Here is a 144,179-nt window from a genome sequence, read left to right as displayed (position 1 = left end):
GAAGCCTGCTCTCAACTCATTTTATAGTCCATCAATGGTGCGATTGTTAACATGTATATGTTAATAATATTGATTTTGATGATAACAAACTTTAAATGGTTTTTGATAAAAATGTTGGAGGTATTCCTTAATAAACAAAAGACTTAATAATCATTCCATTCATATGCATAAAAGATGGACTTTCAAATTAGAAAAAGATTCTCTGCAAAATTTGGTTTAAAATGTGATTCTGGAAATAAATGGTGAACCATCTTCTTTTAAACAGTTAACCGGTTAATACCAGAGAGCAACATATTGCCTAAGCTCTAACCGTTTATGAAAAACAGAAAATATAAAAGATGGAAAGGCTATTGGAATTTAACGGTGAACTGTTTATTTAAACGGTTAACCGATAACATCCAGAATTGAAGATTGTTCTCCTCTGGCACTGATTAACAAAACCAGATAAGGCTAAATTTTTTTGCAGGTTACTGGAAACAAACGGCAAACCGTTTATTACAAACGGTCAACCGATAATATCCAGAGAAGTCACTTCATGTAAATCCTTAACCGTTTACTTTAAACGGATAACTGATGTTCATCTTGCAGAACTCTGGAATTTAACGGCGAAAGGGTAACCATAAACGACACACCGTTTATTTGAATTTTGGCCCAACGGTAACCTTTGACCAGCCTAAACGGTTAACCGTTAATGGTTAACGGCAAATCGTTTTCGGGCCGACAGTTTGTAACGACTAGTTTTTCAGCTCCAAATATAAATAAGCTCATTCAAATTCAAAGAAGATTGATCACAATACGACCATTGAGCTAATATTCGAGAATACAATCTTCATAGAGCTTATAACACATTCTTGCTTCATCTATTCACATATTAAGCATCATTGTGTAATCTTATATATTGTGAGAGGCAAAACAACTTTGAAATCTTTTGTTTTGAGTGATTGTAAGTGTTGGGATACACTTGGGATAAAGAGATTGGGTTAATCTCTTGTCGTAAAGGTTATTGACACCTTGGAAGTCAAGTGTAAGCATTTGAAGCCTTGGAGGCTTGCTTAGTGGAATCCTCAAGCCCGAAAAGCTTGGAGGCGTGGACGTAGGCGAGGTTGGCCGAACCACGTAAAAATCTCTGTGTTTGAATCCCTTTTCCCTTATCTTTTTATATTGTGATCAACGTAATTGTTATTGCTTTGAATGTGGATTGTATTTGCATTAAGTTTCTCTTTATAAATTGAATAATTTTTAGAATCCCAATTCACCCCCCCTCTTGGGTTGCATACGTGTATTTCAATTGGTATCAGAGCCTTGTTCTCTTATTAGGACTTAATCGTCTAGAGTAAAAGATCCATGGCAACCCTAAATGACTCAACCTTTAGAGAAAGGCAATCCACAACTAGACCACCGTTCTTTGACGGTAATGACTATGCTTATTGGAAAACTAAAATGAGAATCTATTTGCAAGCTTTAGATTATGAAATTTGGGAAGTTGTTTGTGATGGTCCGTTTTTGCCCCTAACTAAAAATGAATTCGGGGAAGATATTCCAAAACCCTCAAGGGAATGGAATGAATTGGAAAAGAGAAAAGCTTCTCTAAATTCCAAAGCTATGAATGCTTTATTTTGTGCTCTTGATAAGAAAGAATTTCATCGAGTATCTGGTTGTGAAAGTACTAATGAAATTTGGCACAAACTTGAAGTAGTTTATAAAGGCACAAATCAAGTGAAAGAGTTGAAAATTAGTATATACACTCGACAATATGAGTTATTCCAAATGGAACAAAATGAGAGTGTTTACTTTATGTATACGAGATTTACGGACATAGTAAACACTCTAGGAGCCCTAGGAAAGACCTTCTCAAATAGCGAAAAAGTTAAGAAAATCATTAGGTCACTTCCGAAAGAATGGAGACCGAAAAGAACCGCTATTGAAGAGGACAAAGATTTAAATACTTTACCTCTTGATGATTTAATTGGTTCTCTCATTTCATATGAAGAAGATTTAGCTGCAGAAAAAGGTATGAGAAGAAGAAGAAAATCATTGCTCTCAAAGCTTCAAAATATGAGAGTCATGGGGAGAGTGAACCAGATGATGAAGAGCTTGCCATGCTAGCAAGGAGGTTCAGAAAATTCTTCAAGAAAACCGGAGAGCGAAGAAATTTCAGAAACTTCAAGAACCATAGGGAGAAGAAGGAGGCAATCACATGCTATGAATGCAAGAAGCCTTGCCATATAAGATCAGAGTGCCCACTTATCAACAAACTCAAGAAGAAAGCAATGGTTGCAACTTGGGATGATAGCGAGGAAGAATCAAGTGATGAAAAAGGATCGCAAGAAGTATCAAACCTAGCACTTATGGCAATAGGAGGGGATGATGATCTCAATGAGGTAAGTGATCCCACCTATGATGAATTGTATGATGCTTTTAAAGATTTGCATAATGAGTTGATGAAGATTGGTAAAAAGAATGTATGTCTTAAAAAGGAAATGACAAAGCTTAAAAATGAAAATGAATCTCTAAATGCAAGAATTGTATGTCTAGAAGTAGGGAACAAAACATTGCATGATGAAATTGCATCATAAAATGAGAAACTCGGCATCTCACATGAGCATTTAGATCACACATAGATGAGTTGAAAAATGAAAACGAAATGCTCAAGAAAAAGAGCAATGAGTTGAATGAGTTTGTTCTGAAATTTACAAATAGGCAAAAGATGTTGGATAATATGCTTAACTCACAAAATTGTGTTTTTGATAAAGGAGGACTTGGGTATAAGCCTAACTTGAAGCAAAAATACTATAAGTAGGGATGGCAATTGGATCGCTCCATAATGGATATCCACAATATCCATCCAATTGGATCGGATAATATCCATCCAAAAAATTTTGGATTTTGAAATGGATATTTTAAAATTATATCCAGATGGATATGGATGGATATGGATAATTATTTTTACCCAATGGATATCTGTTTAACCCAACACAAGTTAAAAAAATTTTAATTTTATAAAATAAAAAATAAAAAATATAATAAACAAACAATTGTAAAAATATTATAGTAACTAGTGAAAATTTTAAATTCCTCTCATATTAAAAACTAAAATTTTTAAAATTATCCTTTAATTTTTTAACTTATTTAATACTATTAATAATTATTATTTTATTTTATTAATTTAATATTATAAATGGACATCCATCGGAAAGTCGTCGGACCACCACCGGACCACGCCGGAAGGTCGCCGGACCTCCGCCGGGATTCGCCGGACCACCATCGGACATCACCAGAAAGTCACCGGACCTCAGCCGGAATTCGCCGGAATGTCGCCGGACCTCCGCTGGAAGGTTGCTGGAATATCGCGCGGACCTCCGCCGGGATTCGCCGGAAAGTTACCGGACCACCGTCGGACATCACCGGAAAGTCGCCGGACCTCAGCCGGAATTCGCCGGAATGTCGCCTCCATCGGAAGGTCGCTAGAAAGTTGCCGGACCGCCGCCACCGACCACCGGACCGCCATTTTATTATATATATATATATATATTATTAGTAATATAAATAGTTTAATAATCAAATTTAATATTGGAATTTTAACTATTTTATATTATTATTTTTATATAATAAAAATAAAATATATATGGATATCCATGGATATCCATGGATCTCCATAGTTATATGGATAAAATCCATATCCATGTCCAATATTAAATACTGGATATGGATATGGATATATCCATTATGGATAATTATGGATTTGTGTTTGGATGGATAATATCCATCCATAATTAGATATTTGCCATCCCTAACTATAAGAATTATTTTGTTAAAGATACCTCCACTAGTGATCATAAGATTGTTTGCCATTATTGTAATCAAAACGGTCACATGAAATATAAATGTCCCGTGAAAAGGAATGCATACAATGGTGTCAAATGTATTTGGGTTCCAAAAGGAACCATTGCTAACTCCTAAGGACCCAAAAAGCTTTGGGTACCTAAAACTTGAGATTTTCTTTGTAGGGCTTAAAGAATAAGAAAACTAAATGGTACTTGGACAACGGTTGTTCAAGGCACATGACCGGAAATTATGCATGGTTCTCAAGCTTCACCAAAATTAAAAATGGTGGAGACGTATCTTTTGGAGACAACTCAAAAGGAAAAATTCTTGGAATTGGAAATGTTGGTAAAGTTTCCTCAACTCTAATTGAGAATGTATGTTTGGTTGAGAACTTGAAACACAACTTAATTAGTATTAGTCAATTATGTGACAAATGTTATAAAGTTATCTTTGATAAATTTAGTTGTGCTATTGAGAATTCATGTGATGGCAAAATCTTATTTGATTGGGAATAGATGTGGTAATGTTTATATCATTGACATAGAATGTGCATCTACTCTTGATAAATGTTTTTCGGCATTGCATGATGATAGTTGGTTATGGCATAGAAGGTTGGGACATGCAAGTATGGATTTGATTTCAAAAATTTTGAAAAATGATTTAGTTAAAGGTCTTCCAAAAATTGGTTTTAAAAAAGATAAGATTTGCGAAGCTTGTCAATTTAGAAAACAAATCAAAACTTCTTTCAACAATAAGAATCATATTTCTACCTCAAAACCACTTCAACTTCTTCATATAGATTTGTTTGGACCATCTAGATATGCTAGTTTAAATGGCAAATATTATGCATTTGTGATAGTGGATGATTATTCTAGATATACTTGGGTATTATTCTTAGCCAATAAGGATGATGCTCTTGATGCCTTTAAAGTGCTTTGTAAGAAAATACAAAATGAAAAAGGATATGGTATTGCATGCATTAGGAGTGATCATGGAGGAGAGTTTGAAAATCATGCATTTGAGATTTTTTGTAATGACTTTGGCATTGAGCATCAATTTTCATCACCTAGAACTCCACAACAAAATGGAGTTGTTGAGAGAAAGAATAGATCCATTCAAGAAATGGCTAGGACTATGTTGAATGAAAATTCTTTGCCTAAGTATTTTTGGGCCGAGGCCGTCAACACCGCTTGCTATGTTTTAAATCGTGTGTTGATTAGACCTAACCTTAACAAAACTCCATATGAGCTTTGGAAACATAGAAAACCCAACATTGGTTATTTCAAAGTGTTTGGATGCAAATGTTTTATTTTGAACACAAAAGACAATATTGGCAAATTTGATCCAAAATCTAATGTTGGTATTTTTCTTGAATATTCAAACTCAAGCAAAACTTATAGAGTTTATAACAAAAATACATTAGTTGTCGAAGCATCTATGCATGTTACCTTTGATGAGTCTAACCCTTCCCCTACGGAGAAAGTTGTTGTTGATAATGATATAGATGAAGATTTACAAAAAGAATCATCAAACGATAACCAAAAGGATACGTCTCATGGGAATCAAGATGAGCAACATGAAGATATTAATGTAGAGCAAAATGAAGGTGCATCTCAATCACTCCCCAAGGAGTGGAGGTATGTCTCTTCTCACCCTAAAGATGTAATTTTAGGTGATCCCTCACAAGGTGTTACAACTAGATCATCACTTAGAAATACATGTGAGCATAATGCATTCATTTCTCAAATTGAACCTAAATCCTTTGAGGATGCGGAAAACGATGAATCTTGGATTATGGCAATGCAAGAGGAGTTAAATCAATTTGAAAGAAACAATATGTGGGAATTAGTTCCTAAACTGGAACATCAATCCGTCATAAGTATTAAATGGATATTTAGAAATAAGATGGATGAATCCGGTGTGGTTGTAAGAAATAAAGCTAGATTAGTGGCTCAAGGTTACAACCAAGAAGAAAGAATTGATTTTGATGAAACTTTTGCACCCGTTACTAGACTAGAATCAATTAGAATGTTGTTGGCATTTGCATGTCATAAAGATTTCATCTTGTTTCAAATGGATGTGAAAAGTGCTTTCTTAAATGGATATATTATGGAAGAAGTGTTTGTAAAACAACCCCCTGGTTTTAAAAATGAAAAATTTCCAAATCATGTTTATAAGTTGCTTAAAGCCTTGTATGGATTAAAACAAGCACCTAGAGCATGGTATGATAGACTTAAAAATTTCTTGTTAGAAAATGATTTTTCAATGGGTAAAGCGGATACTACTCTATTTGTTAAGCATAAGAACCAAAATATACTTATTGTTCAAATTTATGTTGATGATATTATTTTTGGTTCTACTAATGAGTTGTTGTGTAAAGAATTTTCATCGTGTATGAGCAAAGAATTTGAGATGAGTATGATGGGAGAGTTGAAGTACTTCCTTGGACTTCAAATCAAACAAAATGAGGAAGGAATTTTCATAAATCAAGCCAAGTACGTAAAAGATCTACTCAAACGATTCGGCATTGATGACTCAAAGACCAAAAATACACCAATGAGCACAACAACCAAGTTAGACAAAGATGAAAAAGACAAAGAAGTGGATATCAAAATGTATCGAGGTATGATCGGATCTCTACTTTATTTGACTGTAAGTAGACCCGATATCATGTTTAGTGTATGTTTGTGTGCAAGATTTCTATCATGTCCCAAGGAATCCCATTTGCTTGCTGTTAAAAGAATTTTTCGTTATTTGAGTGGAACCATAGATATTGGCCTTTGGTATCCTAGGGGAACTCATATAGATTTAACATGTTATTTGGATGCGGACTTTGCTGGTTATAAAGTGGATAGGAAAAGCACTAGTGGAACTTGCTATATTCTAGGACACTCACTTGTTTCTTGGTTTAGCAAGAAACAAAATTCTGTTGCACTTTCAACTACCGAGACTGAATATATAGCTGCCGGAAGTTGTTGTGCACAAGCGCTTTGGATGAAACAAACACTTAAAGATTATGGCATTAATCTTGAACAAATTCCTATTAAGTGTGATAATACTAGTGTTATAAATCTTTCAAAGAATCCCATTCAACACTCTAGAACCAAACATATAGAAATTAGACATCATTTCTTGAGAGATCATGTTCAAAAGGGAGATATTGCATTAGAGTTTATTTCTACGGAAAAACAACTTGCCAATATTTTTACTAAACCACTTTGCGAAGAACAATTTTCAAAAATTCGGCATGAACTTGGGATGATGAAATTTTCGCATTAACGTCTCTATTCATGCTATTGAGTGTACTGAATTGATTGACTTATTTGTGATTTAATATTTATAAAATACTTGAGCTTGATAGTCAAATGATGTATTTGCTTTGTTAATTCTTGATTGATTATATCAATTAATTGGTTGAAAACATGTTCATGAATCATGCATTACAATGGCTCATAAATCATTTTCAGATCAATTAAATGATCTTGGAATATATTATTTGCTGGCCAAAAATTAAATCAAATGTGCGAAATTATAGATAAATAAATGGATAACCGTTTCCAATAAACGGTGAACCGTTTTATTCCAGAAACGACATTATGTGTCTGTCTTTTTACTCTTTCACCGTTTACTACAATCGGTGAACCGTTTGAAAACAGAGAATCCACTAACGGTTACTCCTTAGCCATTAAGCGCTTAAGCTTTCACCATTGTCTATTCTTTAGCCTCTGGAAGTTACCCCTTAACCGTTTAAATAAACGGTTAACCGTTTTCGCGTTTATAAAACTGTTCAAAGGTTTTTCTTCTCCTTCTCCAGTTGCCCTTTCACCGTTTCGGCCATTGTTGCGCAGCCGAAGGTTTCTCTGCCCTCAAACTCTCATTTTTCTTGCTTTTCTTACCAAATCAAACCTTCAACATCATTTCTTATCACCTTTAGAACACTTTCACCGATTCAAAACTTCCAATCAAGCCCAAAATTGAAAAATCCCAAATCTAAACCCTAACTGCCGCGGGTCGAGTCTCTTTATTTTTAATCCGATTCCTCCCCTTCTTCAAAGTCACATCCTCTATTCATTCCTAAGCAAATGACCGATTCATTTTCGTCTCATCACATCTCTCCCGCATTTTTTCACACTCCGTTGTGTTTTTTCATGGCTGCACCCTCTCGGAGAAACCTCAGGCGTAAATCTGTGCCTCCAAGGAATCATATACCACCACAGGAAGTCTCTGAATTTGCAAGAATTCACTTCCCCACGCCTTCCTTGGCCAAGCGGTTCGAGGATCGCTTCGATGGTCGAAAGGTACTTGACTCATTCTTTGTTGAAATTGATGATTTTCGTAACTTAGTTGTATGTGGTAGAAGCATTCGGGATATGCTTCAGCCTTGGGAGTCTGCCATTGACTTTGATAACTGAGTTTATCCAAATTTAGTGCGAGTCTTTTATTCGAACATGGAAATCTCCGATACTCGCCCAAATAGGATAGTTACTCAAGTTGGTCGTGTGCCAATAGAGTTTGATTATGCAGACCTAGCTGACTTTCTTAGTATCTCTAGTGAGGGGCATGATATATACTTGTTGAGTGTTAGAAAATGCATATTTATAAAGGAGAAGACCGTCATTTTACATTTCAAGTCTTACTAACAACTTTTACTTTTATCTATTTAACCTTCTTGTGATTTAATTACATGTGTTTTATTTTAATTAAGTATTTTATGTATTTTAGGGGCATTATAGTCATTTCACAATAAAGGAGAGATCAGACGGCAAAACGGACATCACTTTTGAACTCAGGACGGTCGAAAACCTTAAGAGGAGCATAAAAGGAAAAATGGCACTATTCACATGTACGGTACTATTCACGTGTACGGTACTGTCTACGTTATTGTTCACGACACTGTTCACATAGACGGATCGATGACATGGCATTGACCGATGATGTGGCATTGACTGATGAGGTGTCACGATCCTGTTGGGCTAAAATTCTTATGTACTGTTGATGGTGACGTGGCAGCATATCAGTGGACGAAAAATCTCGCGTACGGTACATGCATCACATAGGATTATTTTCAACCAAACCGCGTTACTGTTCATCCGAGTCAAACCGCATTACTGTTCATCCAGGTCAAACCGTGTTACTGTTCATCCGCGTGGTCAAACCGCGTACTGTTGACTGATGACGTGGCGAAATCTTGAGCGTCCAAACTGTTTTTAATCCGATGGCCATGATTTACTCCATGTATCTATAAAAAGGGGCCCTCCCCCCCTAATTTGATATCTCTGAATCCATTTTTGGACTCTATTTTCTGTAATTCCCTCTCCATCTTGTATTTTCTTCGTATTTTAATAAATTCTCATTTTGCTCCTTGTTCAATTATGAGTGGCTAATTTTCTTTCAAGCTTGGGTTGAAGGTGAAGTCTCAACATGTGTCATGGGCTTAATTTGGTAAATTTATTTTCTCTTCCCCTCTAGTTTTTGTGGATATTTTGACTTCTCGTCGACAAATAATACTAATCTTGTCTAGTACCGCCTTGGTTTCACCGGCCCTCTAGTACAAGGTTATTATTATTTGGCACGATAAGCCCTTAGCAACATATTGATTATAGCGTGGTTCATGAGGTGTGGATTTCCCCCTCATGATTTAATTGACATTAATAAGGATTATTTAGCCCATGATGCATGTTGATATGGATCCAGATACCCAAGTACGTCATTTTAATAGAATTCTCTTCAATTTATTCTCGCCATTTCAATTCCAATTTTAGAATTTATTCTCGCCATTTTAATTTAAGTTTTAGCATATTCCAAATCATTTCCACCACAAATCCAATCTGTAGTCGTCTCTACCGTTTATCCACCAATCTGCCCTGCTCTTTATGAGCTGAGCTATTCCATATGAAAAAAGGGAATCCAATCGTCTACCTAAGCCGCTTCTAGATCCTTCTTTGATTCGCGAGAACTCTTCTGAACCGGCTAACTAGAGTACAGGATTGGTGGTTCGCTACGTACCTCCTTCACTGCCTGAACCTGCTAACTACTTGACTGAGACTTCCCTCAGGGAGTGGGGCTGAATAAGTCTCATAACCCGATCCCCCATTTCTCCTTTACCGAGAGTACAATGAATACACAATTAAAATCCACCTCCTCGTGGGATTGACACTCGTCACCATTGATCTATACTACAATAGATTCGTGCGCTTACGAGTACATTAAAATTTGTACAACAATACTCCTCCAGGAAAGCCCTTTTCTTTGACAGTTTTTGTCATACTGATGGCGTCCGTAATATATGTCGTCGTCGAGACTTGTCTGATGAGATTTGTTTGCTTTCTTTTCGGTCTCAACTTTTACCTCTCCAAGTTCGCATTTTTCACACTATTTTACAGCACATAGTGACACCTAGGAAGGGTCACTCGGATGAGGTTACGAGGTTGGATGTTGGCCTACTAGATAGCCTACTTACAGACCGTCCCATTAACCTCGGGTATGTTATTGTGCGGCACATGTTGAGTACTCCCGCGGTCAATCACCGCTTGCTTCCTTATGGCTGTATCATTACTAAGATACTGTGACGCTTTGAGGTGCCTCTTCTTGATACTGGACATATGGAGACTAGACGGATTGGTCCCGAGGCCATGACTAGTATCAGTTTTTCTCGAAAGAATGGAGAATGGATAAAGACTAGCAACTCCAAAAATCGGGATACCTTGATTGCTCCAGAGGACGATCGGATGCTCAATGATATCTATCCTCCCGATCGGCTTCCTGACTTTAGATTAGGAGCTCATCCTCATCCTCCACGTCACTGTTTTATCCCTCGGCCTCCAGCTGACTCTGACTCTGAGGAGCGTGCGATGGATGCTGACATTCCCTCCTCTTCCGAGCCGCCTCCTACTCCTGAGCCATCTGTTGTTCCTGATCAGCTATCTGCCTCTATGCCGCCTCCAGCTCCAGTTCAGCCCGCTGCTTCAGACGTTGTGCAGCAGTTGATTACTGATGTTCACCAGATTTCGGATCGCCAGCAGCTGATTCTTGATCGATTGGACACTGTTTCCCGTGACCACCAGCAGTTACGTTCTGACTTTCAGACCTTCCAGTAGCAGAGCATTGATCAGCAGCTTGAGCTTATCGCTGGACAACGCACTCTTCTCCGCTATTTCGGCTATGATCCGGGGAGCACATCTTCTCCACCTACATAGTTTCTGGGTTCTGTTTTCGCACATACATTTCATATTTTGGTTGCTTGCGTGTTGCCATTTATATCTTTATATACATTGTTACCTTTATATGCTCTTTCTGGATTTTGATGACATATGTTTGTGATGTTCTTACTGATTGGATGACTTGGTAATTGGTTGATGCAATTTTGTGGTTTATTGGATATTGAAGTGTTGGTTTGTTTGTGGCATTGTTGGTTTGTTGAAAGATGGAGTTGTTGTTAATATATTTTGGAAGTGTTTTAATCTCATTTTGCATTAGTGGTTTTGCTCATTTTTAAGGGTAAACTCTGACAAAATTTTCGCTCGCCAAAACCGGGTAACTTCTTTAACGGATTTGCATTTTTTTTCCTTTCTCTCTTTTCTTTTTGATGATGAAGGGGGAGATATTTATGGGGAGATTTAGCATAGCATGAATTTAAAAATGTTTTCTTGAGCAAAAATCCTTTTATTGGACATTTCTTGATTTGGCCATACATTTAGGAGGAGCACATATTAAGGGGGAGCTAAACATTGAATGAAATTTGTCATCATCAAAAAGGAGGAGATTGTTAACATGTATATGTTAATAATATTGATTTTGATGATAACAAACTTTAAATGGTTTTTGATAAAAATGTTGGAGCTATTCCTTAATAAACGAAAGACTTAATAATCATTCCATTCATATTCATAAAAGATGGACTTTCAAATTAGAAAAAGATTCTCTGCAAAATCTGGTTTAAAATGCGATTCTGGAAATAAACGGTGAACCGTCTTCTTTTAAACGATTAACTGATTAATACCAGAGAGCAATATATTGCCTAAGCTCTAACCGTTTATGAAAACAGAAAACATAAAAGATGGAAAGGCTACTAGAATTTAACGGTGAACCGTTTATTTAAACGGTTAACCGATAACATCTAGAATTGAAGATTGTCCTCCTCTGGCACTGATTAACAAAACCGGATAAGGCTAAATTGTTTTGTAGGTTACTGGAAACAAACGGTGAACCGTTTATTACGAACGGTCAACCGATAATATCCAGAGAAGTCACTTCATACAAATCCTTAACCGTTTACTTTAAACGGATAACTGATGTTCATTTTGCAGAACTCTGGAATTTAACGGCGAAAGGGTAACCATAAACGGCACACCGTTTATTTGAATTTTGGCCCAACGGTAACCTTTGACCAGCCTAAACGGTTAACCGTTAATGGTTAACGGCGAACTGTTTTCGGGCCGACAGTTTGTAACGGCTAGTTTTTCAGCTCCAAATATAAATAAGCTCATTCAAATTCAAAGCAGATTGATCACAACACGACCATTGAGCTAATATTCGCGAATACAATCTTCATAGAGCTTAGAACACATTCTTGCTTCATCTATTCACATATTAAGCATCATTGTGTAATCTTATATATTGTGAGAGGCAAAACAACTTTGAAATCTTTTGTTTTGAGTGATTGTAAGTGTTGGGATACACTTGGGATAAAGAGATTGGGTTAATCTCTTGTTGAAAAGGTTATTGACACCTTGGAAGTCAAGTGTAAGCATTTGAAGCCTTGGAGGCTTGCTTAGTGGAATCCTCAAGCCCGGAAAGCTTGGAGGCGTAGACGTAGGCGAGGTTGGCCGAACCACGTAAAAATATCTGTGTTTGAATCCCCCTTCCCTTATCTTTTTATATTGTGATCAACTTAATTGTTATTGCTTTGAATTTGGATTATATTTGCATTAAGTTTCTCTTTATAAATTGAATAATTTTTAGAATCCCAATTCACCCCCCCCCTCTTGGGTTGCATACGTGTATTTCAGCGATTCAATTGCTCAATCGTAGAGTGAGTAACATTCTTGAGATTCTGGAATGAATCCTCTCATTGTCTAGGTTGAGAGTAGTTCTGGTTCTGATTGAATGGTCTAAATGGGGGCTGAGAGGCTTGAGGATTTTGAGGAATTAGTTGCATTGGTGGAGCTGGCGCTGCTGGTCCATTCTGTTGGAATCCTTGAGGCCATGAAAAATTGGGGTGGTCTCTCCATCCAGGGTTATATGTGTTGGAGTATGGGTTGTAATTAGGTGGTTTTCTCATTACACCTATAACATTGGCTTGATCTGAGTATGAGTCATGGTCATGTGGTTCTGTTGATTTAGCAGTCGATAACGATGCTATTTGTCGAGTGAGACCTTCAACCATCTCCTTGGCTTCTTTAATTTCTAAACTTGACTCACCAATATGAACCTCATTTACCCCCTTAATTCTTCTAGTATTCTTGAGTGATCGACTCCGCTGTTGGGAATTATCCGCTTGTCGTTGGAAGAATTCCCAAATTTCTGATGCACTTTTTGACATTAGTTCTCCTCCACTTGTTGCCATTAGCCATTCTTGCACATTCGGCAATAATCCCTCCAAAACGTATTGGCATTGGTGCCATTTCTCGTACCCATGATGTGGACACTTCAAGAGTAGCCCATTGAATCGCTCCCATGTTTCGAAAAACTGCTCGTCCTCTCTCTGGGTAAACTCTGAGATTTCCCTGCGAATAGCATTGGTTTTATGCACTGGGAAATATTTATTCAAAAATTTTGTTACCATTTCCCTGCTAAGTTTAACATCATCGTTTGAAAAATTCTCATATTTAAATGTTTGACAAATAGCATGAAAATCATTCAGATGATTATATGGGTCCTCATTTTCTAAGCCATAGAATGTGGGCAGACAATTTAGCACACTAGGTTTTAGTTCAAAGCTCCTAGCAGCTACATTTGGGTATCTTATACATGATGTGCTCAAATTAGGTAAGGGACTAAAATAGTCCTTAAATGGCCTCTCCTGTGGTGCTTGTAAATCCATTCCAAATTTATTTTTAACGTGATTGTGTGTGCGAAGTGTTTTTTCTAGTTCAAGGTCTATAAGTTCAAGATTAGGTAATAATGACCTATGACCATGCATGCAAAACAAATAAAATAAAAATAAAAATAAAGATGGGAACAAAACAAATAAAAATAAAGAAGATGGAGAAATTACGATACTAACCTTATTGCGCTATTACAACCTTATTATAAAAATACACACAAAAAAATACGTGAAATAAATTAACTAAAAAAAATAGTAACATAAACAAAAATTACAAAGAAAAAAAATAACTTGAAAATTAAATTACAGAATTTTAAAGAAGAGAAAAAGAAAAAGAAATACTAACCTTTAAATGCAGATTCACTTTTTTTTCTTTTTTTTAATAAAAAATATTACAAAAAATAATTAAAAGAAATTAATCACAAAAATTAATTCTATGAATTAAAATAACTTACCTCCCTGGCAACGGCGCCAAAAACTTATTGTGCAAATTTTATTGAACTCGCAAGTGCAAGAATCTATTGTAGAATAGATTAATAGAGACGAGTGTCGATCCCACGAGGAGGTGGATTATATGTAGAATTAATTTTGTATGAATGTGTGGTTGGATTTGCGGTGAAAATGATTTGGATTATCCTAAAATTCGAATTAAGATGGCAAGAATAAATTGAAGTGAAAATCTATGAAATTGACGTACTTAGGTATCTAGATCCGCATCAACATGCACCATGGGCTAAATATTCCTTATTAATGCCAATTAATCATAAGGAGCGAATCCACACCTCATGAACCACACTCTAATCAATATGGTGCTAAGGGCTTATCGTGCCAAATAATAATAACCTTGTACTAGGGAGCCGATGTAACCAGGGTGGTATCTAGACAAGCTTATTATTATTTGTCGACGAGAAGTCAAAACATCCACAAAAACTAGAGGGGAAGAGAAAATAAATTTAGCAAATAAAGCCCATGACATGTTGAGATTTCACCTTCAACCCAAGCTTGAAAGAAAATTAGCTACTCATAATTGAACTAGGGGCAAAATAGAAATTTAATAAAATACGTAGAAAATACAAGATGGAGAAAGAATTACAGAAAATGAATCCCAAAAATGGATTTAGAGCTATCAAATTAAGGGGTGGGAGGCCCCCTTTTTATAGATACATTGAGTAAATCGTGGTCATCGGATTAAAAACAGCTTGGACGCTTAGGATTGCGCCACGTCATCAGCCAACAATACACGGTTTGACCACGCGGGTGAACAGTAACACGGTTTGACCCGGGTTGAACAATGATGCGGTTTGGTTGAAAATAATCATGTGTGATGCATGTACCGTACGCGAGATTTTTGGTCCACTGATATGCTGCCACGTCACCGATCAACAATGCATAAGAATTTTAGTCCAACAGGATCGTGACACCTCATCAGTCAATGCCACATCATCGGTCCATGCCACATCATCGATCCGTCTATATGAATAGTGTCGTGAACAGTAACGTAGACAATACCGTACATGTGAATAGTACCGTACATATGAACAATGCCATTTTTCCTTTTATGCTCCTCCTAAGGTTTTCGACCGTCCTGAGTTCAAAATTGATGTCCATTTTGCCGTCTGATCTCTCGTTTATTGTGAAATGACCATGATGCCCCTAAAATACATAAAATACTTAATTATAATACAACACATAATTAAATGACAAGAAATTTAAATACATAAAAGTAGGAATGTTAATGGAACTTGAAGTGTAAAATGATAATTTTCTCCTTTATAAATATACATTTTCTAACACTCAACACTCACCACTAACAAAATCCTCTTTTTATCTTAATTCTCTTGAACAACCCGATAAACTAATAAAGGCCTATATAGCTTGAAGTGCTCAAGGAGACATCACGCATTCACTTATTATTCTACGATAAATGATTCAGGCTTTTAAAGCCGTTTTTGGATAACCATGATGTCCTCTAAAAAAAATCAGTTGATCTAAATAGAAAAGCGATAAAAGCCTTTTTAGGATCCAGTCATGCCCTTCAAAAGTGCTATCGAAGTCTTCCTAGCAAAGGTGTCACCAAAATTCATGAATTCGAGCAATTTCCTATAAAACACAAAAACCACACATAAAAACAAATTAAAATAGATAATTCTTAATATAGACCAAGGATTCATTAATGTGACAAAGTTTTTAGTATTATCAATTCTGTGAGTGCATAATGACAATTTTAACCTTTAAAAATATAGACTTACTAGTGTTAATCATGTAACTGTTACCTTGGCAGAGGTAATAACTTTCCTACAATGCCAAAATCAAAATATGCAGAATATTAAATATTTTATATTGTTGCCATTTCTAGAACATATCATGTACAAGCCTTATCCTGAAGGCTATCAATACCCATATTCACCTTGTTTGACGAGTGGAAGGCAGTAATACCATAATTTCTCCAATTTGTGGAAAACTTTTCTTAGCATTCTATGTATCCAATTTGTTGAAAAACATATAATAAAAAAGAATCACATCAATCATTATTTTAACAAGCTTAGATTTAATCAAATAATCTCTTAACTATCAAGAATACATGATATTAAAGATGAAAAGATAATTATTGAATTAATCATGTGAATCAAGAACCATAATCGTCAAAGAACCTGTGTAGGAATTTTATAAAATAAAAAGACAATGATTTCATTGATTAAAGTTTCATCCTTAACGTTAGTATAAAAAAATTAGCTAAAAATACTTGAATCGAGAGCAAAAAAGTAAATAGAACAAGCCATAACAAGTTCTAAAAGATTGTTACGGCTCATATCTTCTGCTTCTGTCTTCTGCAATTTAGCTTGTAATTTTGCTCATCTAGTTTGAATTCTTGGCACCATATATAATGCCCATGACCGTCCACTATTGGCCAAGTCCTTATAGGACTTTAATTCTAGGTTTTGCAATTTAAAGCAATTAATTAGCTATTAAAATATACCACAAGCACCACTTGAAGAGAATAAAAATCTTTAAATTAATTTTAATAGCACATGGTCTCATCAAATTAATTTTTATCTTTGCATGCTTGCTTGCCAATGGGTTCCATTAATTCTTGGCATTATTTTCTTTTGTTTTTTTAATTTGTCTTCAATTTAATTATCATTATTCCCAAATTGTTCTTCTTTGTGTAATTTTATCCATAATCTCCAATTATTTCTATGTTTAATAAAATAATTCTATTAACCAAAAACAACTAACAAATATATAATTAAGGATAAAATATGTAAATAATAGACGCTTGACAAATTGTTGCCATCATCATAGTAAACAAAGAGAAGATATGCAAATGGATTGCTATAACTTCATGGAAGGGAACAAAGTTGTAGATTTTAACCTACCGCCTAACCATAGTGATCGAGTAGCTATGACAATTGTTGTTGATTCTATTATAAAGGAAAATAGTTCACCAGCACATGTTGTGATAAAGAATATTAGTGAGAAGGAGCAGAAGAACCAAAAGATCATACAGTCCTACTAAATGATGACCCTGTAGCACGTGTTGTCCATTATAACCCCAAGTTCAAGTCTTTATTTGATTAGTTGGTTATGGTTCGGAGGCACATGTGGCCACCACTAAAACACTAATAGGAATTTCTACTAATATATCACTTCAATTGAAGCATAAATCAATCGAGCTTATCTTGAATCTACTTATTCATCATATTTTTCTAAAGAGGATATTAAATTAATAAACCTTAATCACTGATGTCCACTGTCTCCAAAAGCTGAAACTAATAGAGTTCCAATTAGAAGAGCTTTAAAGAATCAACGTTGTCCCTAAGATAATGTTTGAAGTAGCCAAAATGTCAATTAAGAACATTTATAGCCTAAAGGTTTCAATATCTGAATTTGGTAACATATGAGAATCTATGAAAGTTACGTTTGATTGGATTTGAAGGTTAGTTCTCTATGAGTCCAAACCATATTTCATGCCATGAATGTTAAGACCCTATAAAACATTCTGTTCAAAATGCCTAATTGAATTAACACAAGATGGTACCCTTTATGTATCATCAATGTGTTAAAAGAAGGATTGAGATGTGATCAATTCACATTACTATTAATCCTACCCCATTCCATCATGAAGAAAGTCATGTGGTGGAGGCTTAATTCTACGAACTATTTACAAAAAAAGGAAAGAACCCTTGTGGCTAAACCATAAGGGGCAAAACTATTAATTCTCTTTGATTCTTATACAAACTCTTTGAACTTATTGGATTTCCGTGGCATTCAGAATCTTGGCTTATTAATTAGATCATCCATAACTGATTGTAACATTCTTACATACTAAGGTTTGTGGTTTTATTAAGTATTGGTTGTGGTTCCATTCAATTCCGGGTTTAGATTCAATCTCGGGGACTATATTGATTAGGGTCGCATCAGTTATTGACAAGGGTCATTTCAACATTTAACAAAAGATTATTCCTCTTGGCACAATGAGTGCTTGATACCATTTTATTTAGATTTAGGCTTATGAGGAGTGGATATACCCCCTCATGAATTAATTGGAATTAAAAAGGAATATTAAACCTATGGTGAAATGTTGAGTGTGAATCAAGAGACTCAAGCACTTTATTTAAATTGTTGAATCTTTAAATTATTCCTACTATCTTTTTAATTTAATTACTGCTAAAAAATCAAATCCAACAAATTCATGTATAAACTTGGAAAAGTAACCGTACACACGATTAAATCTAGCTCCTTGTGGGATCGACATTCAACACCATTAATGTGTCATTTTAATTTATAGAGTTAATTTTCTTTGTAAATACATTCATGTCCTTTAATTTTCTTTGTAAATACATTCATGTCCTTACGAGTACAACAAAATTTGCACAATAAATTTTTGGCGCCATGCTTGGGAGATAAGTTATTTTAATTTGTAGAGTTAATTTTCTTTGTAAATATGGTGTAAATAACTTAGCATGCAAGTTTTGAGTGTGTTTTCATAGTAAGTGTGTACAGCGTAATGAGGTCAGTATCGTATCTTCTTTTTCTCTTTATTTTCATTGGTTTTATTTTTAATTTTTATGTGTTCTTTGCATGCACAGTTGAAGGTCACAATCACATAATTTAGAACCTGTAGATCTTGAACTGGAAAAGACACTTTGCACATATCGACACATTGCATCAAAGTTTAAAATTAAGTATAAAGTTGAAATGGACTTGGAACAACAACTACAAGCACCACAAGAGATGTCATTTAAGGACTACTTTAGTCCCTTTGTTAATTTGAGCACTTCATGTATAAAATACCTAAATGTCGCTACTAGGAGCTTTGAGTTAAAACCTAGTGTGTGTTGTGTAAATTTTATTGAACTCGCAAGCGCACGAATCTATTATAGAATAGATTAATGGGGACGAGTGTCGATCCCACGAGGAGGTGAATTTTAATTATGTGTAGAATTAATTTGTCTAAGTGAGTAGTTGGATTTGTGGTGAAAGTGACTTAGACTATCCTATAATTTAAATTGGAATGGCGGAATTAAATCAAAGTGGAAACTATTATAATTGAAGCGCTTGGGTATCTGGATCCACGTCAACATGCACCATAGGCTAAATATTCCTTATTAGTGCGAATTAAATCATGAGGGGGGAATCTACACCTCATGAACCACACTCTAATCAATATGGTGCTAAGGGCTTATTATGCCAAATAATAATAACATTGTACTAGGGAGCCGGTGAAATCATGGCAATATCTAGACAAGATTATTACTACTTATCGACGAAAAGTCAAAACATCCACAATAATTAAAGGGGAAGAGCAAATAAATTTATCAAATAAAGTCCATGGCACATGTTGAGACTTCACCTTCAACCCAAGCTTAAAAGAAAATTCGCTACTCATAATTGAACTAGGGGCAAAATGAAAATTTATTAAAATACGTAGAAAATACAAGATGGAGAAGGAATTACAGAAAATTGAACTCAAAAAGGAATTCAGAGATGTCAATTTAGGGGGGAAGAGCCTCCTTTTTATATATACATTGAGTAAATCATGGCCATCAGATTAAAAATATTTCGGACGCTCAGGATTGTGCCACGTCATTAGTCAACAGTACGCAGTTTGACCACACAGTTTGAACAGTGACGCGGTTTGGTTGTAAGTTATCCTGTGTATATGTATGTACCGTACGCATAATTTTTTGTCCACTAATATCCTGCCACGTCACCGATCAACAGTACATAAAAATTTTAATCCAATAGAATCGTGACACCTCATCAGTCAATTCCACATCATCGGTCAATGCCACCTCAACAATCCGTCTATGTGAACAGTATCGTGAACGGTAACGTAGACAGTACCGTACATGTGAACAGTAATGTACATGTGAACAGTGCTATTTTTCCTTTTATGCTCCTCCTAAGGTTTTCGACTGTTCTGAGTTTAAAAGTGATGTCCGTTTTGCTGTCTAAACTCTCGTTCATTGTAAAATGACCATGATGCCCCTAAAATACATAAAATACTTAATTAAAATAAAACACACATAATTAAATTACAAAAGACTAAAATACATAAAAGTAGAAGTGTTAGTAAGACTTGAAATGTAAAATGATGATTTTCTCCTTTATAAATATACACTTTCTAACACTCAACACACCCCCCAATCAGCTTATTGCTAGTCCCTAGCAAATAAAACGAAAACAAAATTCAAACCCAATTTTTTTTAAAACACTCTTCTTTATTCAATCAGACTAATGATAGCAATCAAATAAAAATATAAGCATTATCTCCAGTTTAAAGAAATATCACACCCACATCAACCATCCACATGAATCAGCCTAGTAGAATTTGTCACAGCTACTTTCAAGAATGACATGACAAACCCCAAAATCTCATTGGAAGTAGTGACACTCTCACAAGGAAATTAAACCCAATAAAAATAGTCACTCCAATGAATGCTAAATTTGAGAGAAAATAATACAGAAATAATATCATACGCTCTCACTAAGATGAAAGAAATTTGCCCACAGCTTAAAAATAACACGATCTGAAGTCAAAATGCTAGTCAACCCAATGTATTCATTTTTTTACTTTTATTTTTATTTTTTTTATGTATCACTACATCTTTTTAGCCCACATATGTAGCTTCTACTTTAGACTATAACTCCCTATAACATGGCTAACAAATAAAGGAAAATAGGAAAAACAAAATATATGTTTGAGAAAAAGTAAAGATATTTTAGAAATTACAAGGTGCATGTTGCTTATTTATTATTATTTTTTCTTTCTTCCTTTTTTTTTAAACAATAATTTTTTTATTTTTTTGTTGTTTTTTTTTCTTTTGTTTGGCACAACTTCACTGAACAAAATAATTATTTACATTTTTCTCAAACATAAATAGGTGTTGGAACTTATAAAATATTGGGTAATACTCCAAATCGGAGTGGGTCAAGATGTTAAGTTGACAAAGAAATATTTTTTTAAAATAAATAAATAAAAGGCTCAAAAGGGTTAACTATGGATATTTCACAAAAGGGATGGCTAGAAAGGCTCAAACGGATTAAAGATGGCTTTTCCATCGTCTTTTAGGGCTCTAAATAATCTTCCATATCTACTAGTTAGATGGACCTCAAGATGTAGCAACACACATTTTTTTCTCTTTTTTTTTAGAGAGTTAAGTCAAAAGAAATCTAGAGATCGTATATAAAATAATAAACTGCTAAGTTATATGAAGAATGGATAAAAGGGTTACGCTCCAAGAAAAATGATAGGCTCAAAAACTCACTTGGTACCCATTATGACATGTGCATTCCTTCAAGCAACTCATATTTGTCACCGACATCAACATGTAGAGTAGCAAACATGGCGTAACATCACTTAAGACCAAAGGTAATACAAATACTAAAATTTGAAAGCCATCATGTCATCTAATGTTAAAAAAAATCATATAAAGTTCTTTTTTTTGTTCAAACACATTCTACCCCCCAACCTATTATAAACATGAAAAGAAAATATGCATGAAAAAAGGTGAAAATGATGCAGCAAAGCTAATTAGAAAAGTTACACTTAAAATGATAAAAAAAGAAAATGATTTTTTTTAACTAAGAAGATGCGTTTCTAGAGGCACTACACTCCATATTCAGTCATCTTCGACTCAAAAATTAAAAAGTGTATATTTATAAAGGAGAAATTAAAAAGAAGAAGTAAAAAAAAATTGATTGTCAAAGCTTAATAAAGAAAAAGAAAATGTCTGAATTTTATTTATTTATTTATTTATTTATTTATTTATTTATTTCAAATGAAGAAGATGTGTTTCTAGAGTAACTACACTCCGTATTCAGCCATCTTCAACACAAAACGTTAGCCACGGTTAGTCTCTACAACAAAAAATCAGTAAAAACTTAACCAAGATTTCACAATTGTCGACAATTCCCTCCCCCCAACCAGAACGAAACATTGTCCTCAATGTTTTAAAGGAAATAAGTAGAGTTTAGAAGACATCACCTGGGTGGTGCAACACAGAAGAAAATATTTACAAGCGGAGAGTTAAACCTAATTTGTACTTCTTACTATGGCTACTGTTACCATCATTATTTGAACGCTCTAACACAAAAGTCCAAAGGTCTTGCTCTGGTCTATAAGTTTGTAACAGATCAAGTAACTCATTAGCAGTGTGAGCACAAATAAAAAGTTTTTTCTCTATGGAATGAATGAAATAATTTTTTATTGCATGGTTAAGAAATCCGACGAAGCCATCATAAAAGTTATTGAAATTTAAAAAATCGATGAGTTTCTGGTGAATGTGCAGATGGACCCAAGATGCTAATGTGATAAGTGCCTCTAGAGTTGTAAGATCGCCTGGTAAGAAAATAAAAGCATCAGCATGATTAAGCATTTTAGTTATTCTTTCTTGCATACCTAGGACGACTAACTCTTCTCCAGTCGGTGAGTCAGACAAACTGCCCAAAGGTTTTAGGACTCTTGGGATGATGCCTAACACTTGGCTTCCTCTGATAAAAGCAGCTTCTGAGACCAATTTTGATAACCCTCGATTACCTCCTCCATACACCAAGTGTAATTTTCTCTCTGCTATGCTTCGACCAAGATCTATGGCTGCCTCAATGAACTCTTTATGTTTGCCATAGTTAAATCCAGAAAGCACACAAATGTTCTTGAATTGTTTATTGGGAGTAGCTGTCATTGGGATACTTCTAAAAAATAATTTGTAAGTGCTTAACAAAAAGTCATATTTAAGAATCTTAGTGACAGTGGGTCACAACTGTGTATGAAGTAGCATGTTAGTGTCAATTAACGCATAAAGCACATGGCTCGAGAGTCAAAAAGGAAACAGTAAAAAATAAATAAATGATGATAAAATAAAATTATTAAAGACAATAATGCAAATGATAAAACAACAGTAAAATAAAACAATAGTGAAATAAAACAACAATGAATAAAAGGATATTTATAGGTAGTTGCGATTGTGACTCACGTCTTCCTCTGGTTTTACGTTCAAAAACGGCTTGAACACCCTCTATAGGTCGAGGATAGGCTTCCCATTCAGTTTTCTTATAAACTGGCAAAAAGGTCGTTTATAATCAGATTCCCAAGACTATATCGTGCATACTCTTTCTCGAATAATGGCCATAACTGGAGAATCGCTCCTTGTACATATCCACTAGGATGTGTTTGAAGAGACAAAAAAATATCATCCAATAACTCCTTACTCAAGCCATCCCTAATGCATTGAATCTTATCTTCCTTGTTATCATACACCATTCCTAGAGAACATTGTTTTATATCGCATCTCATTCTGGCACACTTATGACAAGCAATATAAAGTCTTCGAGCTCATCGTTTTCTTGCATAATTTCCTTTTACCACAACTAGGCATGTATACAATAAATTTAGGAGGCAACTCACCTGCCAATCGTACTTTGGCCTCGATTAACCAGTGTATGTCAGCAGGTATGTTGTTCCTCATAAGCAATCGCATGCGTTCGAATCGAGCTTTATGGATTGTAAGGAGGGCCTTCTGAGGAAGTGAAGGGAATCGATTGTGAAGCTTTGCTAGAATCTCGTTTCTATCCATACCTTCGCCTCAGAAGATCAGTTACTATGGAAAACTGAAGTAACTGACTTGATTGTCACGAAGTACCATTATCCGCCACTTCACCAGGGTAACAAACTAAAGCACACAAACATAAAAACAAACTAAAACACACAAAGAAAATTACAATCGTCCTCTTATTGAATTTACCTCAAGCTCGAATTGGATGTTGTAGACACCTCCCTCAATCTCTCTGAGTTGACTTTCTAAATCCTCAACATGGGATACTAATTCTGGTGGTTGTAGAGCCCAAATATGATGTGTTTTACAAAATCGAATCTGTTTTTTGAGATGAGATATTACACGTTGAAGTAGTTTAAGAATGTCCAAGAGGATCTGTTTAGCTAAGGCACTCATGATTAACAATGATAAGAGAAAACTTAATGGTTAAACAAATACACTTATGCAAAAAAAATTTGAATTAGCAAAAGAATAGTAAAAAGAAAAAAATCAAATCACCGAAAAGAAAAAAAAAATCTCAATTCAAATATGATCGGTCAATACAATTTATTTTAGTATCCTCTCCATGTGGTTGGTATTCTAGATATGGCTTTAATCTTTGACCATTAACTTTAAACGTGACACCGTTCTTTGGGTCCTTAATTTCAATTGCCCCATGTGAAAAAATAGTATGAACAATAAAAGGGCTAGACCATCGAGACCGTAACTTACTTGAGAATATGTGTAAGCAATAATTCAATAAAAGTAACTTCTGACCTGGAGTGAAAGATTTTCTCAAAATTTACTTGTCATGAAAGACTTTCATTCGTTACTTATAAATCTTAGCATTTTCGTATGCATCATTGCAAATTTCTTCAAGTTCTACCAGCTGTAATCTTCTTTCTGAGCTGCCTTGCTGCATGTCAAAATTGAATTTCTTGATGGCCCAGTACGCACGATGCTCGAGTTCCACAAGTAGGTGGCAAGCTTTTCCATACACTAGCCTGTAGGGTGACATCCCAATCGAGGTCTTGAAAGTCATTCTATATGCCTATAATGCATCATCGAGTCTTAATGACCAATCTTTTCTATCTGGCCTCACCGTCTTTTCTAATATGTACTTTATTTCTCGATTGGAGATCTTAACTTAGCCACTAGTTTATGGATGATATGGGGTCGCCACTTTGTGAGTGATGGAATACTTTGTCAAAAGAGTTTTGAATGTTTTGTTACAAAAGTGAGCACCATCATCACTGATTATTGCCCGAGGGAATCCAAAGTGTAAAACAATGTTGCTTTTCAAAAATCCTATCACTATCTTGTGATCATTGGTTCTACATGGAATTGCTTCGACCCATTTTGATACGTTGTCAACAACAACTAATATGTATTGATGGCCAAAAGAAGGGGGAAAGGGTCCCATGAAGTCGATATCCCATACATCCAAAATCTCAACCACTAAAATTGAATTTAGTGGCATCATATTCCTTCGTGTAATGCTCCCCATTTGTTGACACCTATCACATGAAGAACAAAAACTGTAAGCATCTCGAAATATAGTTGGCCAATAGAAACCACATTGTAAAACTTCAGTAGTTGTTTTCTTAGCACTAAAATGGCCTCCACAAGCTTGTTCATGGCAGAATGAAAGAATATTCTGAATTTTACTTTCTGGGACACATCGTCTGTTAGCCTATATGATTATAAATATTGATTTTGATAATAACAAACCACATGTGTTAGTTAAACAAAGATTTATGTAGTGTGTTTTTATAATAAGAAAATGATTTTATGGAGTTAAGTTGTTTTTCAAGTTTGGACTAAAATGAAAGCATTTTACAATCTTTGATTTTAATAAATATTATTTTGAATTTCAAATTTAGACCTATATAAATATATTTAAATCTTTTTGGGTCATTCTATAATTTCATATAGTTTGGGCAATATTCTAATTTCATAAAGTTTTGGGATTGGACCTATTTGAAAGCTTTCATAACGTTTTGGGCCATAATATAGTTTTATAAAGTTTTGGTGTCAAACTATAATTTTAGAAAATTATTCACTGTAGCAGTTACTGTAGCAAGCGGCAATCCGAATTTTGGGCAGTAAGCTTCTAGAGCATAAACAGCTATCCGGATGTCGTAAGCGGCATGCCAAATGTTCTAAAATTTAAATTTTTGTTGTAACGGTAACATAAAAGCGACTAACCGGATTCCGAAAGCGGCAAGCTGGTTATCATCAGAAAACACATAACGGCTAGTTTTTGGGATCCTACCATATAAACTTAAATCCAATTCATTTTCAATTTCTCTAGCAAGAAAAAATAAAAAGCACACGAGAGATCTTGAGCCCTCAATTCACAAATCATAAAATATTGAATCATCTCTTGTTCTTCATTTTGAATATCTACTCTCTGAGTGAGTTTTGTTGTAACTTTCATTTCTTCATCTTAATTGTAAGTGTTTGAGTGTGTGAGACACTTGAGTGAAGAGATTGGAAGATAATCTCTTTATTGTAAAGGTTTATTGACACCTTAAAGTCAATTGTAAATGTTTGAAGCCTTGGAAGGCTTGGATAGTAAAATCCTCAAGCTTGAATCACTTGGAGGCGTGGACGTAGGTAGAGATTGCCGAACCACATAAAATTTGTGTGTTTGTTTCTCTTCTCTCTTATTCATTTGTTATTGTGTCTTTATTGAACTTATCGCTTTCGAATTTATTAAGGCATTAGATTGGATTGTTGTGTGGCTTTGTTAGGATAATTTTTAAAATACCAATTTACCTGCCCTCTTGGGTTGCACACTTGTATTTCATTTGGTATCAGAGTGAGGTACTCTTGTTTAGACTTAACCGTCTAGAGCTAAAGATCAATGGCAACTTAAAATGATTCCACATTTAGGGAAGGACAGTCCATCACTAGACCACCGTATTTTGATGGAAACGATTACCCGTATTGGAAAACTTGGATGATAATTTACTTGCAAGCCTTGGATTACGAAATTTGGAAAATCGTTAATGATGGTCCTTTCATGCCTTTGACTAAAAATTTAGTCGGGGAAGATATTCCAAAACCTTCACGGGAATGGAATGAATTGGAAAAGAGAAAAGCTTCTCTAAATTCCAAAGCTATGAATGCCTTGTTTTGTGCACTAGATAAGAAAGAGTTTCATAGAGTGTCTAGTTGCGAAAGTGCTAATGAAAGTTGGCATAAACTTGAAGTTGTTTATGAAGGCACGAACAAGTGAAATAATCTAAAATAAGTAGGTACACTCGACAATATGAATTGTTCCAAATAGAACAAAATGAGAGTGTGTATTCTATGTATACTAGATTTATAGACATAGTGAACACTTTAGGAGCCATAGGAAAGACCTTTTCAAATAGCGAGAAAGTTAAGAAAATCATTAGGTCGCTACCTAAGGAATGAAGACCAAAAAGGACTGCCATTGAGGAATCTAAAGATTTAAATACATTACATATTGATGATTTAATTGGTTCTCTCATTTCATATGAAGAAGATTTGGCAGTAGAAAAAGGACATGAGGAAAAGAAGAAAATCATTGCTCTCAAAGCTTCAAAATGTGAGAGTGATAAGGATAGCGAGATAGATGATGAGGAGTTGGCTATGTTGGGTAGAAGATTCAGAAAATTTTATAAAAAGAATAACCAGCAGAGAAAGTTTAGAAGTCACAAAAACAAAAAGGAGAAGAAAGAGCCAATTACTTGCTATGAATGCAAGAAGTCCGGACACATACGACCGAAATGTCCTCTCCTCAACAAATTCAAGAAGAAAGCTATGGTGGCCACATGGGATGATAGTGATGAGGAAACAAGTGATGATGAAAAGCAACAAGAGATGACTAATTTAGCTCTCATGGCCTTTGGGGAAGAGTCATGTGATGAACTTGATGAGGTAAGTGTTCTTCCTACATATGATGAATTACATGATGCATTTAAGGATTTGCATGATGAATTGACGAAGATTGGTAAAAAGAATATATGTCTTAAAAAGAAAATGATAGAGCTTAAAAATGAAAATGAATCATTTAGTGCAAAGATTACATGCCTAGAATTAGAGAATAAAACATTGCATGATAAAGTTGTATTATTTGAGAATTCTAGCACTTCACATGAGCACTTAGAGTCACACGTGAATAACTTGAAAAATGAAAATGAAATGCTTAGAAAGAAAAGCAATGAACTAAATGAGATTGTGCTAAAATTCACAAATGGGCAAAAGATGTTGGATAACTTGCTAAACTTACAAAAATGTGTATTTGACAAAGGAGGCATTGGTTATAAGCCAAATTTGAAACAAAAGTATTACAAGAGTTATTTTGTGAAGAATATATCTATTAACAATCAAATTGAATGTCATTATTATAATTAAGATGGTCATATGAAAAATAGATGTTCAGTGAAGAGAAATGCTTATTATGGTATGAAATGTGTTTGGGTTCTGAAAGGAACCATTGCTAACTCTCAAGGACCCAAAAAGGTTTGGGTCCCTAAAACTTGAGATTTTCTCTACAGGGCTTGAAGAAGAATAATAATAAGTGGTACTTGGACAGTAGTTGTTCAAGACACATGACAGGAAATTATTCTTGATTTTCAAGTTTTACTAAGATTGAAAATGGTGGAGATATATTGTTTGGAGATAATTCAAAAGGAAAAACCATTGGCATTGGCAATGTCGGTAATGTATCCTCTACTCTCATTGAAAATGTGTGTTTGGTTGAAAACTTAAAACACAACTTGCTTAGCATTAGTCAATTATGTGATAAAGATATAGAGTTATCTTTGATTAATCAAAATGTGTTATTGAAAATGCATGTGATGGCAAGGTTTTGTTTGTAGGAAATAGATGTGTTAATGTCTATACCATTAATATAGATCGTGCATCTACGAATGATAAATGTTTCTCTGCATTGCATGATGATGGTTGGTTATGGCATAGAAGATTTGGTCATGCAAGTATGGATTTGATCTCAAAAATCTCGAAAAATGATTTGGTTAAAGGTCTTCCAAAAATCAGTTTTCAAAAAGATAAAATTTGTGAAGCTTGCCAATTTGGAAAACAAATCAAAACATCTTTCAAAAACGAAAATCATATCTCTACTTCAAAATCACTTCAACTTCTTCATATAGATTTATTTAGTCCTTCTAGATATGCTAGTTTAAATGAAAAATATTATGCTTTTGTAATTGTGGATGATTATTCTAAATACACATGGGTATTATTCTTAGCTAATAAGATGATGTTTTTGATGTATTTAAAGTTTTCTGCAAAAAGGTTCAAAATGAAAAGGGATGTAGTATTTCTTGTATTAGAAGTGATCATGATGGAGAATTTAAAAATTATGCATTTGAGAACTTTTGTGATAATTTTGGCATTGAGCATCAATTTTCATCTCCTAGGACTCCTCAACAAAATGAAGTCGTAGAGAGAAAGAATATGTATATTCAAGAAATGGTTAGGACCATGTTGAATGAAAATTCTTTGCCTAAATATTTTTGGGCCGAAGCTGTCAACACCACTTGTTATGTTTTGAATCATGTGTTGATTAGACCTAATTTTAATAAAACTCCATATGAGCTTTGGAAAGATAGAAAACCCAACATTGGCTATTTTAAAGTCTTTGGATGCAAATGTTTTGTTTTGAACACAAAAGATAGTCTTGGTAAATTTGATCCAAATTCTGATGTTGGTATTTTTCTTGGTTATTCAAACTCAAGTAAAGCTTATAGAGTTTATAATAAAAAAACTTTGGTTGTGGAAGAATATATGCATGTTATATTTGATGAGTCTAACCTCTCCTCTACGGAGAAAGTCGTTGTTGATGATAATGCAAAAGAAGAACAACAAGAAGAAGCATCAAATGACAACCAAAAAGATGCACCTCATGAAATTCAAGAGGAACATCGTGAAGAAACAAATACAGAGCAAAATGAAGGTACTTCTCAAACACTCCCCAAGGAGTGGAGGTATGTTTCTTCTCACCCTAAGGATGTAATTTTAGGAGATCCCTCACGAGGTGTTATAACTAGATCATTCCTTAGGAACACATGTGAGCATGCTGCATTTATTTCTCAGATTGAACCAAAATTCTTTGCGGATGCGGAAAATAATAAATCTTGGATTATGGCAATGCAAGAGGAGTTGAATCAATTTAAGAGAAACAATGTGTGGGAATTAGTTCCTAATTCGGAGCATCAATCCATTATAGGCACTAAATGGGTATTTAGAAACAAAATAGATGAATTCGATGTAGTTGTAAGAAATAAAGGTAGATTAGTGGCTCAAGGTTACAACCAAGAAGTGGGAATTGATTTTGATGAAACATTTGCACCTGTAACTAGACTAGAATCCATTAGAATGCTCTTAGCTTTTGCATGTCATAAAGATTTTATTTTATGTCAAATGGATGTGATTAGTATTAAAAATTGTCTAATTATCAAGCGATAATAATATTATATTAAAAATTGTTTAATTATTAAGCGATAATAATATTATTTTGTGCTTATGTCATAATTTATATTTGTGTTTATGCAATATATTAGGAATTATTAATTATGTTTTAAATATATCTAATTTTGTGTATTTTTATGTGTTTATTAGGTAAAATATTAATTTCACGTAATTCGAGGCTCCAAATAGATAAACAAATGTCAAATTTAGATTTCGGAGGTCCGAAAACCTTAAGATCAGTCAAGATCGGCTTAAAATTGGGCTTGTGTAAAAAGAGTTGACTTTTTCTGTTGACCGAACACTGATTGGATGATGAAATGAGCTTACAATAGATATGAGTGCATGGGATAGCTGGCAATTTTGACTAAATCTCAACCGTTCATGATTCAATAGCCATAATTGTGCCACGTGGCAATGGTTGGTGAAGCAAGTTGTAGGATCCGAATCTTTGTATTTTGGTCGACCCGATCCACCCATTCACCCGTCAAATCTCAACCGTTCTTTGGGCAAATCGGACGAGTCAAACGATGCCACATGTGATGTTGACTTTTGAAGTTTGACCAGCCATTGGATCTTGATCTAAAGGTTGTGAGGAGCACATGCATGAAGCTTATGATGGACCGCAACACACTGAATTATGAATTTATTTGTCTATAAATAGAGCCTCATTTTATGTTTTTAATCACCTCTCTACAACTTTCTTCTTCTCAAATTCTCTCCATCTCCCTGTAATCTTGATTTTCAAGTGTGTTTTTAATATTTTGTATAATTATTTTTATAAGTAAAATTAGTTTTATTTTCAATTTTAGTTGTTTTTATTACTTTTAATTATAAGTAATTCAATTTTAATATTTATTTTTATTTCAATTATGCTCAACTAAATAATATTAGTTAGGGGAAGGTGAAATTCTTAGGAAATAAATATGATTTAATCAAATTCTATTTTTAATTTTATAAATTAAATTATTTTCTATTTAATTTTATACATATTTTATATTTTGAAATTTTGATTTATTGTAGACAAACAAATGAATTTGACACAATAAATTCTTAATATCTTAATATAAGGTATGGTAAAATGGTATTTTGACTTATTGTAGACAAATTAAATTTTGGCACAATAAATACATAATCCATCATAAAATTAAAGGAAAAATAATAATAATTTATATAATTAATCTTTTGGGCAATAAATCTAAAAAAAAAAGGCAAAAAGAATTTATTAAGTTTTATTTACTACTAAGAGTGGATCCACAACCCTAACTAGTTCAATTTCATAATTTCATTTAAATTAATTTGTTTATATTCAAGTTTAAATTTCAATTTTTAGTTAAAATAAAATAAACAAATTAAACATTTTCTCTGTAGATCGACCTCGGACTCACCGAGTTATAATACAACAAGACACTCTTATACTTGGGAGTTAAAAATTACTTTCAAGTTGTATCAAGTTTTTGGCGCCGTTGCCGGGGAAAAATTTTTATTTTGCTTTATTTTTCCATTTTTGATTTTTCTCTTTGTGTAAATTTTCGTTTGCCCCCTTTTCTTTTTCTTAAATTCTCTTTTGTCCCCGTATCTTTCATAATTCTTGTTTCATCTCAACAATTCTCGTTTCTAACTCAATCTTCTCGTAATTACGTTCTGACCCCAACACTTTCAGCCGTTTCACTTTCATCCCAAATGGCCCAATTCTAAACTTTTAAAAATTACGGTGTGACCATAAAATTATTAATAATTTGTAATAAGATCCCTAGACGAAATTTCTCACAATAATCAAGACTTGGACTTATTTGGACACAATTTGGACTTAATTTGGAACAAATTAACTCTAACTACTAACTCTTAACTACTAACTACTAACTACTAACTCCTAACTTTTATTTATTTTTTTTATTTCAGTTATTTAATTTTCTGTATTTATTTTATTTTGTATTTATTTATTTATTTTTAATTTATTTTTTTTATTGGTGGGTTCAACCACCAGTTTTTTTCTTTTAATTTTAGTTATTTTATTATTTTGTATTTATTTTCATTTTTTGTTTTATTGGTGGGTTCAACCACCATTTTGTTTCTTTTTCTTTCTTTCGCATTTATTTTATACTTAATTTTATTGTTAATTGGTGGGCTCAACCACCAAAATTGTTTTTTAATTTTAATTTTAATTTTCTTTTGTACACTTATATTATTTGCATATTTATTTTTTTATTTTTCTAATTTTAATTAGTCTTTTTAATTTTGTTATTAATTTGTGTGAATATTATCTTTGTGACATAACCATTGCATGAGACGTTGGTCTCGAACTTCAAGTGACAGGTTAATTCGTAGATCTCAATCTCCTCCACCAATCATGGATGAGAACCAAGACGAAAACTTTGTGCACGAACCTAATCCTCAAATTGATCAGGGAGACAATAATTCTCAATATGGGCATGATCATAATCAACCAAGAACTCTAAGAGACTACATGAATCTAACCAGAACCAGAGCACCGTCGTGTATAGTATTTCCTCCAGAAGCATCTCGATTCAACTTTAAACTAGATATTATCCAACTTTTACCAACATTTCATGTTTAGAATTCGAGAATCCGTACTTGCATCGAAGAGATTTTGAGGAAGTTTGTAACACATACACAAACCAAAATTGTAGCATGAATATAATTAGGTTAAAGCTTTTTCCTTTTTCATTAAAAGATAAAGTTAAAACTTGGCTACAAAATCTTAGATCTAGATCAATAAGAACTTGAAATAACATGCAAGAACAGTTTTTGAAAAAATTATTTCCACCTCATAGAACAAATTCTTTTAAAAGACAAATCATTTCTTTCACTCAAAAAAATGGAGAAACATTATACCAATGTTGGGATAGGTTTAAAGATTTGCTTAACATTTGTCCACATCATGGTTTTGAAACTTGGCGATTGGTCACTTACTTCTACGAGGGCTTAATACCCCAAAGTAGACAAGTTGTTGAAATGATGTGTAATAGTGAATTTAGGGATAAAAATCCTAAGGATGCACTAGATTACCTTGACCAATTAGCTGAAAATGCACAACGTTGGGATACTGTTGGAACTTTTGAATTGACAAATAAACAACAACCATCTCCATCTAGTGGAGGAATCCATAACCTTAGGGAAGATCATGATTTACAAGCAAAATTTGCATCCCTAGTTAGGAAAGTTGAAGCTTTGGAGCATGAAAAGAGTGATCAAGAAAAATCTGTTCAAGAAATTGCATGTAACATATATAGTTCGAATGATCATTTCACTCAAGATTGTCCCACTCTGCCTGCACTTAAAGAATGTCTAAATGATCAAGCTAATGCCATTAACACCTTTAATAAACCAAACCCATATTCACAGACTTATAATCCTGGTTGAAGAAATCATCCAAATTTCAGTTAGAGGAATAATAATAATGCACAATCTTCACAAGCACCACCTCCACAAAATTTCCAAAATGCTCAGCCTTATGCACCATATGTTCCACCACCATGGAAAAATCTAGAAGACACAATGCATTCATTCATCAGAAAGCAAGATGTTATTAACAATCAAAATGCACAAACTTTTTCCAATTTGAAAGATACTCTTGTTAAAATTGCTTCTGCACTCACAATTCAAGAAAAAGGAAAATTTTCAGCCCAACCACAACCAAATCCTAAGATTCAACAAAACCCACCCACAGACCAAGTCAAGTCAGTTATAACTCTTCGTAGTGGTAAGGTTGTTGATAGACCTATGCCTGAACCTTGTGAAAATGATGAAAATTCAAAGGGTAAGGAAGGACTAAATGAACTTACACTTAGTGAAGAAATAACTAGTGTTCCACTTGAACCACCATTTCCGCATGCATTGAATAAACTAAGGAAATCAAACCACTCTTCTGAAATTTATGAAATCTTTAAGCAAGTGAAATTTAACATTCCTCTATTAGATGCAATCAAGCAGGTACCTTTATATGCCAAATTTTTAAAGGACTTGTGCACTGTTAAGAGGAAATTGAAGGTAAGAAAGAGTGTTTTCATGGCCGAATAGGTAAGTATAATTCTATCTACTAATAATAAGTTGAAATATAAAGATCCTAGTTGTCCTACCATTTCTTGTATTATTGGTGATCACAGAATTGAGCATGCTTTACTAGATCTTGGTGCTAGTGTTAATTTGCTTTCATATTCAGTTTATCTTCAACTTAATCTTGGTGAGTTAAAATCAACTTCAACTACATTTTTGCTTGCCGATAGATATGTTAAAGTACCAAAAGGAATAGTGGAAGATGTTTTAGTACAAGTTGATAAATTCATATACCCTGTGGATTTTATTATCTTAGAAACTGAACCTATTGTGAATAATTACAAACTAATTCCTATAATTTTAGGTCGATCATTATTAGCAACTACTAACGCTTTGATTAATTGTAGGAATGGTTTAATGAATTTATCCTTTGGGAATATGACTTTGGAATTGAATGTTTTCAACATGTGCAGGCAACCTAACGAAGAAAATGAGAATGAAAATGATACTGATGAACAAAAGGAATTGCTTGAATCTTGTATCGAGGAAAATATTCAAAAAGGAGATTTTTCTGAACTTTTTAATGTTTGTTTAGTTAATTTAATTGAGTCAAATAAGCAACTTGAACTTAATATTTCTAATATAAATTTGTTGCTTGATTCTGTGCAGACTTCACAAAATTATGATGACAAGCCAAAAATTGAGGAGCTTGGAAGTATTGAAAAGACATAACAACAAGAAACACCTAAACTAGAATTGAAACCTTTGCCTGAAGGATTGAAGTATGCTTTTCTTGGAGAAGAACAAACTTATCATGTTGTGATTTCTTCTATTTTAACAAGCGACCAAGAAGGTAAGTTACTAACTGTTCTTAAAAAGCATAAAAATGCAATTGGATGGACTTTAAATGATATTAAAGGCATTAATCCCTTAATTTGTACACATAGAATTTATTTGGAAGAAAATGCTAAAACATGTCAACAACCTCAAAGAAGATTAAATCCACACATGAAATAGGTAGTCAAAATAGAAGTCCTTAAATTGCTTGATGTGAGAATTATCTACCCTATTTCTGATAGTAAGTGGGTAAGTGCTACACAAGTAGTGCCTAAAAAATCTGGAATCATTGTTGTTAAAAATGAAAAGGGTGAATTAATTCCAACACGAATTACATCTAGTTGGCGCATGTGCATTGATTATAGAAAGTTAAATGAAGCCACTATAAAATATCATTTTCTATTACCATTCCTTGACCAAATCTTAGAAAGAGTAGTAAGACATCCCTACTACTGTTTTTAGATGGATATTCAGGTTATTATCAAATTCCTATAGCACTTGAGGACCAAGAAAAGACCACATTTACATGTCCCTTTGGAACATTTGCATTTAAAATAATGTCATTTGGGCCTTGTAATGCTCCTGCAACATTTCAAAGATGTATGTTAAGCATATTTTGTGATATGGTTGAACATTGTTTAAAGGTCTTTATGGATGATTTGACTGTGTTTGGGAATTCTTTTGATGATTGCCTTGATAATTTGGAGAAAGTTTTAAAAAGATGTGTTGAAAAAGAACTTGTGTTGAATTGGGATAAATGTCGCTACATGGTTACTTCTGGAATTGTTTTGGGTCATGTTGTTTATGTTAAAAGAATTGAAGTCGACAAAGCAAAAATCGAAGTCATATCTAAATTGCCACAACCAAAAACAATTAGAGATGTGCAATCCTTTTTAGGACATGCAGGATTTTATAGGAGGTTTATAAAAAACTTAAGTGCCATATCTAAACTACTTTGTAACCTCTTATTAAAAGATTCACCGTTTGAATGGAATGATGATTGCCAAAAATCTTTTGAGAAAATAATTTGTCTTTTAACATCTGCACCTATTATGCAGTCTCCTTATTGGTCTTTACCCTTTGAATTAATGTGTGATGCGAGTGATTTTGCTGTTGGTGCTGTTTTAGGATAAAGAAATGATGGTAAGCCTTTTGTGATTTATTATGCAAGTAAGACTTTGAATAGTGCTCAAATGAATTATTCTACGACTGAAAAAGAATTACTTGATGTAGTATTTGCATTAAACAAATTCCGTTCATATTTGCTTGGCTCTAAATTTGTGGTGTTTACTAACCATGCTGCTGTGAGATATTTGATGAGTAAACATGATGCCAAACCGAGATTAATTCGTTGGATTTTGTTACTTCAAGAATTTGACCTTACCATTAAAGATAAAAAGGGTGCAGAAAATGTCGTTGCTGATCATCTAGCAAGACTTACATCCGAATTCTGCACTGATATAACACCCATCAATGATTCTTTCCCTGATGAATTTTTATTTTCTATTACTTCAATGCCATGGTATGCTAACATTGTTAATTTCCTTATTACAGGTAAAATACCTTTGCAATGGAATGCTCAAGAGAAGAAGAAATTTTTTGTTAAAGTAAAGAAATTTTATTGGGATGACCCTTATTTGTTCAAATATTGTTCAGATCAATTTTTTTGGCGATGTATTCCTGATAATGAGGTAAGTAGTGTCATTAATTTTTGTCATTCTAGAGCATGTGGTGGACACTTTTCGTCAAGAAAAACTACTGCTAAAATTTTACAATGTGGATTTTATTGGCCTACCATATTCAAATACACATGAATTTTGCAAAACTTATGAAAAATGTCAAAAATTGGGATCAATTACTAAAACAAACATGATGCCCTTAAATCCCATACTTGAAATTAAAATATTTGACTGTTGGGGAATTGATTTCATGGGTCTGTTTCTATCATCTTTTGGATTTGTATATATATTAGTTGCAGTTGATTATGTCTCAAAATGGATTGAAGCAATTTCTTGTCGAAATAATGATAGTAAATTTTTTGTAAATTTTTAAGAGAAAACATTTTATGTCGATTTGGAATCCCTCGAGCCATTATCAGTGATGGAGGTAAGCATTTTTGTAATAAGTCATTTGAGTCTTTAATGAAGAAATATGGAATTACACATAAAATTGCTACCCCTTATCATCCTCAAACAAATGGTCAAGTTGAATTAGCAAATAGGGAGATAAAACAAATTTTAGAAAAAACAGTTAACCCAAACCAAAAAGATTAATCTCTTATACTTAATGATGCACTTTGGGCCTACCGTACTGCATTTAAAACATCATTTTTTAATGTCACCCTATCGGTTAGTTTATGGTAAACCTTGTCATTTACCTATTGAACTTGAATATAAATCACTTTGGGCTATTAAAGTTTTTAATTCAAATTTGGATGATGCTGGTAATGTGCGAAAATTGCAATTGAATGAACTTGAGGAATTAAGGAATGATGCATATGAAAATTCAAGAATTATTAAGGCAAGAACAAAAGCATTTCAGGATAAAAGAATTTTTCAAAAAACATTTGAAATTGGTCAAAAAGTGTTGCTTTATAATTCTCATCTTCATTTATTTCCAGGGAAATTAAAGTAAAAATGGAGTGGCCTATTTGTTGTAAAAAAATGTATATTCATACGAGGTCATAGAAATTGAGAATCCAAAGAACGGTGTCACATTTAAAGTTAATGGTCAAAGATTAAAACCATATCTGGAACATCAATCCGTGACGAGGACACCGAAATTAATTTAGGTGACCCACCAGTTCTTAATTTAGTCTTTAATGATTGATTTTTTTGTTTTACTATTATTTTGTCATTTCATTATTTAATTTTTCCTCTCTTGATTGATGCACTGTACATATTTTTTTTAACATTATTTTTCTTATTTAAGCGTGTTTGTTTGACAGTTGTACTTTCTCTCATCAATTTTCATTATACGTCATGGGTACTTCAATAAGAAAAATCTTGTTCACACATCTTAAAAGACTTATGCGAGTGAGATTTAATCTGAGAAGGTTGGTACAAAGCTGTAAATCAGGATGCCAAGAGTGCTTTCTTAAATGGTTATATTATGGAGGAAGTTTATGTGAAACAACCTCCTAATTTTGAAAATGAAAAATTTCCAAATCATGTGTATAAGTTGTCTAAGACAATATATGGATTAAAACAAGCACCTAGAGCATGGTATGATAGGCTTAAAAACTTCTTGTTAGATAACGATTTTTCGATGGGAAAAGCGGATACAACTCTCTTTGTTAAGCATAAAACCCAATATATACTTGTTGTTTGAATCTATGTTGATGACATTATCTTTGGTTCTACTAATGAATTATTGTGTAAAGAATTTTCATCTTGTATGATTAAAGAATTCAAGATGAGTATGATAGGAGAGTTGAAATACTTTCTTGGACTCCAAGTCAAACAAAACGAGGAAGGAATTTTCATAAATCAAGCCAAGTACGTAAAAGATCTACTCAAAGGATTTGGCTATGATAATGGAACGACAAAAAGCACTCCAATGAGTACTACCATCAAGCTAGACAAAGATGAGAAAGGTAAGGAAGTTGACATCAAGACTTATCGAGATATGATCGGATCCTTACTCTATTTGACTGCTAGTACACCTGATATTATGTTTAGTGTTTGCTTGTATGCTAGATTTCAATTTTGTCCTAAAGAGCCACACATGCTTGCTGTCAAACGAATTTTTTGATATTTGATTGGCAGTATTAATCTTGGCCTTTGGTATCCTAGGGGAACTCATATTGACTTAACTTGTTATTCGGATGCTGATTTTTCCGGATATAAGGTTGATAGAAAAAGTACTAGTGGAACATGTCACTTCCTAGGCCATTCACTTGTCTCTTGGTTTAGTAAGAAACAAAATTCGGTTGCGCTTTCAACCACCGAGGCAGAATATATTGCCATAGGTAGTTGTTGTGCATAAATTCTTCGGATGAAACAAATCCTTAGAGACTATGGTATTAATCTTGATCAAATACCTATCTTGTGTGACAATACTAGTGCTATTAATCTATCCAAGAATCCCATTTAACATTCTAGGACTAAGCATATAGAAATTAGGCATCATTTTCTTAGAGATCATGCTCAAAAAGGAGATGTGGTAATTAAATTTGTTTCTACTGAAAATCAACTTCCGGATATCTTTACAAAACCTCTTAGTGAAGAGCATTTTATAAAGATCAGACATGAGCTTGGAATGATGAATGTTGCATCTTGAATTATGATTTGTTGATTAACTTAATATATTTGTTATTGTATGCATTTATGGTTCATGCATTGAATGGCTTATTGAAAAGTTTTAAATCACAAAATGATTTAAAATTGATCAAATTTTAAGCCAAAAATAAATTGGTATGTATAATACAAGTATAAGAGCTTGTCAATATTCAATAAGAGGCAAAAAGATTTCCAAGTCAAAACCGGTATACCGCTCCTTGTTAACCGGAAACCGGTTTTCTTCTTGATTACTCTCTGGATTTAGCTAATTGGTAAGCCGGATTAGCTTTGGTTACTCTCGAGTCAACTTTCGGAAACCCGGATTTGACAAACCAGTAAGGAAGTTTTATTTTTGGACAACAACTGGATAGCCAGTTCTTCAAACTGGTAAACCGAATTCTTTTTGAAATATTCTGGGAAATATCTGGCCAACCGGATAAGGAAACCGGTAAGCCGGTTTTGGTCTGAACACATTCGGAAAACAATTCGGCCAACTAATTAAGGGAACCGGTAAGCCGTTTTCGGCTTGCAACTCTCTGGACACTAACCGGCTAATCGGTTAGTGAAATCTGGAAAATCGGTTACGATTTTCATGTTTCTGCCTCTCAACCGGCTAGCCGGTTATGTAATCTGGAAAGCCAGATCGTGAAGCAACATTCTGTCTCAAAACCGGCCTAAACAAGATGTCTTAATGGAGATTTTCCCATTAAAAATGCCTCATGGGCCTAAGACTTGTATGAGTGGGAATGAACATTCTATAAGAGCTACTAAATAATATTCCCCAAAACCTATATTCCAAATGAATGATATTTATGTGGGAATGTCCTCATGAATGCTTTTCTTATGAGATACCAGCTCTAAAGGATAGTCGCACAACCCATTATAGGTCAGAAAGCCACAAAAGGGATACTCATTTATTGAAATTATGTGGATGCAATGGAAACTTATGAAATAAGGTCTAACAACTCAAGTTGTTGAGCAAAGATGTTTGCCTTGCAAGAATTTGAGAAGGAATGATCCAAGTCAAGCAAGAAGATCCTTAAAGTTATAAGAGATGAAATCTTATGAAAAAGAAACTAAGAGGAATAGGGTACACGTTAAAAGTCTCCCATTCTATTTCTTTAATAAAGTGTGACTTGTATTATTTTAGAAATCATGGCAAACAAAGGATCTATTTTCGAAAAAAGGAGACTGCATTAAGTAAAGTCACTAAGAGCTAAAATTTTCCTTGTAAGGAGAATTTTAAGAGCATTCTTAGCTCAAGCTTATATAAATTTTAGACAAAGGGGGCTAAAAATGATATTTTTTTAACACATATCTCCAAAATAAGTAAGTGTTTTATATTGAAATATTTTGCTTATTTTTAAAATAATTTTTGTCTAGACAATGTAAAATTACTTGTACTATTTTAGAAAGATTAGCATCATTGTCGTCATCGAAAAATTCCTTTCTATTGAACTATTTTATTTCTATTGGTTAACATATATTCAAAATAAAACACTCATTGATACGAACCCCATCAAGAACTGACGCGACCCTAATCAATTTAGTTCCCAAGATCGAATCTAAACCAGGAATGGAATGGAACCTCAACCTAATGCTTATTGAAAGCACGAACCTTGGAATGTGAAGACGCCACAATCAGTTATGGATGGTCTAATTGATAAGTCAAGAATTTGAACGTTACGAAAATTCGATAAGTTCAAAGTGTTCGTAAAGAACCAAAGAGAATTAACTCTCTCACCAATTGCATCAAAAACTTTCTTTTCCGTTTATTGAATATGAGTACTTTATATATGGTTTGGTTACAAGAATTTTTGGTAATAAATCCTAACCCAAAAATCAAATCTGAATCTAAATATTCCTTAATAGGAAAGAATCTAAATCAAATCAGAATCCTAATCTAAGTAAATAGGAAAGAATTTAAACTAAATCAGGATCCTAATTGTCTTAAATGTCTTACATCAATTAAATGGAAACTAGGCGATTAAAATAGAAATAACTGATTTGATTCCCTAATAGCCTCGTCAAGAAACGGGAAAGTATTTGAAAAAGGAAAATAATATATTTTCTCGCCATTATGTTTAAGCCAACTCCCTATTTCATGGAAGTGAGTATTTAAAAACTTCAAGAGCCTGAATCATGCATTTATCATGTGTGATTCCTTCAATGGGCCTCCACGAATTTGATTGAGCCCAAGTTGCTTGAATCAATCCATTAAGCACTTATTTGAATTTCTTTGCTCGAGCTCTTGTAACGGGTTCAACGGGAACTTGAATAGGATCTGAATATGCCTCATCCCATGTGCTTGTGATAATCTTATCCTTAATCTCATCACTCATCTTATTTATTAATTTACATAAGTACATTATACAGAAAAAAAGGAAAAAAAAGGCTTAAAGCCACAGGTGAAAAGTCAATTCACTATTTTACACTCCATGTTATTATCTTTATCCTTTTTCCCATCAATATCATTTTTTTCTCATTATCGTCATTCTTCTTCCCATTATCATCATCTGATCTAAGTTAAGAAGTGGTTCAATCAAACTTAGGCCAATATGACTATAATAGATCAATTAACTCGTAGGCAGTGTCGGCATGAACAAAGACTCTACCTACCGATAAAGGAAGAAAACCGTACAACACAACACCATTAAGGAAGAGCAGCAAAAGGCTATAGAAATTATTTTTATTTAGCAAACTAATAGGTTTTTTAATCGACTTCACAAAACGAAGAAAGCATCAGCATAGTCATTTATTTCAAAAAGTCTTTCATATTTGTTAAGGATAATTTGTTTTTACTTGCAGATGTCGCTTCTGCAACAAACCCTATAAATCCAAAGTCATCGTTTCCAAACATTAAACATATTTTTCTTTTGCTTAACACCCTTCTGAGATCTCTTGCAGTATTCATAAAATTTGAAATAATTCTAAAATCATTTCTAGAAAATATATAAATATTTTTAAGTTGTCGAGCTTGGAATTATGCCATTATGACTTTTGAATAAAATGTAGAGGTTTTAATGTTTGAATTAAACTCTTTGATAGGTTTGTATTGATAAATCATGCAACCCACTCTTTATATGTATACACAAATTGTTGATTATAATTTTACACCCTTCTTCTAACATTTCAATAAAAAGAAAGATTGCACATTTCATCATTGGTAATCATTAAGAAATTATATGTTGCTTGTACGGAAGCTTTTTATGTGTATTCAATAGATTGAACAAAATTTTGATATTGTCTCAAGTTCAAGGAAGATACAAGGGTTTTTCACCGCACTTCTTTAAGAATAGTACAAATGATAGTACAACGCAATGTCTACTCCAAGCACAAATATGATTTGGAACCATATCTCAATTTAGCTTTAAACATACCAATTTTTTTTTTTAGTGAGATTTCTTTCAAGTAGGTAATTTGATTGTTTAATCTATTCCCCTATGACCACACATCTCACATAATTTAAGGGGGCTAATATTACTACTAAAAAAATTGATGTGAGGTTCAAAGGCTCAGTCCAACTCATAAGTTCTCATTATTGTTTAGGCTCAAAACCACTATTCAACAAAATAACAACCACAGCCAAAGTTGTAATAGGGGTTGATTTAAACCATATCAATGCCTAAATATGCTTTTGGGCTTTGCTTACTAGAACATATAACAAAATTAGGCAAACTACCTGAATTTTCACTCAAGCCCAACTTTATTTCAATCAAGAAGAAGCCTTTTGACATATGGCCTAGTGAAATTCTCCTCCCATAAACTAGATATTTTACACTTAAATATTTTACTTAAAATATCAAACACAAACATAATTTTTATATATTTTTACATCTTTTAGGCTTTATTTTATAAAAGAAGTGTGCAGATATGAGAATTTATATAGTCAAGGGAATGAAGGAAACACATCCACACTAAGCCCAACCTTGTTTAACAATCGCTTGAGTTGTACCTCTTATTAGGGGCGGGCATCGGATCAGATTTGGATTGGCCGCCGAATTTGATCGGATTGAACTTAAAAAAATAATTTAAATATAAATAAGTAAAAGTTAAAAATAAAAATAATCTACCCTAAATTCCCAAATCAAAAAAGAGTTGCAGCCACCCACGCAGGCAAAAATCTAGCCAACTATCCATCCCACCCATCGACTTTCGCGGCCGCTGGGCAAAGGCATGCAGATGATACCCACCTCCAAATGCCAATGAAGTTGCAAGTGACAGCAACCAATCGAAGATGACAGCAAGAACTACCTCTTAAGATCAACCAATCGAAGATGCTAATGGCTCTCTCATACTCCTCCCATCTTCTTTCTTCCTCAATGAGTTAGCTAACCAATTATTTAATCTCATTACACTTATTGATAAAATCAACAAATGAAGCTCATAATTGCTTTCTTTGTTACATATGTAGGACCCTCAATTATTCAAATCAAATAGGCCTCCCAGACCTTTGTTTTCCTCTGTTAAGTTATCTCCCTTAACCTTTGCTTTCCTCCGTGAACTCTTTCTCCTTAGCCTTATTCGGTATGTATTTTCCTTTTCGCAACCGAAGTGGGATTTTTCTTTCTTTTCGTTGAGAGGAATAATTCGGTGGTATGGATTATTTTGATGCAAAACTTTATGTTGATTTTGTGGAATAATTCGGGGTTAGCTACAGCTCTCCTACACTTGTTGTCTATTGTCATCTTTAGTTCTTCTTCTGCTTCTGTGTTTTTAATCTTTATCTTACGAGTTGGTGCTGGGTTTTAGCATTTTTTCCTTTACATGTTCATCAGAATCCAAATTCTAATTTCAAATTATTAATCCGATCCGAATCTGAGTATTCTCAAATTTTTCATATGATCTGAATTATTCAGATAAGATTTAAAGTCGGATTGAAATTCGGATGATTTTTTTTTCAATTCAAATTATCTGAAATCTGATCGGATTCGTCCAAATTCGAAATTACCCACCCTCGCCTCTTACAAGCTACGGTGTGATGATGACACCAAATGATGTCTCTCTCGCTTTATCATTATCACTGTAATAAATTTTTGCCCATATAACCATGCTTTGCCTAGTGATAATGGTGGCTCGTGCAATCCTCTTCGCTAACACTTTGACATGGCCGAGCTTTTTGGTTTAAATTGCACAATATCGCATTGGAATTATCCTCGTTGCCTTTTGAAGGTACTCAAAACTCAACCACGCAAAAAAAAAAAATTACAATGGTTCCATGAGTAATGCTAGGATCCTATAAGTTGAGTTTTAGTTAATTAACTCATATGGCATGGCAGCCACATCAGGTTCATTATAAACCATATATAAATAAACTATCACTTCCGTAGGGACTAAGAATGGTAATGGGGCTGAATTCGCCCCCATATCTAAAAGTTCTTTTTGGTTTTTAATTCTGAAATATTTTATTTTAAAAAATAATAATTTAGTATATGATTACAATTAAAACTTTAAAAGCATGATAATTTTGCCAAGTTTTGAATTTTCCATTAGTATGGTTACGAACCAACCAAAACTAATTTACCCAGCAAACAATTTCCACCTAGTTAAAATAATAATAATAATAAACTAGTTTTCCGATAAAAAATCATAACCCTATTAGAACAACCTTAACAATGGCTTATTCGAGGGTTGAGATGAATAATACTAGTACCAGCAAAAGATAAAGATGATGCTTTGATTATTGGGAAGCAAAATATAATTGTTATTTAAAAAAAAACATTGGCCGACATATAACACAACGATACATGAGCTTATTTCACATGTAAAGGTTAGCAAAGAATAGGGGCTATGAAATTGGTAAGGAATTGGAGCTATAAAGGTCGGCATTAAACTTGGGCTATGAGAATGTGAGAGATGTGAGAAGTGTGATAAAAGAAAATTACAAAATTAGGTTTAATTTTTAGTAATAATATATTATTAATATTTTGTTTAATTTTATTTTCTTAAATTTGGTGAATTTAAATATACTTTTGGCTCAAGTTCGGGAACCAGATAAAATCCCCAAACTCAAATCCAAAATTTCTTTGGGTTTGTTTTTAAGACTTCCTTGGAGCGCATATTCGACTTGAATTCACCAAAAGCCCGAGGGTCAAAGGCCCTTAGGGAATGTTGCCATAGTTATTTTGGACTCAAATACTAAAATCCCTAGCATTATTAATTATTTATTCTTCTAATTTTTTTAGTTTATCGATAAATTACTTTGTATTATAGTTATGGGCTTCTAGAATTAACTCGAAGTAAAAAAGTGATACGAACCCAGCTAAGAACTAACGCGACTCTAATCAATTTAGTCTCTAAGATCGCTTCTAAATCTAAAATTTAACGGAACCGCAACCCAATACTTAATGAAGCACAAACCTTTGTATGTGAAGATGCCACAATCAGTTATGGATGATCTGATTGATAGGTCGAGAGTTTGAACGCCACGAAAATTCGATAAGTTCAAAGCGTTTGTTTAAGAACTAAAGAGAATTAACTCTCTCACCAATTATATCAAAATTTATCTATCTCAATTTGTTAGATGTGAGTACATTATTTACGGATGGTTACAAGAATTTTTAGAAATAAATCCTAAACTAAAATCAAATTGGAGTCCTAATATAAAGCAAATAAGAAAGGAATTTAAATCAAATCAGAATTCTAACCTAAAGCAAATAGAAAAGAATATAAATCAAATCATAATCATAATCTAAAGCAAATAGGAAAGAATCTAAATCAAATCAGAATCCTAATCAACTTAAATAAATGCCTTACATCAATTAAAATAGAAACTAGACAATCAAAAGAGAAATAACTGATTTTTTTTTTTTTTGCCACTGGCCTCCTCAAGAAACGGGAAAGTATTCGAAAAGGGAAGTAGTGTATTTTCCAAACAAGAAAATATCCAAAAAGGAAAGTAATATATTTTCCTACCGTAATGTGCAAGCCAACTTCCTAATTTCATGGAAGTGATTATTTAGAAACTTCAAGAGCCTAAATCACACATTTACTGGTCTAAATATAATGTGCGAACCTTTACAAATTTGATTGAGCCCAAGTTGCTTGAATCAACCAATTAAAGGCTTCTTTGAATTTCTTTTCACGAGCTCTTGTGACGGGTCCAACGGGAACTTGAATAAGATCTAAATATGCCTCATCCCACGTGCTTGTGATAGTTTTATCATGAATTTCATCAAAAAGCTAGCTAGCTCATGTTGTACAAGTTTTTGCTAACTTAAATTAAATCATAAGAATGTGGGATAATGTCTTAACATTCCCATTACCTACTCATTACATATTACTCTTTTTGTCTCATTTTATATTATGTGGAAGGATAGTGTGGACTCCACTCATGGCTGAGTTGGCTATTGCACTATATAAAACAAAGCTTAATTCAAACTCAAAAACTAATGTAAAATTTGAAAGTTGTTCGAATCTTATGTGTACACTTAGTTAGTTTCAGGTTCAATCTCTGAAAACATAGAACAATGTACTAAATAATTTTTTTACTTGAATTTTATGTGCTAATTTGTGTTGGTGATCTTTCAACAGGGTACCTTCTGTTAAGAAAATAGGAATAAGATTTTCAATAATCAGCTACTCGTACTTCGGTGTGGCTTTGATCACCAACATCGCTGGTGAAGGGGAAGTTCTTATAGTATCAATCAAAGGGTCAAAAGCAAGATGGCAAGCAATGTGAAGAAACTAGGGAAAAAACTAGCAAAGCAATTCTTATCTCAATCAAAGCCTGTTGTTTTAAGTCGCCACCAGTAACAATAGAATTATGACAAGCATGACCATGGTACCTTCTAATTGGCAGCTCGAATAGACCTTTGAAGGTGGCCAATTTTAAAGAATCTCTTTTATTAAATATTTTATTATTTTTCAAACAAAGAATTGTATTAAATGCAAAGATGGGTTACGAAAATTTGTATAATGCCTTCCATAATTTATATTTGTTAAGAAGAGTATGTACTTTATAGGTAGAAGTCTTGAAATATTGAGGTGACTAAAAACAGCACCTGCTAGGCTTTTCATATAAATATAGCTTTCATAAATATAATTCTCTCATTACATTTTTTTACTTCTGTTTTCAAATTTGGACAAGCCAATTAGGAGCTACATGTGGATTAATTAAGTACACCTATTATATAAGGAAATTTAAATCTAGCATTATCAAATGTGTTTATAAACTCATTCATCTGTTGAAATTGAAACCCAAAGCCTGAACTCTAAAAGGGTTATTTTTACATACCTCCCCTAGGGTTTTATGTGTTTGTAGTTTAATAGAATGTATCGGGGTACTTTTACGAAACTACCCTGCTATTAGTACAAAGTTATAAATAGCATCAATACAAAAGGCTACAATCATAAAAGCTTATTTAAAATTTAAAAGAAAAAACTTAAAAACTTAATTGTAGCAACATTAGTAGGCGCGAAGTACCTACTGCATCACTTCATTACTCAGTCAAATTCATTATCCATTGTGTAATGTTTGAAAATAACACTTCTCTTCACAAAAGTGTAAATATTATGCAAAAATATTTACACTTTCACACAACACTCACCTCTCGACAGCAACTATTTGGAAACAACCAAGTATTATTGAGCTTGAGGATCAAGATTTATCACCATTTTAAACTTACCCCGAATGAGACAAGCTTGAGTGGTGGTAGCAAACTACCAACAAGTGAGTGCAAACGACAGTCTGGTTTAGCAATTGGTATTGGAGCTTTGAAGAAGTTAGTCTCTATTAACACTGTTGCATGTAATTTATACCTTCGGTTTTCTTCATTTTGGGTAAATAAGATGAGAAATCTGGTGCTACCATGTTGTGGATCTTTGATGTAAAGGATTATGAGTTTCAATGTATGATGAATTAGTAGAAAAATCATGCTGATGGTTATTATCCTATGATGAATCAACTATGCAAAACTATTTATAGCTTAATAAAGCATATAAATGCATAAAATTGTAATCTTTATGTGATTGGTAATGGAAAAAATGGGTAAGTTTTTTTCAAGTCAGAGGCTATATTCTTGTGAAATAGTTTTTATTTTCCTTGCCTAGCTGGTAAAGATGATAATGGATATTTAGGTCTCTGTGATGGATGTTTGTTCATTTATTTCATAATATAGGAGAGCAAATAGTGCTCGTATCGTCACATATTGCAAGTTGCAGCCACTATTTAGATTTTAATAAAGCATATAAATGCATAAATTTGTAATATTTATGTAATTAGGAATGAATTATATAAGCTTTTGTTATTGAAGTCACAAGCTGTGTATGTGTAATGGCATTTTTTTTCATTACCTGGCTGTTGAAGCTAATAAGTCATTTTTGGGTTTTTGTGATGGTTGTTTCTTCCATTATTTCATTATGCTTGACTGTACGATGGAAAATTATGTTGGTATTGTCATTTATTTTGTAAGGTGTAGCCACTGTAGATGTTAGTCATAAAAGATAGTTTTTGTCAAGGCACAGTTGATGATTTAGTTGTCGATATGACTAGCATTTAAGGTTTATAATTTATTTGGGGGAAATTTATGAAAATAACCATAAATATTTTGTTATTTTCACAACTAACCCTCTCAACTTTTTTCTATCAACATTAGCCAAACACAAGCCTTTCTTCCCAAATTACCCTCTTTACAAACCAAAAGCAATAATCTTTCTCCCATATCGTCAAACCAAACGCAGCTTTCCACTCTTGAATCATCAACCAACGGCGACAGCAAAAGACAACGGTAAAAGTAAAATCCGATCATAATCTATCTGGATCCAACACTAATCGGCATCACTTAGTGGTATGAGTTATTTTCTGAACTTGCTGAACTGAGTCACGTGGGTGAATCTGGCAACAGGCTGCCTGTCGCACCTTACTTGGTGCGACAGGCACCTGTTGCACCTTGCTTGGTGCGACAGGCACCTGTCGTACCAAGCCTTGGAGATTCATTAAAACTGTATTAATTTGATCCGGATCCAAATAATTTTTTTTTTTATAATTTCAAACTTAATGGATTCAGTTGTACTTGAATTGTGTTACGATGGTTGGTGGGAGACATTAGAGGATGGTCGTATGGAGTATGTGAATGGTAAAAATTGAGCTTTTTTGGTTTGGAAAAATTGTCTGTTTGATCAGTTATTGGCAAGAGTATACGAGGTGTTACAAGTAAACCCTAATGAATATAGTATCACAATGAAGACAACTTTGAGGTCTAGTAACACATTATATCGTATATGTGCACTGCCCATGGATATATTTGATGATGAAATGGTGAGGGTTGTGTTGCATATGGCATCTAAAGTAGCCAATTTTGGATGCATTCCTATATTCGTGATCACATCACCTCGAGTTGCGAGTGAAGGTATTGAGCCACATGTCGATACAGAAACTTCGTTTAGAGCAAATATGTCTGGCCCCGATAATGATGAAGAGGTGTTGCCAAGGACAATATCACTGTAGCTATATTACTCTCCAATCCACGACAATTATGACAACATTGATGATAACGGCGTTACGTTAGAGGATGTTGGAGCAACGGTATTTCCAATAACGACGTCGTTGGAGCAACGGTATTCTCCGTATCACAACAATGATTTTCGGGACAATGACGATTTTCATCATGAGACAAAGGGGGATAATGTTTGTGCAGAACCTTCTAATAATACGAGGGGCACTCATTTCAATAATGATGGTGATGATGGAAGAGCCGGTCCTTTAAAATGTTCCGTTGTTTCAGCACGACGATGAGTGTGAAGACAATACTCCTGTGAATAACAGAGGCAATAAACCTAGTCCTTTTATGGTTCGATCGAGAAGGCGAATTGACCCCCTTACAAGTCTTGCTCCAAGCTTTGTTAGCAGTTGTGATTCAGATTATATCAGTGTGGGTAAGCTATTTGCTGAGAAGAATGAGTTTATATTACAACTACGTAAGGTTGCCTTTAGAGATAAGTTTGATTTCAAGATTGCACGGTCTACTACGACACGTTTCGAGGCTCACTGTTGTTCAAAATCATGTAAATGGCGTATTCGAGCAACTAGATGTTCGAACGAGTAAAATGTTCCTTGGGTGGTGAAGAGAATTGACAATGTACACACTTATCATAATGAGGTATTGGTTGATGGACGTCATCAAGTAAGGAGCCGGGTTGTCGGTCATATTATCGCAGAAAAATATATTCAAGACAAGAGAATTTATACTCCGAATGACATAAGAGTATATATGCAACAGGAATACGGTGTTCAGTTAACATACCAGCAGGCATATCGAGCGAGAGAAGTTGGTCTTGAAATAGTTTGAGGCAACTCTGCAGAGTCATACAACTTGCTCCCTAAATACTCTCATGTACTAACTACAGCGAATGAGGGTACAGCCGCTCACCTCGAGCAGAATGGAGATGGTAATTTCTTGTACTATTTTGTAGCACTCGGATCTTCCATCAAGGATTTTGTTTTTCCGAAAGTCAACTCGTGCTAGTACCCAATGCGCGCCGTCCAAGTTAACAGGGATGAGTAACTATATTTAAAAATTGAAAAACATGTTCGTTATGTATGAAATTGAAATACAACCAAGAAAAAGCGACAACTCGAATATTTTCATTATGGAGTATGCGAAATGCAATAAAATACATACCATATCGACATCCGTCATTGATTTGGACATTGTGTGCTGTCGCCCACAAAGATAACTATTCAAGCGGTCGTCGAATACTAATGAATCAACCGCACAATCCCCGTTGTTCCATAACTGATTCAAGAACACCTAGTACATAGATAACCAAGAAATGCATAAATTAACAAAACTTAAAGGTAATAATTAAAAAAAATTAAATAGTTTTTATAAGTTTTGCCGGCACGTTACCCAAAAAAATGTGTCAGTATGTGTCACACGTTGAAGTAAGGCATTCGGATACTGCCGTTGTTTCTCGCTAATCAAGCGGAGATACTCGTGAATATGCTGTAGAGAAACAGAAACATTACGATTTAAAAGAAAAATTTTATACACAAATCCACAACACTTAAGAGACAACTTCGAAAATATAAATACCTCATCGCCTAGCCATCCCATCGAAGCTGTACCCAAAATTATTTGAAAGAATGACTGCGGGTGCTGGACTCTCCGGCGGACTGTGATATCACCAGCGAACCATCAATCAAACTCAGCAAACAGACTAGAGTCCTCCAATCCTCTTAGTGGATTTACATCCACACTCGTACTCATGTCAATCGCATGCTCCATGATTTGGGATCGAGGTAAAGGCCGGACGTTCTGTTCTCGCCTGACTGGAGGAATCATGTAAGGACTGTTATAAACATACGACGGTATGTACGCGCGGTCGAACTTACTAACGCCCGGAGGCACCTCAGTGAACACCTGCACGCTCTCCCCACTAACATCCCCGTAGAAACTATACAATGACGTGGGTGTAGACAAATTTTGATTGCCCACGTCAGTATACACTCTATAGTCATCCGGGGCCTGTCCACTCGCCAAGAAGAACATATTAAACAACTATCAAATTAAAAGTTAAACGAACATAATTATTAAATTTAAATTTGCTCACCGCATACGAGCGTGCAGTGGGAGAATTCTTATTTGGACATTTAGAAAATGTGTCGATAAAGCCAACAATGGTTTCTTTAAAATCTTTTAATTCTGACTTCATTTCATACACGTTACGATCAATCTTATCCAGCCGCCGTCGTATGTAATCATTAAATTGCTTTTTCCTCGACTATTACAAAAGAAAAAAATAAAACTTTAGAATAACAGTAAAAAAATAATGAATTATAAAGGAAAAATATCGTATATTATTTATAATAAATACCTCACGTGTATCATCAGAGTTGTCTGTTTGCTCCTGGTGGTCATCAACAGCCACCTCATCCTCAAAAGTGTCATGACGCTGCTCTGGTATTGGGTTTGGTATGTCGCCATGATCGTCATGCTCGTCTGATTGCCTTGTAACCGACGGCATCGCGTTGATTGAGGGTTGGTGCTGTATAAAGTATCATTTAAAATTAGTAAATGAAAAGTCAAAAATTTCGATTAAAAAATTGATAGTACTTAGAGTATACCGACCTTATGAACCCAGTCTGGAATGCTTGGCATGTAATCCTTCACAGAGAGCCAATATTTTCTGCTACTCTCCGTTGAATTTGGCTCAAGAGTTTGTAAAATGTCCTCCTGCCATAAATTCAATTGAAAATTTTAATTAAGTATGCATAACTTAAATTCGGTAAAGTTAAAAAAATAACTAATACATATTACTTACAAGACGAGATTCGTCGTTGAAGAACGAATAAACCTCCGCAAAGTTGATTATTAAATACACCATGGGCTTCCATTGCAAAATTCGGGGAATCTTCTTTTTTGTTTTAACAACCCATGTTGATGGCAAACCTCCGATTGCTTCGTAAATCCAAGCCTACAACAACCAAAGTGGAAAATCAAATAAAACAACTATCAAATATTTAATACTATAAAACTTATTAATAAATAAAAAAAACGCACCTGAACCCCGGACGTAAAGCCGTAAAGATTGTATTTTTCAATGTTATGATCTGGATTTTTCAACCGAGTCCTCTTCAATTTCTCATCTTTCTGGAACAGTGCATTGTCAAGACTCTCGTAAATAATTTCCCACGACAATAGACCCCATGGACGCTTTCGAAAGTACTCTATATCATCAACTTGGTCAAGCCAATCGAAATTGATTTGACAGTGATTTTTTCTTGCATTTAGTACTCTGTCCGTAAAATAAAACAGCGCAATCTTTAATGCTTCCATATTGTCCATTTCCTCGAATTTCAACTTCTTAAATACTGCATCGAATTCGTTCACACTGATCTTACGATGCACTCCACCAAAATACGTATTCCGTAGCCTCTGCTCCATTTCATCATTTTTTTGTTTGGTATCAACACCAAATGAAAGTCCAGTAACCAAGCACCATTCGACAATTGACAAGCGAATCAAATGCTCACCAATTTGAAACCATAACTGATCCTCACGGCTATCTTCTTCATGGGCCACTTGCCTCAGTAAAAGATTGTGTAAAATTACCCCACTAAATGGAAAACTTCGACACTCTAAGAAATGGCCAAATATATCCTTTTTGAACATACTCAACTGCCGCTTTGTTAATTTTTCCTCGATGGCTTTTACGACCAAAGATAACTTACACATGCTCGAAATTCGACCAGAAAAGTGATCGGCATAACGAAAATACATCTTGCCTACTTCGATATCCGATGATTCTGATTTCGCCATGTATCTGTAATATTTATAAAATTATTACATTACATTTACAGAAAAAAAAAATTGACTCGTAAAAAAAAAAAGGCTACTGTAATTTTTGGTGTGACAGAGCCACGCGCTGTCGCACCAAATTAGTGCGGCAGCCCCCCCCCCTCCCAAATTCTCAATTCAATATACTCCCACAAACACCACCACCACCACAAACACCACCACCATTATTCTCAAACTACAACCATTATTAATCTAAAATTTCATTTTAAATTCATGAAAATAAGTTAAATGACTAACCTAGGCTTTGTTGAAGGCTGTAAATGGTAGATCGGTTGCCGATGAGGGATGAAGCCGCCGCTGACGAGGGATGATGTTGCCGCCGATGATGGGTGTTTGTTTGGTTTGGGAGAGATGCGTGAAAGTTGGAGATGAGGGAGAGGGGTATTTTGGTCTCAAAGGGTCTTTTATGGCTAATGTTGATAGAAATTTGTTTGGGGGATTAAGATGAAAAAAACCAAAATGTTTATGGTTATTAGTGTAAATTTCCCATTTATTTGATGTATATTTATTTCTTATTGAACATTTCCGCTTATATTGAAAGTATAGTTAATGCACAGGTTAGGCTATTAAAGGTGACAGTTCAGTTAATGCACAAGTTTCGAGGTTGCTCAATTTTAGTCTCATATAAGATATCAGTTGTATAATACCATAAATGCATTTATGATATGAGTAAATGTAATTCGTTTTTTTTAAGTACATTGTTGACTGTCTTAATTCTAAATAGATGTCTATGTAATTTTTTTTCCAACTATATATACATAGATATAAAGGCTGTTGTAGGAGGTGACCTACTCATTGTTGCAGGAGGTGACCTACTCACTGTTGCATCAGTGATACCAGAGCAATCCAACTTGAAGAAGTTGTGGACTAATATCAAGGATTTGTGCTTTCATTAGCCTATTAAGCACGCCACTACAGTCAGCTTTGAAGTTATGTTACCTTAGGAGACAAGTTATGCCACTTTGAAGACAGAATCTGATTTCTAAGATACATTCAACAAGCTAAGGGAGAAGAAATATAGTTGGGCCATACTAAATTAGATGAGTTGACAAAAGATAGAGGCAATAGAACTTTGCCTGGAGAAAAAAAAAATATAAAGGTGAAAGTCTAGATGCACAATTTGAAGTTCCATTAGCACCTGAACCAGAGGTTGATTGGTTTGACTTTACTGCTGTTTGACTTTACTGAGCAGAAGGAGTTTGCTCTCCTAATTTGAATGATAAAAGCCATATTGTTGAGTCCTCAGCAGCAACTGATGTTGTACAAGATTCATATGAAAGCATGGCAACAATTCTGTCACCTGTTGAAGAACCTGAACCTGAAAAAATGAAAAGGATATGCACTCTATTAGCAATGAAGAAGACTTTAATCAATTTAAAATTGATGAGCTTGATGATGCATTATATGTCTATTAGTCTGGAGATGATAGCAGTACTGAATCAAGTTACAGTAATGGAGAGGATGCTTAAAAAGCTTGTTGTAAATATAAGGCAAACTCAAATGATTTTAAGTTTGCAACTGATGGTAAGGGATTACACTTTAGCCTGGTTAGCTATTTAAGAATAAGGATGAATTCAGGAATATTGTCAAAGTAATTACAATCAAGAATGGCTTCAAACTTGAAAGAGTGAAGAAAGAAAAGTCGAGAGTCACATTTAAGTGTGCTGTTGAGGGTTGTACTTGGAGGATACAAGTAAGTCCTAACTGGAATAAGAGGCACTTTCAAATCAAGAAACATTGTTTAGAACACACTTGTGTAAGAAACAATGAGAATTATGAGGCTATCTCAACCTGGATAACTATTACCTCCCTTCATCCATTTAGAGCTAACACTGAGCTACCAATTGATGTACTTAGATCAAAGCTCTTTAGAAAATATGGGATAACATTTTGAAATCAGAGGTTGTACAAGGCAAAGAACAAAGGTTTAGAGCATTTAAGCTAAGATCATAAAGTAAGCTATACGAAACTGTTCAGGTATATGCATGCAATTATTATTTTGAATCCTAAATTGATAGAATAACATGCTCTATATGTGATCAATGGGCCACAATAAGAGGGCTTGTAAAGAGCCTGTGAGGTCTTTGAATATCAACAAACTTGAAATGAAGAGAAGATCTTCGAATGTCAGTTCGTATGTTTTCTCGTATTTTAATCTTATCATTATCAAATTTTTTTGTCTGTAATACAAATTAATTTTTGTGTGTGTGTGTGTGTAGAAAAGCACGAAATGATCTACGCCAATACATCGTGATGATAGATATGGTTCAAGGACTGCACCTGCTGGAAATGTGGTTTCAACTTAATACAATCTCATTGGACCCAATATTTTTTTACTATTTATTGTATTTTGTGAAAATTTTAGTTTATAGTGATATATAAGAAGAAAATAAAGGTCTTATTAGATTCTTTAATTGATGAAAGGACAAGTTTTCATCATTTTACTTTTCATATTGGTAATATAGGTCTTATTACTTTTCATCATTTTCACGGTCCACAAACGGTCAACAAACGGAAATACTAATAATAGGGAAGATCTCTAAACGTACCTTGGTACATTCTTATAATTGTAAATACGTGAAATCTCAGGATAGATATGTAAAAAGAACCCCACTCTAAAATAATTGTTCTTTGTCATTGCTAAACATTGACTTAAAAACTCTTTTCAAATAAATTGAGTCAAATGCACGGATCCAAAGATTTGTAATACTACAAATCAAAATAAGTTTTAATGAATTAAACTAAAATAAAGCAAATGTTGAAAGACATTAGTTAGCACCAATCAAACACCTACCGCATCTGGCTTCTAAAATGTTAGCGTGACACACGAGCAACAATTTCCGGTAAAACACATCACTTAAGTGCTACGTTAATTAGGTAATTTTGCCTGTATCTTTAATTGAAAACATTGAAAAACCCCACAATTTGAGTAACATCATTACATTTACATTATTTTATATTAAATACAAATATTAGTCGAAAACGTTATGCCCGTGTATTCTCTTAGTTTCTCATTTAAAGACGTACATTCTCTATTTCCATCATATAGATTCCTTACTTAATTAGCTTGTTTACAATCAACCTTTCAAGGATAACAACTATTTCTAATGATTGTGGACACATTATCTTCTCATTTTTCGAATCAAAGATATAAGTTGTCTCTCTATATAAAATTAAAATTTTCTTTTAAATATTTAAAAAATAGATCTGATGACCTGGTCTATCATGCACCAAAATTTTTAAATTATACCACCATGAAATTGTATGTAAAAGGTTCCAGTACACATCTTACTGCCAATATTACATTGGAAGGGTAGTCCTGAAGATGGGATCGAATTGGTCATATTAATAAATTCTGCATTTAATTTAGAAAGCCTAAATGATAGGCAGCCAGATGTTATTATGCCATATAAAGGCAAATTAAATTTTTTTCCATTGCGTCGTTTTCATTTTTATATGCTTTCGTTCTTCTCTGTTTCTCTCAGTATCAAACGAAACAGTGGAGGCTTTCTTCTTATAAGAAGTAAAACAAACAAGCAGCATAATCCCTATAATTTTTTTTCTTTTTATTTTAATAATTAAAAAGGTAGTTTTGTTTACATTTCAGATTCTCTCAGAATCGTACTCTTGAGGCTAATTGATATTTCTTTTAAACTAATTTAGCAGATCTAGGGTTTTTCAATCTGAAACTCTCGTAAATCGCAATTCAATTCCGCTTATCTATTTTGTTGAATTTGATTGTGCCATCGTCATTTTTACAGTTCAGCTTGTTCGGCTGCTGGTTGATTTGCTGAAATTTTTTGACAAATTATGATTTAAAATAATGTAAGTATGCGTGTACGCGTATACGCGTATACGTACAGTATTTGTATATGTATGCTTATAAAATTATGTATGTATATTTATATATTTTGGTTCTGTGTAGATCGGGATCAAAGTGGAAGAGAGGCGAAGAAGAAGATGAGTGAAGGGCAGAAGTTCCAGTTAGGAACAGTTGGGGCATTGAGTTTGTCGGTGATTTCATCAGTGTCTATTGTGATTTGCAACAAGGCGCTTATTAGCTCACTTGGTTTCACTTTTGGTAGTTTTTTTTTTTTAAAAAAAAAAATTGGTTCTTTAATTCTATTGCTGTTAGATCTAATTCTAACCTGACGCCTTAAATTATGTGATTGATGGGAAATTACTAAGTACTAGCTTTTTAAGAGTCTAGGTTACTGAATGTCAGTGAAGATTGATTGTATGATCGTAGAGGAATAATAATGGCTAAGCTTTATGGATTCCAATGTGGTGGTGGGTTGGTACAATTTTTTAGCGATGTTTTTTGTTGGCTTTTCCTTTCCAAGAATCTTATAATTTATTGGCTTGCAAGAGGATAATGGTGTCTAGTACTTTGTGGTTACAATATATTTCAGAGGGATGATGCTCTGATATATTTGTATAAAGTGTTAAAATGATTCGGATTATATAGCTCCTTTTTGTTTTTTATTCAGTTCATGACAGCCCTATATATTGTGACATGCCAACTCATTGCTTTGGAAACATAGTTGACGTAAATTCATCATACTTGTGGCAATTTTGAAGATCATGTTGGTGGCTTGCTTTTGTATTTACATGGACAGCTTGTTTCCCTCTTGTAAATCTCTTCATTAGTTAATTCTAAGCATATTGTTCCTTTAAATAAAAAAAGGACAAAACAATCATTATGATCATTCTTGTTTTACTTTGCCGCATTAAATATTGCTTGATCATTTATTCGAATTCCTTCTGAAATGCAGCCACAACTTTGACAAGCTGGCATCTTCTTGTTACTTTTTGTTCGCTTCATGTGGCATTATGGATGAAATTATTTGAGCACAAGCCTTTTGATCCAAGAGCTGTAATGGGATTTGGGGTATTGAATGGGATATCTATTGGGCTGTTGAATCTTAGCTTGGGTTTCAATTCTGTTGGTTTCTACCAGGTAAAATTCCATTCTTCAAGTTTTTACCTGTGATCTAGAATCTTTTGTTGGCTAGAGTGAACCAGATTATCATCTAGCGGTTATTTAACTTAATAACTTTTCCAGGAGAACTTCAGTACTCCACTGTGTAGCAAAATATACAAAATCATAATAAAAGATATTTTATTTTAGATGTTATGTTTTATCTTCTCTGTTCAATAAATATGCTTGTATGTGTTTTATTTTCCCCTTTTTGAAAATAAATATATGCTATGTACTCTGATGTGCTTTAAATTATCAAAAAGCAGGTGTTGCATTTAACTACATATGTTTCTTTAGATACATACTAGGATCTTGCTTCATCTTTAGATATTGCTATTAGATATTGCCATTTACGTTCTGCTCGAAACTTTGGAACTAACACTGTAGTCTAGTATTTTAAAATCTTTATAAAGAGATTTGGTTTTCTGATTCCTTTTCCTTGTTTATATTTCATTTTAGATGACGAAACTTGCAATCATCCCCTGCACCATTCTTTTGGAGACTCTTTTCTTCAGGAAGAAATTCAGGTCAGTTTTGATCTCACTGCTTCATTAGTATGATAAAATGTAGTTATTCCTTTGTTCTTCTTGTGTCATTCTACAAGAAAGTTTGGTACCGTGCTCCCTTAATTGTTTCAGATTTGGTGTTAGGGACAATTTCTTTATTGGCCAGAAAATAATACCCAATGCTCAAAAGGCATTTGCTTAGAGTAGACCGTTGAATCTTGGATTAAGCATTTGCTTGGTTTGGTTCTCTGTTAGAACTTTTACAAGTAAGGCTTTGATCAGTTGAGCTTTTACAAGTTGAGTCTTAAGAAAAAAATTGTTGCCTGTTTGATTTTAATTATGGCTTTTTGTAGTGAAAAGAAACTGTAGTGACTTTAAATATAAGTTTGGCTGAGTAAAGTAGGCTATGTTGTGAAAATTTATGATGGAATTTGTGAAATAGTGTAAGGGGTTTTTCGGAATTTTAGCATTTAAAGTTTGAGCATCTCCCACTAGACATGGAAATTTTTTTTCACCCCCCAATCTCTGAAAGTTGTTCTTTAGTTGCAACCAGTCACCTAAAAATAATTTAAAAGAGTTTTCAATAGAAAAAGGAAAGTTGTGTTCACTTGGTGGAGAGTCATACCAAACAAGCTTTTAGAGAGTAAAGACGTTTTCAAGAGAAGCAAGCATTTATATTGGTCATCGAATCTAGTATGTTTGGAAGATAGTTTCCTTGATTTTGCTATCTCGAAATATCATTAGGTTGAGATCTTATGGTTGTTTTAGTCATTTCATTGTTGTGGAATATGCTTGTGTGATTTCTTGGAACTTCTCTCTTTTCCTCTTTTTCAATTGTCTTTAGATATTCTGGATTGTGTTTGTCTTTTAAACCTCGGTCATTATTACTTTTCACACTTTTCACCTTTTGACCGTTTGCGCTTTCTTTCATATCAATCTTATATCGTAGCATTATTTTTCCTTCTCTTTTCTTGCCTAAGCTGTTGCATTGTTTGTATTAAATTTCTTATACACTGAAGTTTATCTATGCTTTTTGTATTTACTTGTGGCCATCTTTGGTTAAGTGATCTTCTCTTTTTGTTTTCTATCTTCTCTTTTCATGTATAATTGATCCACTTACAGCTTTGTACTAATACTTATTTTAATAATTGCAGTAGGAATATCCAACTTTCATTAGTCATCCTTCTTGTGGGTGTGGGAATTGCAACTGTAACTGATCTTCAGCTCAATGTTTTGGGTTCTGTCTTGTCGCTGCTTGCAGTTCTTACAACTTGTGTTGCTCAGATTGTATCCTCAGCTAAAGTTAGCTTTGCTATAAATTTTCCTGTTTTGTGCCTTCTACTTGTTATTTCCAAATAAGTTATTAACTTTGATCCAGTGGGACCAGATGTTCTCTCATGGCCAGAATTCCTTTGCAAATATAAGCCTTAACCAGTTACTCTCAGATGACCAATACCATCCAGAAGAAGTTCAAAGTTTCTTCAACCCAACTGCTGTATCAGTCGTGCCCCTATCAGGCTTTAACTTTGTTCATCATTGGCCCATTTCTAGATGGGCTTTTGACAAACAAAAATGTTTTTGCATTCAAATACACCCCTTACGTGCTGGTAAAATGACTTTCCACCTTATTTTTCTTTCGTCCTTTGCAACTGATCTTTATTCTTTTCATAATAACTATTTTGTGTATCATCATGATTGCAGTTCTTCATTGTACTATCGTGCTTGATATCTGTTTCTGTAAACTTCAGCACGTTTTTGGTAATTGGAAAGACATCTCCAGTCACATATCAGGTCCTAGGACATCTGAAAACATGCTTGGTTCTAGCATTTGGCTATGTTCTTCTTCATGATCCATTCAGCTGGCGCAACATTTTGGGTATCCTGATTGCCGTAATTGGGATGGTACTTTATTCGTATTGTTGCAGTCTTGAGAGCCAGCAGAAGGCTAGTGAAACATCATCTCAACTGCCCCAGGTAGTTGTATAAGTTCTCTTTTGCTTATTCTATGCATTTTTTTTCCATAATCCAAATAAAAAGTAATGAAAATACTGAATCTTGTCTTCTTCTGAAATGGATTCAGGTGAAGGAAGGTGAAACTGATCCTTTAATCAATGCAGAAAAAGGAACCGGCGATGGCATTGCCAAAGCTCCAGCGTGGAATTCAAACAAGGACCTACATGCTTGAAACTTGTCAATCATTATTCATTCACTTTTGATAAAATTCTGTAATCTGTTCCAGTGATGAAGATGTTGCTGGTAAGAGTCACCATGTACGTTGATAGCAGTAGATTGGGTGTTTGGAGATTTCAACGCCAATCATATAGTAGGTCCCAGAGACATAACGAGATGCCATTTTATATAGCAGTTTTGGATTATGAGTTATGAACGAATCAGGCATGAAATAGGATAATATACCAGAAGCTGATTTGTTAAGTGTATACTGTGTCACTATATACTGAAAGAAAAGTTTCATAATTGTTATTTCAGTTTAGTATGTATTTCATTCAATACTACTTGGCTAATGAAAACCTGTGGTCTTGTACGGATGTACCTATCTCTCCTTAATATCTCAGCATTGAGACTACTGCCGGTACAAGAGATTTAAGAGTATGAATGGCAGCTATACCGTAATAGGCAGTTGAATGAGCCACGTGGCTACTTGACAGTTGGCAACTGCCTTAGGTTTTTTGAGAAGGTTGGCTTAACAGAATCACAGAAATTAATAAATAAATAATACTGATGCGAGCAAAAATGTTTTGTTGGAGAAGCAGCTGCGTTTTCCTATGCTAGCGTTGTACGTACTTTGTTAAGTGTGACCTTAGAATCATCTTTTTTGAAAGGTATTGTAAATACAGAGTTAATCAGTTGTCTTTCATTTGAGGAGGCTATTCGACGAGTTGCGAATTGACTTGTCAATTCGACATGATTACCTCACAAAAGAATAATACGAATTAGTGAGTATAAATTATCAAATTTGACATGATTATTTAATGAGCTGTATTTGGATGATTTTTTTTCATGTCAAGTTAAGATTAATATTGTTGAACCATTTACAGAACCAATGACACGATTATATTTTCTATTCTAAATTTAAATATTATAAATAATTCTCTCTTTTGTTTTTATTTTCTTGAAAGGATGAATATATACACAAGTGTTTGATTTATAAAATTTTGTATAAATTTAGAACTTCAATAAAGAAAATGTGCGTAAAATATTCTTAGACATGGATATTTTATGATATCCATAAATTATATATGTTTGTGTGTGTCTCTCTCTCTCTCTCTATACACACACACACACACACTAAGCAGGTTATTAGGTAACTCTTCAATATTTTGACTTGATTGTTAAATGGGTCGTGTTTGAGTTGACCTGAATTTGACACAATACAAAGCTGACACGGCATGTACATGATTCGATAACCTATTTTGCCAGCTCTATTTATATGGTTGCGTTTATTAGAACTCTAAGAATTTAATATAGAGGGAGCTTTGTACAAGGAAAATGATATTGTCACAATAATGAGAAGAACATTTAGCACAAAGCCATAGGGCTGGCAAAACCCCAGATCGGGTCCGAGTAACGTAATGCCTGAACCCGGCCCAAATGCAATTTTTAGATGCCCGGGCCGGGTTTTAATCCGGGTACCCGGATTTTATATTTTTTAATATTATATGTGTATATATTTTGTATTTTTTGGTAATTTTATAAGTTTTAAATTTATTTTAATAAAATTTGATATGAAAATATAAACTTTAAGTGTTTAAAACTTTATATATATGTAATAAATGAGTCACATAAATATAAATATTTAAAATAATATATATTTTATAATATTTTTTTAATAAAATTTGGGTTCTGGGCCGAGCTCTTAGTTTATCAAGTGATACTCAAGACCGACCCGGCTTCATACTTGGCCCACAATGCTTGGGTCCAGACCGAACGGGTATTTTTGCCACCCCTACAAAGTCATGCATTTTGTCAAAACTAAATTGCAAAAAATTCTTCAATATTAAAAAATTGTTCATTTATACCCTCATGAAATGGCATTAAAGCCAAGTTGTTTGTTCAAAATTTTTTAAAAAATTACTTATATAAATTTATATTCGAATGGGGATTATATCAATTTGTACTATCAATATAACAAGTCACGTACTAGATTATTTCAAAATCAAAAATAAAAATCGATAGAACATTTATTAATTGAATGGAGATGCAATATATGATTTAATATTAGATTATGATAATATAACAAATAATATAATAAGGCATATACAATATTGTTTATTAGAACAATTAGATTTAGATATTAAACAATTAGTGCAACTGTATCTATCATAAAATCATAAATTTAGAGTTGGAGAACTCATAATAATAAAAAATAGATATTTAAATGTTCCACTACGTCGAGATGTGAGGTGCAGGTGGTGATGATCGCCCCCGGGTATGCGCTAGCGCCCTTGACAGGCACTCTAGGACCTGCCAGGAATATCAATCCATTGACGAATATTGATGAACTTGTAATCGATTATAATAGATTTTTATCTATTAAGTAAAGGGATGAATATAATTGGAATAATAAAAGAATTAGAAGTAAATAAATACAACTCTTCGTATAATAGATTAATAGGATATAAAGATCAATTAATGTATACTCTATCTTATACAAAAGAGATTAGAAAAGGATAATATTCCTAAAGATATAATAAGTATTACATGTTAAAGTACCTTATAGAATCTAAAGAGATGTCTGGAAAATGGTACAATGAATAAATTATCCGAACTAGTAGTAATTTAACAAAATATAGAAACCAATAAGACGTCACCTTCTAACTACAGGCAAAGAGAATTTGCTTTTGAAAGATTTCAACCCTTTGCTCTATGTGGAAAAATAATCAATTAAATTATATTTCACTATATTTATTAAATAAATTAGGAAATTCAAATTAGTCGATAAATGCAAGTAGAACCTCTATAAATTAATATGGTTCGGACCATGTAAAATCTATTAATTGAAAAAGACAGTAATTAATCAATAAATTAATAACTTATTAATTTACAGAGCTATTACAATTCAATTAATATACGTTTAATAATTAAACATTCAATGCATTTTTCCAATATTGAATATGAATTAAACTATACATTCAATTAACCAAAATAATAAATGCATTGTACCCGTCTACTTAATTAAATAATATTCATGTTACATTAACTTAAGAAAAATTCTATAATAAAAATTACGACATCAATACCGTGATAAATATAAATACTGTAAATTATACATAAAACAAGTAAATGTAAAATAAAACTAGTAAATTCATACAAGATTATTAATTATTTATGAAATTAACATTGTTTCTATAGAATTTTAGTGAAAAATATTTTATTCATTTACAAAAAAAAATATTTTCTTTAATTAAACAAAGAAAAAATTACTTATTAATTAAACCAAAAAATCATACTGAAAAAAAGGTGGAATAAGTTTTACTGAATTGGTTTAATCATAAATTCTATATTTATTCCAGGGCATTTGTATACTTATTTTGTTTTGTTTACTAATATATAGTACATCAATTTATTAGTTTTATATTAATTTACTTGTTTTATCTTCCATTTACAAATTTTATGTTTATTTCTAAAAATTATGTTTATTTTACACTTAATATCGATTTACAAGTTTTATGTTATATTTGCAAGTTTTTGTTTTATTTACTAATAATACATCAATTTATCAATTTTATATTAATTTACTCATTTTAGCTTCCATTTACAAGTCTTATTAAAATTTATTTTTTATTTTACAGTTAATATTGGTTTACAAGTTTTATGTTTCGTTTACATAATTTAGGTTTAATCACGGCATTGATGCCGTAAATTTAATCATAGCATTATAGAAACTTAATTAAGTATATTCAATGAATTAGATTAAAAATAATTTAATTCATTTATATTCAATATATCTAACTAATCATTTAACCAAAAAAAATTCTATGTACTTAATTAAATAGTATTCATGTTAATTAACTTAATTAAATTTGTTCAATGAATTGGATTTAAAACAATCTTTATATAAACAAACATTAAGTCTTCTTTTATTTCATATTAATTTATTATTTGAATGGGACCACACAGTTATATATCTTTTTTTAAAAATATTACCTTATTATTTGATCAAAATTATAAACTTAGTCCATCGGTAAAAATTTATTATATAATAGAGATTATTAAATTATCGAGTATTAATTTATACAGGTTCTACTATATAAAGTACAAGTGAAATATTAGAAATTGATAATTTTAATGATGAAAATATAAACCTAATTAAAAGATTAAGAGATCAAATGAGTAAATAACTTGATCAAGTTAAACAATTAATAAAAGATTTCAATATTGAGGATCATGGTGTTTTAAACAAGAAATCACGAATACTATGAGCAAAAATTTAATAGATGGAAAACTAAATAAGTAAGAAATTCAATTAAATAAAATTGAAAAAATTGTTTGAGTAACTTGGTGATAAATTTGCTACAAATATACATGGAAAAATTCATAACCACAGAAGAAAATTTAACAGGAAAAAAAATTCTTTAGAACTAACAAAAGATATTACAAGAAAAACAAATATAAGAAATAGTTTTTCAACAAGAATAAATTCAAAGGAAAAGATAAAGATAACTCACCCAAAAAGTGTAAATGTTGTTTAAAAATGAATGTCCTAAGAAAAGAAAGCAAACATTAAAATATTTGAAGGTGTCAATGAATTATAATTAATCATTGGTAGTGAAGATATTAGAAAAAATGATAGCATAACCTACCTTTCGATTGAAAATTTAAGTTGTTCGTAATCAAAATGAGTAAAAATATATATATATTAGAAATCTTTATCAATATGAAGAATTAGAAAGATAATGTTCTTTTAATAAGAATTAATCTTTGCTAAAAACAAAATACCTTAAAATTAATAAATAGGGATTGGAAACCTTTATGACAACAGTTAATAAGTTAGCACAAGAAATTGTTAACATGACTAAGAGAAGAAATATACGTACTTTAATGCCAGTATAAAAAAGAAGAACCAATTGATATTAGACACACCAAAGAAATATAAATATACTTTTATTATTAAAATTGGACAGGAGAAAAAAATCAGTAAAATGAAATCTAGTAATAGATCTAAAATTAGATATGTTCACATTGTAAGAATCTAGATTATAATAAAAAGTTCATTTTAGAGAAGGCATAGATAGTTCAGTTAATATAATTGTACTAGATAACAGAATAAAGGATAAAAAACATGAATTCCTTAGAATAATAAAAGGGATATAAAAAATTAATATTAAAGATATATCCCAAATATTCAATAAGTCTGAAAGACAAAAATACAAAAGAGACTTCAACTTTAAGTTATGATTTTAAATATTTTGATATAATGCATGGCAGATCATACCCATATAGCATTATATATGCTATAGAATATACATTGACAAATTCGAGTAATAGCAAAATGTTTGCCAACAAAGAACTTATAGAAATTGATAAATTATTTTAATAAAGTTGAAGAAAATACAATCTCTAGATATTTTAAGATAAATATATTTACTAGAGGAATGAAAGATGGATTTGAGTAATCAACTTACTTTGATTGTGGAAGTATTACTAAAACTATAGAATATACACTAGAAGAAAAAATCATTTTAGGGAGTAAATAATTCTCTATACGTAGAAAGGAACCATAATTAAATAGAACGGGAAGTTTCTACTAGATGTAGCCAACTTGTCATACCACCATTATTTTAAATATTGGCAATAGTTAGAAAAAATAATCAAAATCTAAAAATGAAAATTGATTATAATAATGAAAAGTCATGGCATGAGACTTTCGACATCTAAATATAGGAGCTGCAAAATCTTATGTTCAATGCCAAAATGATTAAAACTTTTGAAAGAAGAATTCTAATATAAGGACATAGTGAACTCCTTTTCTCTTCTTTTGGTTTAAGCTTATGTAATGCAGAAGTGAGTTATGAATTGTCTATCTTAATCTCTTTCCTCAGACATTGGCACTTTTAAGTGACTATGTCGGGAGAGAAGATCCATGTATCCGAATTGGTGATATAATAGACCTGGTACTCAAAATGGTCAGTTGAGAGATCTTGCCTTCTGTTTCTAATAAATCTGGAAGTCTCTGGCTTCCATTTTCTTAATGAGGAACATGGACTACACCTTTTACAATCTTCACTCAACGGTGGTGGGCTATGTTATTTGATAAGTGTATATTTTCCATATATTTTGCTATTAATTTCTCTATCTTTTTCTTGTTTTGGTCTTAAATATTTTAGTTATTTTAGTTAATTTTTAATTTAGTAAATTATATTTTATTGTGTTAATTTTTATCTTAGTTTTATTTATTTTGTTATTTTAGGTATATTCTGGAATTAAAGAGAAATCAAATCGGAGCATTCAGGAAAGAAATTTGATTGAAGATTGAGAGACAAAAGTACACAAGAGACCAAGAATTGGAAAGAATTAGAAAATAAATTTAATTAAAGCTTGTATGGGCCAAAGCAAAAATTAATGTTGCACATGGAGCTAAAATTAGAAAATGGAAGCCAATTAACAAGCCAAGAACAAGCCAAGCCATCACTTGAAAGCAAAATTGGAAAACAAAGATTGCAAACCAAAAGTGGCCACGTGAAAGGAAAGAGAATAAAGCCTTTTGGCTTTAGGAAATCATTATTGGCTTATTAATTGAAGCATGAGGTGGCGGTTTTGAGCTTGGAATTTAATTCTCTCCAGGCAAGGATTTAAACAAAGCCAAAGCATTATAAATAGGAAGAATTCGGGCAGCCAAGAGGAGAGGAGAGCAAGGCAGCAAAAAGGAGTGCAGACGCAATTCGAGGAAGAGAATTTGACATTGCAGCCGCGAGAAGAAAAAAATCAGCAGCCGGAATTCAATTGAAGAAAAAGGCAGCCGCTTGAATTAATCTCCATGACTGGTTTTATCAATTTTTCTATTCCCAATTTAATTATGTTAGGCTAAATTTTTATTTGGTTGAGGGTGAATTCAAAACCCTAAACATGCTATGCAATTAAATTTAAATTCTATCATTCAATTTATTTAATTGAGATTGTTTATGTTCTTCTATAATTAATGTTCATGGTTTATTCTTGTTTTGTTTGAGTGGCCAATTAGATAGGACTTGAATAAATTTTATTGCTAGATTAAAATTCTTGATCCGTAATTGTCTTGATATTTTAATCATTAGTAGCAGGTTGGAATCAGTGATTTCAATTGAAGAACATAACCTAGGTTAAATAATCCGAGCTTGTGTGTTTATTGCCTAGATCAACCTAATATCTTTCTTTGTTTAATGCTTCCATTATCTTAAATTTAAAGAGCTTGTTTTAAATTATTTAATGGTTAGAGATTAGGTGAAGAGCTTATTTTGCCTAACGACACATTAAGGAAAGATTGAGACTAACAGAGCTTATTGTTGTCTACGGTTGATAGTTTCAATATAAATTGATGATAAAATTAATATATTATGTGCATGTTTGGTGGTGGCGAATGATCCTTTAACCAAAGTTTTCATCATTATTATTTCTTTCTCATTTAATTAGAGTTTTTTAAATTCTTGTTCGTAATTTTAATTTCTTTATTTCTTACTATTTAGTTAAAAATTCATAAATCCCCCTTTTATTTTTAATTGGCATTTTCTTTAGTTAGATTAATTTATATTATTATTACTATTACTATTATTATTATTATTACTATTATTTTATTTTAAATCTTGCTTTGGAGTTAATAATAAATATAACTAGCATAGTCTCTGTGGGATCGATCCTTACTCGCTCTGTACTAATTATTTATATTAGTGGTAAGGTTTTAAATTTGGTGCACCTTAACGACACTACCATTATTGCATTCTTTTCTAAGGAAATCTTCTATTTAATTATCTTTTTCAAATTAAGTCTTGTAAATAAAAATTAGAAAGAATTATCTTTTCCCCTATCCTTTAGCTCTTTTCTTATATTCTCTCTTTAAATATCAAAGCAAAATTTGTTTTTCAAGAAACTCATGAAAATAAAAAAAGAAAACATTTGCAACTCATACATAATTCATTAGATTCTTTAATAACAATGTAATTTAGCCCATATACTTAAAACAATTATTTGTGCATAAAAACCAGTGTCAGTTGATCATATTTTGAAAAGAATTCTAAATTGTTAATCTCTTCGTCCACCACTAAATAATATAGTCCAATTTACATTTATTAATATGTCTCCTTGTTCAAAAGAGTAGCACTTTATATTTCAAAATTTTTATCCCAAAAGTCCATTTTTAACGATGTGGTATTCATCAATTAGAAAGTGAAATAATACAATTAATTCACTTGAATTTGTAAAGAATTATCAATCACTTAATTAACGGCAAATCACATTCTACATTATTTGACAAAAGTTTGAGAAGCTTATCATTATTCTGATTAAAAGTATCTGCATAGAAAACACTTCTCCATCAACATCAATCCATGTGTTACATGTCTCTCACCATTTCATTCAAACTTTTTATACAAGGTCTAGTAAGCCTAAACTCATCAAAGAACTCAAAAATACAAATTTCTACATCAAATGTAGTTATTTAAGATTTTTTATTTTCTTTTTATTTTTTATGACAAAAAAAATTGTTCAAAAAGAAGTAGAGTATGAAGATGAGAAAATCGAGTACTCGAGTTAGTAGAGTATGATGTAGAGTAAATTAAGTACAAAATAGAGAAAGTCGATTATCAAGTTGAGAAAATCAGCTATAAAGTCGAGTACAAAGTTTAATAATTCAAAATTCTAATGAATAATTTTTTTAGTATATTTTAGTGTTTTTATGTATATTTATGTAAAATTAAATAGTCAACTAATTTAAGGTACATATTTGGAAACTTGGTATGATTAAGGCATATCTAGTGCAATTCGCTACAGAATATCCAAATTAACCTACATAATCAACATTCTTTTGTCAGTCACAACATCCTTTTATCAATGGCTAATCATTAACTTGCGCATATTAATCCAACACACGTGTACATCAAGTGCACGTTAAGAAATTGAATCAACCTTACATTAAGAAATCAAAAAGACCTTCCAAAATCTAATCCCTTATTTTGAGTTTTTTTTATTTTCATATGAGAAAATGATTTTCACTTTGCATAAATTTTGACCAGTTTCAAAATTTATGCAGCACTTACTAATTTTGAAATCAAAATGAGTAGGAATAAAAAGGGGGGGGGGTATGGTGTATTTATAGAATTTTTTAAGGCTAACGGATGGCTAGAATTTTGCCACCATGACTCTTGATCAATGGTTGAGATTATCTTTTATAAATACCTTACTAAATTCTAGAATTATTAACTCTCTCTACAAACTTCTCTTACATCATCACTTATGTCATTACTTATGTCATCATTAGTTATGTCATTTCTTATGTCATCTTTACTTAGAATTAAATATTTTATATTATTATTATTATTTTAATACTTAAGGGGGCTTATTTGGTTAAAATAAATTCTATTATATTTAAGTGAGAAAATTGTACCTTACACCCTCAATACAACAAACAAGCCATTCATCCCAAAGAGAAAAATTAAACATAAACAATGTCCAGTGAAAGACTTGATATGCATCACAATGTAGTAGTCATCTTTATTAGGAACTCTTTGATATATAATCCTCCTTACATGCCAATTTACTTCTTTATACCTTAAAAAATACAGTCTAATATTCCACATAATCTAATCTAATTAATTTCCAAGACTAGACAAATCTCTAATAAAAGGAATAAATAAATTACAATATTATTGACTTAATAATGCCAATAATAAAAACCCTAATAATCTCCCCCTTTGGCATCCTGACAGGCAAAACACAAACTAACAAATTTTCTAGTCTTCAAATGGCGTGTGCAGTAGCGAGATAAATCAGGAGCAAAAACCTACACATAGATTACAAAAACATACAAACAAGTAACCAAAGCACAAATCATAACAAATAAATGCTCATGTGTAAGATTCAATTGAGAATAACTAACTCTCCCTTAAGATAAAGAATCTCATATTAATATATTTAGAGGGCAATTATATCTGCCATTAGTGCAAGGCGGTTGCTAAGAAAAGGATGCTCAGCTTATTTAGCTCATGTGATAGATACAAAAGCTCGAGAATTGAGATTGGAGGATATTGCAGTAGTAAAAAAATTGCCCGATGTATTTCCAAATGAACTTCATGGGATGCCACCTAATAGGGAAGTTGCGTTTTCTATTGACTTAGTCCCTGGAACATCTCATATATCTATGGCACCGTATAGGATGGCTCTAGCAGAGTTGAAGGAACTAAAAGTTCAATTGTAAGGGCTGGTGGAGAAAGAGTTTATTAGACTTAGTGTGTCCCCCTGGGGAGCTCCAGTTTTGTTGATTATAAATTAAAATAAGTTATTTATACAGACTGTAAGAAACATAATTAGAATCAATAGTAATCCCATAAATGTATTTACTTTACTTGTAATCAAAATAAAATGTACAGACAACATATTTTTGTAAACATAAAAGATTAATTCAAAAATTATCTTAAAATGATAAAATAAAAGTTTGTACACAACGCAAGATAATTATAAAATAATAAATACTATAATAATTATAACATAATAACCAAGAAAATAGATTTTGCTAAATAATCTAAGTAATCATTTATCTGATACAATAGCATTTACAAATACCCTTTTTCTATCTTTCTCTTTTAAAGGCTTTTTTTTTGTTTTATTCTCATAAGCTTCTAGTTCTTTTGTTTTTTTTTTTCTTTCTCTTTCTTTGCCTTTGCTTTTTCTTTTGTTTTTCCTATATTTTCTTTCTCATTCTTTTTCTTTTCCTTTCTTTTCTTCTGTTTTTTTCGTTCTTGTTCTTTTCCTCTGTTTTTTCCCCTTTCTTTTTCTTACAAGTTCCCTTGCGGGAGAGTTGTGTGGCTTTGATTTACTGGGTCTTTGAGATCTTGGCTTCTTTTGCATGCCTCGATAGCTGGCGCTTGTTAAGAATATGACTATTTTCTGGTGCTTGTACAACTGTTTTTTGGTGGTGGAATCGACACCTGCGGCAGCGAGGATGAGGTCACATATGTCGTGGGAGATGATGGTTGTAGACATCTGGTTCTTATTATGGACATATTCTCCTTTCTTTGTCTTCTTTTGTTGGGAAAAGGACTACTATAAGCAGTTGCAAATTAAGCAAAAACAAAATTCTTTCATTCTTTATGTTATTAAAATAGGATGTGTACAACAAATAAATAGGCAAAAAAATAAACCAACACAATCCAAAGTAAAAACCAACCACAAGAGACACATATTTTTACATGGAAAACCCAAAGCGGGAAAAATCACGGGACCTTAGTCCGATAAAATCTTCCACTATTTTAATGGGGTTATAGCATAAATTCTTCTCTAGATAATACTAGAGGCTACCAACATCAAGAATCTTTATATTTTTGGCTTATAGTAACAACCTAATAATTATCTCTCTAACAAGTGGGTATCTAAAATAATAGTTGACGAGAGGATAAAATAAAAATCAGGGATAGTAGGATTGTAGAGGGCAATGACAGGAACTTATCCTCAAAATTTGAGAGAAAACAGAGTTAATTTTGCCTTCTGATCGCCCAATTAAAAATTAAAAATCTTACCCTAAATTGTAATAACCAGCCACTGTCTACTCTCTCTCGTCTTTTTCTTCTCCACTTGTCCTTTTTTTTTCTTTTGGCGATCATGAAACTAGGGTTGTCACTTGCCTTTTAAAGGCAAATTACATGACAATTTTCATCTAAGTCCAAAACTTAATGTTCATTGCACATTAAGCAAGTTATTTTGGATTTTGGGCTTTCGGGCCTCCAAATGAGATGGACCCAACAAATCTTCCCCTCCAGATCATTTGAGGGCATCACCAAGCTCCCTTTCTGCATGCAGTTTTTCAATTTCTCCTTTAGTAATGACTTTGTCATCATATCTAATTGATTCTCTATTGTGTGTGTCTTCTCAAGTTGCAATTGTTTTTTCTCAAGCACGTCTCATATCCAATGATACCTCACATCAATATACTTGGATTTCAAATGGTATGTTGAATTCTTTGCCAAGTGAATGGCACTATAATAGTCACAGTACACAATAAAGTTATCTTACTTCACACCTAATTCTTGTAGGAAATTCTTCATCCGCATGGTTTTTTTTTACAACTTTCAGTGATTGCAATATATTCTGCTTCAGTGGTAGACAAGACAACACATTGCTGAAGTCTAGACTACATTGAGACTACTCTCCCTACAAAAGTGAGTAAATATCCTGATCGAGATTTTCTCGAATCAACATCTTCTGTCATATCTGCATCCATGCACACTTGTAACATAGGTTTGTCATCACCAAAACATAAACATGCATTGGAAGTGCCTTTGAGATATATGATAATCCACTTTACTACTGTCCAATGTTTTTTACCCGAATTGGAGAGAAACCGACTGACTACACCAACTGCATGAGCAATATCTAGTCTTGTATAAACTATGGCGTACATCACACTACCAACTACTGAAGCATAAGGAACTCCTCTAATCTCTTACTTCTTTTTCTCACTTGTAGGACAATGCTTAAACTAAAGTTGAAATGGGCTGCAAGGGGAGAACAAACAAATAGATTTTGTCTTACTCATGTTAAATCTTTCAAGAACCCTTTCAACATCTACTTCTTGAGATAACTATAACTTCCCAGATTTTCTAGTGCGGGAAATCTTCATGCTAAGAATTTATTTTGCTGGTCCCAAAGCCTTCATTGCAAAAGATTTGCTAAGCTCTCTCTTCAGATTGTTAATCTTATTAGCATCTTAGGTAACAATCAACATGTCATTCACATAAAGTAAAAGAAAGATGAAATCATTACACCAAACGTTTTCACAAAAACATAATGGTTGCACATTATCTTGTTAAAATCATGATTCTCCATGAAAGAATCAAACTTCTTGTACCACTGTCTTGGTGTCTATTTTAGCCTACACAAACTTTTCTTTAACTTGCACACAAGCTCTTATTTTCCTTTGACACTAAATCCTTCAGGTTGCTCCATATATATTTCCTCATTTAAGTCATTGTGGAAGAAAGCTGTCTTTACATCAAGTTATTCAATCTCCAAATTCAAGGTGGCTGCTAATCCTAAAACAACTCGGACAGAAGATATCTTCGCAGCAGGAGAAAATATTTCTTCAAAATCAATACCTATCTTCTAACTGAAACCCTTCATAACTAATCTAGCCTTGTACCGTTGTTGTGAGTTATTTTCAATCTTAAACCTGTAAACTCATTTGTTCTGCAGTGCCTTTTTTCCCTTATGCAGCTTCACTAAGTCATAAGTGTGGTTCTCATTGAAGGATTTCATCTCCTCTTGTATGGCTTTAACCCACTTATTTTTATACTGGTGAGACATGGCTTCTTCAAACATTTTGGTTCCCCTCCATATGTAAGTATCACATTCATGTGGAGGATGTCTAGTAGAAAATCGTCATTCTCTAGTGGATCTTCTCAATTCTAGATCAACTGGTGGTGTTAGTGGTTCTAGAGGTGCCTGGTCAACTGGTTCCAAGCAAATATCTCATCTGCCCACAATCTTAGATGTCCCCTCATTTCTCATCCGAACATGGCCATAATCACCATTAACATAAGATGTGAAGTAATCACCATATGCAGTAACATGAAACGAATCACCCGAATTAATCACCCAATCACTGGTATGGCAAGTGAGATTTACTAAGCTCTCATAATAAATAATATCCAAATTACCATCAACTATGGCTGCAATATTCTCTTTGTTATTTTTCTAAGCATCACCTTTTTCTTTCGTTTGTTCTCTTTTCCACAATCTGCACTCCCTTTTAACGTGATCCATTTTCTGCCAATGAAAGCATTTCATATTTCTTCTTTGGGACTTAGATCTTCCTTTGGGGTTATCATTGTTTTGCTGGCAGGAATTTCTACTTTGGCTTCTCCCCCGCCTTTCTTGCTTTTCTAAAACAAGTGCATCTAACTCAAAGGGAACTGCTTCAACACTTTTTCTTCTAGATTCTTCATTTCGCAACCTATTTGTAACCATATCCAAGGTCAATTTCGTGTTTGGCGCTGAATTATTCACTGACACCACTAATGTCTCCCTATTGTCAGGCAAAAAACTAAACAAGGACAATGCTTGTAACTCATCATCTAAAATATTTTTCATAATAGTCAACTGATCAACAAAACCCTGAAATTCACTAGTATGTTCAGTCATACCGCGCCCCTCCTTATATTTCAAGTTAACAAGCCTTTTTATTAAATTGGCTTTATTCTGTGTTATCGGCTGTTTATAAATTGTTTTCGATTTCCTCCAAAGAGCATCAGCCCTGGATTCCTTCGCCATATGGTGGTACACACTTTGATCAATCCATGACCTAATAGTACCCATGGTTTTTTGGTTTAATTGAGCTCATTTCTTATCATCTAAACCGGCGGGTGTAGCTTCTTCGCCTTCAATGGGTTCATGTAAGTCTTTCATGTATAGAAAATCTTCCATCCCAGACTTCTAAATACTATAATTCCATGACTTTAATTTAATCATATATGCCGATGACTCCTCCATGTCAACTACACAAGTAATAAAACACATAATCTGATGCTCTGATACCACTATGTTAGGAAAGGAACTACCACAAGCAGCTGCAGATTAAGCAGAAATAAAACTCTTTCCCTATTTGTGTGATTAAAATAGAATGTGTACCATAAATAAATAAGCAGAAAAATAAACCAACACAATCCAAAGCAAAAACCAATCACAAGAAACACATATTTTTACGTGAAAAATCCAAAGTAGGAAAAATCACAGGATCGTAGTCCAATAAAATCTTTCACTATTTTTATAGGGTTACAACACAAATTCTTCCCTAGATATCATTAGAGGCTACCAACATAAAGAATATCAATATTTTTGACTTACAATAACAACCTAATAATTATTTCTCTAACAAGTAGTCAACAAGAGGATAAAATAAAAATCAAAGCCAATAAAATTATAAAGGGCGATACCAAAAACTTACTCGCAAAATTTGGGAGAAAATAGAGTTTATTTCATCTTCAAATCACCCAATCAAAAATAAAAAATTTGATCTAAATTGTAATAACGAACCTTGCTTTTTTTCAAGGCAAATTACATGATAATTTTCATTCAAATTCAAAATTTAATGTTAATTGCACATCACACAAGCCATTTTAAACTTTAGGCTTTTGGGCCCCTAAATGAGATGGACCCAACATCTTCAGATTTCTTTTTTCTTTTTTTCCTTCCTCTTTTTATTCTAATGCAATAACTCGTAATTACAACACCCCCACAAGTTAATTGTTTGCGGCATTTGGTGTATTACAATGGTAATTTTATGTGGTCTTACACAAAGTTAATTTTGGCCAAATATAGCGTTATATTTAGGATTATAATGTGGTGTAATATTCGGTGACAAACACACCATTTAATTACTACAAGTAACAGCGATACTCTTCACATGATTAGCTAGTACTTTAATAATAATAACCCGATAAATCACGTTACACAAACTAATTGGCTCGAATTCTATAACCTTCGTATAACTCTTCAGTCTTCACCTTCGGAATCAGCATTACTACGATATCTGATTCAAAAGTGAAAAATCAGCTCCCCCATTCAAAATAGCCAAACAAGTATTGACAACCTGTTTTCCAAGGATACACCAATGATCTTAAACAAAAAAGCCCGTTAGAAACCATCTAGACCAGGTGCCTTGGTAGGGAGCATCTGCATATAATCACCCTTCACATCTTTGTCAATAAATTTTGCTGTCAGTTCCCTGTTCATATCGTCTGTAACTTTAGCATGTGAAAAAGACAAAACAGTCTCCCTCTTATTCGGTACGGGAACTAGGTGATGAAAAAAGTAAAGAAAAACATTCCCCCACAATCTCGTCAATACCACCAATCAAAGTAACCCAATTACCCTTATGATTCGATAATCCTCTAATGTTACTCTTCTTCTACAAGCAATGCATAGTTATGGGTAAAAAACGTGTATTCCTATCACCTTTCTTAAGCCAAGAAACTCAAGCCTGCCACTGCCAATACTGTTCCTCTTCATGCAATAAGCCATATATCTCAGTTTCCAAATGCCGTAAATTGCTCCCATCTAAAAAAGAACTCCCTTGATTCTGGACATCTGATATCTCTACAATCTTTGCACCCACTCTTTTATGCTCTAACAGTACAGTTAACATTTTATTGAAAAGGACATGCTTGATCTTCAACCTTATCAACAGATTCCTTCTAACGGTCCACAATAATATCCCGACACTGAGCATAATATTTCCAATAAACTTTACAGTGAAAACAAGGTTTACACGAAGGCCGCTGCATATTCATCATAGAAGTTTTACAAGATAGCATAATAGAGCAATAATCCGAGCACCAGCTGAATAAATCAGATACAATTGAGAATAGCCGCAAATTCTTCCAACTGCGACTACAAAGAAATCGATCCAACTGCTCTTGCACAAAAAAACCTGCCAATTCACTTATTACTCCTAGTATACGAATACCCTGAAAATCCATGTCCGTTAGGTCACATTGTCACAGGACATCCTGAAAATTTTCTTTCATCTCAACATTCCGTGGCAATCCCGCAAGTTTCTCTTCCTCTCATTAAAGTCACCCTAATTACCTAAGGTAAAGATAACAAAGAATACAAATATCTAATAAGCTACCATGCATAAACCTTTATTGCAACCGTTAGATGCCCATATATACCAATAAGTCTCCACCACAAATCACCTTCTATTCTAATAATCCCATCAATATGGTGCACACCATATGAATTCACAATCTAAGCCTTATCCTTCCAAAGCAAAGCCAAACTACCCCTAAAACCAATCCTATCAACAGCTAGACAATTTTCATACCCTAACTTCCTACTAACATAATTCATCTTCGCTACCACTATAAGGCCTAACCTCACAAAGAATTTTACGCAGAGCACAAGATGTCGAAGTTCTGGGAGAAGAAGACGGATGTTTTCTACAACTGAAGTTCTGGGTTTTGGAAAAATTGGGTTATTGGCTGGAAGAAATTTTTTCTTGTGGTGGGAAGGATGTTTCAATCAAAACGATGTCTCAGGTAGTAGCTTCGTATGTTATGAGTGTATTTCACTTACTTATGAGTTTGTGAGATGATCTTCAGTGGAGTTTTCCAGCTTTTCGGTGAGGGTCTGATGATAACAAGCGGCAGATTCACTGGATGGGCTGGGATAGCATGGGCAGGGCTGAAAAATAGGGTGAATGTGGTTTCAGGTTTTAGTGTGTTTCAACCATGCTACGTTGGCAAAACAAGGATGGCGCTTGCTTATTCATGATGAGGCACTTGTTTCAGGGGTTTTAAAGAGCTAGATATTTTCAACGGTGGTTTTTAGGCAAATATTAGTAGCAATCCTTCTTTTACTTGATGGAGTATTCTTTTGGGACAAGAGTTGTTACAACTGGGGATTCGGTAGTGCCTGGTGTCAGGGAAACATATTCCTATTTATCATGATAATAGGGTGCCTAGAGCAACGACGTTCTGACCTGTTTCTTCGACTTTATTGGGGGAGGATGCAAGGGTTACTCTTTTGATAGAGGATGAGAATAATTGGAATATGGTTATATTACGGGAGCATTTCTTGCCTGGGTATTCAGAACATTCTAAAAGAATAAGCTGCGTCCTCAACATTATCCTGATTGGACTATGTGGCATTACGACCGTTGTGGGGAATATTATGTGAAGAGTGGGTATCATATTGCGAGGACATTAAAGGATTTGTCTTGCGCTGCACCTTGATGTGGAGTTACTAGGCACAGGGGTTCTCTCCGGAAATTAGTTGTACCATCTAAGTTGAAAATTTTCCTTTGGCGTGCACTTGTAGGATTGGGAGTAGAAAAGAGTGGTTGCTAATTTACGTTGTAGATTGTTGAGAAGTTGGTGAGTCCATCTTGCATGCTTTGTTTGTATGCTTAACAGCCCAACTTGCCATGGATGTGTGGAAATGTACATCATTTGCTATTTTAGGCTTAAATGGTCAGTTCGCGTATCTGTGAGATATGCGGACTACGTCAACTCTTGTTCTACTGAGCTTCAACTTTCTGTTTTAATAATGCGGAGGTGAGTCCATCTTGCATGCTTTGTTTGTATGCTTAACAGCCCAACTTGCCATGGATGTGTGGAAATGTACATCATTTGCTATTTTAGGCTTAAATGGTCAGTTCGCGTATCTGTGAGATATGCGGACTACGTCAACTCTTGTTCTACTGAGCTTCAACTTTCTGTTTTAATAATGCGGAGGTTTTGAGAAGAGAATAAAACTTTGCATAAAGATAGAGTAGCAACCCCGGCTTGTGTCGTTGCTAGGGCTCTCAAGGGATTTGGGATTGCATGCGTAAGACAGGTTCCTAGTGGCGATAAGGACTGAGAAGTATTCCTTGTGTCGTTACAATTTGTTTCCTTGTGTCGTTACAATTTGCTTGTTCTAAAAATTGTATTACCAGAGAAGTATTCACAATCAGAAAGTCATTTTTGAGTTATTTCCTTATTTAATGAGAATGATTTAATTTTATAAAAAAAAAAAAGCAACACTTTACACCATCTTTACTACATAAAGATGAAAAACTACATAAGTTTACACTCCAAATTTTCTACTGCTTCATCAGAACATACCACAAAAGCACCCTCATATTTTCTACTACTTTATCAGAATATACCACAAATTAATAGGGATCAAACTAGCAACAAAAAGATAACTTCGGAAATTTTCAACAGATATCTTATTGGAAATTTTCCACAAATATCTTATTCATTATTGGTTCCTTCACCACACAATTTTGATGTTACGCATCTTTTGAAGTTTCAATTAATATGAACCAGTCATACCAGAATCACAAACCAAAGTAAGAAATGAACTAACTAGTAAAACAAGCAATTTGAAGAAACAATTTCACCAATCAGCTAAAACCAACTTTTTGGCTGCAGATTTCAATAAGCAAAATCAGATTATTAATTTTGCAATAAATAATTAAGTCAAGGCAAGACATTCAACTATCGGTAAAACTTAAGCAAAACAGAACAACAACAATTTTACTTCAATCACTCCATCAAAATTCTCTAGGGTTTTGATTCAAACTTTTGACAGTAAACAGTTCTCTGATGCATGACAACAAAACACAAAACTAACATAAAAGTTTGCAGTGCTCTAATTAAACAGACCCACATATCTGATACCACCACATAAAAATCTCAAAAGCCTCAAAGGACCAGAAGCACTGACAGCAGAAAGCTTTCAAGCACGAGCAGCAGCTGGAGCTCCAGCTGGACCACCAGCTCGTGGGCCTTGACCAAGAGCACCACCAGCCTTTGGGACATCATCCTATTGACAACATAAAAGAGTGACAGAGGAAGTCAAGCGGATGAGCAACATAGGAAAGTAGAAAGAGAAGACTAGTACTACAATTAGTAAATCTCCAAACGTGAAACAATGATGAATACAACAATTCCAGATAAATTGATAAAATAATATCAAAGAATTCAATAACTCTTTAAATTTTACAAATGCTAAACATAAAAACACTATCACTTATTGAATGTTCTATTTTTTTTTTCTTTTCACATCTTTGCCAGTAACATATCAACATCTCATTGACAATACAGAGGAGGAAAAAAGAGTAGTGGTAATGTGAGCTGTTCCTTTAGGGCAACATTATTGTATGGAAAATAATCTTTAGTTTATTAACCCATTCAATACTCATTTTATTAAATTGTCTGATGAAAAGGATGTGATAATAAACAGAGTAATAGAAGGCAAATAAGATTTGAGTTTTACTCAGAAAAACTGATCTTCATACGAGCAAAGATATCACAACTTTTTCATTATCCATTCTAGGTGAGTTCGTGACCACAATTTCACAGTAAACTGATGCTAAGCCTAAATGAACCACTTTTTACATCTTACTCCCGTAACAATGTTTGTCCTAAAACACATGAATCATATTAAAATACAAATCAACCCAAGTTTAGAAATAAAATGAATAAATAATCTAAATAATCAAATTAAATCTGTTACAAGAAGAGACCCAGCACTACTGATTCTAAAGGAATCAGTTATGGAGAATTAGTCTTAGAAAAATACATTGACAAAATTATTCGAAAATTTTAGGAGCTTTATTTCCTTCGAATTTTCATGCAACTAGTATAAAACGCACCTTTTATGTTTTCAAAACCATCGGAAAGCAACTAAGTCATTATATGAGATGAAATTTAGCAAACATACCCTGCGCCTGAAGCGTTGCGGGGGCTCACGGATCCTCCTGTTAGTACGGGAACGAACTCTCACCACATGAGAGTGGATCGCACACGAGACGCAGTACTGCATCTTAGCATATAACTTAGGAAGAGTGTAACCTTCAAGCAATCAAATCGAAATCGAAATCTCAACAGAGACAAAGTGCAAATTGATAATAAAAAAATAAAAAATTGAATGGAAATACGAAGAGATTAGCTTTTAATTTTATACCGTCATAAACACACGCCTCCTGAACATCCCTAACAGCAGCTTGCTCAACAATGTTCCTCACCAAAAACCTCTTAATCGCCTTGTCCTTTTTTAATATAAATAAATAAATTAGAGAATTTTTAGACGAAATTTTTTTTCCTGCATTTTTCCTCTGGAAGCATACAGAAAAAAGTACCTTAGGGCAGCATTTGCCGCAGTTAGAGCAGCGGATGAACTTGACGTGGCCACGGCCGTGCTTGTTCCTTCCTCCGTTCCTCCGCTTGAACGTCATCTTGTTGTTGTTTTTGTTGCGCCGCTGCTGCTTGTTGTTTCAGAGGGTCAGGGTTTGTTCGGAGAACATTGAAACAAGAGTGTGTTTATATATATACACACACATACACCCGCCTTACTAGGGTTTGCTGATACCCTAACGGGTCGGGTAGGCCCGGGTCGGGTTGTCTTAAGCCGTTTGTTATTATGGATACGGACTTCCCCTTTTGTAAAAATATTTTTAAAAGCTAAATTATAAAAAAATAATGAAAACTAAATTATATATTAAACAAAGTCTAAATCATAGTGTTACATTTAATAGTTAACTTTTGATATTTTGATATTCTTTATTATTTCAAACATTTTCAAATGCTAATATAGTCATTGATTAGACCACATTCATTAAAGTTATTTTTATTTCTTCTGCATGCATTACAAATATTCATCATATCATAATCTAATTCATTATTGAAGAGAAGAGTAATTTATAAAATAATAATAATAATAATAATAATAATAATAATAATAATAATAATAATAATAATAATAATTTAATTCTTTATTTTTTATTTTTTAAAATTCTTTGTGCCTGGAGATGGCAAAAGTGAATTTAAGCCCAAACATATTTTTTGTAAACCGGCTTAAAAGGCTTGGATTTATGTTATCAAAATAAACAAGATTTTCCTCATTTTGCTACAATATTTATTCCCAAAAAAAATTACCTTTTTAACTGTTATTTGTAATGAATATTTTTCATTTTTATTCATTTTGTTTCTCTTTTTATCTTATCTAATTGGGTTATGGGCTCAATATTTGGGCTTACAAATAGGATAAAGTTGGAGTGGCTTTGCTTGTGAAATGCTAAACACATCGAGATTGGCTCGGTGTGCTGTAAGTCGTACTGTCCCGGTGGGCCAGGAGCTGAATGTAGTTCTTTCGTAAGAACAAATGTAAATAAAATTAACGTCCCTTATATATTTTCTCTCTCTTCAATGTATTTCACTAGCATAGAATTATTATTTTTATTATCATTAAAACAATCTAAATTTAAGAAGTAATTTCTCAAACTAATTGCTGCACCTAAAGTTTATACGTCTAATAAAATTGTATTATACCCATAAAATATTTGTTATTTTTCAAGATTTTTTTTTTCTTTTAGATTCTTTTATTGACAAATTACATAATAAAAAAATTTGAAAAGAAGAATACAAATATTAAGATTGGAAGCATGAGAAAATCAACTAAATTGGTGAACTTAGTGTAGTTTTATTATTATGGAATTTTTGGAGGGGTGCCAATTGTTCATATAAGGGTTTATGGAGTTGGGCTTGAATAGTGGATAAATTCAACTAAATTGGTGAACTTAGGGTTAGTTTTTTTTTTAATGACTTAATTGAATAAATTTCAATTAGTTAAGTCATTAAATTCGTTTGTTTTTTCTTAACTTAATGAAAATTTTCATTCATTAAGTTATTAAGCCAATTTTTTTTTACTTTTCCCTTCATCTAAAAAGTTTGATGATATGATTAAAATTCTAAAATATTTCTATCAAATTAATTAATTTTCATCCTTACCTAAATAAAATTAAAAAATTAGCATTATTACCCATCACTATAACTTGTGATATTATAGTGGTAGACTACTATTATTTGATCTTTTTGTTTTCTTCAAATTACTATTATTCATCTTCATAATTTTCTATGAATTTTTTTATATAAGAACATTATAAACTACAATAAAATTGATTAATATATACTAATTTAGAACATTAAAAGGTTGTACTCAATTAAAACTTATTTGAGTTATGATAATATATTATCTTATTTATGGTCTTTGAGATGTTTATTATTTGTTTAACATTTATAGTTTGTAAGGGCACAAATGTAAAAATACTGTTTCAATTTTTTTTAAGTTAAAAATAATTTAATATTTATTTTTAGAGATTCATAAAAATTAACATATTATTCAAATTCAGACATTCAACTCTATTTAGAATTCAAACTAATTTAGATCTACTCACATTTTAGATTAAAAAACAAACGCCACCTTAATATAATTTTATTTTAAAACAAACTTGTTAATAAATAGTTGAGCTTCTAACACCCCTCTAAAACTCTTAGTAAACTCTATTCTTTATATTTATTACCCTTTCTTTAATGAAATTAAAAAAACCATAAAAATCAAACTAGAGTTTTAATTAAATTTGTAAACACACTTTTTCATAACAAAATTCTCATTATAATGTAATTTATTTCTTCATTGATTAATTTTTTTGATTTTATCAAAATTTTAATAATATCGTGTATTAACATTTAAATATTATTAGGGCTCATCACTCTTAAAGACATTTTAATTTAGTTAAGTTCATAATATAATTCTTTTACATGATTTTTTCTAGTTATAGAGTAATCATTTTACATTTTCTCTAGTAATAGGACTTTGGTTACAAAAAATAGGATTTTATAATGATATAAATCGGTGTGAAAAGAATTACTCTTTAACAATATATGGCGTGCTCCAAGTTTTCTTAATAAAGTTGAACTATTGACACCCTTTGAAAACCTCATAAAACCCCTCTTCTAAAAGTATCCCATTAAATATATACATAAAATACACAACTTTTATCAAAGCCCACCTTAGTTTCATGAATAATCCTATATTTTATTTCTCAGAAAATCTAGTAAGAATAAAATTCTTATATAACAGAACTTTTTTCACTAAATTAGTTGCCGGCCTTGCAAGAATCACTTTCAATTTCCTTCCTCCTTTTTAACAAGCTTTGCTTTACAAAATTTATAACATTTATCTTTTTTTTTTCTAAAAAAAAGTTATTGTATCATTCTAAAAAAAAAAGATATAGCTATTAAATTTTGAAATTAAGTATCTCAAAATGAAGAATAATTAAAAATATATATAAAGGTGTTTAATTAAGTTAAGGATACCTTCAAAAATCATATGTCAATTGATAAGACTAATAGAGTTTCAGTAACGACTCATCCCCTAGGCAACTTAGGCGGTTGCCTAGAGACCCGCAACATATAAAGGTCCTAATTTTTTTTTTCTAAATTATAGCTATTAAGTTATTAATTTATATATATATTATTATCATTTTATAATAATCTTTTCCGTAAATAAATTATTAAATCCCTACAAATCTCTTTTTGATGTTAGAATTGACCCTTTTTATCCTATTTATTCCTATAAAATCTCTAATTAACATTATTTCATTTAAAACTCTATAAAAAACCAAATATCTCTTAACTTATTATTATCCATAAATAGTTTTTATCAATTAAAAAAAAGCCACGATAATTCCCAATTCCCTGTCAATTTCAAAAGTTGAAGGCTTTGGAGATTCCCCTTCATCAATCTCGATCTCTCCTCCATCAAAGCACACACAATTTATTTTTAATTATTTTTCTTTATTTTTATTTTTTTTCATTTGGATATGATTGCTCATGTTATCCCCTTGTTTGGATTTTAGGGCATGTAAAAAGCTTTCTTTAATTGTTGCTTAAAGGGAAAAGAAAACTATTTCCATTGATCAGAGCTGCTAAAGCTTCAATCCAAAAAGTTAAAGTTCTCAAATATTTAGGTTTTTTCTTTCTATTCTCTTCTTAATTAGTTGTATTATTTAAGTGTTATTATTTCTTTTTTGAATATTATTGCATTCATGCGTTGCTTTCTTTTAATAATCTAGAATAATTGTTTGCTTGTTTACAGTTCTTTTCCTAAAAATGTCTACTAGAAAATATGCTTTAAGATATAAAAAACTTCAAAAAAGAGAAGAATAGAAAAGTTAGTTCAATTTCAAAAAGGAACTCTTCATAAATTACTCAAAAGTAGAAAAAAAGGATGTGAATTTGAGTGAAGCATCAATAGTTGATGAATGAGCTCGAACTAAATTAAAAGATGATGAGCCAATTAATGAAAACAATGACATTGAAAATAATAATAATCAAAATTGTGATAATACTCTCACAGGAGATTGTAATAAAAATGTGAATGAAGGTGAAACTAAAGATGAAATTGAGGATTTTGAAGAGTATTTTTTTTTCAAATAATATACATGATCCTGGTAGATGGGAAAATGTAAATAATACATTAAGAGATTTCCTTGTAGAGAAAGGTCCAATTAAAGATAATGATATAATTTTTCCAAAGGATAAATTTTCTAGGCACTTCTCTACCACGTATTACATTAAAAAAACTACCTAGTGTAGAAAAATATTTTAGAGGGTAGCTGATTTATTCAAAAGATTTTGATTAAGTGTATGGTTTTTGCTACAAACTATTCAATACAAACTCCAATAAAAGTCAACTAAGTAATGAAGGAAATAACGATCAGAAAAATCTTAGTGTTAAACTTAAAAGTCATGAAACAAGTAATGAACATATTACTAATATGAATTTATGGGTTGAGTTAGAAGTGAGATTATTGAAGAAAAAAACAATTGAAAAATATATTTAAGAAAAGATCAATAAGGAAAGAGATCATTGGGAAAAAGTATTAATAAGAATTATTGCCATTGTAAAAAGTCTTGCTAAAAATAATTTAGCATTTTGTAGAAAGAATGAGAAGATATACCAAGATAACAATGGAAACATTTTAAGTTTAATTGAAATGATTGCAGAATTTGATCCAATAATGCAAGAACATGTTAGATGCATTAAAAATGGTGAAATTCATAATCATTACCGTGCACATAACATACAAATGAGCTGATACAAATGTTAGCACTTGCAACAAAAAATGAAATAATTAATAAGATTAATGAAGCAAAATATTTCTCAATTATACTTGGTTGTACTTTCGATACAAGCCATCAAGAACAAATGTCTATTGTATTAAGATGTGTAGATATTTTAGCAAACCCAATAAAAATAGAAGAACATTTTTTTAGATTCTTAAAAGCTGATGACTCTACTGGGAAAGTTTTGGGATTCTTAAAAGTTGATAACTCTACTGGGAAAGGCCTTCTTTAATGAACTCATAGATACAATAAAAGTTTTTGAACTTGACATTAATGATGTACAAGGACAAGGATATGATAATGGTTCTAATATGAAAGGAAAACACCAAGGTGTATAGAAAAATAGTTAAAGAACACATTCTCGAATTTGTCGAGAATATGAAACGTGTGTCCTTTGTACTATACTTCTAAAATAGTTCCTAGTGGTGGATTTATGATTGGACGTCATAAATTCCTATAAACACTAGTATGTGTTATGACTTAATTATGGTATGTGATACTAAAATAGATGATGAATTTCATATTATTGACATGAGATGTCAAGTCAAACACATAGGTACTTGTTGCAAGAACGAGTTTACTGAACTTGACCAAATGTAATAAGCCATATGGTTTTGAGTGTTAATTGCTTATTATACATTGTGATAGACACTATGTTTAATAATGATCTTTAGACCTGAGGCATCACAGATGTCTTGTACATAGACATCTCTGATATGTGAAAGTATAAGGATTGATTCCTAATCAATGAAGAGATCTAACAATAGCTGTCATGGTTGGTTATGTATGGAGATAAGTGTATGGCCAATTTGGAATTCATCACTTTGTAATATACAAAAAAGATGTCCCTGTAAAATAATATGAATTGGCATGAGAAATCCTTGATCCTTGGCCAAGGTGAAATATATTTGAAGGAGTTCAAAATATATTTTTCATGCTAAGGTCATTTAGATTTATTTTTGAGATAAAGCATAAATGCTTATCACATTAAACCATAAGCCGTGCATTTATCTGGACATGGACGATGAAGAGACCAGGACATAGAGAAACAATGGAATAGGTTCTATAAATCCAACAATTCTTGTTATTTGGGTGGCTGTGAAATACTGCTAGGTGTCACTAATGACTTGTAGAAACCTTAAGATTATTAGTGGTAAAACGTATTAGCAATGCAGCTTAAGGTCATTAGAAAAGTTTTAATTGATGACTAAAGAGTTTAGCATCATTTAATGAATAAGGAGTTATCATTAAAATAGTTCTACTACCTTATAACAAAGAACCTAAAAGGTCACACACCTAATAGAAATGAAAAATGAGTTACTAGAAAATGAAAAGTTAAATTTCCTAATTTTAGGAAAATCAATCTTTATATTATAATTCATTAAGAATGAATATATATATCTTAAATATGATTTGAGATAGAAATTTAGATGTTCCATAAATAGTTTAAGGAACAAAATAAATTTCATAAATTCTCAATTAAACATTATGTACAAGATCGAGTAAGCAAAATAACCATATTGGACATGTTTCGGTTCATAATTGGTTATGGACTTCTAGACCAATTTTGGGTTTAGAATTTTGGACTTTTTTGGACCTAATATTAGGGGTGGGCACTATTAGGTTTGGTTCAACCCTTCATTAACTGTCAAATTCAAAATGTGTGCACAACAACGGACATGCATATAATCCCCATTCAACACTAAAGAATCATCTCTCCACGTGCTCAATCTATCCTTTAAATATGTAACGGCACCCTCATTTGCACTTACATTGTCTACAGTTACTACAAAGACTCACTTTATACCCCAATCAATCAAACATTTTTCAAGTTGCTTGCCAATCGTCTCCGATGTATGATCATTAACGGTGTTAAAACTAATAATTCTTCTATATAAGTTCCAATCTGTGTCAATAAAGTGAGTTGTGATGACCATATAGCTAGCCGTCGTAATAGAAGTCCAAATATCGGTGGTCAAAGACACTCTTTGCTTATTCCCGACCAATAAGCTCTTTAACTTAGTCTTCTCTTCCACAAACAAATTAAGAGTATCTCTAGTAATAGTTCTCCGTGATGGAAGAATATACCTAGGAGCAACCACACTGCAAAAATGTTTAAATCCTGGATTCTCTACAACAGAAAATGGAAATTCATCAAGAACAATCGTTTTTACAGTTGTCCGTGTACAAGCATCCTGACTAAACCCCCTTGCCCAAAGATCTTCACTACCAACATATTTAGTTAAAACTATTTGATCCTTCTCGAAGCTCTTATATTTATCGCACCTCTCTTGATAGTGAGTCTTTAAAGTGCTAGTCCCGTGCCCTATACGAAATTCTACACCACAATAGTTACATGTGCACTTTTTTGCATCACTTGGCAATATAGTGAAATGTTGCCACACCTCTGATCTTGGCAGCATCGCTTTTCTGGGTATTGAAGCTCTTTTTCTCTTTGTTCCACTACTATTGGATAATATTAACGAATCATTTTCAACTTCAGTGTCACGATCAGATTCATTGCTTCTGGATTCAATATTGTCTTGGACCTTCGAAGAAGCATCCATATGAAAATATTGCAAACAATAGTCAATTACGAAAGGCCAACCCCATTTAGCTTTTACGAATTAATTTATTCTATAATCCTATCACTTAACCAATTGTAACATTGTAAACCATAAATTAATTTGACTAAATCAGTGGGCATTACTAACTAATTGTTAATAATAATTCGATTATATCAGTAGGTATTACTACAAATTTTTATTACTAATTCGATTAAATTAGTGGTTGTTACTACACGCTATTAACTATTAAGCTAACCTATTACATATTATTAAGAGCCCAAGATAGTTTGAAAAATTACAATACAATTATTGATAGCAGTTCGGTTCGGTCATGATATTAGAGTAAAGATTAAAAAATTTAGAAGTAATTGCCTGTCTCACGCACCTTGAGTCCTTGACAGCAGTTCGACAAGACCAGTGACGATGATGGCGTGAGGAAGGTGTGGCTAGCAGTGAACAAGAGTGAGAGATGGTGCCGAGTCTGCTGACTGAAGCTCAACGGACTGAAAGTTGCAGCGTTTGGCGCAAGCGCAATGGATGAATTCGTGACAGGCTGATGACAATGACGACGGCTTTAATGATGGTGAGGATGATAAGCGGTGGCTGATTACTCGTGTGTTGTGGTCGGTGAGAGAAGAAGAGTTTCAGATGGTGGGTGGTTAGTTGCTTATGCGGCTGTGTGATGCAATCTGAAATAGTGAAATGTGCGTTTTAGTTAGCTTAGGTTTTCACTCTTCACTTTCCTTTTTTCTTAAATTTTAATTTCAATTCTTTCACTGAACTATTTGGTTCAGCAATTTGGTTTGGTTTTAAACCGAATCAAATTAAAAACCAAATTGTTCAGAAAATTTGAACCATTTAGTTTTATACCATGAACCGAACCAAATCAAATTACTATAATACAGTTCGGTTCGGTTCGAACCAAATGCCCACCCCTACCTAATATGGATTAGGAAAAGGCATAAGAATATGTTACAAAAGAAGCCCACAATTAACCATTTGATTTGATCAAAATGAGCTTAATTAATTAAAGACAAAATTAATTAATTTAGTTATTTATTTATTCAAAATTAATTTGATTAAATCAATTATTGAAGTGATAAGATCACATTCAATAAAGAATGGCTTAGTGGGTGGGTCGAGCTCATGATATTGAAAAAATAACAGTGGCTTTATTTGGTGGAATGAATGATTATGAGCTAGCATGCTTCTTCATTATCTCTCTCATTTCCAAACGAAATTTGGTGATTCCAAATCCTATGAACTCCTAGAACATTTCTAAGTGTGGACTGATTAGAGGCATCACAATTGGAGTGCTTTAAGGATATCAAATCGTGCAAAAACAGAAGTTATTCGTGCAGTGGTCTATTTCCTGGACAGTATTCGTACCTTGCTATTTTCAGTCATTTTCTCCTACCTTACGAAGTCGTTTCTGAAACTACAAGTGAAGTAAATAAACTTTAATCTTTCCTCTTGATTTTTGTTTTTAAATGAAGTCGATCCGAGGTTTCCAAAGCTTCTGCCATCCATTTTAATTTTACTGCACAAAAAGTTGCGTTTTTAGGAACCTCATGGACAAATGTTGTCCTTCAATTATATGAGATTATAACTGATATTTACAAATCAAACTATTACTAGGACCAACTTACATCAATGCTTTTGGAGTTCTGCCTATATTTTAACTCTCACTAATATTTGAGGGATGTCTACTCCACTCACACTTGGGTAAGGAAGAAGACTACCTTTACTCAATTATACATTATAATTAAGGAAGGAAATACCCCCACATTGTGTTTGTGGAGGTTCGAACTACTGCTCTTCAACTTGGAGGACAATAGCCCTAACCACTTGCCCTTTAAGCATATCAAATTAAGTAGCCAAAAGTTTGAACTTTTTAGTACATCTTTTTTTTAAGGCAATATTTACTCTCCAAAGCATATGTATTGATGAATTGAAGCATAAGATGTAATAGTTAAGGACTTTGATTTAAAGATGAATAAAACAGAGAAGTATGAGGTATGGATCATGTCAAGAAAGTAACAATTTGGTCATATATAGGAAAAAAAATTAAAAAAAGGTTGAAAAATCCAATCCGACCCAAGCTCATGCAAACACTCAGGACAATGCTTGGGCTTACATAAAAAGTGCAAGCTTGACCTAAAAGTACGAGAAATGCATGTGTGTGTATACATTATTCAAATAAGATACACCTTTGTAATATTTATTTACCCACCTATAATATATATTTAATGTTTTAAATCTTTTAAGACTAAAATTTAAAGCTTAAACCAATAAAAACAAGATTTTATTTACTAAAACTATAAAAAATAAAATTCAGGTTGTGTGCCATCCTTACTTGGGGATCCAACTACTAGATGTTTTATTTTAACCCAAATACCTAGAGATTCCCAGCTGCTAAAAGTCTATCTGCTGAAGCCTAATTTGAGATAAGCAAATGGGAGTCCAGCTACGAAAGAGTTCTATTTAAGCTCATTGAGATAGAGGAATCAAGAAATATCCAAAAGCTTGTTTTGGATTTGAAAATGAGATTACTGCTGATTAGAGACAATGTTGTAAATATTAGTGATAAAGGTTACGAGGAAGAAGTTTGTATCTCGGTCATGGGTTATTTAAAAGCAAGTAATGCGCCTCTTTGTACGTTTGTACAATGTGCACAAAAGGACAAGTATTGTTTATGGTAGCTCAATATACATACATACATACATATATACATACATACAGACATACATACATACATACATATATACATACATACATACAGACATGATCATAATTGCTTTTTCCTAGTAAATTATTTGCTCTACTGGTGGATATTATCAAGTGAACCGCATTGATTTCTTCTATCACATTTATTATATTACTCATGCTTCTTCAAATTTTTTGGTTGCTAAATACATCAATAGAAATATTTTTAGATTAGGATTTTTTTTAATGGTGTCAAGTAATAATATTTTTTTTCACTTATTAAATTGTTATCAATAGCAAATTGCATTAAGGACATTTTAGCAATATTATCTTTTATTAAATATAAGTATTCGTAATATGAGTCAACTTGCCATGCAACGCTGTATCTCATATAGCTACATGCACTAATTGTACAATCATGTTTAACTAGTTAATATAATAAAAATTTTATTTTTATTTAATGTGAAAAAATTATAAAAAAAGAAAAAAGATAAAATTGTAATTAGATGAGGCAAAAGATTGTAATAATTTTAAATTTATAAATAGTATAAAAAAATTATAAAAATTCTATAAATATGTCACACAAAAGTTATATTCTTACTTATTTTATCACATTTCAATATAGTATATGTTTCAAGTTTACTCTTCAAATTCTATTTTCTGTTACGATTTATCTAAATTTTGGTAAGTTATTTCAACTCATTTTGCAGCCAGTTTTTGGTTCTATATTTTCACTTTTTTTTATTAAATTCCAGCTTGCTAGGTGAATATTTCAAGTTTATTTTTTATAGAGAAATTATCAGTCATATACCTTTAAATGACACCAATATCAAACGTGCTACAATACTTTTCAAGTATATCACTCGTATACTCTAAGTTGACAAAACACTTCTGCCGTCCACTAATCCGTTAACTGCAGTTTACAAGCACTGACATCATAAAGGTAATATCGTCTTTTTAAAAAAATGACATGTCATTCCATTTACCTTGTAAAAAATGACATGTCATATGATATATATTGATAAAAATGACATGTCATCCCATTTATAGGATAATTGTTGATAATTGCTAAAAAAAAAGCTACTTTACAACTGAATCTACTTCTCCAAAATTTAACCTAAAGTTTTGAAGATCTACTCCTTCAAACTCCAACTGAAATTTTTTATGGTATAATTTGTATAATTATAAATAATATATTGTTAATAATTTTTTATGGTATAATATGGATATTTTTTACCGATAATTATTAATAATATGTACCATTAATAATTCATATTTTTTAATAAAAATGTATTGTTAATAAAAAAATAAAAAAATTTGTGTATTGAAATTTACGTTAATTTTTTGCGTAAATATATCTTTTTACCTCATTTTGAGTTTCAAGGGTGAAATAGTTAATTTGCTACAATTCTGTTAACTTTTTAACGGAAGTTAACGGATTGGTGGACGACAGAAGTGTTTTGTCAACTTAGAGTATACGAGTGATACACTTGAAAAATATTGTAGCACGTTTGATACGGCTGTCATTTAAGGGTATATGACTAATAATTTCCCTTTTCTATATCCCTACATTCTCTGAGACTTTAACTAGTTTTTGTTAAGTTGTTCTAACTTCTTTTTCCACTGCAATTTAGTTTTATATTCCTACTCTTTTTATTAAATTCCAACATTTTTGATAAATGTATCAAGTTCAATTTTTAAATCCACATTTCCTGTTAAAATATATCAAATTATTGCTAAGCTATTTCAACTTTTGAATTAAGCTTTTTAATTCTTATTCCCACTAATTTTTGGTTATATATTCCTGCTCTTTTCAGTAAATTCGAACATTTTGGTCAATATATCAAGTTCAGCTTTTAGATTTCTATTTCTCGTTGCATTTTATCATATTCTTAGTAAGTTATTTTAACTTTTGGATTAAGATCTTTAACTCTTGTTTCCATTAGTTTTTTGTTCTATATTCCTGCTCTTTACATTAAATTCCAACATTTTGCATGGATATTTCAAGTTCATTTTTTAGATCTTTACTTGCTGTTGGAATTTATCGGATTCTTGGTGTTGTGCAAATTTTATTGAACTCGCAAGTGTACAAATCTATTTTAGAATAGATCAATGGTGACGAGTGTCGATCCCACAAGGAGGTGGATTTTAATTGTGTGTAGAATTAATTTTTCTAAATGGGTATTTGGATTTGTGGTGGAAGTGATTTAAATTATCCTAAAATTTAAATTAAAATAGCGAGCATAAATTGAAGAGAAAACTATTATGATTGAAGCGATTGGGTATCTGAATCCGTATCAACATGCACAATGGGCTAAATATTCCTTATTAGTGTCAATTAAATCATGCGGGGAGAATCCACACCTCATGAACCACACTCTAATCAATATGGTGCTAAGGGCTTATCGTGACAAATAATAATAACCTTGTACTAGGGAGCCGGTGAAACCAGGGCGGTATCTAGACAAGATTATTATTATTTGTCGACGAGAAGTCAAAACATCCACAAAAACTAGAGGGGAAGAGAAAATAAATTTACCAAATAAAGCCCATGACACATGTTGAGACTTCACCTTCAACCCAAGCTTGAAAGAAAATTAGCTACTCATAATTGAACTAGGGGCAAAATGAGAATTTATTAAAATACGTAGAAAATACAAGATGGACAAGGAATTACAAAAAAATGGAGCCCAAAAATAGATTCAGAGATGCCAAAATTAGGGGGGAAGGCCTCATTTTTATAGATACATTGAGTAAATCATGGCCATCAGATTAAAAATAATTTGGACGCTCAGGATTGCACCACGTCATCAGTCAATAGTACGCGGTTTGACCTCGCGGTTTGAACAGTGACACAGTTTGACCCGGCTTGAACAGTAACGTGGTTTGGTTGAAAATAATTCTGTGTATATGCATGTACCGTACGTGCAATTTTTGGTCCACTAACATGCTGCCACGTCACCAATCAACAGTGCATAAGAATTTTAGTTCAACATGATCGTGACACCTCATCAGTCAATGCCACATCATCGGTCAATGCCACGTCATCGATCCGTCTATGTGAACAGTAACGTAGATAATACCGTACATGTGAATAGTACTGTATATGTGAACAATGCCATTTTTCCTTTTATACTCCTCCTAAGGTTTTCGACCGTTCTGAGTTCAAAAGTAATGTCCATTTTGCCGTCTGATCTCTCGTTCATTGTGAAATGACCATAATGAAATATAATTGTGCAACCCAAGAGGGGGGTGAATTGAAAATTTAAAAATTATCCTAGCAAATCCACACAACAAGCAATTTAATGTCTTAATAAAAATTGAAAGCAATAAGTTCGTTCAATCAACGCACAATAATTAAAGAGCAAGGGAAGAGAAAGCAAACTCAAGGATTTTTACGTGGTTCGGCAATCCCCGCCTACGTCCACGCCTCCAAGCACACTGGGCTTGAGAATTTCACTATCCAAGCCTTTCCGAGGCTTTAACCGATTACAATTGACTTCGAGGTGTCAATAAACCTTTACAACAAAGAGATTATCTCTCAATCTCTTCACTCAAGTGTCTCACACACTCAAACTCTTACAAATGAATTGAAGAAATGAAAGATACAATGAAACTCACTCAATGAGTAGATATTCAAAGATGAAGAACAATGAATGATTCAATGAATTGTGTTTTACAAGTTGAAGGCTCAAGATATCACGTGTGCTTTTTGTTTTTGCTTGTTGGAGAGCTTCAAAATGAGTTGGATTTGAGTTCTTATAGCTTGAGCTCGAAAACTAGCCGTTACTCACATTCTGGGCTATCTGGTTTGCTGTTTTATGGAATCCGGTAAGCCGGATTTATATTACCGTTAAGGCAAAATTCAAAATTTTGCCTTAATCGGTTTGCCAGTTACGAAATCCGGTATGCCGTTTTCATTCTGGATGCTTACTGCCCCGAATCCGGATTTTCGGTTTCTAGAATTCAGTAAGCCGCTTGCTACAGTAACTTGCTACAGTGAAATTTTTCCCATATTTTTAATTTGACCCTAAAACTTTATAAAACTACAGTATGGCCCAAAATATTATAAAAGTTTGCAAATAGGTCCAATTTCAAAATTTTAAATAATGCTTTCTCAATCCCACAACTTTCTAAAATTATGACTTCGCCCAAACTTTATCAAATTATAGAATGGCCCAAAAATATTTAAATAGTTTCAAATAGGTCCAATCCGAAATTTAAAATACTATCAAAGATTTTAAAATTACTTTCATTTTAGTCCAAAATGCTTTAATTCCATAACATCATTTTCTTATAATAAAAGCACAATTCATAAATCTTTACTCAATAAATACATGTGGTTTGTTATCATCAAAATGAATATTATAAGCCATATAGGCTAACAATCTCCCCCTTTTTGATGATGACAAAACACATTAAAACCTTAATCTTGTTATGAAAAAGCTCCCCCTTAATCAATGCAAGTTAAAAAAAGATTTGAAAATAGTTTAACAAAAACTCCCCCTGCATACATGCTCCCCCTAGATACATGCATATTTTCATAACACATATTTAATCATTCTCCCCCTTCATCATAAAAAAGAATAAAAGAATAAAAGATCCCCCTATCAATCATCAAAATAGCAACATAAGCTCATTAGTAAAAACAAAAATATCCATAAGCATAAGGAAATCCGTATAATCCATAATGATGAACCAAAACAAATCCATAACATCCAACATAAATAGTCACAACAAATCCATATAATCCAAAACAAATACATAAACCGAAAAGCATAATAACCATCCATAGAGTCGAAAATAAAAGAACACACAATGCAGTAAATGAAATGTAGGTGTGTCCAAGTACAAGCACAAGATACTACGCAGATGGTGAGGATGGAGGTGAAGGAGGTGGAAACGGATATGGAATGCCGAAGTGCTCAAAGAGGAGGCGCTGTCCATGAATGAGCTGCTGCTGCTGCTGAAGCTCAGTCTGCCGCACCGAAAGTGTCCGAACCTCATCCATAAGCTGCTGAAGAGTGACATCTCCAGAGGTAGGAGGCCGTGGAGGTGATGAAGCGGATGCAGATGTACTAGGAGCCGAAGCAACCGTAGAAGAAACTCGGCGTCTACGCTGTCCTCGAAATGAGAGTGAGAATACTGGAAGCTGATCAGTTGGAATCATAGCATTAAGTGGCCGATCATCACTTGGGGCTAAAAAGGTAAACTTGTTATCGCTGTATTTGACCCAAGTGCCATCCTTCCACTCAAAGCCTAACCCAACAATAACCTCATCCCCAATACCCTTGGACGGCCTACAAAAAGGTTCTAGAATTGGCACTTCAAAGAATTTAAAAATTCGGGTAATGAAGTGACCATAAGGAAGAGAATGGGTAATCAAGGCAGGAATACTCAACATGGTGTGAACGATGGAATAGCCCAAGTCAACCGGGCGACCTCTAAGAATACAGTCAATCATGGGGACATCCATGTGAGACACCTCATCCAAATGTTCTGATCTAGGAAGTACAATGGATTGGATGATACGAAGCAAAAAATAAGTTTGAAGACAAAGACACTGAGAACGGAAATGAATGGTACAGTCTTCAACAGAAAGATCATTACGCCGACAAATATTATGAACGGCATCAACATGAACATAATCATCAATTTCAGGAGGTTTTCTAAGAGAAAAAATGTCCAAGCCATCATCGGAAGATCCTAGGATGTTGTCCAAGTCCGAATCATCAAACTCAATCAAAACTCCTCCAACTGTGGTGATTACTCGATTCTCTTTCTCCGCGGAACAATCCATATTCGAGTAAAATACTTTCACCAAGTCGGGATACACATTCTCCTCAATCAACAATACATCAATCCAACCAACATCTTCCAACAATTGAAATAAAGTTCTATGACTAATCTGGAGAGAATGTAAAACATCCGGTAAAACAAAGAAAATGTTGAGTACCTCACGAGTCCGAAAGTTTTGATGGAACCTTTTGATCAAATGTTGCTTGTTCTGAAAATGAATGGACTCAAAGGTGGATTGATTGGAGGTGCCCCTTGCTTCCCGTGGTCGTGTGGATGTTTGAACCGGTTCCTTGCCTTTTCTACGAATCGGCCGAGAGCTTGACATATTGATTTTGATAGATTTGAAGATAAAATCACCAAGGAGAGTGAAGATGATGAAGATTGGAAGTAATTTGGTGAAACAAATTGGATAAAAAATGGCTTGAGAGTGAGAAATCTAGAGAGAGGAAAATTCGGCTCAAAACCTAGGTTGAAATCCGGATCTAGAGTTTTGGATGTTGAAAATGGAGGTTAAAGATGGTTTTGAGTGAATAAAGTGTTGGGGAATGATTTTCTTGACTCAATTTTATGTGAAAATGGAAGAAAATGATGGATTTTGTAGTGAAATCAAGAGAGGAGAAAACAGCTTCTAGTGAGAGAACAAGAAACGGTTTGCCGAATGAGGAGAAGATGATGAACAGCAAAGATAATCCATGAATCCGGCTTGCCGGTTAATGGGCAGCAAGGCACAATTTCACAAACGGCTTGCCGGTTCGCTTGGGAAACAAAAAATCCGGAAATCTGGTTCTTGGTCAGAGAGTTCAAGGTCGAAAACGGCTTGCCGGTTTTGGAGAACCGGTTTGCCGGATGTGAACCCGAGAACCATAACGCGAAAACGGCTTGCCGGTTTTGGAGAACCGGTTTGCCGGATGTGAACCCGAGAGCCATAACGCGAAAACGGCTTGCCGGTTTTGGAGAACCGGTAGGCCAGTTGTGAGGCAGAGATGAAGCTAAGCAAAACTGGTTTACCAGATTGAAAATCCGGTTATCCGAATGTTGTCCCAAGAGCACCCAAAGCTAATTCGGTTTTCCGGATTGAAAATCCGGTTTTCCGGAATTTGTTCCGAGAGAAATCAATAAGAAATAATGTTTTTCCAGATGAATAGAAAGGGAATGTTTGCTAGCTCCTATGCTTGTACTACTCACACCATTTTATTTATGGCCTTAAAATTTAATTAATTTTGAATCATTTTGAGATTTAAAACTTTTCAATAAGCCATTTAATGCATGAAACACAAAATCGTAAAATCATAAATTCACAAGCATATCAAGTTATCTAATTCATGTAGCATAAAACCATATGATAACAAGCATATCAAGCCATGTAGTAAAACATGAATTAAGATTTAACATTCATCATTCCAAGCTCATGCCTTATCTTTAAAAAATGCTCTTCACTAAGAGGTTTTGTAAAGATATCCGCAAGTTGATTTTCAGTGGAAACAAATTTAATTACAACATCCCCTTTTTGAACATGATCTCTAAGGAAATGATGTCTAATTTCTATATGCTTAGTCCTAGAATGTTGAATGGGATTCTTGGAAAGATTTATAGCACTAGTATTGTCACATAAGATAGGAATTTGACCAAGTATAATGCCATAGTCTCTAAGGGTTTGTTTCATCCAAAGAATTTGTGCACAACAACTACCTGCGGCAATATATTCTGCCTTGGTGGTTGAAAGCGAAACCGAGTTTTGTTTCTTACTAAACCAAGAGACAGGAGAATGGCCTAGGAAGTGACATGTTCCACTAGTACTTTTTCTATCAACCTTATACCCAGCAAAATCGGCATCCGAATAACAAGTTAAATCAATATGAGTTCCTCTAGGATACCAAAGGCCAAGATTAATAGTGCCAATTAAATATCGAAAAATGCGTTTGACAGCAAGCATGTGAGACTCTTTAGGGCAAGATTGAAATCTAGCACACAAGCAAACACTAAACATAATATCAGGCCTACTAGCAGTCAAGTAGAGTAAGGATCTAATCATACCTCGATAAGTCTTGATATCAACTTCCTTACCTTTCTCATCTTTGTCCAGCTTGATGGTAGTACTCATAGGAGTGCTTTTTGCCGTTCCATTATCATAGCCAAATCTTTTGAGTGGATCTTTCACGTATTTGGCTTGGTTTATGAAAATTCCTTCCTCGTTTTGTTTGATTTGAAGACCAAGGAAGTACTTCAACTCTCCCATCATACTCATCTCAAACTCTTGGCTCATACATGATGCAAAATCTTTACACAACAACTCATTAGTAGAACAAAAAAGAATATCATCAACATATATTTGAACAATAAGTAAGTCTTGGTTCTTATGCTTAACAAAAAGAGTTGTGTTCGCTTTTCCCATTGAAAAATCGTTATCCAACAAGAAATTTTTAAGCCTATCATACCAAGCTCTAAGTGCTTGTTTTAAACCCTACAAAGCCTTGGATAACTTGTACACATGATTTGGAAATTTTTCATTTTCAAAACCAGGAGGTTGTTTCACATAAACTTCCTCCATAATGTATCCATTTAAGAAAGCACTCTTGACATCCATTTGATACAAAATAAAATCCTTGTGACATGCATATGCTAACAACATCCTAATGGATTCTAGCCTTGCTACAGGTGCAAAAGTTTCATCAAAATCAATTCCTTCTTCTTGGTTGTAACCTTGAGCCACTAATCTAGCTTTGTTTCTTACAACCACACCGGATTCATCCATTTTGTTTCTAAATACCCATTTAGTACCTATAATGGATTGATGTTCCGGATTGCGAACTAACTCCCACACATTGTTTCTCTCAAATTGATTCAACTCCTCTTGCATTGCCATAATCCAAGATTCATCATTTTCCGCATCCGCAAAGGATTTTGGTTAAATTTGAGAAATGAATGCAGCATGCTCACTGAAATACAAGTGTGCAACCCAAGAGGGGGGTGAATTGGAATTTTAAAATTTATCCTAACAAATCCACACAAGAAGCAATCTAATGTCTTAACAATAATTGAAAACAATAAGTTCAATAATAGCACAATAATTAAAGAGTAAGGGAGAAGAGAAACAAACACACGAATTTTTACGTGGTTCGGCAATCCCCGCCTACGTCCACGCCTCCAAGCGATCCGAGCTCGAGGATTTCACTATCCAAGCCTTTCCAAGGCTTCAACAATTACAATTGACTTTGAGGTGTCAATAAACCTTTACAACAAAGAGATTATCTCCCAATCTCTTCACTTAAGTGTCTCACACACTCAAACTCTTACAAATAAATTGAAGAAATGAAAGATACAATGAAACTCACTCAATGAGTAGATATTCAAAGATGAAGAATAATGAATGATTAAATGAATTGTGTTTTACAAGTTGGAGGCTCAAAATATCACGTGTGCTTTTTGTTCTTGCTTGTTGGAGAGCTTCAAAATGAGTTGGATTTGAGTTCTTATAGCTTGAGCTCGAAAACTAGCCGTTACTCACATTCTGGGCTATCCGGTTTACCATTTTATGGAATCCGGTAAGCCGAATTTATGTTACCGTTAAGGCAAAATTCAAAATTTTGCCTAACCGGTTTGTTGGATTCAGGAATCCGGTAAGCCGTTTTCGTTCTGGTGCTTATTGCCCGTATCCGGCTTGCTGTTTATCAGTATCCGGTAAGCCGCTTGCTACAGTAACTGCTACAGTAAAATATTTATCGAAATTTATAGTTTGACCCCAAAACTTTATAAAACTGTAGTATGGCCCAAAACGTTATGAAACTTTGCAAATAAGTCCAATTTTAGAATTTCTAAATAATTCTTCGTTAACCCCAAACTTTTTGAAATTATGACTTCGCCCAAACTTTGTGAAATTATAGAATGACCCAAAAATATTTAAATAGTTTCAAATAGGTCCAAATCTGAAATTTAAAACACTATCAAAGATCTTGAAATTACTTTCATTTTAGTCCAAAATGCTTTAATTCCATAACATCATTTTCTTATTATAAAAGCACAATTCATAAATCTTTACATAATAAATACATGTGGTTTGTTATCATTAAAATCAATATTTATAGCCATATAGGCTAACAATCTCCCCCTTTTTGATGATGACAAAACACATCCAAAACTTTAATCTTGTTATGAAAAAAGCTCCCCCTTAATTAATGCAAGTAAAAAAAACTGATTTGAAAATAGTTTAATAAAAACTCCCCCTGCATAAATGCTCCCCCTAGATACATGCATATTTTCGTAACACATATTAAATCATTCTCCCCCTTCATCATCAAAAAGAATAAAAACTCCCCCTATCAATCATCAAAATCGCAACATAAGCTCATTAGTAAAAACAAAGAAATATCCATAAGCAGAAGAAAATCCATATAATCCATAATAATCACTCAAAAAGAAAATCCATAACATCCAATATAAATAGTCACAACAAATCCATATCATCCAAAACAAATACATAAACCGAAAAGCATAATAACCATCCATAGAGTCGAAAATAAAAGAACACACAATGCAGTAAATGAAATGTAGGTGTGTCCAAGTACAAGCACAAGATACTACTCAGGTGGTGAGGATGGAGGTGATGGAGGTGGAAACGGATATGGAATGCCGAAGTGCTCGAAGAGGAGGCGCTGTCCATGAATGAGCTGCTGCTGCAGCTGCCGCTGCTGCTGCTGCTGAAACTCGGTCTGTCGCACCGAAAGTGTCCGCACCTCATCCATAAGCTGCTGAAGAGTAACATCTCCAGAGGTAGGAGGTCGCGGAGGTGATGAAGCGGATGCAGATGCACTAGGAGCTGAAGCAACCGTGGAAGAAACTCGGCGTCTACGCTGCCCTCGAAAAGAGAGTGAGAATACTGGAAGCTGATCAGCGGGAATCACGGCATTAAGTGGCCGATCATCACTTGGGGCTAGAAAGGTAAACTTGTTATCGCTGTATTTGACCCAAGTGTCATCCTTCCACTCAAAGCCTAACCCAACAATAACCTCATCCCCAATACCCTTGGACGGCCTACAAGATGGTTCTAAAATTGGCACTTCAAAGAATTTAAGAATTCGGGTAATGAAGTGACCATAAGGAAGAGAGCGGGTAATCAAGGCTGGAATGCTCAACATGGTGCGAACAATGGAATAGCCCAAGTCAACCGGGCAACCTCTAAGAATACAGTCAATCATGGCGACATCCATGTGAGACACCTCATCCAAATGTTCTGATCTAGGAAGTACAATGGACTAGATGATACGAAGCAAAAGACGAGTTTGAAGACAAAGACACTAAGTACGGAAATGAATGGTACAGTCTTCAACAGAAAGATCATTACGCCGACAAATATTACGAACGGCATCAACATGAACATAATCATCAATTTCAGGAGGTTTCCTAAGTGAAAAAATGTCCAAGCCATCATCGGAAGATCCTAGGATGTTGTCCAAGTCCGAATCATCAAATTCAATCAAAACTCCTCCAACTGTGGTGATTACTCGATTCTCTTTCTCCGCGGAACAATCCATGTTCAAGTAAAATACTTTCACCAAGTCGGGATACACATTCTCCTCAATCAACAATGCATCAATCCAACCAACATCTTCCAACAATTGAAATAAAGTTCTATGACTAATCTGGAGAGAATGTAAAACATCCGGTAAAACAAAGAAAGTGTTGAGTACCTCACGAGTCCGAAAGTTTTGATGGAACCTTTTGATCAAATGTTGCTTGTTCTAAAAATGAATGGACTCAAAGGTGGATTGATTGGAGGTGCCCCTTGCTTCCTGTGGCCGTGTGGATGGTTGAACCGGTTCCTTGCCTTTTCTACGAACCGGCCGAGAGCTTGACATATTGATTTTGATAGATTTGAAGATAAAAACACCAAAGAGAAAGAAGAAGATGAAGATTGGAGGTGATTTGGTGAAACAAATTTGATCAAAAACGGCTTGAGAGTGAGAAATCTAGAGAGAGAAAATTCGGCTCAAAACCTAGGTTGGAATTGGGATCTAAGGATTTAGATGTTGAAAATGGGTTTCAAGGATGGTTTTGTGTTCTTAATGAGATGGGGAATGATTTTATTGATTCAATTTGATGTGAAAAAGGAAGAAAAGAATGGATTTTAGAGTGAAATCAAGAAAGGAGAAAACGGGTTTTAGAGAGATGAAGAACCGGTTTTCCGAATGCATGAGGGAGAGGATGAATAGCTTAAAAGGGTCACGAATCCGGCTTGCCGGATTTTGCTAACCGGCTTGCCAGTTGATGGGCAGCAACAAACACACGCAAAACCGGTCTGCCGATTTTGAATCTGGTTGACCGGATGTGAGCCCGAGACCTATAATACGAAAACGGCTTGCCGGTTTTGGATAACCGGTTAGCCGAAAATGAACCCGAGACCAACAATTGGCAATTCGGCTTGCCGGTTTCCTTAACCGGCTGGCCGGTTTCGAGGGCTTTCAAAAACAATTCGGTTTTCCGGGTGTCTTGAACCGGAAATCCGGTTTTGTTCTAGCAAAGCATACACACGAATTCGGTTTTCCGGATTTGAAGAACCGGTAGACCGGTTATGAGGCAGAGATGAAGCTTAGCAAATCCGGTTTTTCGGATTCAAAATCCGGTCATCCGAATGTTGTCCAGAGGCCGACCAAAGCTAATCCGGCTTTCCGGATTGAAAATCCGGTTGTCCGGAATTTGTCCCGAGAGAGATCAATAAGAGAAAATATTTTTCCGGAAGAATGAGAAGGGAATATTTGCTAGCTCCTATACTTGTACTACACACACCATTTATTTATGGCCTTAAAACTTGATGAATTTTAAATCATTTTGAGATTTAAAACTCTTCAATAAGCCATTTAATGCATGAAACACAAAATCGTAAAATCATAAATCCACAAGCATATCAAGTCATATAGTAAAACATGAATTAAGATTCAACATTCATCATTCCAAGCTCATGCCTTATCTTTATAAAATGCTCTTCACTAAGAGGTTTTGTAAAGATATCCGCAAGTTGATTTTCAGTGGAAACAAATTTAATTACAACATCCCCTTTTTGAACATGATCTCTAAGGAAATGATGTCTAATTTCTATATGCTTAGTCCTAGAATGTTGAATGAGATTCTTGGAAAGATTTATAGCACTAGTATTGTCACATAAGATAGGAATTTGATCAAGCTTAATACCATAGTCTCTAAGGGTTTGTTTCATCCATAGAATTTGTGCACAACAACTACCTGCGGCAATATATTCTGCCTCGGTGGTTGAAAGCGCAACCGAGTTTTGTTTCTTACTAAACCAAGAGACAAGAGAATGGCCTAGGAAGTGACATGTTCCACTAGTACTTTTTCTATCAACCTTATACCCAGCAAAATCGGCATCCGAATAACAAGTTAAATCAATATGAGTTCCTCTAGGATACCAAAGGCCAAGATTAATAGTGCCAATTAGATATCGAAAAATGCGTTTGACAGCAAGCATGTGAGACTCTTTAGGACAAGATTGAAATCTAGCACACAAGCAAACACTAAGCATAATATCAGGCCTACTAGCAGTCAAGTAAAGTAGGGATCCGATCATACCTCGATAAGTCTTGATATCAACTTCCTTACCTTTCTCATCTTTGTCCAGCTTGATGGTAGTACTCATAGGAGTGCTTTTTGCTGTTCCATTATCATAGCCAAATCTTTTGAGTGGATCTTTCACGTACTTGGCTTGGTTTATGAAAATTCCTTCCTCGTTTTGTTTGATTTGAAGACCAAGGAAGTACTTCAACTCTCCCATCATACTCATCTCAAACTCTTGGCTCATACATGATGAAAAATCTTTACATAACAACTCATTAGTAGAACCAAAAATAATATCATCAACATATATTTGAACAATAAGTATGTCATGGTTCTTATGCTTAACAAAAAGAGTTGTGTCCGCTTTTCCCATTGAGAAATCATTATCCAACAAGAAATTTTTAAGCCTATCATACCAAGCTCTAGGTGCTTGTTTTAAACCGTATAAAGCCTTGGATAACTTATACACATGATCTGAAAATTTTTCATTTTCAAAACCAGGAGGTTGTTTCACATAAACTTCCTCCATAATGTATCCATTTAAGAAAGCACTCTTGACATCCATTTGATACAAAATAAAATCTTTATGACATGCATATGCTAACAACATCCTAATGGATTCTAATCTTGCTACAGGTGCAAAAGTTTCATCAAAATCAATTCCTTCTTCTTGGTTGTAACCTTGAGCCACTAATCTAGCTTTATTTCTTACAACCACACTGGATTCATCCATTTTGTTTCTAAATACCCATTTAGTACCTATAATGGATTGATGTTCCGGATTAGGAACTAACTCCCACACATTGTTTCTCTCAAATTGATTCAACTCCTCTTGCATTGCCATAATCCAAGATTCATCATTTTCCGCATCCGCAAAGGATTTTGGTTCAATTTGAGAATTAAATGCAGCATGCTCACATGTGTTCCTAAGAGATGATCTAATGGTAACACCTCGTGAGGGATCTCCTAAAATTACATCTTTAGGGTGAGAGGATACATACCTACACTCCTTGGGGAGTGTTTGTGAAGTACCTTCATTTTGCTTTGCATTTGGTTCTTCATGATGTTCCTCTTGAATTCCAGGTGGTGCGTCTTCTTGGTTCTCATTTGATGCTTCTTCTTGTTGTTCTTCTTCTGCATTATCATCAACAACAACTTTCTCCGTAGAGGAGGGGTTAGACTCATCAAATGTAACATGCATAGATTCCTCCACAACTAAAGTTCTTTTATTATAAACTCTATAAGCTTTGCTTGAATTTGAATAACCAAGAAAGATACCAACATCAGATTTTGGATCAAATTTACCAAGATTATCTTTTGTGTTTAAAACAAAACATTTGCATCAAAAAACTTTAAAATAACCAATGTTGGGTTTTCTATCTTTCCAACGCTCATATGGAGTTTTATTAAGATTACGTCTAATCAACACCCGGTTTAAAACATAACAAGCGGTGTTGACGGCTTCGGCCCAAAAATACTTAGGCAAAGAATTTTCATTCAACATGGTCCTTGCCATTTCTTGAATAGACCTATTCTTTCTCTCTACTACTCCATTTTGTTGTGGAGTCCTAGGTGATGAAAATTGATGTTCAATGCCAAAATCATTACAAAAATTTTCAAATGCATGATTTTCAAATTCTCCACCATGATCACTTCTAATACAAGTAATAGAATAACCTTTTTCATTTTGAACCTTTTTAAAGAAAATTCGAAATGCATCAATGGCATCATCCTTATTAGCTAAGAATAATACCCATGTGTATCTAGAATAATCATCCACAATAACAAATGCATAATATTTGCCACTTAAACTAGCATATCTAGAAGGTCCAAATAAATCTATAAGAAGTAATTGAAGTGGTTTTGAAGTAGAGATATGATTCTTGCTTTTGAAGGAAGTTTTGATTTGTTTTCCAAATTGGCATGCTTCACAAATTCTATCTTTTTGAAAACTGATTTTTGGAAGGCCTTTTACTAAATCATTTTTCACGATTTTTGAAATCAAATCCATGCTTGCATGACCTAATCTTCTATGCCACAACCAACCATCATCATGCAATGCGGAAAGACATTTCTTATTTGTTGATGCACAATCTATATTAATGGTATAGACATTAACACATCTATTTCCTACAAACAAGACTTTCCCATCACATGCATTCTCAATGACACATTTTGATTCATCAAAGATAACTCTATATCCTTTATCGCATAATTGACTAATACTAAGCAAATTGTGTTTCAAGTTTTCAACCAAACACACATTCTCAATGAGAGTAGAGGATACATTACCGACATTTCCAATCCCAATGATTTTTCCTTTTGAATTATCTCCAAACGATACATCTCTACCATTTTCGATCTTAGTAAAGCTTGAGAACCAAGAATAATTCCCTGTCATGTGTCTTGAACAGCCGCTGTCCAAGTACCACTTATTCTTCTTCTTCTTCAAGCCCTGTAGAGAAAATCTCAAGTTTTAGGTACCCAAACCTTTTTGGGTCCTTGAGAGTTAGCAATGGTTCCTTTCGGAACCCAAACACATTTCATACCATAATATGCATTTCTCTTTACTGCACATCTATTTTTCATATGGCCATCTTGATTGCAATAATGACATACAATTTTATTGTTAATAGATGTATTCTTCACAAAATAACTCTTGTAAAATTTTTGTTTTAAATTCAGTTTATAACCTATGCCACTTTTGTCAAATACACATTTTTGTGAGTTTAGCAAATTGTCCAACATCTTTTGCCCATTTGTGAATTTTAGCACAATTTCATTTAGTTCATTACTCTTCTTTCTAAGCATTTCATTCTCATTTTTCAAGTCATTCATGTGTGACTCTAAGTGCTCATGTGAAGTGCTAGAGTTCTCAAATAATGCAATACTATCATGTAATGTTTTGTTTTCTAATTCTACGCATGTGATCTTTGCACTAAATGATTCATTTTCATTCTTAAGCTCCATCATCTTTTTTTTAAGACATATATTCTTTTTACCAATCTTCATTAACTCATCATGCAAATCATTAAAAGCATCATGCAATTCATCATAAGTAGGAAGATCATTTACCTCATCAAGTTCATTACATGATTCTTCCCCAACAGCTATGAGAGCTAAGTTTGTCATTTCTTGTTGCTCATCATCGTCACTTGTTTCCTCATCACTATCATCCCATGTGGCCACCATAGCCTTCTTCTTGAATTTGTTGAGAATAAGACATTCCGGTCGTATGTGTCCGGGCTTCTTGCATTCATAACAAGTGATTGGCTCCTTCTTCTCCTTCTTATTCTTGTAGCCTCTGAACTTTCTCTGCTCATTATTCTTCTTGTAAAATTTTCTGAATCTTCTAGCTAACATAGCCAACTCCTCATCATCCATTTCGCTTTCCTCATCACTCTCACGTTTTGAAGCCTTGAGAGCAATGTTCTTCTTCTTTTCCTCATGCCCTTTTTCAGCTGCCAAATCTTCTGAATACGAAATAAGAGAGCCAATTAAATCATCAATAGGTAACACATTTAAATCTTTGGCTTCCTCAATGGCAGTCCTTTTTGGTCTCTATTCCTTAGGTAGTGACCTAATGATTTTCTTGACTTTTTCGCTATTTGAAAAAGTCTTTCCTAGAGCACATAGAGTCTTCACTATGTCCGTGAATCTAGTATACATAGAGTACACATTTTCATTTTGTTCCATTTGGAATAATTCATATTGTCGAGTGTACCTACTTATTTTAGATTCTTTCACTTGATTCGTGCCTTCATAGACAACCTCAACTTTGTGCCAAATCTCATTAGCACTTTCGCAACTAGACACTCTATGAAACTCTTTCTTATCTAGTGCACAAAACAAGGCATTCATGGCCTTGGAATTTAGAGAAGCTTTTCTCTTTTTGAATTCATTCCAATCCCGTGAAGGTTTTGGAATATCTTCTCCAACTTCATTTTTAGTCAAGGGCATGAAAGGACCATCATTAACGATTTCCCAAATCTCATAATCTAAGGCTTGCAAGTAATTTCTCATCCTAGTTTTCCAATATGGGTAATTGTTTCCATCAAAGTAAGGTGGTCTAGTGGTGGATTGCCCTTCCCTAAATGTGGAATCATTTTGAGTTGCCATTGATCTTTAACTCTAGATGGTTAAATCTAAAGAAGAGCACCTTGCTCTGATACCAAATGAAATATAAATGTGCAACCCAAGAGGGGGGGGGGGGGGAATTGGAAATTTAAAAATTATCCTAGCAAATCCACACAACAAGTAATCTAATGTCTTAATAAAAATTGAAAGCAATAAGTTCGTTCAATCAACACACAATAATTAAATAGCAAGGAAAGAGAAAGCAAACTCAAGGATTTTTACGTGGTTCGGCAATCCCCGCCTACGTCCACGCCTCCAAGCACACCAGGCTTGAGGATTTCACTATCCAAGCCTTTCCGAGGCTTTAACCGATTACAATTGACTTCGCGGTGTCAATAAACCTTTACAACAAAGAGATTATCTCTCAATCTCTTCACTCAAGTGTCTCACACACTCAAACTCTTACAAATGAATTAAAGAAATGAAAGATACAATGAAACTCACTCAATGAGTAGATATTCAAAGATGAAGAACAATGAATGATTCAATGAATTGTGTTTTACAAGTTGAAGGCTCAAGATATCATGTGTGCTTTTTGTTTTTGTTTGTTGGAGAGCTTCAAAATGAGTTGGATTTGAGTTCTTATAGCTTGAGCTCGAAAACTAGCTGTTACTCACATTCTGGGCTATCTGGTTTGCCGTTTTATGGAATCCGGTAAGCCGGATTTATGTTACCGTTAAGGCAAAATTCAAAATTTTGCCTAACCGGTTTGCCGGTTACGAAATCCGGTATGCCGTTTTCATTCTGGATGCTTACTGCCCCGAATCCGAATTTTCAGTTTCTAGAATCCGGTAAGCTGCTTGCTACAGTAACCTGCTATAGTGAAATTTTTCTCATATTTTCAATTTGACCCTAAAACTTTATAAAACTGTAGTATGGCCCAAAATATTATAAAAGTTTGCAAATAGGTCGAATTTCAGAATTTTAAATAATGCTTTCTCAATCCCACAACTTTATGAAATTATGACTTCGCCCAAACTTTATGAAATTATAGAATGGCCCAAAAACATTTAAATAGTTTCAAATAGGTCCAAATTCGAAATTTAAAACACTATCAAAGATTTTAAAATTACTTTCATTTTAGTCCAAAATGCTTTAATTCCATAACATCATTTTCTTATAATAAAAGCACAATTCATAAATCTTTACTCAATAAATACATGTGATTTGTTATCATCAAAATCAATATTTATAGCCATATAGGCTAACACATAATGCCCCTAAAATAGATAAAATACTTAATTAAAATAAAACACACATAATTAAATCACAAGAAGCTTACATACATAAAAGTAAGGGTGTTAGTAAGACTTGAAATGTAAAATGACAATTTTCTCCTTTATAAATATACATTTTCTAACACTTAACACACCCCCCAACCAGTTTATTGCTAGTCCCTAGCAAATAAAGCGAAAACAAAATTCAAATCCAAAATAATAATTTTTTTTATTTTTTTTAACAATCATGTTTATTCAATCAGACTAATGATAATAATAAAATAAAAGTATCTACAGTCTAAAGAAACATCACACCCACATCAACCATCCACATGAATCAGCCCAGTAGACTTTGTCATAGCTACTTTCAAGAATAACATGTTAACCCGCAAAATCTCACTGGAAATAATGACACTCTCATAAAGAAATTAAACCCAATAAAAATAGTCACTCCAATGAATGGTAATTGAGAGAAAATAATACAGAAATGATATCACATGCTCTCACCAAGATGAAATAAATATGCCATCAGCTTAAAAATAATATGATCTCAAGTCAAATAAAAATGCTAGTCAACCCAATTTATATATTTTTTTATGCAACACTACATATTTTTTGCCCATATAACTAGCTTCTACTTCAGACTATGGTTCCCTAAAATCAAGAATGACTTTTATTAGGACGTAACGTAAGCTAGGGACATGGCTAACAAAGGAGGGGAAATAAGGAAAACAAAGTGCATGTTTGAGAAAAATATAGCGATTGTTTTTTGGAAGTTACAAGGTGGATTTCATCTATTATTGTTATTTTTATTTTTGAAAAAAAATATTTTTTTTTGCTTTTGTTTGGCATAACTTTACTGAATAAAATAATTATTTACATTTTTCTCAAACATAAATAGGTGATGGAACTTGTAAGATATTGGGTAATACTTCATATCGGAGTGGGTCAAGATGATAAGTTTGACAAAGAAAATATTTTTTTTTAAAGGCTCAAAAGGGTTAATTATGGATATTTCATAAAAGGGATGGCTAGAAAGCCTCAAATGGATCAAAGATGGCCTTTCCATCGTCTTTTAGGGCTCTAAATAATCTTCCATATCTACTAGTTAGATAGGCCTTCAAATGTAGCAACACACATTTTTTCTTTTTTTTATTTTACAATTTTTTTAAGGGTTAACTCAAAAGAAATCTAGAGATCGTGTATAAAATAATAAACTGATAAGCTGTATAAAGAATGAGAAAAAAAGGTTACTCTTCAAGAAAAATGATAGGCTCAAAAACTCACTTGGTACTTATTATGACATGTTCATTCCTTCAAGCAACTCATATTTGTCTCCGACATCAACATGTAGAGTAGCAAACATAGCGTAACATCACTTAAGACCAAAGATAATACAAATACTAAAATTTTAAATTAATCATGTCATCCAATGTTAAAACAAATCACATAATTTTTTTTTCAAACAACATCCTACCCCCCAGCCTATTCTAAACATGAAAGGAAAATATGCAAGCAGAAATGTGAAAATGATGCAAAAAAACTAATTCAAAAAGTTACACTTAAAATGATAGAAAAAGAAAACAATTTTTTTTTTAACTAAGAAGATGCGTTTCTAGAGGCACTACACTCCATATTCAGCCATCTTCGACTCAAAAATTTAAAAATGTATATTTATAAAGGAGAAATTAAAAAGAGGAAGAAAAATGAATATCAAAGCTAAATAAATAAAAAGAAAATATCTGAATTTTTTTCTTTATTTTTTTTGTTTTTTTTCAAACGATGAAGATGCGTTTCTAGAGTCACTACACTCCATATTCAACCATTTTCAACACAAAAAGTTAGCAACAGTTAGTTTCTACAATAAAAAATAAGTAAAAACTTAACCAAAATTCTACAATTATCGACTATTCCTTGCCCCCAACCAGAATGAAACATTGTCCTCAATGTTTTAAAGAAAAAAAGTAGAGTTTAGAAGACATCACCTGGGTGGTGCAATATAAAAGAAATTATTTACAGACAGAGAGTTAAATCTAATTTGTACTTCTTACTGCGGCTACTGTTACCATCATTATTTGGACTCTCTAGCACAAAGGTCCATGGGTCTGGCTCCAGTCTATAAGCTTGTAACAGATCAAGTAGCTCATTAGTAGTGTGAGCACAAATAAAAAGCTTTTTCGCTATGGAAGTAATGAAATAGTTTTTTATTGCATGGTTAAGAAATGCGATGAAGCCATCATAAAAGTTATTGACATTTAACAAACCGATGGATTTCTGGTGAATGTGCAGATGGGTCCAAGATGCTAGTGTGATAAGTGCCTCTAGTGTTGCAAGATCTCTTGGAAGGAAAATAAAAACATCAGCACGATTAAGCATTTCAATTATTCTTTCTTGCATACCTGAGACGACTAACTCTTCTCCAGTCGGTGAGTTAGACAAATTGCCCAAAGATTTTAGGGCTCTTGGGATGATGCCTAACACTTGGCTTCCTCTGACAAAAGCAGCGTCTGCGACCAATTTTGATAACCCTCGGTTACCTCCTCCATATACCAAGTGTAATTTTCTCTCTGCTATGCTTCGACCAAGATCTATGGCTGCCTCAACGAACTCTTTATGTTTGCCATAGTTAAATCCAGAAAGCACATAAATGTTCTTGAATTGTCTATTGGGAGTAGCTGCCATTGGGATACTTCTCAAAAATAATTTGTGAGTGCTTGATAAAAAATCATATTTAATAATCTTGGTGACAGTGGGTCACAACTGTGTATGAGGTAGCATGTCAATGTCAATTAACGTGTAAAGCACATGGCTCGCGAGTCAAAAAGGAAACAGTAAAAAGAAAAAGAAACAATGATAAAATAAAATTATTAAAGACAATAATGCAAATGATAAAACAATAGTGAGATAAAATAACAGTGAAGTAAAAGGATATTTACAGGTAGTTGCAACTGTGGCTCACATCTTCCTCTGGTTTTACGTCCAGAAACAGCTTGAACGCCCTCTATGGGTCGAGGATAGGCTTCCCATCCAGTTTTCTTATAAACTGTCAAACATGATCGTTTATAGTCAGATTCCCAAGACTATATCGTGCATGCTCTTTATGAAATAATGGCCATAACTGGAGAATTACTCCTTGCACATATCCACTGGGATGCGTCTCAAAAGATAAAAGGATATCATCCAATGACTCCTTATTCAAGCCATCCCTAATGAATTGAATCTTATCTTCCATGTTATCAGACACCATTCCTAAAGAACATGGGTTTTTATTGCATCTCATTCTGTCACATTTATGACAAGCAACAGAAATTCTTCGAGCTCTTCGTTTTCTTCTATAATTTCCTTTACCACAACCAAGCATGTATGCAATAAATTTTGGAGGTAACTCACCTGCCAATCGTACTTTAGCCTCGATTAACCAACAGATGTCAGCAGGTATGTTATTCCTCATGAGCAATCGCATGCATTCGGATCGAGCTTTATAGATTGTAAGGAGGGCATTCTGAGGAAGTGAAGGGAATCGATTGTGAAGCTTTGCTAGAATCTCGTTTCTGTCCATACCTTCACCTCAGAATATCAGTTATTATGGGAAACTGAAGTAACCGACTTGATTGTCATGGAGTACCATTATCAGCCACTTCACCGGGGTAACAAATTAAAGCACACAAACAAAGAAAAACAAACTAAAACACATAAAGAAAATTACAATCGTCCTCTTATTGAATTTACCTCAAGCTCCAACTGGATGTTGTAGACACTTCTCTCAATGTCTCTGAGTTGGCTTTCTAAGTCCTCAACATAGGATACTAACTCTGGTGGTTGCAGAGCCCAAATACGATGTATTTTACAAAATTGAATATGCCTTTTGAGATGAGATTTTACACATTGAAGTGGTTTAAGAATGTCCATGAGGAACTGTTTAGATATGTCACTCATGATTAATAATGAAAAGAGAAAACTTAATGGTTAAACAAACACACTTATGCAAAAATAATTTCAATTAGCAAAAGAATAATAAAAAGAAAAGGAAAAAAAATCAAATCACTGAAAAGAAAGAAAAAACTCAATTCAAATCTGGTGGGTCACTCAAATTTATTTCGGTGTCCTCTCCATGTGGTTGGTACTCTAGATATGACTTTAATTTTTGACCATTAGCTTTAAATGTGACACCGTTCTTTGGGTCCTTAATTTCAATTGCTTCATGTGGAAAAATAATGTGAATAATAAATGGGCCAGACCATCGAGAGCGTAACTTACCTGGGAATAGGTGCAAGCGAGAATTGAATAAAAGCACTTTTTGACTTGGAGTGAAAGATTTTCTCATAATTTGCTTGTCATGAAAGACTTTTATTCTCTGCTTGTAAATCTTAGCATTTTTGTATGCGTCATTGCAAATGTTTTCAAGTTTTACCAGTTGTAATCTTCTTTCTGAGCTAGCTTGCTGCATGTCAAAGTTGAATTTCTTGATGGCCCAATATGCACGATGCTCGAGTTCCACATGTAGGTGGCAAGTTTTTCCATACACTAGCCTGTAGGGTGACATCCCAAGCGGGGTCTTGAAAGCCGTTCTATATGCCCATAATGCATCATCAAGTCTTAATGACTAATCTTTTCTGTCTGGTCTCACCGTCCTTTCTAATATGTGCTTTATTTCTCAATTGGAGATCTCAACTTGGCCACTGGCTTGCGGATGATATGGGGTCGCCACTTTGTGAGTGATGGAATACTTTGTCAAAAGAGCTTTGAATGCTTTGTTACAAAAGTGGGCACCATCATCACTGATCGTTGCTCAAAGGAATCCAAAGCGTGAAACAATGTTGCTTTTCAAAAATTCTATCACCACCTTGTGATCATTGGTTCTACATGGAATTGCTTCTACCCATTTTGATACATAGTCAACAACAACCAATATGTATTGATGGCCAAAAGAATGGGGAAAGGGTCCCATGAAGTCAATACCCCACACATAAAAAATCTCAACCACTAAAATTGGATTTAATGGCATCATATTCCTTCGCGTAATGCTCCCCATTCGTTGACACCTATCACATGAAAAACAGAAAGTGTAAGCATCTCGAAATATAGTTGGCCAATAAAAACCACATTGTAAAACTTTAGTTGCTATTTTCTTAGTACTGAAATGACCTCCACAAGCTTGTTCATAGCAGAATGAAAGAAATTCTTTATTTCTGTAAAAAAATTTAGCTTTGTATTGCTTGGTCCAATGCTCTGGAAGTTGACCTGTAACAAGATAATTAACGATATCAGCATACCACGGTAATACTTTCACACTTATCAATTGTTTATCTGGAAATGACTCATTCAATGGTAATGATTCCATAATTGTGTCAAAATGAAGACGAGAGAGATGATCTGCCACAATATTTTCTATGCCTTTCTTATCTTTAAATTCCAAGTCGAATTTATGTAAAAGTAACACCCAACGAATTAGTCTAACTTTTGCATCTTTTTTTGTGAGAAGATATTTAAGAGCAACATGATTTGTGAACACAATTATTTTACAACCAATGAGATAAGATCAAAATTTTTCCAATGCAAACACTACTGCTAACATTTCTTTTTCAGTACTTGAATAGTTCAACTATGCATCATTCAATGTCATACTAGCATAGTAAATAACATGGGGAATTCGATCAACTCTTTGTCCTAATACTGCTCCTACTGCATAATTAGATGCATCACACATGAGCTCAAATGGTAAGCTCCAGTTTGGGGGCTAAATGATGAGTGATGATGTCAACAATTGCTTTAATTTTTCAAAAGCCACAAGACATGAATCATTAAAGATAAAAGGTACATCCTTAGCAAGTAGATTGCGTAAGGGTCTAGAAACTTTGCTAAAATCTTTAATGAAACGTCTATAAAAACCAGCATGTCCAAGGAAAGATCTTACTTCTCTGACTGTTTTGGGTGAAGGAAGATTAGAAATGAGATCCACCTTGGCTTTGTCAACCTCAATACCTTTGCTCGAAATGATGTGACCGAGAACAATACCTTATTTTACCATAAAATGACACTTATCCCAATTTAAGACTAAGTTCTTCTCGATACATCGCTACAGAACTAGTGTTAGATGATGTAAACATTGATAAAATGAATCACCAAAGACAGAAAAGTCATCCATAAAGACTTTAAGGAATCGTTCAACCATATCAGAAAAAATGCTCAACATTCATCGTTGAAATGTAGCAGGTGCATTACATAATCCAAATGACATCCTCCTATATGCAAAAGTGCCAAAAGGACAAGTGAAAATGGTCTTCTCTTGATCTTTTGGTGCTATGGGGATCTGATTGTATCCTGAGTAGCCATCTAGAAAGTAATAAAATTCATGGCTTGCTAATCTATCAAGCATTTGATCGATAAATGGTAAAGGAAAATGGTCTTTACGTGTAACAGAATTCAACTTTCTATAATCAATGCATACACGCCATCTTGTAGTTATTCTAGTTGGTATTAATTAATTATTAGCATTGGTAACTACTGTGACTCTTGACTTTTTAGGGATAACTTATACAAGACTGACCCATGAACTATCAGAAATTGGATAAATGATACCTGAGTCTAATAGCTTAAGGACTTTAGTTCTAATAACTTCTTTCATGTTAGGATTTAATCGACGTTGCATTTCCCTAGTAGGTTTAGCATTTTCATCAAGGTGAATGTAATGCATGCAGTCTACTGGGTTTATACATTTGATATCTGCTATGGTCCATCCTAATGCTCGTTTGTGCTCTTTTAAAACATCCAACGACTTATTTTTTTGTTCGTCGTTTAGGGATGATGAGATGATTACTGGTAGAGTGCTTTCTTCTCCCAAAAATGCATATTCCAATGTGTTCGGTAATGGTTTGAGCTCGAGTTTCGGTGGTGATTCTGATAATGGGATGAATTTCTTTTCTGATGATGCTTGTTGTTCAACTCTTGACTTTCATTTATTAGTGTCCATGGATAGTCCTGAGTCAAGTAGGGCGTTGACCTCATTGACTGATCTGTCAATATCAAAATTTAAACCAAAGTGAGTTAACCATGTTGGTAAAGGGTCATCACTAAGGTTTGAAAGAAAAGTGGCATAAACTAATGCTTCAATTAAATCCACATCAACAATTTCATAATCTGCATTATGAGGTTGTTTGGTAATGTTGAAGATGTTCAGCTCTATAGTCATGTTGCCGAATGACAACTGCATATTTTCAGTCCTGTAAGCGTCTGTAGTTGCCAAGAAAGGTCGGCCTAGAATAATGGGGATGCGCTTCTTTGAATCTTGTATTGGTTGAGTGTCAATTACAATGAAATCAACGGGAAAATAAAACTTGTCTACCTGGATAAGCACGTCCTCCACAATACCATGAGGTATTTTCGTGGATCGATCTGCAAGTTGTAACACCACTGGAGTTGGGTGTAATTCTCCCAGTCCAAGTTTTACGAAAATTGAGCAAGGTAACAGATTTACACTAGCTCCTAAATCCAACAAAGCATTCTCAATTGTGTAGTTCCCTATACTACATGAGATAGTGGAGGAGCCTGGGTCTTTGCATTTTAAAGGAATTTTGTGTTGGAGTATAGAACTAACGTTTTATGTTAAAAATACCTTATTTTGAATGTGAATGTTTCTCTTTTTAGTACAAAGGTCTTTAAGAAAACTTGGGATAAGATGAAACCTATTTTATAGCATCAAGTGAAAGGATGTTAACACTTACCTGTTTGAAGATTTCAAGAATCTCACCTGTGGATTTTCCCTTCTTTCCTTTAGCTAACCTCTGAGGAAATGGAGCTTTGGGAACATATTCTCGTGGGTTGGTTTCTTCTTTCTCTTTCGATAGTGAGTCCTCAACATTCACATGTACAATTTGATTTTCTTTTGTCACCGGCATCTCCACTTTATTGTCAACTTCTTTTCCTTTTCGCAAGGTCATGACTGCTTTGACCTCTCCATGCTGCTATGGTGAATTGGTACTTGCTTCATGTACTCCTTTAGGATTAGGCACTGGTTGATTTGGAAATTTACCTTTCTCAACAGTCATTGCCAAGGTCTGAACTGAAGAAGCAAGTTTTCCCGCCATCTTCTCGAAGCTTGAAACTGATTGGGCTTGTGAGTTGAAGCCTGCTCTCATCTTAGTCTATCAATGGTGCAGTTTTATTGCTTAATCGTAGAGTGAGTAACATTCTTAAAGTTCTTGAATGCATCCTCCCATGGTCTGGGTTGAGAGTAGTTCTGGTTCTGATTGTATGGTCTAAATGGTGGCTGAGAGGCTTGAGGAATTTGAGGAATTGGTTGCATTGGTGGAGCCAGAACTGTTGGTCCATTTTGTTGGAATCCTTGAGACCATGAAAAATTGGGGTGGTCTCTCCATCCAGGGTTATATGTGTTGGAGTATGGGTTGTAATTTGATGGTTTTCTCATTACACCAATGGCATTGGCTTGATCTGAGTATGAGTCATGGTCATGTGGCTCTATTGATTTAGTAGTCGACAATGATACTATTTGTCGAGAGAGACCTTCAATTATCGCTTTGACTTCTTTAATTTCTGAACATGACTCACCAATGTGAAATTCATTTACTCCCTTAATTCTTTTAGTGTTCCTGAGCGACCAACTCCGTTGTTGGGAATTATCCGCTTGTCGCTGGAAGAATTCCCAAATCTCTAATGCACTTTTTGACATTAGCTCTCCTCCACTTGTTGCCATTAGCCATTCTTGCACATTCGGCAATAATCCCTCCAAAAAGTATTGGCATTGGTGTCATTTCTCGTACCCATGATGTGGACACTTCAAGAGTAGCCTATTGAATCGCTCCCATGTTTCGAAAAACTTCTCGTATTCTCTCTGTGTAAACTCTGAAATTTCCTTGCGAATAGTATTAGTGTTATGCACTGGGAAATATTTATTCAAAAGTTTAGTTACCATTTGTTCCCATGATGTAATGCTATTAGCAGGCAATGTATTGAGCCATGAACGAGCTCTATCCTTTAAAGAAAATGAGAATAATCTAAGTTTAACATCATCGTCTGAAAAATTCTCATATTTAAAAGTTTGACAAACATCATGAAAATCATTCAGATGATTATATGGGTCCTCATTTTCTAGGCCATAGAATACTCAAACTATAATTTTAATACTCTATATTCAAACTATAATTTTAATACTCTCTCATTTATATTTTGCCTCACTTTTACCAATTAATTATTTTGTCATTTAATTCTATGTGTATGGATAAATATAGAATAAAGTACCTAATGTGCCACACTATATTAATGTGTCGACATTATGTCAAAATACCATAAAATCCAGTGAGATTTATAAATTAATATGACATAAAAATAATTAGAAAAGAATGAAATAAACTTAAAAACTTATTTGAGAAAATAATAATAATTAATAGTTTGAAACATTGAGCTTCACCCTTCACCTCAGCTTAATAAAATTAGCTACTCATATTAAAAGAAAACACAATACTCTTTTTATTTGATAAACTTTTTGAAATATATTACAAACAAAATTGATACAAATGAAAACAAGAAAAGAAAAGAAAAGAAACAAAGAAAAAAAGAAATTCTTCAGCTGCATTTTATTCTCTCTCGGCTTAAGCTGTCAAAATAGCTCTCCCCCTTCAGCTTCCCAATACTTCGGCTTTTATAGGCAACAATTGCCTCATTTTCATTCTTTTGATTCTTATTTAATTTATTATTATATTATTATTTTATTTTTTATAATTTAAATAAATGTTGAGAAGTGTGATGGCCAGGAGGCGTGATGGCCTCCTGACCATCACAGGCAACCAATGTTTTGGTTGCCTTTTACTCTTTTGTCTTTTTGTTCTTTTTTTATTTTTATTTTTATTTCTTGTTTTTATTTTTTTATTATTAGATCTCCTCAATTGTGTTCCAGTACTTCTTCTTTATTTCCGCTTTCAATTCCAATTCCATCTTTATTCCTGAAAAATATTTACAAGATAAAAATTAACAAATTACGAATTAATTTAACATAAAATATATTTGGGAAGTATTAAAATAATTTAGAAATAATGAACGCATAAATCGACACAATAAGTGAAAAACTAATAATTTTATCTTTATTAAATGTACACTTTTTAGTGTCAATCACACCCCCCAACCAGCTTATTGCTAGACCCTAGTAATTTAAGCGATAAAACTTTAGAGAAATTTCAAAACCAAATTGAAAATCTTTTTTTCTTTTTGAAAAATTGTGTTTACTTCTTTCATCAGATTAATGACAATAATCAAATAAAAGTATAAGCATTATCTTCAGCCTAAAGAAAATCACACTCGCTCAATTCAGTAAAATCCTGTAAAATGATCAATCATCAGAGCTACATTAATCAAGCCACTTTTAAGAATGATACATCAAACCCCAAAATCTCACGATTAAGAGTGACTCTCTCAAAAGAAGATATACCCCAAATTAATTTGTCACTCTAAAAAAAATGTTAAATTTGAGAGAATAATAAAATAATATCACATGCTCTCACCAAGATGAAAAAATAATGCCCACAGCTTAGAAATAAAACGATCTAAAATCCAATGAATTACTAGAAAATTTATTTTTATTTTTATGCATCACCACATCTTTTAGTCCATATTACCAGCTTTTACTTCAGACTATAGTTCCTAAAAATCGAGAAGGACTTTTATTAGGACGTAACGTAGGCTAGGGTTATGGCTAACAACCTCAACCTGAATGTGTTCCTCAATGATTGGCTCGATGAGATCAATTTCCTCATTCTCATTATCATCATCTTCTTGGTGGTGAGGTTGTTTACACATGTTGAACACATTGAGTTCCAGTGTCATGTTGTCGAAAGATAAATTCATTAATCCATTTCCGCAATTTATCAAACCATTAGCTGTAGCTAAAAATGGTCGACCCAAAATAACAGGAATTTGTGTGCATTCATTAGCAATTGGTTCCGTTTCCAGAACAATAAAATCCACAGGATATATGAATTTATCGACCTGGACTAATACATCTTCAATTATTCCTTTTGGAACCTTAATCGATCTATCAGCAAGTAAAAGAGTGGTAGAAGTTGGTTTAAACTCATCGAGATTGAGTTGTTGGTACACTGAGTAAGGAAGCAAATTAACATTGGCACCAAGATCAAGTAAAGCATGTCCAATTTTATGATCCCCAATAGTGCAAGAAATAGTTGGACAACCAGGATCCTTGTATTTCAAAGCACTATTGGTTGAGAGAATAGAACTTACATGTTCTGCTAGAAAAGCTCTCTTTTGCACCTTATGTTTCCTTTTCATCGTGCACAGATCTTTCAGAAATTTAGCATAAGAAGGCACCTGTTTAATGACATCCAGCAGAGGAATGTTGACCTTAACTTGTTTAAAAACTTCATAAATTTCTGGATTGTGGTTTGATTTCTTTGGCTTGATTAGTGCTTGAGGAAATGGGGGTACAGGAGGAGAGTTGGTTATTTCTTCATGGGTTAAAGGTTCGACAGACTCTTCCCTATTTTCTGAAATTGAATCTTTACTAGTTTCACGAGGGTCCACAATGTGTTTTTCGACCACTTTACCACCACGAAGGGTTATAACTGATTTGACTTGACTCATATTTTGGTTTCCTGAATTTCCCATTTGAGGATGTTGTTGACTCTTGGGGTTTCGTTCAGGTTGAGCAGGAAACTTTCCTTTTTCATGTATGGTCAGAGCAAATGTAAGTTTGGAGATAATTTTTGTCAAATTGGTTAAGGTTTGCATCGTTTGGTTATTGATCGACTCTTGTTTTTCAATAAACGAATGCAATGTGTCTTCCAGAGTTTTTCTTGGTGGTGGGACATATGGTGGGTAACTCTAAGAGTTTTGAAAATTTTGACGTGGAGGAACTGATTGTGAAGGTTGTGCATGATTGTCATTTCTCCAACTGAAATTTGGGTGCTTTCTCCAACCAGAGTTGTAAGTTTGAGAGTATGGATTTGGATTTGGCCTTTTGAAATTGTCAAGGACATTTACTTGTTCATGCAAGCTTTCTCTCAGAGCTGGCAAAGTTGGACAGTCCTGCGTAGAATGGTCAGTAGAATCGCAAACATAACATGAAATATTTTGAACAGACTTTACATGATCATTCTTTTTCGACTCTAATGCTTCGACTTTTCTAGCTAATGATGCAAATTTGGCTTGAAAATCATGGTCTTCCCTAAGGTTATGCATGCCTCCACCAGATGGAGATGACTGGGGTTTACTTGATGACTCATAAGACCCAACTGTATCCCAGTGTTGTGCATTTTCTTCTTTATAGTCAAGATAGTCTAATGCATCTTCAGGATTTTTATCCCTAAACTCACCATTACACATCATTTCAATGACTTGTCTACCTTGGGATGTTAATCCCTCGTAGAAACAAGACACTAATCTCCATGTTTCAAAATTGTGATGTGGGCAAATGTTAAGTAGTTCTTTAAACCTATCCCAACATTGGTACAGAGTTTCCCAACATTGGTACAGAGTTTCTCCTGGTTTTTGAGTGAAAGTGGTGATTTGTCTTTTGAAAGAATTTGTTCTGTGGGGTGGGAAGAATTTTTTCAAAAATTGTGCTTGCATTTCATCCCAAGTTCTGATGGATTCTGAACTAAGATTTTGTAGCCAAGTTTTAGCTTTATCCTTAAGTGAGAAAGGAAAAAACTTAAGCCTGATTATATTCATGCTACATTTTTTATCAGTACATGTGTTACAGACTTCCTCAAATTCCCTTAAATGCAAATATAGATTTTCAAACTCAAAACCATGAAAAGTAGGAAGAAGTTGAATGATACCAGGTTTGAAATTAAAACGTGATGCATCAGGAGGGAAAACTATGCATGATGGTGACCCTGTTCTAGTAAGATGCATGAAGTCTCTAAGAGTCTTAGGTTGTTCATGAAGATTTTGCAAGGCTTGGTCATTTTCGTGCTCCGAAAAATTTTCAGCTCCTATGTCAATCATATTTAAGGGTTGTGCAGGTGATTTTCTAATTAATCTACCACTATTTGTACGAGACCAACGACGCATGCAACGCTAATGATGCAAAAACACTAAATGAAAATTGCAGAAATAAAAGTAAACTGAAAATTAAATAAGCAAAAAAAATGCGAAATAAAAATAAGCAAACTGAAAAATAAATAAATAAATTAGGCGGTGAAACCAGCCATTAAATGAAACAGTTTAGGCGGCATTTTAAAACCAACCATATAATAAAACATAAAATTAAATTAATTAATGCACAAAAATAAATAAACTGAAATTAAAATGCTAGGCGGTAGAACCGACCATTTAAACAAAAATACATAAATTAACAAAATTTAAATAACAGTCAGGCGGTAGAACCGACCATTTAAAATAAATACGAAAAGTAAATTACAGAAATTTAAAGAAATAAATTTGATTTGGGGACTGATTTGCAAAGGTTTCTGGGCTAAGATGAAGTTTCTCATAAATTTTATGGATAATGTTAAGGTTTGAAAAGAAGAGGGGTGCTAACTAAAGTTGTACAAAAAGAGAATAAAATAGAATAACGGAAAGATGGTAAAGACAAAATAAAAAAAATAAAAAAAATAAAAAAAAAGTAAAGACAAACTAACACCAAATTTAGAAAACTCCCCGGCAACGGCGCCAAAAACTTGATACGACTAAAAATTTATTACTCTCAAGTATAAGAGTATCTAGTTATAATATAACCCGGTGAGACCGGGGTCGAACCACATGGAGTTTTAAATCTAGTAAAACTAAGAAAATTAATTGTGGGAAAAAGAAATTATTTGAAATCAATTTAAAAATAAGCTAAGGTTTATGATCCACTCTCTGTATTCAAACTATAATTTTAATACTCTCTCATTTATATTTTGCCTCACTTTTACCAATTAATTATTATATCATTTAATTCTATGTGTAAGGATAAATATAGAATAAAGCACCTAATGTGCCACACTATATTAATGTGTCGACATTATGTCAAAATACCATAAAATCCAATGAGATTTATAAATTAACATGATATAAAAATAATTAGAAAAGAATTAAATAAACATAAAAACTCATTTGAGAAAATAATAATAATTAATAGTTTGAAACATTGAGCTTCACCCTTTACCTCAGATTAATAAAATTTGTTACTCATATTGAAAGAAAACACAATACTCTTTTTATTTGATAAACTTTTTGAAATATATTACAAACAAAATTGATACAAATGAAAACAAGAAAAGAAAAGAAAAGAAACAAAGAAAAAAAGAAATTCTTCAGCTGCATTTTATTCTCTCTCGGCTTAAGCTGTCAAAATAGCTCTCCCCCTTCAGCTTCCCAATACTTCGGCTTTTATAGGCAACAATTGCCTCATCTTCATTCTTTTGATTCTTATTTAATTTATTATTATATTATTATTTTATTTTTTATAATTTAAATAAATGTTGAGAAGCGTGATGGCCAGGAGGCGTGATGGCCTCCTGACCATCACAGGCAACCAATGTTTTGGTTGCCTTTTACTCTTTTGTCTTTTTGTTCTTTTTTTTTTATTTCTTGTTTTTTATTTTTTTATTATTAGATCTCCTCAATTGTGTTCCAGTAGTTCTTCTTTGTTTCTGTTTTCAATTCCAATTCCATCTTTATTCATGAAAAATATTTACAAGATAAAAATTAACAAATTACGAATTAATTTAACATAAAATATATTTGGGAAGTATTAAAATAATTTAGAAATAATGAACGCATAAATCGACACAATAAGTGAAAAACTAATAATTTTATCTTTATTAAATGTACACTTTTTAGTGTCAATCACACCCCCCAACCAGCTTATTGCTAGACCCTAGTAATTTAAGCGATAAAACTTTAGAGAAATTTCAAAACCAAATTGAAAATCTTTTTTTTTTTGAAAAATTGTGTTTACTTCCTTCATCAGAGTAATGACAATAATTAAAAAAAAGTATAAGCATTATCTTCAGCCTAAAGAAAATCACACTCGCTCAGTTCAGTAAAATCCTGTAAAATGATCAATCATCAGAGCTACATTAATCAAGCCACTTTTAAGAATGATACATCAAACCCCAAAATCTCGCGATTAAGAGTGACTCTCTCAAAAAAAGATATGCCCCAAATTAATTTGTCATTCGAAAAAAAATGTTAAATTTGAGAGAATAATAAAATAATATCACATGCTCTCACCAAGATGAAAAAATAATGCCCACAGCTTAGAAATAAAATGATCTCAAATCCAATGAATTACTAGCAAAATTTATTTTTATTTTTATGCATCACCACATCTTTTAGTCCATATTACCAGCTTTTACTTCAGACTATATTTTCCAAAAATCGAGAAGGACTTTTATTAGGACGTAACGTAGGCTAGAGTTATGGCTAACAAAAAAAAGGTAATAGGGAAAACAAAAATATATGTTTGAAAATTAGGGGACTTTTTGGAGATTATAAGGTGCTTTTTTTTTCTTTTTGCTTGGATTTTTTTCTTTTTTTTTAATTGATATATACATATCATCTTTCTTTTTTTTTTCTTTTTTTATAGCACCATTATTAGGAATACATAATCATCCCTATTTTTAAACATAATTGGGTGATGAAAAACATAAACATTAGGTGATACTCCTCATTGGAGTAGGAAAATATGATAGGTTACCAACGAAAAGGTTTTTTTTTTTTTTTTCAAAGGCTCAAAGGGGTTAACTATGGATTCTTTATAATAGGGTTGGCTAGAAAGGCTCAAACGGATCAAAGATGGCCTTCTGTCATCTTTTAGGGTTTTATATAATTTTTCATATCCACTAGTTCAATGGACTTTTAGATGCGGCTGCACAAACTTTTTTTTTTTTTAAATATTGAGATCTTATACAGTAAATTGTGAAGCTGTATAGGCAAACAAGGTTACTCTCCAAGGATAATAGGCTCAAAAACTCGCTTGGTCTTTTTATAACATGTACATTCCTCCAAATGGCTCAATCAATTTCACTCTCCCAATTTCTCAATTTGCGTTTCAACATGCAAAAGGAAAAACATAGTGTAACATAACTCAAGGCCAAAGATAATACAAATACCAAAATTTGAAAATCGTCATGTTATTCAATTTTAAAAGATCACACCGAAAAAGAAAACTCTTTTTTTTTTAAAGAAACACTAAAAGAAATTGGGACTGATTGCAGAAACTTGAGGGAGATAATTAAGAGAAAAAGAGAAAAAGACCGAAAACAAAAGGTTAGAATTTTTTTTTTATTATTTGTTTTGGAAGAAAACACAAAAATTAAGAAGATGCGTTTCTAGAGACACTACATTCTATATTCTGCCATTTTCGACTCAAATTTTTATCCAAAGTTAGTCTTTACAACAAAAATTAGTAAAAACATCACTAGGACTGAGACATTCCACAATTATCAACTATTCTCTCCCCCCAACCTGAAGGAGACATTGTCCTCAATGTCTAAAGAAAGGAGTAGAGTTTAGAAGATATCACCTGGCCACTGCTGGAATATTTACAGACGGAGAGTTAAATCTAATTTACACTTTTTACGAGAGTTACTGCCATCATCATCAGTTGCCCAATCCAACGCCAAAGTCATGGGATCTGGCTCTGGTTTGTAAGCTTGCAAAAGATCAAGTAACTCATTAGCAGTAAGAGCACAAATGAAAAGTTTTTTCGCTGAGGATGGAATAAAATAATTTTTTATTGCATGATTAAGAAATGTTATTAAGTCATCATAAAAGTTATTAACATTTAACAAACTGATGAGTTTTTTATGGATATTTAAATGGGCCCAAGAAGCAAATGTAATTAGCGCCTCCAAAGTTGCAAGGTCTCCTGGCAAGAAAATAAAAACGTCAGCATGATTCAACATTTAAGATATTCTTTCTTACATACCTGAGACAACTAACTCTTCTCCAGTTTGTGGGTTTGGTAGACATCCTAAAGGTTTTAAGGCTTTTGGAATGATGCCTAACACTTGGCTTCCTCGAACGAAAGCAGTTTCAGAGACAAGCTTTGATAACCCTCGGTCACCTCCTCTATATACAAGATGTAGTTTCCTCTTTGCTATAGCGCGACCAAGATCTACTGCTGCCTGAACGAACTCCTTATACTTTCCATAACGAAATCCAGAAAGCACACAAATGTTTTTAAGTTGACTGCTTGAAGTTGCTGCTATTAGAGCAATTCTAAAAAGAAACAATTTGTGAGTGCTTGAAAAGAAGTTCCTATTTAAGGATCTTGGTGACGAACATAATGATATACATCTGTAAATGGGGTGGTGTGTTTGTCAAATAACGCGTGAAGCTTTTAGCTTAATAATTCAAAGGCAAACAATGATTAGATAAAATAAAGAAAAAAAAACACACACAATAATAATAATAATGCAAAAGATAAAAGAACAGTAAAATAAAAGGATATTTACTGGTAGTTGTGATTGTGGCTCACATCTTCCTCTGGTTTTACGTCCAGTAATGGTTTGAACGCCCTCTATGGGTCGAGGATAGGCTTCCCATCCAGTTTTCTTATAAACTGGCAAACAGGGTCTTTTAGAGTTAGATTCCCAAGACTAAACTGTGCACTTTCCTTTTGGAACGGCTTCCATAAATTTTGAATTTCACATTGAACATATCCGCTCGGATACGTCTCAAGAGATCGTAAGATATCATCCAACAATTCTTTACTCATAATGCCATCCTTAACGAATTTAATTTTATCTTCACGATTTACAGAAACCATTCCTAAAGCTTTACAATGTGGATTTTTGCAAGCAAGTCTTACACAGTGAGAACATTCAGAGCTAAGTCGCTTAGCTCTTCTTTTCTTAGCAAATGTACTTTTACCAAAACTAGGCATGTAGGAAATGAATGGATCAGAAAACTCACCTGCCAATCGGACCTTTGCTTCAATTAACCAGCGAATGTCAACAGGAATCCCATTGATCATTAAAAAACGCAGTCGTTCACAACAAGCTTTGTAAATCTTCTTAAGAGCATTTTGAGGGAGAGAAGGAAAATGTTGATGCAAATTTTGTTGTATTTCTTCCATGCTTGACATTGAGGTTTCAGTTATTGTGGGAAACTGAGAATACCGACTTAAACAGTCACGGAGTACCGTTATCCGCCATTTATACGGGAGAGTAAATTAAAACAAAACGAATCAAATCTACAAAGTCAAATCAAAAGTGAAAAAGAACAACAAAAACACACAAGGAATATAACTCACCTTCGTCCTTTTATTGAATCCAGTTCCAATTGCAGATTATAAATACCATCATCTATTTCCTTTAGTTGTCTTTCTAGATCTTTCACATGAGATACTAACGCTGGTGGTTGCAGATCCTAAATGGGATGTAATTTACCAAATCGAAGTAATTTCCTCAAGTGAAATTTTACATGAAAAAGTGTTTTAAGATGATCGAAAAGGAAATTTTTCATGGAGGTACTCATGACAAGTATAAAAATTTGGTGAGCTAAATCACAATTGTCAAACAACACACAATTAAAACAATGCAATGCACTCCATTCAAGACATAGGGAAAAGGAAAAAGAAAAAAAATCAAATAATTCAAACGATAAAGTAACAGTAACTCAAATTCACAAAACGTTAAAATGAAAATGCTTAATCAAAATTTTGGTGGGTCACTCAAATGGATTTCAGTATCTGCTTCATGTGGTTGGTATTCCAGATATGGTTTCAATCTTTGGCCATTAACTTTAAATGTGACACCATCCTTTGGATTCTCAATTTCTACGGCTCCATATGGATAGACATATTTTACAACAAATAGACCATTCCACTTTGACTTTAACTTCCCTGGAAATAAATGAAGACGAAAATTATAAAGCAACACTTTTTGACCAATTTCAAATGTTGTCCGAAAAATTCTTTTGTCATGAAAAAATTTGGTTCTTGCCTTAATAATTCTGGAATTCTCATATGCATCATTCCTTAATTCCTCAAGTTCATTTATTTGCAATTTACGCACATTGTCAGCATCATCAAGATTTGAATTAAAAGCTTTAATGGCCCAAAATGATTTATGTTCAAGTTCTACTGGTAAGTGGCAAGATTTTCCATAAACAAGCCGATAGGGTGACATTCCTAAAGATGTTTTAAAAGCAGTACGATATGCCCAAAGTGCATCAATTAGTCGAAGAGACTAATCTTTACGGTTTGGATTAACTGTCTTTTCTAAAATTTGTTTTATCTCCCTATTTGCTAATTCAATTTGACCACTTGTTTGAGGGTGATAAGGGGTAGCAACCTTATGTGTAGTTCCATATTTCTTCATTAAAGACTCAAATGGCTTATTATAAAAATGCTTACCTCCATCACTGATAATGGCTCGAAGTATTCCAAATCTGCTCAAAATATTTTCTTTTAAAAAGCAGATCACAATCTTGTGATCATTGTGCCGACAAGGAATCGCCTCGATCCATTTTGAAATATAATCAACATCAACTAAAATATATACAAATCCAAATGATGATGGAAAAGGGCTCATAAAATCAATTCCCCAACAATCAAATATTTCAATGACAAGGATGGGGTTTAAAGGCATCATGTTCCGCTTTGAAATAGACCCTATCATTTGACAATTCTTACACATTTTACAGAATGCATGTGAATCTTTAAATAATGTAGGCCAATAAAATCCACACTGCAATATTTTTGCAGCTGTCTTTTTTGAAGAAAAATGGCCACCGCATGCTTCAGAATGACAAAATTGAATGACCCTACTTACCTCGTCGTCTGGTATGCATCTTTGAAAAATTTGATCGGAGCAGTACTTGAACAGGTATGGTTAATCCCAATAAAAGCTTTTTACTTCTGTTAAGAATTTCTTCTTATCTTGGGAACTCCAGTCACATGGCATTTCACCTGTTGCAAGATAATTAACAATATTAGCATACCAAAGCATTTTATTTATAGAAAACAAAAATTCATCAGGGAAAGAATCATTGATGGGTGTTGTTTCAATTGAAGACTCATTTGTAAGTCTTGAAAGATGATTTGCAACAACATTTTCAGCGCCCTTTTTGTCTTTGATTGTCAAATTAAATTCTTGAAGTAGCAAAATCCATCGTATCAACCTTGGTTTGGCATCCTATTTTGACATTAAATATCTCACAGCAGCATGATCAGAATAAACAACAGTAGATGATCCAATTAAATACGAACGAAATTTATCCAATGCAAATATTACAGCAAGTAGTTCTTTCTCAGTTGTAGTGTAATTCATTTGAGCACTATTCAAAGTTCTACTTGCATAATAGATGACAAAGGGCTTACCTTCTTTTCTTTGACCCAGAACAGCGCTAACGACATAATCACTAGCATCACACGTTAGCTCAAAAGGCAAAGACCAATCAGGGGGTTGCATTATTGGGGCTGATGTTAAAAGAGTAGTTATTTTTTTAAAAACTTGTTGACAATCATTAGTCCATTCAAATTGTGTGTCTTTTATTAGGAGATTACAAATTGGTCTAGATAAGGCACTAAAGTCTTTTATAAACCTCCTATAAAATCATGCATGTCCTAAAAAAGAACGGACTTCTAATTGTCTTTAGTGAGGGTAATTTCAAAATGACTTCAACTTTGGCTTTATCAATTTTGATTCCTTTTGAAGACACAATATGGCCTCAGACAATTCCAGAAGTGGTCATGAAATGACATTTTTCCTAATTTCAAACTAGTCCTTTTTCTTTGCACATTTTCAAAACGTTTTCTAGATTATCAAGACATGTATCAAAAGAATTACCAAATACAGTTAAATCATCCACAAAAACCTCTAGACAATTTTCAACCATGTCACTAAAAATGCTTAGCATGCACCTTTGAAATGTTACAGGAGCATTACAAAGTCCAAAAGGCATTCTCCTAAATGCAAATGTTCCAAATGGGCATGTGAATGTGGTCTTTTCCTGGTCTTCTAAGGCTATAGGGATTTGATAATAACCAGAGTAGCCATCAAGAAAGCAGTAGTAGGGATGTCCAACTACTCTTTCGAGAATTTGGTCTAGAAATGGAAGGGGAAAATGATCTTTTCTAGTGGCATCATTTAATTTTCTGTAATCAATGCACATGCACCAACTAGATAGAATTCGTGTTGGGATTGGTTCACCTTTTTCATTTTTTACAACAGTTATTCCATATTTCTTTGGTACTACTTGAGTTGGACTTACCCATTTACTATCAGAGATAGGGTAGATAATTCCTACATCTAGTAGTTTAAAGACCTCATTCTTTACCACTTCTTTCATATGAGGGTTTAGTCTTCTTTGTGGTTGACAGGTTGTTTTGGCATTTTCCTCTAAGTGTATTCGGTGTGTGCAAATTAAAGGATTAATGCCTTTTATGTCTTTTAAGGTCCAACCAAATGTAGTTTTATGCCTTTTCAGTACAAATAAGAACTTAGCTTCTTGATCATGCGTGAGTTGAGAAGAAATTACCACCGGATATGTCTGCTGCTCTCCAAGATAGCATACTTCAATTTTTCTGGTAAGGACTTTAATTCGAGCTCTGGTGCTTCCTCTTCGTTTGGTTCTTCAGGTTGCACCGTATTTTCAAAGTTTGATTGGTCATCGTCGCCTATAAGTACCTGCATAGAATCAAGTGTAGGGCATGTGTTAGCAGTATCACAATCTAATTCTTTACTTGATTCAAAAGAACCAGCAAAATAAATTTCAGTAGAGTTTGTAAAATTCTCATCCTGAATGTGTTCCTCAATGATTGGCTCGATGAGATCAATTTTCTCATTCTCATTATCATCATCTTCTTGATGGTGAGGTTGTTTACACATGTTGAACACATTAAGTTCCAGTGTCATGTTGCCTAAAGATAAATTCATTAATCCATTCCTGCAATTTATCAAAGCATTAGCAGTAGTTAAAAATGGTCGACCCAAAATAACATGAATTTGTTTGCATTCATTAGCAATTGGTTCCGTTTCTAGAACAATAAAATCCACAGGATATATGAATTTATCAACCTGGACTAATACATCTTCAATTATTCATTTTGGAACCTTAATCGATCTATCAATAAGTAAAAGAGTGGTAGAAGTTGGTTTAAACTCACCGAGATTGAGTTGTTGGTACACTGAGTAAGGAAGAAAATTAACACTGGCACCAAGATTAAGTAAAGCATGTCCAATTTTATGATCTCCAATAGTGCAAGAAATAGTTGGACAACCAGGATCCTTGTATTTCAAAGCACTATTGGTTGAGAGAATAGAACTTACATGTTCTGCTAGAAAAGCTCTCTTTTGTGTTGAGTGTTAGAAAATGCATAATTATAAAGGAGAAAACTATCATTTTACATTTCAAGTCTTACTAACAACCCTTACTTTTATGTTTTTAACATTCTTGTGATTTAATTACGTGTTTTTATTTTAATTAAGTAATTTATGTATTTTAGGGGTATTATAGTCATTTCACAATAAAGGAGAGATCAGACGGCAAAACAGACATCACTTTTGAACTCAGGACGGTCGAAAACCTTAGGAGGAGCATAAAAGGAAAAATGGCACTATTCACATGTACGGTACTATTCACGTATATGGTACTGTATACGTTACTGTTCACAGCACTGTTCACATAGACGGATCGATGATGTGGCATTGACCGATGATGTGGCATTGACTGATGAGGTGTCACGATCCTGTTGGACTAAAATTCTTATGTAATGTTGATGGTGACGTGGCAGCATATCAGTGGACGAAAAATCTCGCGTACGGTGCATGCATCACACAGGATTATTTTCAACCAAACCGCGTTACTGTTCATCCGGGTCAAACCGTGTTACTGTTCATCCGCGTGGTCAAACCGTGGACTGTTGACTGATGACGTGGCGCAATCCTGAGCGTCCAAACTGTTTTTAATCCGATGGCCATAATTTACTCCATGTATCTATAAAAAGGGGGCCTCCCCCCCTAATTTGATATCTCTGAATCCATTTTTGGGATCCATTTTCTGTAATTCCTTTTCCATCTTGTATTTTCTTCATATTTTAATAAATTTCCATTTTGCCCGTAGTTCAATTATGAGTAGCTAATTTCCTTTCAATCTTGGGTTGAAGGTGAAGTCTCAACATGTGTCATGGGCTTTATTTGGTAAATTTATTTTCTCTTCCCCTTAGTTTTTGTGGATGTTTTGACTTCTCGTCGACAAATAATACTAATCTTGTCTAGTACCGCCTTGGCTTCACTGGCCCTCTAGTACAAGGTTATTATTATTTGGCACGATAAGCCCTTAGCACCATATTGATTAGAGCGTGGTTCATGAGGTGTGGATTCCCCCCTCATGATTTAATTGGCATTAATACGGATTATTTAGCCCATGATGCATGTTGATACAGATCCAGATACCCAAGTACGTCATTTCAATAGATTTCTCTTCAATTTATTCTTGCCATTTCAATTCCAATTTTAGAATTTATTCCCGCCATTTTAATTTAAGTTTTAGCATATTTCAAATCATTTCCACCACAAATCCAATCACTCATTTACAAAATTAATTCTACATAATTAAAATCCACCTCCTCGTGGGATCGACACTCGTCACCATTGATCTATACTACAATAGATTCGTGCGCTTGCGAGTACATTAAAATTTGCACAACAAGTTTTTGGCGCCGTTGCCGGGGAGGTAAGTAATTTTAATTCATAGAATTAATTTTTGTGAATAATTTCTTTTATTTGTTTTCTTGTATTTTTTTATTTTTATTAAAAAAAAGAAAAAAAGTGAATCTACATTTAAAGGTTAGTTTTTCTTCTTTTTTTCTCTCTTTTTAAAATTCTGTAATTTAATTTTCAATTTATTTTTCTTTGTAATTTTTTTTGTTTATCTTATTAATTTATTTTTAGTTAATTTATATCACGTATTTGTTTTTGTGTATTTTTATAGTAAGGTTGTAATAGCGCAATAAGGTTAGTATCGTAATTTCTCCCTCTTCTTTATTTTTATTTGTTTTGTTCTCATCTTTATTTTTATTTGTTTTGTTCCCATCATTATTTTTATTTGTTTTGCATGCATGGTCGAAGGTCATTATTACCTAATCTTGAACCTATAGACCTTGAATTAGAAAAAACACTTCGCACACACAAACACGTTAAAAATAAAATGGATTTACAAGCACCACAAGAGAGGACATTTAAGGATTATTTCAGTCCTTTAGCAAATTTGAGCACATCATGCATAAGATACCCAAATGTAGTTGCTAGAAGTTTTGAACTAAAACCTAGTGTGCTAAATTGTCTCCCCACATTCTATGGCTTAGAAAATGAGGACCCATATAATCATTTGAATGATTTTCATGCTATTTGTCAAACATTTAAATATGAGAATTTTTCAGATGATGATGTTAAACTTAGATTATTCCCATTTTCTTTAAAGGATAGAGCTCGTTCATGGCTTAATACATTGCCTGCCAATAGCATTGCATCATGGGAACAAATGGTAACGAAATTTTTGAATAAATATTTCCCAGTACATAAAACCAATGCTATTCGCAGGGAAATTTCAGAGTTTACACAGAGAGAAGACGAGCAATTTTTCGAAACATGGGAGCGATTCAATGGGCTACTCTTTAAGTGTCCACATCATGGGTACGAGAAATGGCACCAATGCCAATACGTTTTGGAGGGATTATTGCTGAATGTACAAAAATGGTTAATGTCAACAAGTGGAGGAGAGCTAATGTCAAAAAGTGCATCAGAAATTTGGGAATTCTTCCAGCGACAAGCGGATAATTCCCAACAACGGAGTCGATCACTCAGGAATACTAGAAGAATTAAAGGAGTGAATGAGGTTCAAATTGGCGAATCAACTTCGGGAATCAAAGAAGTCAAGGAGATGGTTGAAGGTCTTGCTCGACAAATAGCATCGTTATCAACTGCTAAATCAACAGAGCCACATGACCATGACTCATACTCAGATCAAGCCAATGCCATAGGTGTAATGAGAAAACCATTGAATTACAATCCATACTCCAACACATATAACCCTGGATGGAGAGACCACCCCAATTTTTCATGGTCTCAAGGACTCCAATAGAATGGACCAGCAGCTCCAGCTCCACCAATGCAACCAATTCCTCAAATTCCTCAAGCCTCTCAGCCCCCATTTAGACCATACAATCAGAACCAGAACTACTCTCAACCCAGACCATGGGAGGATTCATTCCAGAATCTCAAGAATCTTACTCACTCTACGATTGAGCAACAGAACCGCACCATTGATGGACTATGAAATGAGTTGAGAGTAGGCTTCAACTCACAAGCCCAATCAGTTTCAAGCCTTGAGAAGATGGTGGGACAACTTGGTTCTTCAGTTCAGACCTTGGCAATGACCGTTGAGAAAAGTAAATTTTCAAGTCAACCAGTGCCTAATCCTAAAGGAGTACATGAAGCAAGTACCAGTTCACCACAACAGCATAGAGAGGTCAAAGAAGTCATGACCTTAGGAAAAGAAAAAGAAGTCGACAACAAAGTGGAGATGCCTGTGACAAAAGAAAATCAAATTGTACCTGTGAATGTTGAGGACTCATTACCGGAGGAGAAAGAAGAAACCAACCCACGAGAATATGTTCCCAAAGCTCCATTTCCTCAGAGGTTAGCTAAAGGAAAAAAGGGAAAATCCACAGGTGAGATTCTTGAAATCTTCAAACAGGTAAGTGTTAACATCCCTTTATTTGATGCTATTAAACAAGTTCCATCTTATGCCAAGTTTCTTAAAGACCTTTGTACTAAAAAGAGAAATATGCATGTGCAAAAGAAGGCATTTTTAACAGAAAACGTTAGTTCTATACTCCAACATAAAATTCCTTTAAAATGCAAAGACCCAGGCTCCCCCACTATCTCATGTAGTATAGGGAACCACACAATTGAGAATGCTTTGTTGGATTTAGGAGCTAGTGTAAATCTTTTGCCTTACTCTGTATTCGTGAAACTTGGACTGGGAGAATTACACCCAACTCCAGTGGTGTTACAGCTTGCAGATCGGTCCACGAAAATACCTCGTGGTATTGTGGAGGACGTGCTTATCCAGGTAGACAAGTTTTATTTTCCTGTTGATTTAATTGTAATTGACACTCAACCAATACATGATTCGAGGAAGCACATCCCCATTATTTTAGGCCGACCTTTCTTGGCAACTGCGGATGCTCACATTCAATGCAGGACTGGAAATATGCAGTTGTCCTTCGGCAACATGACTATGGAGCTGAACATCTTCAACATTGCCAAACAACCTCACAATGCAGATGATGGAATTGTTGATGTGGATTTAATAGAAGCATTAGTTGATAATACTTTTGTTTCAAACCTTAGTGATGATCCTTTACAAACATGTTTAACTCACTTTGGTTTGGATTTTGATATTGACAGATCGGTCGATGAGGTCAACGCCCTACTTGACTCAGAACCATCTATGGACACTAATAAATGGAAGTCAAGAGTTGAGCAACTAGCACCATCAGAGAAGCAACTCATTCCATCATCAGAATCACCACCGAGACTCGAGCTCAAACCATTGCCCAACACTTTGGAATATGCGTTTTTGGGAGAAGAAAGTACTCTATCGGTAATCATCTCATCATCCCTAAATGACGAACAAAAAGGTAAGTTGTTGGATGTTTTAAAAGAGCACAAAGGAGCATTAGGATGGACCATAGCAGACATAAAAGGTATAAATCCAGTAGACTGCATGCATTACATTCACCTTAATGAAAATGCTAAAACAACTAGGGATATGCAACGTCGGTTAAATCCTAACATGAAAGAAGTTGTTAGAACAGAAGTCCTTAAGCTATTAGACGCAAGTATCATTTACCCCATTTCTGATAGTTCATGGGTCAGTCCTGTGCAAGTTGTCCCCAAAAAGTCAGGAGTCACTGTAGTTACCAATGCCGATAATGAATTGATACCCACTAGAGTAACTACAGGATGGCGTGTATGCATTGATTATAAAAATTTGAATTCTGTCACACGTAAAGACCATTTTCCTTTACCATTTATCGATCAAATGCTTGATAGATTAGCAGGCCATGAATTTTATTGCTTTTTAGATGGCTACTCAGGATACAATCAGATTCCCATAGCACCAAAAGATCAAGAGAAAACTACTTTCACTTGCCCTTTTGGCACATTTGCATATAGGAGAATGCCATTTGGATTATGTAATGCACCTGCTACATTTCAACGATGCATGTTGAGCATTTTTTCTGATATGGTTGAACGATTCCTTGAAGTCTTTATGGATGATTTTTCTGTCTTTGGTGACTCGTTTGATTAATGTTTACATCATCTAACACTAGTTCTGCAGAGATGTATCGAGAAGAATTTGGTCTTAAATTGGGAGAAATGCCATTTTATGGTAAAATAAGGTATTGTTCTCGGTCACATCATTTCGAGCAAAGGTATTGAGGTTGACAAAGCCAAGGTGGATCTCATTTCTAATCTTCCTTCACCCAAAACAGTCAGAGAAGTAAGATCTTTCCTTGGGCATGCTGATTTTTATAGACGTTTCATTAAAGATTTTAGCAAAGTTTCTAGACCCTTATGCAATCTACTTGCTAAGGATGTACCTTTTGTCTTTGATGATTCATGTCTTGTTGCGTTTGAAAAATTAAAGCATTTGTTGACATCATCACCCATCATTCAGCTCCCGAACTGGAACTTACCATTTGAGCTCATGTGTGATGCATCTGATTATGCAGTAGGAGCAGTATTAGGACAAAGAGTTGATCGAATTCCCACGTTATTTATTATGCTAGTATGACATTGAATGATGCACAGTTGAACTATTCAACTACTGAAAAAGAAATGCTAGCAGTAGTGTTTGCATTAGAGAAATTTCGATCTTATCTCATTGGTTGTAAAATAATCGTGTTCACAGATCATACTGCTCTTAAATATCTTCTCACAAAGAAAGATGCAAAAGCTAGACTAATTCGTTGGGTGTTACTTTTGCAGGAATTTGACTTGGAATTCAAAGATAAGAAAGGGACAGAAAATGTTGTGGCGGACCACCTCTCTCGTCTCCATTTTGACAAAATTACAGAGCCATTAATATTGAATGAGTCATTTCCAGATGAACAATTAATGAGTGTGGAAGTATTACCTTGGTATGCTGATATAGTTAATTATCTTGTTACAGGTAAACTTCCAGAGCATTGGACCAAGCAAGATAAGGCTAAATTCTTTGCAGAGATAAAGAATTTCTTTTAGGATGACCCTTATTTGTTTAAGTATTGTGCAGACCAAATTATTAGACGATGTGTCCCAGAAAATGAAATTCAGAATATTCTTTCATTCTACCATGAACAAGCTTGTGGAGGCCATTTCAGTGCTAAGAAAACAGCGACTAAAGTTTTACAATGTGGTTTCTATTGGCCATCTATATTTCAAGATGCTTACACTTTCTGTTCTTCATGTGATAGGTGTCAACGAATGGGGAGCATTACACGAAGGAACATGATGCCACTAAATCCAATTTTAGTGGTTGAGATTTTTGACGTATGGGGTATCGACTTCATGGGACCATTTCCCCCGTCTTTTGGCCATCAATACATATTGGTTGCTATTGACTATGTATCGAAATGGGTAGAAGCAATCTATGTAGGACCAATGATCACAAGGTGGTGATAGCATTTTTGTAAAGCAACATTGTTTCACGCTTTGGATTCCCTCGAGCGATAATCAGTGATGGTGGTGCCCACTTTTGTAACAAAGCATTCAAGGCTCTTTTGGCAAAGTATTCAATCACACACAAAGTGGCGACCCCGTATCATCCGCAAACCAGTGGCCAAGTTGAGATTTCCAATCGAGAAATAAAGCACATATTAGAAAAGACGGTGAGGCCGGACAGAAAAGATTGGTCATTAAGACTTGATGATGCCTTATGGGCATATAGAACGGCTTTCAAGACCCCGATTGGGATGTCACCCTACAGACTAGTGTATGGAAAAGCTTGCCACCTACCTGTGGAACTCGAGCATCGTGCGTATTAGGCCATCAAGAAATTCAATTTTGACATGCAGCAAGCCAGCTCAGAAAGAAGATTACAGCTGGCAGAACTTGAAGAAATTCGCAATGATGCATACGAAAATGCCAAGATTTACAAGCAACGAATGAAAGTCTTCCATGATAAGCAAATTATGAGAAAATCGTTCACTCCAGGTCAGAAAGTGCTTTTATTCAATTTTCGCTTGCACCTATTCCCAGGTAAGTTACGCTCTCGTTGGTCTGGCCCATTTATTGTTCATACTGTTTTTCCACATGGGCAATTGAAATTAAGGACCCAAAGAACGGTGTCACGCTTAAAGTTAATGGTCAAAGATTAAAGCCATATCTAGAATACCAACCACATGAAGAAGACGCCGAAATAAATTTGAGTGACCCACCAAATTTGAATTGATTTTTTTTTCTTTTCGTTGATTTGATTTTTCTTTATTTCTTTTTATTATTATTCTTTTGCTAATTGAAATTGTTTTTGCATAAGTGTGTTTATTTTACCATTAAGTTTTCTCTTATCATTTTTAATCATGAGACTCATACTTAGACCGTTCCTTCTGAACATTCTTAAACCACTTCAACGTGTCAAAACTCATCTCATAAGGCAGATTCAATTTTGTAAAACACATCATATTTGGGCTCTACAACCACCAGAGTTAGTAGCCTATGTTGAGGGTTTAGAAAACCAACTCAGAGACATTGAGAGAAGTGTTTACGACATCCAGTTGGAGCTTGAGGTAAATTCAATAAGAGGACGATTTTAATTTTCTTTGTGTGTTTTGATTTGTTTTTCTGTTTGTGTGCTTTAGTTTGTTACCCCAATGAAGTGGCGGATAACGGTACTCTGTGACAATCAAGTCGGTTACTTTAGTTTCCCACAATAACTGACATTCTGAGGCGAAAGTATGGACAGAAACGAGATTCTAGCGAAGCTTCACAAGCGATTCCCTTCACTTCCTCAGAATGCTCTCCTTACAATCTATAAAGCTCGGTCCGAACGCATGCGATTACTCATGAAGAATAACATACCTGCTGACATCCGTTGGTTAATCGAGGCGAAAGTATGATTGGTAGGTGAGTTACCTCCAAAATTTATTGCATACATGCCTGGTTGTGGTAAAGGAAATTATGCACGAAAACGACGAGCTCAAAGAATTTCTGTTGCTTGTCATAAGTGTGCCAGAATGAGATGCGATAAAAACCCATGTTCTTTAGGAATGGTGTCTGATAACAGGAAAGATAAGATTCAATTCATTAAGGATGGCTTGAATAAGGAGTCATTGGATGATATTCTTTTGTCTCTTGAAACGCATCCCAGTGGATATGTGCAAGGAGCGATTCTCCAGTTGTGGCCATTATTCCAGAAAGAGCATGCATGATATAGTCTCGAGAATCTGACTATAAACGACCCTGTTTGCCAGTTTATAAGAAAATTGGATGGGAAGCCCATCCTCGACCCATAGAGGGCGTTCAAGCCATTTCTGGACGTAAAACCAGAGGAAGATGTGAGCCACAGTCGCAACTACGTGTAAATATCCTTTTACTTTACTGTTATTTTATTTCATTTCACTGTTGTTTTATTGTTTGCATTATTGTCTTTAATAATTTTATTACTGTTTGCTTTTTCCTTTTTACTGTTTCCTTTTTGACTCGCGAGCCCTGTGCTTCACGGGTTATTTGACACTAACATGTTACCTCATTCACAGCTGTGATCCACTGTCACCAAGATTCTTAAATGTGATTTCTTTTTTGTCAAGCACTCACAAATTATTTTTGAGAAGTATCACAATGGCAACTACTCCCAATAGACAATTCAAGAACATTTGTGTGCTTTCTGGATTTAACTATGGCAAACATAAAGAGTTCGTTGAGGCAGCCATAGATCTTGGTCGCAGTATAGCAGCGAGAAAATTACACTTGGTGTATGGAGGAGGTAATCGAGGGTTATCAAAAATGGTCTCAGAAGCAGCTTTTATCAGAGGCAGCCAAGTTTTAGGCATCATCCCAAGAGCCCTAAAACCTTTGGGCAGTTCGTCTGACTCATCAACTGGAGAAGAGTTAGTCGTCTCAGGTATGCAAGAAAGAATAACTGAAATGCTTAATCATGCTGATGCTTTTATTTTCCTTCCAGGAGATCTTGCAACACTAGAGGCACTTATCACACTAGCATCTTGGGCCCATCTGCACATCCACCAGAAACCCATCGGTTTGTTAAATGTCAATAACTTTTATGATGGCTTTATCGCATTTCTTAACCATGCAATAAAAAACTATTTCATTCCCTCTAATGCGAAAAAACTCTTTATTTGTGCTCACACTGCTAATGAGCTACTTGATATGTTACAAGCTTATAGACCAGAGCCAGACCCCTGGACCTTTGTGTTGGAGCATCCAAATAATGATGGTAACAGTAGCCGCAGTAAGAAGTACAAATTAGATTTAACTCTCCGCTTGTAAATATTGTTTTCTGTGTTGCACTACCCAGGTGATGTCTTCTAAACTCTACTTCTTTCCTTTCAAACATTGAGGACAATGTTTCGTTCTGGTTGGGGGGAGGGAATAGTCGACAATTATGGAATTTTAGTTAAGTTTTTACTAATTTTTTGTTGTAGAAACTAACTGTTGCTAGCTTTTTGTGTTGAAGATGGCTGAATATGGAGTGTAGTGACTCTAAAAACGCATCTTCATTATTTAAAAAAAATTAAAAAACTAAAAAAAAAATTCAGACATTTTCTTTTTCTTTATTCTGTTTTTATGTTTATTTTTCTTCTTCTTTTTATTTTCTCCTCTATAAATATACATTTTCCAACTTTTGAGTCGAAGATGGCTGAATATGGAGTGTAGTGCCTCTAGAAACGCATCTTCTTTAAAAAAAAAATCATTTTCTTTTTCTATCATTTTAAGTGTAACTTTTCTAATTAATTTTTCTACATCATTTTCACATTTCTGCATGCATATTTTTCTTTTATGTTTAGAATAGGTTGGGGGGTAGAATGTTGTTTAAAAAAAAAAAATTTGTGTGGTTTGTTTTAGCATTGGATGACATGATTAATTTCAAATTTTAGTATTTGTATTATCTTTGGTCTTAAGTGATGTTACATTATGTTTGCTACTCTACATGTTGATGTTGGAGACAAATATGAGTTGCTTGAAGGAATGAACTTGTCATAATAAGTACCAAGTGAGTTTTTGAGCCTATCATTTTTCTTGAAGAGTAACCATTTTGCCCATTCTTTATACAGCTTAACAGTTTATTATTGTATACACGATCTCTATATTTCTTTTGAGTTAACCCTTAAAAAAAAATTATAAAATTAAAAAAAAAGAAGAAAAAAATGTGTGTTGCTACATTTGGAGGCCCATCTAACTAGTAGATATGGATGATTATTTAGAGCCCTAAAAGACGATAGAAAGGCCATCTTTGATCCGTTTGAGCCTTTCTAGCCATCCCTTTTATTAAATATCCATAGTTAACCCTTTTGAGCCTTTAAAAAAAAAATATTTTCTTTGTCAACTTATCATCTTGACCCACTCTGATTTGGAGTATTACCCGATGCCTTATAAGTTCCATCACCTATTTATGTTTGAGAAAATGTAAATAATTATTTTGTTCAGTGAAGTTATGCCAAATAAAAGCAAAAACAAAAAAAAAACAAAACAAAAACAAAACAAAAGTTGTTGTTTCAAAAGAATAAAAATAACAACAATAGGTGAAATCCACCTCGCATCTTCTTAAAAAAAAAAAAAATCTCTGCATTTTTCTCAAACATACACTTTGTTTTCCTTATTTCCCTTCTTTGTTAGCCATGTCCCTAGCCTACGTTACGTCCTAATAAAAGTCATTCTTGATTTTAGGGAACTATAGTTTGAAGTAGAAGCTAGTTATATGGGCTAAAAAGATGTAGTGATGCATAATAAAAAAAAGATAAATAAAGTGGGTTGACTAGCATTTTTGTTTGACTTGAGATCATATTATTTCTAAGCTGAGGGCATATTTATTTCATCTTGGTGAGAGCATGTGATATCACTTCTTTATTATTTTCTCTCTCAATTACCATTCATTGGAGTGACTATTTTTATTGGGTTTAATTTATTTGTGAGAGTGTCACTACTTCCAGTGAGATTTTGGGGTTTGACATGTCATTCTTGAAAGTAACTATAACAAAGTCTACTGGGCTGATTCATGTGGATGGTTAATATGGGTGTGATATTTCTTTAGACTAGAGATA

The 144,179-nt window shown here is 33.6% G+C and overlaps 4 protein-coding genes, 4 non-coding genes and 1 pseudogene across 10 annotated transcripts; 4 read left to right on the top strand and 5 right to left on the bottom strand.

Moving 5' to 3' along the window:
- Positions 1 to 13,454: 13,454 nt before the first annotated feature.
- LOC127898995 (small nucleolar RNA R71) lies at positions 13,455 to 13,558 on the top strand. Its single transcript, XR_008050763.1, has one exon. It is a non-coding gene; the product is annotated as a small nucleolar RNA R71 (small nucleolar RNA).
- A 14,204-nt stretch (positions 13,559 to 27,762) lies between these two features.
- Positions 27,763 to 47,340, top strand: LOC112495919 (expansin-A2-like; annotated as a pseudogene).
- On the bottom strand, positions 33,173 to 33,281 carry LOC112495922 (small nucleolar RNA R71). The gene has a single exon (XR_003062340.1). It is a non-coding gene; the product is annotated as a small nucleolar RNA R71 (small nucleolar RNA).
- A 3,502-nt stretch (positions 47,341 to 50,842) lies between the features above and the next one.
- On the bottom strand, positions 50,843 to 51,838 carry LOC127898867 (uncharacterized). The gene is made up of 4 exons (XM_052431364.1): positions 51,542 to 51,838; positions 51,356 to 51,451; positions 51,128 to 51,256; positions 50,843 to 51,010 (listed from the first exon to the last, which is right to left on the bottom strand). Exons 1-4 carry the CDS (start codon positions 51,560 to 51,562, stop codon positions 50,843 to 50,845), a joined length of 414 nt encoding a protein of 137 aa, XP_052287324.1. The 5' UTR covers positions 51,563 to 51,838.
- Positions 51,839 to 57,159: 5,321 nt separating this feature from the next.
- On the top strand, positions 57,160 to 61,858 carry LOC102612839 (UDP-xylose transporter 3). Of its 3 annotated transcripts, none has more exons than XM_006491841.3 (9): positions 57,160 to 57,392; positions 57,568 to 57,631; positions 57,732 to 57,887; positions 58,582 to 58,766; positions 59,247 to 59,314; positions 60,448 to 60,580; positions 60,739 to 60,900; positions 60,995 to 61,267; positions 61,374 to 61,858. In XM_006491841.3, the coding sequence occupies exons 3-9, from the start codon at positions 57,767 to 57,769 to the stop codon at positions 61,476 to 61,478; spliced, it is 1,047 nt and encodes a 348-aa protein (XP_006491904.1). In that variant the 5' UTR covers positions 57,160 to 57,392; positions 57,568 to 57,631; positions 57,732 to 57,766; the 3' UTR covers positions 61,479 to 61,858. The 3 variants fall into 3 exon arrangements, with proteins under 3 accessions (XP_006491904.1, XP_006491903.1, XP_015389973.1); XM_006491840.3 differs by having other exon boundaries at positions 60,995 to 61,270; XM_015534487.3 differs by having other exon boundaries at positions 57,254 to 57,329; positions 60,995 to 61,270.
- Positions 61,859 to 80,497: 18,639 nt separating this feature from the next.
- Positions 80,498 to 82,294, bottom strand: LOC102612329 (40S ribosomal protein S26-3-like). The gene is made up of 4 exons (XM_006491839.4): positions 82,125 to 82,294; positions 81,950 to 82,034; positions 81,707 to 81,837; positions 80,498 to 80,806 (listed from the first exon to the last, which is right to left on the bottom strand). The coding sequence occupies exons 1-4, from the start codon at positions 82,218 to 82,220 to the stop codon at positions 80,720 to 80,722; spliced, it is 399 nt and encodes a 132-aa protein (XP_006491902.1). The 5' UTR covers positions 82,221 to 82,294; the 3' UTR covers positions 80,498 to 80,719.
- A 37,421-nt stretch (positions 82,295 to 119,715) lies between these two features.
- LOC112495921 (small nucleolar RNA R71) lies at positions 119,716 to 119,819 on the top strand. The gene has a single exon (XR_003062339.1). It is a non-coding gene; the product is annotated as a small nucleolar RNA R71 (small nucleolar RNA).
- Positions 119,820 to 121,591: 1,772 nt separating this feature from the next.
- LOC127898866 (uncharacterized) lies at positions 121,592 to 122,695 on the bottom strand. Its single transcript, XM_052431363.1, has one exon. The coding sequence runs from the start codon at positions 122,693 to 122,695 to the stop codon at positions 121,592 to 121,594; it is 1,104 nt and encodes a 367-aa protein (XP_052287323.1).
- Positions 122,696 to 135,442: 12,747 nt separating this feature from the next.
- Positions 135,443 to 135,546, bottom strand: LOC127899023 (small nucleolar RNA R71). Its single transcript, XR_008050790.1, has one exon. It is a non-coding gene; the product is annotated as a small nucleolar RNA R71 (small nucleolar RNA).
- Positions 135,547 to 144,179: the final 8,633 nt, after the last annotated feature.

The sequence above is a fragment of the Citrus sinensis genome, chromosome 7 (genome assembly GCF_022201045.2).
Source record: "Citrus sinensis cultivar Valencia sweet orange chromosome 7, DVS_A1.0, whole genome shotgun sequence".
In the NCBI taxonomy this organism is placed as follows: domain Eukaryota; kingdom Viridiplantae; phylum Streptophyta; class Magnoliopsida; order Sapindales; family Rutaceae; genus Citrus; species Citrus sinensis.
This window is presented reverse-complemented; position numbering and strand designations above follow the sequence as displayed.

Excerpts from the sequence above, each read along its gene's own strand:
- LOC102612839 (XM_006491840.3), top strand. The coding sequence starts at position 57,767 with ATGAGTGAAGGGCAGAAGTTCCAGTTAGGAACAGTTGGGGCATTGAGT. Across the intron at positions 57,888-58,581 it reads CTCACTTGGTTTCACTTTTG|CCACAACTTTGACAAGCTGG; the intron begins GTAGTTTTTTTT and ends TCTGAAATGCAG. Across the intron at positions 60,901-60,994 it reads AATACACCCCTTACGTGCTG|TTCTTCATTGTACTATCGTG; the intron begins GTAAAATGACTT and ends TCATGATTGCAG.
- LOC102612329 (XM_006491839.4), bottom strand. The coding sequence starts at position 82,220 with ATGACGTTCAAGCGGAGGAACGGAGGAAGGAACAAGCACGGCCGTGGC. Across the intron at positions 82,035-82,124 it reads GCGGCAAATGCTGCCCTAAG|GACAAGGCGATTAAGAGGTT; the intron begins GTACTTTTTTCT and ends ATATTAAAAAAG. Across the intron at positions 81,838-81,949 it reads GGAGGCGTGTGTTTATGACG|GTTACACTCTTCCTAAGTTA; the intron begins GTATAAAATTAA and ends GATTGCTTGAAG.
- LOC127898866 (XM_052431363.1), bottom strand. The coding sequence starts at position 122,695 with ATGCAAACCTTAACCAATTTGACAAAAATTATCTCCAAACTTACATTT.
- LOC127898867 (XM_052431364.1), bottom strand. The coding sequence starts at position 51,562 with ATGGGATGGCTAGGCGATGAG. Across the intron at positions 51,257-51,355 it reads ATACTGACACATTTTTTTGG|GTGTTCTTGAATCAGTTATG; the intron begins GTAACGTGCCGG and ends TCTATGTACTAG. Across the intron at positions 51,011-51,127 it reads CAATGACGGATGTCGATATG|TTACTCATCCCTGTTAACTT; the intron begins GTATGTATTTTA and ends TTTTAAATATAG.